The sequence below is a fragment of the Podarcis bocagei genome, assembly GCF_964188305.1.
Source record: "Podarcis bocagei genome assembly, chromosome: 8".
NCBI lineage: Eukaryota > Metazoa > Chordata > Lepidosauria > Squamata > Lacertidae > Podarcis > Podarcis bocagei.
The window spans coordinates 15,214,182-15,358,360 of record NC_138133.1 but is presented as its reverse complement, the minus strand read 5'-3'; the positions used below and the strand labels follow the sequence as shown (position 1 = coordinate 15,358,360).

Below are 144,179 nucleotides of genomic sequence, written 5' to 3'. Positions count from 1 at the left end.
GCCAGTCTTGCCAGACTCTAGGGTTGTGCGCTCATCTCACTCTATAGGCCGGGAGCCAGCGCTGTCCGCAGACACTTCCGGGTCATGTGGCCAGCGTGACAAGCTGCATCTGGCGAGCCAGCGTAGCACACGGAACGCCGTTTACCTTCCCGCTGGTAAGCGGTCCCTATTTATCTACTTGCACTTTGGGGGTGCTTTCGAACTGCTAGGTTGGCAGGCGCTAGGACCGAACGACGGGAGCGCACCCCGCCGCGGGGATTCGAACCGTCGACCATGTGATCGGCAAGTCCTAGGCGCTGAGGTTTGACCCACAGCGCCACCTGCATCCCTCTGCAGTGGATAAAGCCTGTCAAATTACAAGCAGATAAGCTGGGGCTTCTGTGCTGGGCTCAAAGTTGATTTGGGGTGTTTGAAGGAATAAAAGAGATTTGCTTCTGAGGAAAAATCATTCCCTTTTATTGCAAGTTTGACTTGCCAGTTACAACCGATCTCTCTCTCCACCCTTTCCCCACTCTAGTGCCCTCCATTCACACCTTGGCATTCTAATGAAATTCCTTTTGTTTCCAGTATGAGTATGTAGTCAATAAATGCTTGCCTTAAAAAATAAAAATCCCTGGGTGCATAACATAATGAGATGCTTTGCCTGCACCTACAATATTGTCATGAATTCTACTCAATATTGATAAAGAGCAGAACTCCAAGGTATAGTTAGCAGAGTAAAAACTTAAACACATTGCAGGGTTCCCCAAAAATAGACCAGAGGCAGTCTTTACTGCTTTACTGCTATTGAAGGCAAATGAGTATAACGGCCACAAATCCAGTACATTCAGGACTGGCACTGTCCATAAGAAAACCAGTTGCAGCAGACTTAACTTAAACTTACAATAACTTATAATAAGACTAAACCTTAACACTATATACAGAACACCACACCAGAAGGAAAGAGATAGAAAGATTGAAACCCAGGCTTCTTCTGGCCTCACTACAATGGTACCTCTGAATCATAGAATCATAGAATCATAGAATCATAGAATCATAGAATCATAGAATCATAGAGTTGGAAGAGACCACAAGGGCCATCGAGTCCAACCCCCTGCTTACGTACTTAATTCATTCCAGATGTCCGTTCTTAACCTGAAACTGTTCTTTACCTGAAGCACCACTTTAGTTAATGGGGCCTCCCGCTCCTGCCATGCCGCCGCCGCACAATTTCTGTTCTCATCCTGAAGCAAAGTTCTTAACCCGAGGTACTATTTCTGGGTTAGCGGAGTCTGTAACCTGAAGCGCATGTAACCCGAGGTACCACTGTATTACAGTCAGCATGACCTTGACCAGGCATAGGTAAACTCGGCCCTCTAGATGTTTGTTCATAAAAACTTGGGCTAAGGGGAGACAGGCAGCCCCTCACACAAATTTATCTTATGATGCTGCCCAGCACACCACAGAAATGTTGTCATGTCAGTTTGGGGCAAGTTGAGAGCCTCAGAGCTCAGCCACTAGGCAACTCGTGAAAAGTTCATGAGAAGTTCAGGCTGTTTTCCAAGCTTGTGAAAGCTTGAGAAGTTCCTCCCAATAACCTCTCCCTGTCTTTTTTGAGAGGAGGTGAGAGACAGCGTAGAATAACGAGCCAATCAAATGATTTTTAAAGTAACCACTATCACCATCTTCTTCCTGACCCTCTTACATCTTTGCAGCCATGAAGTGTCACATGTTGATTAGACTCTTCTGGTCACCTTACCAAGTAGGCCTTTGATACCAGAGGTGGCCAATATGTGGCCTTCCAGATGTTGTTGATCTTCAGCTCCCCTCATCCCTCTGACCTAGTGCCTATGCTGTCTGGGGCTGATGGGAGCAGGTCTCCATCCCTACTCTACACATCACAAAGGAGACATAAGGTTTCCCTCCCTCACCAAGCTGCCAGAACAAACATGTCATGTCTCAGCCCAATCTGAGAAGTGTGATTTAGGTGGCTGCATGATTTATTGCCAAAGTTTACCTGCCTTCTCCCAAATGTGTCAGAAAGCTTTAACAGGTGGTTGTTAAATTCTTTCCTTGCACAGCATGAAATGATTCTGGTTGTCTCTTTACTAAGGATCCAATAATTACCCTTTAAAATAAGGTTTTTATTTTTATTTTGCTTGGATACCGACATTTGGATGTCCTCATGCTTGCATTTTAGGAAAGAAATATTTTTCTCCAAACACAACGGAAATGTCACAATTGCCCACATCTCCCTATGTGTCACTCTCCCTACATGTACCTGCAGCAGAACAGGAATGCTACACGAAATGTAATGTGTAAATTGCCTTTAAATGTTTTGCAGACATTAAAGTGCGGGGGCAGGTGTGTATGTTGTGTTTTATGCATTCCCGTGTGATAAAATAAGCCTGTAATTAAGCTAATGATGCCACTGCCGAAAGCTGTGCTACTTGTCGGCTCCCAGGAACACGGATGAGCTGCCTTGCATGTTTACATAATTCGCAAGTTAAAGAGCTCCCAAGGGACAACATCACTTGCCTGTTGTGTAAAATGCACAAAGAAGCCCAAAGATGTATACATTCATTTTTATGCATCAACATTAGTGACCTAAGAATAAAGCAGCAGCAAGCACACAATGGTCTGGGGTGTGCATCAGTTCTGTGCGCAACCCAAACTGTGGGGTGAACACAGGAGATTTGGGCAAGGTTTCCCTATGCCTGAGTCAGTTTTGCAGCATTAAGAATGAGTCTCAAGGCAGATCAAGGACTCCCTAGAGCAGGCACCCCAAACTCGGCCCTCCAGGTGTTTGGGAACTACAACTCCCATCATCCCAAGCTAACAGGACCAGTGGTCAGGGATGATGGGAATTGTAGTCCCAAAGCCACCTAGAGGTTTGGGTTTGGGGATGCCTGCCCTAGAGTAGCAAGTCCCTTAGACAGGCTTCACCCCCACTCCTCCAAAGGTTTCACCATGCCTGAAAATTGCATCCAATTCTGGCAGAAAATAAAGCAGTCTTTGGGTTTCCTTGTCTTTCTAAAAGCAAATTTCAAAGTTGACCTGTACAAAAAACAAAACAAAAAAAAACCCTCTTGGATAATTTGGCAGGCTTGTGTACTTTGAAGGGGTTCCTGTGCCTGCAAATTTCATTCAATTATGTGAAAAAAGCAAAAAAGGTTTCGATTTCCCGTTATAGTAAAGGAGGGGGTGAACAGTGCTTTATTTCTGAGAGATCTAATAGATCCTAAATGATGAGATGAATTCTAAAAACACAGAGTAGATCTGAAGCAAACGAGTCTGTTTCACTAAGCTACTGATACAAGTTCAATCTTAAAGCTTTCGCATAGCCCTAATATTTTCAGCTAGGCAAGATACTTTGGGTCCAAGGGGTAATAAGGAGTACAAGTTTAGGCCTGTGTTTTTCAAGGTGCTGTTTCATGGGACTGGCAATCTCTATAGGTGGTGGAAAGGCTGCTGGACTCCCACTGGAGACTTGGAGACAACTGGAAACACATAAAAAGACAACTAGATTGCAAGTGGTATAAGACTAAATCTGACTGATTTAGGCTCATCTGTAGGCCCATGACATGTCAGTGGTGGTGGCAAAGAAAGTTTCCATGTTTAGCTGAGCTGTTCTGGGTGTCGTAGTATCGTTGCTGAGCAACAACATGCAGAGTTCAGTGGAGTTGGAGGCTAGCCAACTAGAAGAGTATCTGAGGTGTACTTGCCTGGAGGCAGAGTCAGTATCCAAAGTCAGGACCAGTCCCAGGGGCAGACGAACAGCAATCCGCATGGGCAGATGGTCTAGGTGTCAGGGAATCCAATGATCATGGGGTCAAGGTTCAAGATGAGCAGGAAGCAGCAAGGTAGGGCCAAGAAATACAAGCGTCCTTACCAGCATCTGACTGCCGCTGGAAGCTCTGCTCAAGAAGGCTGAAGCCAGCTGGTTCTCATCAGCACCTTCTCCTCTGAGTCCTTGAAGGCTGATCAGCTACAGGTGGAGTCACTCTGTCTTCCCCTCCTTCGGGCTGCTGTTCAGCAGGCAAAGCTGACTCCCAGCCCATGACACTGAGTGCTGAAGGGACATCTATGTCTAAGGGACTATCCACGAGGCAGCTACTGATTTCTAGTGTTGTTTTGATTCCTTTTTTCCCTAATCAACTAGCTCAGATTCATAGAAGTCCACACAGGTCTAAGCCCTGTAACTGTTTGGATCATTTTGGCATTGTCCCTGGTTTCTTGAGGATGGGACTAGACTAAGGCACTTTGCTGACTAAAGGCAAAGGACAAAATAGAATCCCAGGACAGAGACTGCCTAGCCTCTGCCAATATTTTGTGGGGTGGTCTCTGTAGCGAGAACCAGAGACTTTAGCTCCCAGGTGATGGTAGGAACACACTGATAAGGTTTGGAACTGCTCTGCATTTTATAGCATTTCTCCAGGGGTATAAAGCTTACCTCTAGCAGAGGGCCTCTGACTGCTGAGCAGGCTTTATGGCTCTGTATCACTTGTGCTGTTGACCGTCATATTTAGTGCTACTGTATTAACTTGGTTTCCTTGTTAGAGCTTTACTGTACTGGAAGCTACGTCAGGATTCAGAGATGTGAGATATAAGCAGACAAAATAAATGGTAGCATGGTCCACAGGTGATATGTAGTCTACTTACCTGGAGCATGCCAAATTTTAAAATGGGGACAGAAATGTGAAGCCACTGAATTAAGCCTCTTCAAGAGCTTCAGTAATATCTCTTGTTGACTGAACTGAGACCAAATGTTGTGTGTGTGTGTGATTTTCTAGCACATGATACATGTTAATTGGTTTACCAATGCCAGGATGCCTGTGTTATCAACACCCTTTGTGAATTACCACTGTTAAGCGCTTGGCACCATTTGTCTTTTTCTGCATTTCATTTTCCTATGGCTTCACTGTTTATGCTGTTTTTCCTGCTGCAAGAAACTAACAAGGCTAGGTAAAGGTAAAGGGACCCCTGACCAATAGGTCCAGTCGTGACCGACTCTGGGGTTGCAGCGCTCATCTCGCTTTATTGGCTAAGGGAGCCAGCGTACAGCTTCCAGGTCATGTGGCCAGCATGACTAAGCCACTTCTGGCGAACAGAGCAGTGCACGGAAATGCCGTTTACCTTCCCACCGGAGCGGTACCTATTTATCTACTTGCACTTGGACATGCTTTCGAACTGCTAGGTTGGCAGGAGCAGGGACCGAGCAACGGGAGCTTACCCCGTGGCGGGGATTCGTACTGCCGACCTTCTGATCAGCAAGTCCTAGGCTCTGTGATTTAACCCACAACGCCACCTTTAACAAGGCTAGCACTCGACTAACTACAGTATGCCTGTGAAGTAGTGGAAAGAGTAGTGGAAAGAGTTTCACTACTCCCCTTCTTCCACAGACATGTAGATCCGTGACAGAATTCTCAGTATTGACTAACTGTTGTTGGCATCCATCTCTCTTAGGAGACAATGGAGTGTGCCTCCAGGGATGAAGTTAAATTGCTGGAGAATCACAGCGCCTGCTGTGGCTGCAGAGACTGGTAACTCATAACTGCTGCCTCACATGTTGTTTTTGCTGTGTTAGCAGCACCAATGTGACCTCCCTGGGGCACATCCCAGGGCAGCATGTATGGAGGTCCTGGGCCGTCCAGACGACAAGACACCCCTGCTTAGCCCGTCTGATGTAGTTCAAAGGAAAACAGAGCGATATGTTTAGCACCAGCTTGGCTGCAGGAGGTGTCGGGAAAAGGTTTACAAGGCGCCATCCAACCATCTTAGGGACTCCACATTTGTGAAGGGTTTACTCCTTGGCCTTTTCTTTTCTCCTGCAAAGCAGCAGTTACAAATCAGATATAACTAGCTTACCATTAATTTAAATGCAGCTAGTGGAACTGTACCTGTTTGGTCATTGGTATGAGTCCATTAAGAATGAAGAATTAACAGAGAGGTTTTAAACCTAATCATGGTTCATGTAATTATTTGATAATTGCCTCAAAAGCCAAGCTTATTATATAATTGAATTCCTGTAAAATTGATTTCCTATATTTTTTCTTACGGTCACTTCCAGATTTAAAATGCAGCAATATTCTGCGCTCACCAACAGATTTAGGGGGAGGGGGTTCCCACTGTGTTCAAGTGCCATAAATCAACAAACAAAGATTTTTACGGTTTTCAGTAATCATAAGTAACAGCAATACCAGCAGGGATCCAAATTCATCATCATAGCTCCACAGTTCAGTTCAGTTCAGTTCAGTTCCTTTCATTTTACTGCAGACTGGAAATGCCAGATGATCAGTCTTAAATTCCAAATGAACTAAATATATGGGCATTAGAATCTCCCTCCCTCTTTCAGAGACTGATAGAGAGTATAGAGTACTGTGACTTCACAGTATAGTCAGACAGCATGACTTCCCAACAGGTTATTCTGCTTTCCTTTGAACTCACCTTCTAGGGGACTGTTAAAAGTGCTGATGGCCTGTGATAATTGGGGTTTTCGGAGCCTTCCATAGAATGAAACGTTCCTTGAAATGAATGTTGTGGAAAGCAGCAGGAGACAAATCTAGCTGTCTCCATGGTGGCAAGGCCAGGATGGGAGAGTGGAAGCAATAGATGTATAGTATCTCCTTGATCTTCTTACATCTGGAAATGTGGTAATCTCTACAACAGGAGTGGGGAATCTGTGTCCCTGCAGACATTGCTCATAATCCCTCACTGTTGGCCATGCTGACTGGTGTTGATGGAAGTTGGAGTCCAACGACATCAAAGGACCACTAGTTTGCCACTTCTGCAATAGAAGGAGAGAGAAATAAGGGTAAAAAAGGAAGAACGTGGGAAAATCCCATGACATGCCCCTGGTTACCACTGGTCGGCAGTTTGAATCCCTGTGACAGGATGGGCTCCCGTTGCTCTGTCCCAGCTCCTGCCAACCTAGCAGTTTGACAGCACAGCAGTTCAAGTAGATAAATAGGTACCGCTCCGGCAGGAAGGTAAATGGCATTTCTATGCACTCTGGTTTCCATCGCGGTGTCCCGTTGCACCAGAAGCAGTTTAGTCATGCTGGCCACATGACCCGGAAAGCTGTCTGCGGACAAATGCCGGCTCCCTGGGCCTGAAAGCGAGATGAGCGCCGCAACCCCATAGTCACCTTTGACTGGACTTAACTGTCCAGGGGTCCTTTACCTTTTTTTACCTACCGTGGCAGATGATGTTGCAAACTGCACTAGGGTGTAGGGAGTGCTACTTACCTGTAGGGACTCTTCAGATTTCACCAGGCTGTCACTAAATTCATTGCACTGTTTCTCCGTGTATGAGAAGCTATTAGAATACTCACACAAACCTTTTAAAATCTTTTAAGAACATAAGCCGAGCCTTCTGGTTCAGGCCAGTGACTCATCTAGTTCAGAATCTTGTTCTCACAAAGGCTAACTAGATACCTAAAGGGAAACCTACAAGCTGGACCCAAACATAAGAGCTCTCAGTACCACTGCAGTTTCTATCAACTGGTTTTCAGAAGCTGCTTCTTCTTCTTTGGCAATCACTCATAGCCGAATAAGATTGTCTTCCATAAACACAGTTTTAACAGTAAGTGACTGTGGAGGCCAATCCTGGATCCACACGTCCTTCTACAGTGGGGTCATAGGTTTTTGCCAATTGCCAAGGGACTTTTGGGGTTTGGTTTTGGGGTGGGTTTTTGTGCATGAATTTGTTTTATGTGTGTAGATCAGTGCATGCTGACCAACGCACAGTCTTCGCAGTAAGGCTCTATTCCGATGGCATGAGTATCACAATGACCAGTAGACTCTTATCTGCTGCTGCCTTCATCCACCTTCACAGCCATTGTTAACATACCACTTCTTATCTTTCGCCTGTTGAGGACTTCTTGGTACATTCTTTGTCTAGCTCCTCCCCTTTGACCTTACCGCCTTGGGTGACCCTGATGGGAGTACAAAACTCCCGGCGGCTTTGCTCACAAGGGTCATGGGAACATGCAAGCCCACTCACCACAACAAGGTGATGATCCAGCGAGTGAGTATTCAGAAGCATACTGGGTCTGACAGTGGAGATGAAATATACCTTTCAGGGATAGTAGCCATTGATAACCTGGGCCAGTTGTATATATTTCTAATAATCCAATTGTCTTTTGACACACATTCTTTGCCATGCTTATTAACCAAGCTATTTTTCTAGAAAAAGAGGTGATGGAATGCACTTTGAACACCTCCCTTGTTCTCTTATAATGGCCATGGCACCCACCTGAGAGGTGCTGGCTGGGAGGGGGAGAAAGCCCTGCTAATTTCAGTTTGTGATTCTGTATGATCACAATAATAGAGATTATTGTTGTTGTATTCTGCTGGGCCCAAGCGGCACAGTGGTTTAACCCACAGTGCCACCCGCTTACCCATCAAAATGTCGGCGGTTCAAATCCCCACGATGGGGTGAGCTCCCGTTGCTCTGTCCCAGCTCCTGCCAACCTAGCAGTTCGAAAGCAGGTCAAAGTGCAAGTAGATAAATAGGTACCGCTCTGGTGGGAAGGTAAACAGCGTTTCCGTGCCCTGCTCTGGTTTCGCCAGAAGCAGCTTAGGCATAATGGCCACATGACCTGGAAAAAAAATGTCTGCGGAAGCGGACAAACGCCTGCTCCCTCGGCCTGTAAAGCGAGATGAGAGCCGCAACCCTAGTGTCATTCGCGACTGGACTTGATTGTCAGGGGTCCCTTTACCTTTTTTTATTCTGCTGAGCAACTGCCATTTAAGGATAGAGAGGAAGGAGGAGGATGTTGCTTATATATTTGTCATTAATTGACATTTTTACCACTATACTAACATATGGCATACGTATATAGAAACTGCCAGATGTCAAGGAGTCTAACTAGTACACCATGTTCCTTTCTTTTCTCAATGCTAATTCATACACTGTGTAATATAAGCCAACGAACCTTGCAAAGCATTAATGCTTGATAACTGCAACCCGTTAGAAATCGCTTCGTTTGGGTTTCATGATTTTCATTCCTTAGGATCAATACAGCAAGCACACACACAAATCTGTCTAGAAGCCAAACTACTGCGGTGTGGCTCAAGAAAGATGAGAGAGCAGACAATTTCATTGCCGTCTTTCAATCTGCTTCCCCCCCCCCCAGGGTGTTGGGGGTTGCGAGTTATTCTTATCCAGTCTGTGGCTGAAATATTTTAGAATCACTTGCCTCCTCCCTCCTTTAGTAGAGAGCATACCATCATTCATCAGGTGCCACTGTAAACGGCCAGTGCCTTTGATGAGTACCTCACTCTGCTCTTGGCTTCCTTCCTACATCGCAAAACAGCAATAGATTACCTGTGTGAAATGATTTAGCTTTAGTGGGTTTTTCTCTGTCTCCCTACACCCAATAAGATACCTTCTTCCTGGCCTCCCAAGATGCATAGGATAGATACATCGTCATTCTTTTGGAAAGCAGTATTGAATTATTATATGATTAAAACAGTTAACGGATAGAATCACAAAAAGAAAGAGAGAGAGATTGAGTGATTGAGGGGCTGTTTAGGGCTTTCTATCAGACCATTGGTCCATCTAACTCAGTCTACAGTGGCTATCAGCAAGTCTCCAAGATTTCAGTCAAGGGTCATTCCACCCTCCACCTGAAGATGCTGAGGATTAGACATAGAACCTTCCACATGCAAAGCAGAATCTCTTCCACTGAGCTATGGACTGGTGCATGCTACATAGCAAACTCTGTGTTCCACAAGGTAGCCTTCTGTTCTCAGGTGTGGTGGACAATGCTGACTCATTGCCAGATCTGAAGTCTTCTTCTTCTTTGGCAATCACTCATGGCTGAGTAAGATTGTCTTCCATAAGCACAGTTTTCACAATGAGTCCATAAGTGACTGTGGAGGCCAATTCTGGTTCCACACATCCTCCCACAGTGAGGACATAGGTTTCCGGGCAGGAGTTGATCACGGTGAGGGTTTGCCAAGCATGCCTTCCTCTTAGCATGTTTCTCCCTTTCGTCTGGAGTTCGAACGTCTTCAAAGCCCATGACACCTGTTTTCCAATTGGAGTGCTCGCAGGCCAGTGTTTCCCAGTTGTCAGTGTTCATGCCACGTTATTTTTAGATTTGCCTTAAGAGAGTCTTTCAACCTCTTTTGTTAACCACCAGCGTTCTGCTTTCCATTCTTAAGTTGGGAATAGAGTAGTTGCTTTGGAAGATGATAATCAGGCATCCGCACAACGCGACCAGTCCAACGAAGTTGATGTTGAAGAATCATTGCTTTGACACTGGCGATCTTTGCTTCTTCCAGTACACTGGCATTAGTTCACCTGTCTTCCCAAGTGATGTGTAAAACTTTTCAGAGACACATTTGATGGCATCTTTTGAGGAGTTGGAGATGGCGTTTATAAGTGGTCCACGTTTCACAAGCATACAGTAAGGTTGGTAGTATAATAGTATGCCACATGGCAAGCTCTGTACTCCACAAGGTAGCCTTCTGCCCTCAGGTGTGGTGGACAATGCTGACCCATTGCCAGATCTGAAGTAAGGCTACCTCTGCACCATGCATTAAAGCATTCCTATGCCACTTTAACAGTCTTGACTTTCCCTCTAAGGACCCACAGCAACTGTGGTGGTTTAAAGGGCTGAGTGTTGTTAGGAGAACCCTCACAGAGCTACACTTCTGCGGCTGTGACCTAAAAGTCAGCTGCCAATCCTGTTGGCTTCTGAACATGAAATGGGTGGGACACCATCTTGTCCTTTGCCTCAGGCATCAAAACATGATGGACCACTTGCACTTTGTATTAATAATGTTTACATTGGTTTAACATCACTAGTATTGGAGTGGTGTGAATTCAATAGAAATGCTTAAATATAATAGATTGGTGAGCCACTTTACTAATATTTACATTCTGTATTTTCATATCACATATCACACTTGGGGAGGCAAAATAGCTGCTGTATACTGACAGTTGTCCACAGCACACTTGCTATGTCATAAATTTATATTTAAAATATATGCACGCAGGCCAATTTATTCTGAATTAAACTGGGTACAAAGTCAGGCAAGTTTCCGCACATCTTCACTACCAAAGGAGGATTAAATCCATTTTACTGTCGTGGCCTCTCCAGAAAGGACCCTGTGAAGGACAGTTGTGAGGGTACACTAAAAATGTATGGACCAAAACCTCCTTCCAGAATGATGTTTCCCGGTGAGGGAAAACATCCATGACAATGCAGGTAATTTTAAATCAGGTTGAGGGTACACCATTTGAAGTTAGGGGTCTGATTTAAATGTGTATATATTTCAACAGAGTAGATCTTCATGCAAGACTTCTGAGTATTGCGGACAAGAGTCATACTGAGTCTGAAGCATGACTTCATGGTGTGAAGCTGCAGAAGTGACCGTAGAACTGAGAGAGAACTATGCTACGAGCGGCAGCCGGAAGAGGAATTACTGTACCCAAACTGAATTAACCCATCAACAAAAAGTGGCACTCGTAGGTCTCATCACATCAAACTGCTGAGATACAAATCACCACATCAGCGCTTTGCCAGACCAGCAATCTTCTCAGCAAGGCTTAGTTATTAAGTTGGAAATTTGCAAGCCTAGCTAAACAGCATTACTTGCCAGACCCTTTCATGAAATGCAGAATGTTAGGTAAGCAACAGTAGATGCTAGCAAATAAAAAAACCAACAACAGTTCTTTATGAGTGGCAGTCGTACCATTGCACAAAGCTGCAGTGCAGAGATATCTGCTTGCCATTTGGATCCCCTACAGATGTCAAATCGAACAAAACTCCCTTTCCAAAATTAAAAATGTAAAGCAACCTAAAAATCAGAAGTACACTGAGAAAAATGAAGTCAGCACCAAGAGTTCTATATTAGATGTAGTAGGAAGTGTGAGGATCTGTATCAACACAAGAGCTGATTCCAAAACGTACAATATTACAGAAAAAGCAGTAGCTGTGAGCATGTCTTTATATGCAAATAGGCCTTCATTGCTGCTGGTAGTTATTCTGTGTTAATTATTCATGCTCATTGTCATTATTTGTTGCACTGATATCCCAATATTTTTTTCCAAAAGGGAGAACAGCAAGGCAAGCATACAATGATTTGTTCCATTGTGATAGCCTAGAGGTCATTGCTACCTTTCTTGGTGCTTGTTTGCTGACAAAGCTACTCTCAAGCTTGATTCGTCAGGCTTCAAGCCTATCAGTAATCATCTGGGAATAGGAATGTGTGGATTTGATTCAGGTCACATTTAAATGTTCACTGTCCAAAATTATATGAGAACCAAAACACAGCCATCCTTTGAAATTCACACTTCTCTGAATATTCAGTTCTTCACAGAATTTGTGAGTCTCCAGCAAGGTAATGTGTACAGAAATCGATAAAGTGTGCATGGAAATGCATATATTGGTGGAAATGATGTACCAAAAAAGACACTGGGTTAGGGAAAATTGCTTTGCAAAAATGTACATGTCAGGCAAAAATGCTTACAAGCATATGTATGTTGGGAGTAATTCACACCAAAATGGTGATGAATTTTCAGGATGACATTTATGGGGGAAAGTCCACAATCACAAGCTGTTGTGGAAATGTAGGGAATTAAACCTAAGACTGGAAAAATGCCAAATCCATGACTTCTGTGTATAAATGCTCATTGGACTTTTTTAAGTAGAGGTACAGGAACTCAGAAAATAGGGAATCAGAGTGTACTGTACAAGCCAAACAATGGAAAATTGCTTTAGAATCTATATGGAATGTTTCTCTAGATTGGAATTTGAGACTGATCCAGCAAAAATTGTTTTTTTCAAGTATTTTGGACTCCACAGAATTTTGTATAGGAAGGCGCTATCTAATCTAGATAAATGCTGAAGGTGTTGTGCGGAAAAGGCCTCACTGAGGAATATGACGTTCAGTAATACATTTATTATTATTATTATTTGGTCTGAAGTTCTTGTCCATATAAATTTCCTACTGGCAAAATATTTGATATTTACAGAGGTTCGTGAACTTTTAAATTATATCCCTTTTGACAGCAGGACAACAAAAGTTGGTGCTTTGAACCCTTACGGTTGCCAAGAGACATACACTTTGAGCCTGGAAGGATAAATCCCCCCCTCAGTGGTCTGATGGCCTCAATGCCTTTGCTGCATTTGAACAATTTTTTAAAATAAACAGTTTTGTGTGAATATCTATATGGACATCTGGAGGCTGTATATTGACTTAAATGTTTAATTTTAGAGGGAGGTATGGACGGCTGTTGTATTCTCAATGTGAGGTAACAGTGCGCATTGTTGTGGTGGTTGATTTCTGTCTTTTTAAAAAACCTGTTTTTGCTTTCCCCCCTTCTTTGTTAAATTTGACATATATAAAAAAACTGATTTGTGCAGATTTGTGCATCCCTACCTGGGAGTAAGCTCTATTTAATCCACTGACTTCTAAGTAGACCCATATAGGATGGTGCTTTGAATTCAGAACCGAGGAGGTGAAAATACCTTGAAAAATCTTCCTACATTGAGTACATTTTTATGCCACCATCCTTTCTCCAAGGAGCTCACATTGGTGTGCTTTATCCCTCTCGCCTGTGTTATGCTTACAACAACCCTGTAGGGCAGGGTAGATGATGTATGGTGCAAGGTCACCCTGTAAGACATGTCTGAACAAACAGAGCCAATGTGGTGTAGTGGTTAAGAGCAGTAGACATGTAATCTGGTGAGCCAGGTTCACATCTCCGCTCCTCCACATGCAGCTACTGGGTGACCTTGGGCTGGTCACACTTCTTTGAAGCCTCTCAGCCCCACTCACCTCACAGAGTGTTTGTTGTGGAGGAGGAAGGGAAAGGAGAATGTTAGCCGCTTTGAGACTAGTTCGGGTAGTGATAAAGCAGGATATCAAATCCAAACTCTTCTTCTTCTTCCTTGGTCTGAGACAGGCACTCCTGCCACTGCAATACACAAAATTATACAAACCCTGGTATAATCTCAAAAAAAGAATCTCCATGATTCTCAATGCCTCGCCCTTGAACTGCCAGGCAGCATCATTGACTTCCCATTAGATCAGATTCCAATCACATAATAATAATAATAATAATAATAATAATAATAATAATAATAATAATAATTTATTTATACCTCACCCATCTGACTGGGTTTCCCCAGCCACTCTGGGCGGCTTCCAACAAAGGATTAAAAATACGTAAAAACAGTCATTAAAAACTGCCTTCAGATGTTTTCTCAAAGTCAGATAGTTTTTATTTCTTTGACATTTGATGGGAGGGCGTTCCACAGGGCGGGCGCCACTACCGAGAAGGCCCTCTGCCTAGTTCCCTGTAATTTAGCTGCTTGCAGTGAGGGAACTGTCAGAAGGCCCTCAGCGCTGGATCTCCGTGTCCGGGTTGAACAATGGGGGTGGAGACACTAGAAGCCAGGTGTAAACCAAAAGGGGTTCCCCCCTAACAAACTGTCTGATTTCTGCTGACAATCTCTTACCTGTACTTGCAATCCTTTTTTAAAATAATAATAATAATAATATTTATTAAAAGTTTCAGAATTGCAGAAAAGAAGAAAAAATAGAAAACAACACTACAATACATAAAAAAGAAGAAAAAAACAAAACATAAAAACCAATACAATACAGCAAAAAGATTTTAAAAAAAGAAAAAACACAAATCCCATATTACATATCTTTAACTTCCATTTGCTTGTTTCATTGACCTCCTCACACCTCCCTTTCTGTATTCTAGTTTAATTAGTTATTTCAGCAAATTCTTTCCATCTTTCTCAATTTTTATTGAATAATTTATCTTAACAATTTAACCTATTAATTAACTCAACAAATCCTTTCCATCTTTCCCCATATTTTGTTATTCAAATTGCCTTGATTTATTTAACCTTATCTTACCGTAAAATACCTTAGAGCTTGAAACTTAATACTCAATTATACATAACTCCTTATATCATTTCTACTAAAGCCATATAGTTTCATTCCGACATTTTCCCTAATATTCATTAATTTTAGGCTAATTCCCTAAATAAAAATTTTTCTTTATAAATTTTCTTCCAATCTTCATCCAACGTCTCTTCTTCCTGGTCTCGGGTCATGTCAGTCCTTACTGTCCATTCCATCTAGTCCATCAACCTGGAAGTCTTATGTCCGAGGCCCTTAAGTCTCTTCCATGTCCCTTCTGCAGATCTTCTTCTTCTTGTTTATACCTGCACTTTTCCTTGTCTTTTGTTGGCCTCTTTCTTAATTTCTTTCCTTTCTCATTGAGGAGTAGGTCTCTGGGAGGTTCCAGCCCAAAATTATCTCCATCTCCCTTCATCAAACCAGCCCATTCCCCACAGTCCCACTCCCCACAGTCATCAATGTAATCCAAAAAATATTTAAAAGCATATTTCAAAGTCCCTCCGAAGTTAAGAACCTCTTCAGCTCCAGACTCCCCCTGGCCCACTCCAACTTCAATCTTCAAAAACAGCGGCTTATGCTACTGCAGGGCCTCGGATCTCTCCATTTGTATTATTTGAGGTGCAACCACAACCTCCTCCATTATCTTCTGCACTTGCCCAATCAATAAAGGTTCCTGAGTTGGTCCCTGAATGGTTTCTGTATCAATATTCCCTGTTTGTCCACAGTTATTGACCACAACAGTCATCAAATCCGTTTTCTCATTCATCAAATCCATCTTCTCATGCATCTGTTCCAACAAAGCACTTGTCTTGCATAAAGCAAGCACCAAAACTTCCTCCCAGCTCATTTTTATTCAAGGTCAAAAAGACTGGTCCCACGATCTTAATCTCACAGCTGTAGAGTCCTCAAGTAGACTGCAGCAACAATTTAACAAGCTCCCTCTAGAGGAGACAATTTCTATTTGTATCCATCTTTTTAAGGCAAGTCCAACAAAGGAAAATTACTTTCATTTTTCAGATATTTTGTTTCTTTAGAATGTAAAAGGCAACATTGGAATCAGTTTATTTCTCTTCTTTAGCTATCTGTCAAAGTATTCCATTCACAGTCAGTGAACTTCTCCAACAATTTCTGTCTCTGACCCCCCTTTCCCAGGTTTGAGATGGTGGAAACTTATCTTTCTTCACTCCCTCTCCTGCAGGCTTAAACAAAGACCCCCCCTTTTCTCCTGCTTCCAAGGGGGTTTTAGTGGTTATAAATGAAGGAAATTTAGACTTTTTAAATGACTTTCCAGACTTTAGCTTACATGGTTTTTGCTTCAGTCTATATACAAAAAGCAGAAGGCGGACTTCCTGTTTTTACCTTCCCGCTTCGGTGCCAAATTAGGATATTTCTTGATCCAATTTTCCGTTTCTACTCACGGGTACTTGTTTTAAATCCAATTGTCCACAGGAAAAAGTCAGCGCTCTCCGACAATGGCTGTGCGGCTTCACTCCGTGAAAATAGCAATCAGTTTGCCGCACCGCGCCGCTCACCCCACTTCACTCCGGAACCCCGAAATGGGGTTCCCCGTGAGTAGGGGAGGCGCTCCTGGTGCCCTGACGAACCCCACATTCCCAGGCTTCGTCTGCCTGGGATTTCTAGCGGGTCCCCACCTTTGCCGCGGCGGGAAGACGCAGTTTCCACGGAGCCAGTTCCTCCGGTCGGAGGAACGGAGGAACTCCGCCATTCGCCGATGGCGCTAACCCGGAAGTCACCTGTACTTGCAATCCACACCCAGTGACAGAGTTCCTTTTCTATTTTTTTTTTTTTATAATGATTTTTTATTGCGTTTCTTTTCATAGGTTAACAGATTTGTTTACATGGCAACATACAAGAAACATTTTTTATGTATATATATATGAAGAAAAATGAAAAAAGAAAAAATATTAAGAAACTTTCCTTAACGTCCTTCAACAGTTCACTTTTGGACCTCCTCACATCCTCTCAGCATTGCATTCATTGTTCTAGCCAGTTCAGCAATTTGTTATCTTGTTTCCCATCTTATTATACCTTTAAATATATTATGTTACCAATTTCAAAAATTTATAATTTAGTTTAAACACTCTTAATAAACATAATATTTTGTTTCAAATATGTCTCGTTTTTTTTCCTTCAATGCTTACTTTATCATTTGCTTAAAATAAATTGCAGAAGCATAACATTTCTTAATCGTGCGCTATCTTAACATTCAAACAACTTATAATGTTTTTGCAAATAGTCCTTAAATTTTTTCCAGTCCTCCTCCATTGTTTCTTCGCTCAGATCTCGGATTCTGCCAGTCATTTCTGCCAACTCCATGTAGTCCATCAACTGCGTCTGCCAGTCCTCCAGTGTGGGTAAATCTGGTGTTTTCCAGAACTTAGCGATGAGAATCCTAGCTGCTGTGGTTGCATACATAAACAAGGTTCTGTCCTTCTTTGGCACCTTCCGGTCCACCATGCCCAGGAGAAAGGCCTCTGGTTTCTTAGAAAAGGTATATCTAAATACCTTTTTCAGCTCATTATGTATCATTTCCCAAAAGGCCTTTACTTTCGGGCAGGTCCACCAGAGGTGAAAGAATGTCCCTTCTGCCTCCTTACATTTCCAACACTTATTATCAGAGAGATGGTATATTTTAGCCAACTTGACTGGGGTCATGTACCACCGGTATACCATTTTCATAATGTTCTCTTTCAAGGCACTGCATGCCGTGAATTTCATACCGGTGTTCCATAACCTTTCCCAGTCCTCAGACATAATGTTGTGTCCTACATCCTGTGCCCATTTTATCATAGCAGATTTAACTGTCTCATCCTGTGTGTTCCATTTAAGCAGCAAGTCATACATCCTCGAAAGTACCTTAGTCTTTGGTTCTAGTAACTCCGTCTCCAGTTTCGATTTCTCCAACTGGAAACCCACTTTTTTGTCCATTTTGAATACCTCTTGAATTTGAGCATAATGTAACCAATCTCGCACCTTACCTTTTAATTTGTCCTGGCTTTGGAGCTTCCAATTGTCTCCAACTCTTTCAATCAGTTCCCAATATTTTGGCCAATAGGCCTCCATATTGGGCTTTTTTTTAGAAATCTTGGCTTCCACAGGTGATAACCACCTCGGGGTCTTGTTTTCTAATAAATCCTTGTACTTCATCCAGACGGCAAAAATTGATTTTCTGACAATATGGTTTTTGAACAATTTATGAACCTTCGCCTTGTCATACCACAAGTATGCATGCCAACCATACACATTATCAAACCCCTCCAGATCTAGGACATCGGTGTTTTCCAACAGGAACCAATCCTTCAACCAGCAGAAGGCTGCAGCTTCATAGTACAACCTTAAGTCCGGCAGGGCAAACCCCCCTCTTTCTTTTGAGTCGGTTAGTATTTTAAATTTTATTCGGGGCTTTTTGCCCTGCCAGACAAACTTAGAAATATCCTTCTGCCATTTTCCAAAACATTCCATTCTGTCCACGACCTGAAGGGTTTGAAATAAGAATAGCATTTTTGGCAAAACACACATCTTTATAGCTGCGATTCGGCCTGACAAGGTAAGTTTCAATCTTGACCATATATCCAAGTCTTTTTTAATTTCCAACCAACATTTTTCATAGTTATCTTTGAAAAGATTTAAATTTTTAGTGGACAAGGATACTCCCAGGTATTTCACTTTTTTAACCACACTTAACTCTGTCTCTTTCTGATACCCCTCTATCTCTGTAGGTGTCAGATTTTTAACCAAAACCTTAGTTTTTTGTTTGTTTAACTTAAATCCCGCCACCCGACCAAACTCCAAGATAAGTTCCAAAACTCTTTTTGTGCTAGATTCTGGCTCCTGTAATGTCAAGACTAAGTCATCTGCGAAAGCTTTCAGTTTGTATTGTTTCGCTCCGACCACAATACCTTGCACCAACTGGTCCTCCCTAATCATATTCAGCAATACCTCCAGAACAGAAATAAATAGCAGAGGTGATAGAGGGCACCCCTGTCGTGTCCCTTTTTCAATTTGAAGTTCCTCCGATACCACATTGTTCACTATCAGTTTAGCTTTTTGTTCTGAATAAATTGCTTCTAATCCATTTTCAAACCCCCGTCCCACTCCCATCCCTTTCAAGTTCTTCTTCATAAACATCCAAGAAATGTTGTCAAATGCTTTCTCCGCATCAATAAAGATTAAAGCAGCCCTTGTGTTTCTAATTCGCAACAGCTCCAATATATCAATAATGTTCCTGGTATTGTCCGACATGTGTCTACCAGGGAGAAAGCCTGCTTGGTCCTTATGAATTACTTCATTTAATACATTTTTAAGTCTACTTGCTAAAATGTCTGCAAAAATTTTGTAATCCACATTCAGGAGTGAGATGGGACGGTAGTTCTTAAGCTGAGTCTTTTCCCTTTCTGACTTGGGAATCAATGTGATAAATGCTTCTTTCCACGTTTCCGGTGCCTTCCTCCCCTCCATGATCTGGTTACAAACCTCCAACAACGGTTGTATCAAGAAATCCTTCAAAGTTTTATAATATTTGGAGGTGAGTCCGTCCGGGCCTGGAGATTTGCCCAGCTGCATGTTTTGGATGGCACCTTCAATTTCCTGTTGAGTTATTTTGCTGTTAAGAATTGATCTTTTATCTTGACTTATTTTAGGTAGTCCATTTGTTTCCAGAAATTGGTCCATTTCCGATTCTTTCTGAGGCCCCTGTGCGTAGAGCTCTTTAAAATATCTGTGGAAGCACTTTCTTATTTCTTCTGGTTTCTGAACTATTTTTCCTTGAATCTCCAAATTTGTAACCGTATTTAATTTTTGTCTTTTTTTCAACTGCCAAGCCAGCAACTTTCCACATTTATTTGCTGATTCAAACGATCTCTGCTTCATTTGTTTGATTTTCCACTCAATCTCTTGATTGATCAGTTTCGAATATTGTGCTTGATGGAATTTGATCTCTCTTAGCACCTCTTTTGACTTCGGTTTGATTCTCAGCTTTTTCTCTCCTTCACTTATTTTCTCTAAAATTCTTTCTTTTTTTCCATTCCAATATTTTCTTTTTATCGAATTCTGTTGAATCAGAAACCCTCTCATTACAGCTTTACTTGCATCCCAGATTGTTCTTTTCTCCACCGTAGTGTTCAGATTTATTTCAAAGTAGTCCTTTAGTGTTTTTTGGGCCTTCTTCACAATCTCTTGATCTCTTAACAAGGTGTCATTCATTCTCCATCTGAAGGATCCAGTTGGAAAAAGTCTCAATTCCATTTTTAAGGCATTATGGTCGGAGCAGGTTTTTGGGCAGATTTCCACTTTTCTCGTTTTCGGAGCCAGCCCTCTAGATATCCAAATTTGGTCGATTCGTGTCCATGACAAGTGGGCCTCAGAAAAGAAGGTTCCTTCTTTACCCAAGGGGTTCCTTGTCCTCCAAATGTCAATCAAATCCATATTGTCTGTCATTTCAAAGAAAGTTTTAGGGAGTCTGCCGTCTGTTGTTAAGTTTTGATTTTGGGATTTGTCCATATTTGTGGACACCACCCCATTCATATCTCCCATCACAATAATATTAGCATAGTCCAAATAGTCCATCATTGTCTCATGCAGCTTCTTGTAGAATTCTGATTTTCCATCATTTGGCGCGTAAACTCCTAGTATCAAAATCTTTTCCCCTTGTGTTTGGATTTCAATTGCGAGAATTCTTCCATGATCATCTTTAAATAAAAATTTTGGCGACAGGTTCTCCTTTGCATAAATTACAACACCTCTTTTTTTAACTTTGTCTGATGAGATAAATTCTTGGCCAAGTCTTTTATTGATTAATACTTTCCTGTGGAGCCTAGTCACATGTGTTTCTTGCAAACATATTACATCCAATTGTTCTTTTTTTAGGATATGAAATATCCTTCTCCTTTTTTCCGGAGAATTCCCGCCATTTATGTTCCAACTAAGTAGCTGCAGAGACATCCTGTTCTATTTAAAATGTTCTTAAGATGGGGTGTCTTCCTTTTGCTCAGATCCCGAGGGTGTAGGCGTTGGCCCACTTCCGGGCGGTATTGGTGCTGGTAAAACTGGAAGCCAATCCGCTCCTTTTTGGAGATCTTCTCCGTGGTCGTGAAGGAACTTTTGGTTATCTTCAGGTGTTCTTATTTTAACCTTCCTTTCTTTGTAGGTGAAGGATAATCCCTGTGGAAACTCCCACCTATAGGGAATTGCGTTGTGTCTCAGCAATTTTGCTAATTCTGTATAGGTGGCTCTAAGGTCCAGCAACTGCCTCGGGATATCTCTGTAGATTTCCACCCTTTTGTCTTGTATTTCAATTGCTTTTTTGAAATGAAGGCCTAGGATCTTGTCTCTCTCTTCCTTTGTTCTTAAAATTATCAAACAGTCTCTGGATCTGTCTTTCCTTACCAGTCTTCCCAGTCTATATGCCGAGACAATCCTGAAATCTGTATCTTCCTTTAAACCCCAGAACTTCGAGAATTCCTGTGTTAAGTATCCAATCAAGTCTCCTTGCTCGAGTTCCGGAATACCTCTCAATTTGATGTTGCTCTCGCGGTTTTTCAGTTCCACCATTGACAGATAGACTTGTTGTTCACCCACCTGTTTGTGCAGGGGCCTGACTTCTCCTTTTATTTCTTCAACCTCTTTTTGTAGAACTCCCACTTTCTGGATTGCTTCTCCAGCTAGTTCCCGATTTTCCGCTGTTGCTCCTTGCAATTTCTCTATGGCTTGCGTGTGCTGGGAAACTTGGTCAGTCAATTTTTGAATCGAGGAAGTTGCTTTATCTATCTTCACAGACTGGTCGTCCACCTTCTGGTTTAGACTTGATAATTGCTCCAATATTTGTTTTAATAGTGTATCTGACCCACCTGCTGCCATATCTTCCTCAGTGGACTTCTCAGTTATTTCCCCTTGTTCCCTTTGGGTCACCAGTACAGCTGGAACCGACGAACGGCGTCCTTGGGTCAATGTTGTTTGTAGAAATTGTGCTGGTCTTCTTTCCTTTTCTTTTTCCTTAGCCTCTTTAGTTTCCTTTGCTTTAGATGCTCTTGTTCTCCCTGCACCACTCATTACACATCTGTCAATGTTCAAGGTCAAATTGTCTATTGTTCCATGGGAAAGACAAATTCAGGAGTAAACAACCAGTGAGATGGAATTCAAAACAAAAGTCAGTTCCCAGGATTTTATAATCCGAAAGCCCTGTAGGGGGAGTACCACCAGGTTTCAAAGACAAAGAAGGAAGTAATCCGCCATTAAAGTTCCAAATTGTTTCAAGACAGTAAATTCATTAGTCCAAAAGTCCCTTCATAAACTCAAAATTTCCCAAAGCGCCTTTTATAGATCAACAAAGTTTCACGAAAGGTGCTTGTAACAGTATCCCATTCAGTCTTTTCTGCTCAAATATAACAGTTACGTTCCAGCAAAGTTTTGCAACTGTTTCCGCAGTTTGACACAGTCTCTCTCTCTGGCAGCCCGACAATCTGGCTCTTTAGAAATACAGCCCAAGGGAGAAAAAAGATAGGAGGAAAGTCACCATTTACTACTTCTTTTAGTCAATGTTCATTTCCACCTTCAGCTCAATAAAATAAGCAGATCTTATAGCACGAAAAAGTTTAAGCTTCCCACAGTCCCGTTTCAAGCGCTTCCGTTTTTAAAAGCTTTGCTTTGATCTTGTCAGCAATGTCGGAAGACGGACTTCCCTTTTCTCGTCTCCCGCTTTCAACCAAATTTACCGAATTTCTTTTGCCAAATTTTAAACCCCTTTACTCACGGGTATGTTGCTTGCAGTTTAGCGTTGATTTTAGGAAGAAGGATCAGCGCTCATCTGTAACAGCCGCGCGGCTTCGCTTCCGCGGAAAGAGCGATGAACTCACAGCACCGCTACCCCTCCTTCACTCCGGGTCTCCTTACGGGGTCCCTTCTGTGTTTTCGGAGCAGCTTCTGGTGCCCGCCGAGTCCCACGGCCACGGGCTCACTCTACCCGTGGTTTATCTTGATGGGTCGTCGCTATGCCGCAGCGAACGACCCTTTTCCGCGGAGCCCCTCTTCAGAGCTCGAAGAGGACCGCCATTACAGTTTCGCGCCGCCCCCGGAAGTCGACAGAGTTCCTTTTCTAAACTCTTTTTCCCCATTGAGTTGTGTGCTGTTGGTAGAACTCCAGGACCTCCTGTCTGAGCATGTATAGTGACCATGCTAATGCTGTGTTTGATTGGACCAGTGATGGGGTTGCAATATCTTGAAGAGCAAAAAAGAGGACTGCTCGAGCTGCTGCCAACCTGAACTGGTGAAAGAGCCCGAAAAATCCAGAAATGTGAAAATCCGCCCAGATGGGCATGTTGGCCCCCAAAAGAGGACATGTCCGGGTTTTCCCGGATGTATGGCAACCCTTTAAGTTCAAGCCAAGCTCCCTCTATATATGGACCACAAGCATAGAGAAAGGAGAGTATGGAGAAACTGATTGCTTTCAATATTGATGTTTCTCCTCCTTGCAGCTACAGCCCAACAGATGGTGCTGCTCACATCCCTGATATCTTAGGAGGAAGACAACAGCTGATTGCTACAGCATCAAGTTCAATTAGGCACTTAATGATCTGGACTCTTCCGTTGTGATAACAAATTAGAGAAACAGAAAGAGACCGTGCGCTGCTGTACATATGGGGAAAACACAGCTGAACACGGCAAGGGCACACGGGGAGAAAAATCAAGAGGGAATCTGTGTAGTGAAACTTGAAGCAGCTCCTTTACTCCTCATTAGGTAGGCAGGTTGGTTAGGATTACATGTGTATTTGGGCAAAGCATACTTGGCAAGCATATGTATTGATATAAGATCCTAGATGATAAAAAGGGAACAGTTACAGAATTATAACTCAAAATGCAATCCCTGGTGCCTTTCTGGTCTGGTCTTGAGCAGGATGGCTCCTGCAAAGAAAGGGGGTGAAAAGAGGAAAGAACGATCAGCCATCAATGAGGTGGTTATTCGGGAATATACTATAAACATTCACAAACGGATCCATGGCGTGGGCTTCAAGAAGTGAGCTCCTCGTGCTCTCAAGGAGATTCAAAAATTTGCAGGCTGTCTGGGGAAAATAACAACAACAACAACAACAACAACAACAACAATACTTTATTTATACCCTACCCTCCCCAGCCAAGGCCGGGCTCAGGGCGGCTAACAAGCAATAATAAAAAGTTGAATGAATACAACTTAAAAACAAGATTAAAATACAACAATTAAAATATTGAAGCATTAAAATGCAGCCTCATCACAGGAGGAGAAAGGAAAAAAGAAAGAGAGGGAGGAAATCAAATTGGCTCCAAGCCAAAGGCCAGGCAGAACAACTCTGTCTTACAGGCCCTGTGGAAAGAAATCAGATCCTGCAGGGCCCTGGTCTCATGAGGCAGAGCTTTCCACCAGACCGGAGCCAGTGTTGAAAAGGCCCTGGCTCTGGTTGAAGCCAATCTAACTTCCTTAGGGCCCAGGACCTAAGGAAAATTCCTTACTACAAAAGAAGTAAGGAATGTTCCTTACCATATCCATGTGAGTTTATCCAGAAAACGCAATGAAGATGAGGATCCGCCTAATAAACTGTATATACTGGTCACATATGTGCCAGTTACCTCTTTCAAAAGCCTATAGACTGTTAATGTGGATGAAAACTAATCTTTCATTACAATAAAAATGTTATGACATTAAAAAAAATGCAATCCCTGGTGCGACATTGTCCACCACTCTCTCATTTGAAGGGACAGCATCATACTTCACATAACCACATGACATCAAACCCCACATTTCATGCCAAATGTGACTTACAATGGCCATCATACATGGAATTTGACTTTCTCACAGCACAGGATGGGTCGTGGATTGTGGTAGAACATCTGCCTTGCATGCAGAAGGATGGTCCCGGCTAGAAATTTTCCAGAACTATGTGATGCTACCAGGACCATTGTTGCAACTTGCCTCTACATACACTGGGGAGAAAACTTATATGTGTGGAAGGCAATATAGTCTCACTCACTGTAGTCAGTACTGGAATAAGGCAGTGAAAATGGGGTGAAAGATCTGTGAAGCTTCCCTTCTGCTCCAGTGGAACTGCGTTAATCCATTTCAGATACATTTCCTGCTGCTGGGTTTTTTGAGGGTGTGCCGTCAACATACAGGATTGCAGTCAAAACAATGCTAAATCACTGTCCCATCAGCACAATGGCTGTCTCCTCCTCTCAGTGGCGTAGCGTGGGTTGGTGGTGCCCGGGGTGGCCAAGTGTTATACACACACACCGGTGCACTGAGCAGCAGCTCAGCCCGTGAAGGGGCGTGGCATGGTCAGGCATTCTTTCATCAGCCATGAGGAGAAGGAAGTGCCACCCCAGCCCTGAAGGCCCAACCAGGGCCCGGCTTCCCTCCCTGTATCTCTGGAAGGTGGCAGGAGTTCAGCCATGTAGCCTTAATGAGGAAGCTTCTTGTGGGGGCACCTGGTTGTGCCCGTCTCATAATTTTGCACCCAGAACCACAGCTCCTTTGCCCCCCATGCCACTGCCCCCTCCTCTCCCTGTACGTATCCCTAAATCTGTTTTGGGTGCCCCTCCAATCCTCTGGATCAGACTTGGTACCCCCGGATGTGGACTGAGGGAAGGAAGGCGGGAAGGTTCCATTGTTCAAATGGAAATCCGCCCACTGACAGGACATTTTAGTTGGATACTGCCCAGAGGCACTTTAACCCTCACTAGCGAATTAAAAATTGGCTACCCCACCTGTGCCCCAGGAAGGTACCATTTCAAAACACCTTCAGCCGGATTTAAGTGCAGCCTTAAAAATATTTTAATGTTATGCAATTTATTCTGCTTTGCTAGATAGGGTGGGCTATGGTTTGTCACCATGGATGAATGAAGTAGGCTGAATCAATAAATCTAAATCAATCAAGATTTGATAAGGGCATGTTTTCCCCTGACTTTGGGTTACATTTTTTTTTTAAAAAAAAAAAGCAGTTTCAAAGCCAATACCATTTCAGTTCATCTTTAATGCAATATCAGCTTTCCCCTTGAGTTGTTAGTGTCCTGGAGAAAGAGTTATAAGAAAACCTTTCAGTGAAACACTGACATTACAAATAGAGTGGCCATATTCAACTAAATGCATACCTAATTTAATTTAAAAGACAGGGCATTAAATTGAGTTACAATACAGCCTCTTGTATATTTTATTTCCACAACCTGATTCCACTGCTACACATTGGTAAAAGCTTTGTGTCCACCTCAAAGTAAGGAAGAAAAGGCAGCCTTCATCATCTCCAGTCATCTCCAGTTCCCTTTGTTACTTTTCAAACCTTTCCTTGTATTCATAGAATCATAGAATCATAGAGTTGGAAGAGACCACAAGGGCCATCGAGTCCAACCCCCTGCCAAGCAGGAAACACCATCAGAGCACTCCTGACATATGGTTGTCAAGCCTCTGCTTAAAGACCTCCAAAGAAGGAGACTCCACCACACTCCTTGGCAGCAAATTCCACTGTCAAACAGCTCTTACTGTCAGCAAAACAGCACCATATGGTGTTACCAATAGATTTTGTGTTTTCCGCATTAGCATAGCAGGTGAAGCCTGCAATTTGTGGCCCTTGAATCAGGTTGATTTATCCTGACCTTGGAGCCATCCCCAAAACAATTTGATTGATGGGTTTTTTAAATGTTGGCTTTGACATATTTGAGGTGGTGGACGAGAAAGGGAGAAGCATTGCATCTCCTTTTCCCTTGTCCCCTCTGACCAAGACCAGGCAGGTTTAATAATAATATAATAATAATTTTTTATTTATACCCCGCCCTTCCCGGTTTAAAAAGCGGCTCAGGGCGGCTAACAGCAAATATAAAACATTGATTAAAATGTGACTTTAGAACAGCATAAAACAGCATAGAATACAACATAAAATGCAGCATCAATATCAATAAAATTCAAAAATTCAGGGATCATTTTTTGGGGAGGGGGAAACCTCAGTTGTAATGGGTATGAGTTACTCGTGCGTAAACTGGTGCCTTTCTCGGCTAATTTGCCTTGTTAAAACTTTCTGACTGCACAGCCCCTTCTCATGGTGGCTGCCTCAGTCACTGGCAGGATCCGTCAGTGGGCGTTTCTTAAATCTTTTCCAACATAAAAGTTGTTTGACACCCAGTCTCTTCCTACTCTCTCTGTGCGGAAGTCTTCTGCGCGGAAGTCTTCTGCGCAGGGTGGGCGTGGGTAGCGGAGGACCCGTGCTCTCCCCACTGGTGTCCGGTGAAGAGTCCTGGAGCCCTCTCGCCGATTTCCCCATGGTGTTGCGCTGATTTGCTTCCCCATCTGCCTCTCTCCCTGCTGGGCCCTTCTCCAGCATCATTTGAGAGCCTTCCCTCCGCCTCTAGCGCCGATGTCAGTTCCCTGACGTCAGTCAATAGACACTGAATGATCACCAGGGCTAACTGGCCAAGTTGGTCCTACTAGGGCCAGCAAGGTGACCAGGGGAGAATTTAAATGTGGGGTCCCAGAAAGGGTTTCTTCATAGAAGAGGAAAGGGGAAAGGGAATAGAGGATCAGGCTAATTCAAATTGAAGGCCAGGTGGAATAGCTCTGTCTTACAGGCCCTGCGGAAGGAGATCAAGTCCTGCAGGGCCCTGGTCTCGTGGGACAGAGCATTCCACCAGGTCGGAGCCATCACTGAGAAAGCCCTGGCTCTGGTGGAGGATAGTCTGGCTTCTTTAGGGCCTGGGACTTTTAAGCTATTATTATTCATGGACCTTAGGGTCCTCTGCGGGACATACCAGGAGAGGCAGTCCTGTAAGTTTGATGCTGTGTGGTGTTTCGTTACATAAACACATTCTATTAAGGAAAGCTGCTTGCAGAAATTTGTCTGTTGGGATAAAACCATGCTAAAATGCGGATGGATTTATATGAGGTCTTTTAAAATGAATGAAAACCAACATGGGACTTTTGAGAACCTAACTTAAGAGTGGAGAGACGGAGATATGGAGAAAAACCACAATTAAGAGATTCACCCACCACTGCTGATCATACAGGGCTACCATTTGCTTGGAGGAGTCTACATAAATGCAGCCAGCTCCCCATCAGATCTTTGTACAGACCTGGAAAATATGCAACATTGATGGTAAGGCCAGCAGGGCAGTCCTCCTCCCATTCCACTCCATGCAAAGGGTTCACACCTGAAGGAGGCTGCAGTGATTTACACAAGCTCCTGGAGCAGGAAGGGCTTAGCGTCATGTCACTGCTGAAGAAAGAGGATATAGTGGTCTATTTCCACCTGTAATGACTTAGGAAATATCACTTATTTGGGTCAGTGGAGAGTCTAATATTGCTCAGTCAGTAAATAGTATTTATCCGTTTTTGGCAATAGTAACCTTAAATATCCAGGACGCGGGTGGCACTGTGGTCTAAACCACTGAGCCTAGGGCTTGCCGATCAGAAGGTTGGCTGTTCGAATCCCTGTGTTGGGGTGAGCTCCCGTTGCTCAGTCCCAGCTCCTGCCCACCTAGCAGTTCAAAAGCACGTCAAAGTGCAAGTAGATAAATAGGTACCACTCCAGCGGGAAGGTAAATGGCGTTTCCGTGCGCTGCTCTGGTTTTGCCAGAAGCAACTTAGTCATGCTGGCCACATGACCCAGAAAAACTGTCTGAGGACAAACACCAGCTCCCTCGGCCAGTAAAGCGAGATGAGCGCCGCAACCCCAGAGTCATTCACAACTGGACTTAACTATCAGGGGTCCTTTACCTTTTTTTAACCTTGAATATGTCACTTCAGAATTATGATTGTACCAAGAACAGACTAGATTTTCAGAAACACATACGGCACCATCATCCAGAAGAAGAGTGGGAGATTGTATAGATGGATCTTTTACTTCTGTACAAAAAGCCAACCACATCAGGGGAGAGAGGAATTAGGCTACAGTTGTTATTCTTGAGAGGCTAGCTTTCTGGGTGCCGATTGAAGTTATCAGGAGTACTGGAAATAGAGAAACGTCAGGAGGATTGACGTCTTTACAGCTGCAACGCAGCCCAACCAAGAAAGATTTAGATCCTCCCAGGATTTCAGAATAATAATAATAATAATAATAATAATAATAATAATAATAATAATAATAATAATAATATATTTATACCTCGCCCATCTGGCTTGGTTTCCCCAGCCACTCAGGGTGGCTCCCAACAGAATATTAAAAAAACGATAAAACATCAAACATTAAAAACTTCCCTAAACAGGGGTGCCTTCAGATGTCTTGTAAAAGTCAGGTAGTTGTTTATTTCTTTGACATCTGATGGGAGGGCGTTCCACAGGGCACACGCCACTACGGAGAAGGCCCTCTGCCTGGTTCCCTGTAACCTCACCTCTCGAAGTGAAGGAACCTAAGGATGCGTATCCATTCTATGATGTGGAGGAAACCTTGTTTCAATTATTAGCTTGCTCAAAGATTGGAATTTTGCCCCCCCCCCCAAAATAAATAAATAAATAAATCCATGTATAAATATGATCATTCTGTGTCACAGGAAAAAGAAATCTATCCATGCTGGAATCAATGTGAACTGAACATTATTCCCTAGTTAACATAGTGATTGGTAGTGCAATTTCACCCAATCACGCATTTTCCACTTTAATTAACTTTAAATGCAAGATCCATCAATACTGAAGTTTATTTCACAACACATTTTCCCTGCTTCTAGACCTTATTGACAGTGTGATCAATGCAATATATCAGAACCAGAGTGAAGATATGCCACTACTGAAACAAGCAGATTGATGCTTTAAGACAAAATAATTATTTTCCTCAGTCTTAACTTCAGACTGATTAAAAAGTTCCAGCTAAGAGATCTTTAAATCGCTTTGTTCCCATGGGATTTCTCCACACACACCCTGCAATCAAAAACACCTTTCCGACTTTTAATTATGGTTTGTTTAACACATATTGCAAGGAAAGCTATGGCTTACAATTGCATGGTTGGATCTTCACCTCTGTCCGTAACATTTTATTAACTATAAATCACTAGAATACCAGTAAATATTATGATAGCCACAAAAAAGAAAATATACATCATTGGATTTCAGAGCAACTCAAAAATAGAAGTTTTTGGGAAACAGTCAGCTTTCAATGGTCATTCCAAACAGGGTTGTTATCTGAGTGTGGCATCCTTGTTGGGTTCTGCTCCCCTCATGAAGAAATTGGTTCAGGCAGCCAGAATTCAGCCAACAGCCACCATTTTCTTTTCACTCATGCCTTGCATTAGTCTGGAGCACTGAGATGGGAAAAATGGTGAGGACCATCATGTTTTGTGGTGTCCACCATTTTTTCTCCACAGTACCCCAAACTGATAAACCATCTGAGGCACTGTGAGGGAAACGAAACAGTTGAATACTCCATAGGAAGGTTAAAAGAAGAACTACCACCCAACTCTATCTATCTATCATCTATCTATCTATCTATCTATCTATCTATCTATCTATCTATCTGTCATCTATATCATCTATCTATCTATCTATCTATAATTTTCTAAATTATATTTCAAAATATTCATTTAAAGGTAAAGATAAAGGGACCCCTGACCATTAGGTCCATTTGCGACCGACCCTAGACTTGTGGCGCTCATCTTGCTTTATTGGCCGAGGGAGCCGGCGTACAGCTTCCAGGTCATGTGGTCAGCATGACTAAGCCGCTTTCTGGCGAACCAGAGCAGCACACGGAAACACCGTTTACCTTCCCACCAGAGCGGTACCTATTTATCTACTTGCACTTTGATGTGCTTTCAAACTGCTAGGTTGGCAGGAGCAGGGACCGAGCAACAGGAGCTCACCCCATCACGGGGATTCAAACCACCAACCTTCTGATCGGCAAGTCCTAGGCTCTGTGGTTTTACCCACAGCGCCACCCGCGTCCCATTAATTTAAACAACCTTAAATCAGTGACTTCCCTTCTTCTTTTTCCGTGGCTCATTTTGCATACCACACATCCCTGCATATTTTACATAAACTAAACCATTCAGTAATCCATTGTTACATCCATCAAATCTTATTTACACTTTTGAATTTATCTTAATGCGTTTTTAAATGAACACAATTTTCACCAATATACAGTGGTACCTCGCAAGACGAATGCCTCGCAAGACGAAAAACGCGCAAGACGAAATAGTTTTCCGTTTTTTGAGTCGTTCCGCAAGACGAATTTCCCTATGGGCTTGCTTCGCAAGACGAAACGTCTTGCGAGTTCTTGCGAGTTTGTTTCCTTTTTCTTAAAGCTGCTAAGCCGTTAATAGCCGCTAAGCCTCTAAGCTGCTAATAGCCGCTAAGCCGCTAAGCCGCTAATAGCCGTGCTTCGCAAGATGAAAAAACCGCAAGTCGAAGAGACTCGCAGAATGGATTAATTTCGTCTTGCAAGGCACCACTGTAGTCGGTAAACATTTTCCAGACTTCTTTAAACATACATTCTACTTGTTCTCTTATTCTATATGTTAAATCTGCAAGCTGCACGTATCCCATCTTTTAAGTTGCCATTCTTCTTTGGTTGCGACCTTTCTTGTTTTCCATTTTTGGGCTAACAAAACAGGGGCCCCAGTAGTAGCATACCTGGGAATTTCCATCTGAATTATCCCCAACAAAAAGGACTCTGGTTTTTTTGGAAAGACCCACCCAACTCCTTTACAAATCTTAGCACACTGTTCTTCAACCAGCTAGTATTATCCCCTTCAGACTCACTGCTATGTAAACTTCTTTACTGTTTCTATATAAAAAAAACTTGTTACGTTCATTCTTCAGTGAGGATGTCACTCAGTAATGAGGTGTTGTCGTCTTCGCCTGGAGGCGATGTCTTCAATTTACTACAAATCCACCTCTTGCAAAGGCGGGTGTAATAAAGACTTTGCAGAGAGTGGCAGTGTTTTATAACTTGCCAGCCCATGCTTACATGCACAGGAATCCTCTGCAAGAGTCAGTGTGGTGTAGAGGTTAAAGTGCTGGACTAGGGCTTTAGAGACCAGGGTTCAAATCCCCACTCAGCCTCAAAGCTCCCTTGGTGACCTTGGGCCAGTCATTGTCTCTCACCCTATCACTGGGTCGTTTTGAAAATAAAAAGGAGAGGGGGCAAAGTGTGCACACCCCTTGAGCTCCTTGAAGAAAACGTGGGATAAAAATGTAATACTGAATACATGAAATGCTGATCCACAGAAAGTCATCTGCATTAAAGGTAAAGGTAAAGGACCCCTGGATGGTTAAGTCCAGTCAAAGGCTACAATGGGGTGTGGCACTCATCTCGCTTTCAGGCCAAGGGAGCCACCATTTGTCCACAGACAGCTTTCCATGTCATGTGGCCAGCATGACAAAACCGCTTCTGGTGCAACAGGACATTTACAAAGTGAACTGAGTAACACTAAGAGGACTTGGAATCAATTTAATTGGAAGCATAATTGCATAATTGCTCATCTATCTTCAGCTGGAAGGAAGGATGAAAAGAGTCTGTGAGCTGCCAAGGAACTGATAAGGTTCTTTATTGAGTCACCTGCAGTTTCACAATCTGCTTTTCCCAGGCTAAGAGGAAAAATGGAGAGAAAAGTTTATTTACTGGGACATAGCGACTTTGGCAGCTGTTGTTAAAGTTCTCAGTGCAAAACAACAAAACACAGGGCAGAGCAATGGAGAAATTTCTGGAATAACAATGGGATATTAGCTCCGCCCAAGGCATGATGGATAACAGCAACAACCAGGGAAAGAAAAACATAGCATCTTACAAGGACAGGAAGAAACACCATCGACAGAATAATTGCCACGCACAGGAAGAACAAGGATATAGTTTCTTTTTTTTCTTTTCTTTTTTTAATAATAACTTTTATTTCCAATATTCACTCTTTTAAAATCACAAGAAGAAAGAAAAAAAAGACATCGCAAAATAAACAGATGTAGACAATAAAATATCAAGACGTAAATACATTTCTCCAAAAGTATTAATTATCATAACATCATTCTGACTTCCCTCCACCACGATTTAAGCTATATCCCATTGATACCCTTCTTGCAGTTCCTTCTTTCTACCTTTATCTTTACTTCGCAGATTCTATAATTCACCTACTGTTATTTTAATGTTACCTAAGTTTTTCTCCGTGTATGATATAAATTTATTCCAATCATTAATAAAGATTTTATTACTCTGATGCCTGATCTTCTGTGTCATTTTTGCTAGCTCAGAGTACTCAAATAGCTTGTTTTGCCATTCACTAATAGTTGGGATTTTAGATGATTTCCAGTTCTGTGCCAACAGTAGTCTAGCTGCTGTCGTTGCATACTGGAACATGGTTTGATCTTCTTTTCTAATCTCCTCACCGACCATTCCCAGAAGAAATGCTTCTGGTTTTTTAGGAAATGTGTATTTCAGTATCTTTTTCAATTCATCATAGATAGAACCCCAGAACCTCTTCACTTCTTCACATGACCACCACATATGATGGAAGTCGCCCTCTTTTTTTTTACATTTCCAACATCTTTTGTCTCCAGTTTTGTACATTTTTCCAAGCTTAACAGGAGTAATATGCCAACGATACATCATTTTTTCCATATTTTCACGGAGGCTAACGCATGCTGTAAATTTCATGTCCTTAGTCCAAAGTTTCACCCATTTCTCATATTCTAAACTATATCCCAAATCTATGGCCCACTTTATCATGACCTCCTTCACCTCCTCGTCTTTTGTATCCCATTCCAGTAATTGATTGTACATTTTGGATAGAAGCTTACTCTTTCCTTCTAATATTTCCACTTGGAATTTTGATTTTTTCTCATTCATCCCTATTTTTTTGTGTTCATTCCATAGGGCATTAATTTGGTGAACCTGTAACCACCCTATTGACTTATCTTTTAGTTCTTCAAATGATTTAATTCTCCACCCCTTATCCGATTTGGTCAGGAGATCTTCGTAGGTCCATCTTTGGCTTCTCGTGTTTAAATTTTTAAGGGATGAGATATTAACTGGAGATAGCCACCAAGGTATGCCCTTTTCCAACAGTCTTTTAGTTCTATTCCAAACCTCTAACAACGCTCCTCTAACAATATGGTGGGAGAAACCCTTATGCACCCTTTCTTTATCTTGCCATAAATAGGCGTGCCAGCCAAATCTAGCATCAAATCCTTCCAGGTCTAACACATCTAAGTTTTCCAGAACTATCCAGTCCTTAACCCAACATAGGCATGCAGCCTCATAATATAATTGCAAATTCGGGACGGCAAACCCCCCTCTTTCTCTCCTGTCTGTGAGCAGTTTAAACTTAATTCTTGCTATCTTCCCCTGCCAGATAAACCTGGACAGGGTCCTCTGCCATTCCTTAAACATTGTTGTTCCTCTAATTACTGGAATATTCTGAAATAAAAATAATATTTTTGGAAGGATGTTCATTTTTATGGCTGCCATTCGTCCCTCCCAGGAGAGTGTTAATCTACTCCAGATGTCTAAATCTTTTTTAATCTCACTCCAGGTTTTTTTGTAATTATTTTCCACTAAATTTATATTTTTTGTAGTTACCCAAATACCCAAATACTTCACCTTTTTCACTACCTTAATTCCTGTTTGTTGTTCTAATTGATTTCTTAAGTCTTCCGCCAAGTTCTTAGTCAGTATTTTTGTCTTATTTTTATTTAACTTAAACCCAGATAACTTCCCAAACTCCTCAAGCGCTTCCAAGACTTTTTCCACGCTTTTTAATGGCTCTTCTAATGATATCACTAAATCATCGGCGTATGCCTTTAATTTATATTCTTTCACTCCAAGTTTAATTCCTCTTATTTCCGGTGTTTCCCTTATTTTATTTGCAATTATCTCCAGTACCATAATAAACAGGAGGGGGGACAGAGGGCACCCCTGTCTTGTACCTTTTGATATCATAAATGAATCTGTTAAGTTATTATTAATAATTAATTTCGCTCTTTGGCTCGAATAAATTGCTTTGATACCCTCCAAGAAGGGCCCCTCTATCCCTACCCTTTCCATACACTTTACAAGGAAACACCAGGATACATTGTCGAAAGCTTTTTCGGCGTCGACGAATACCAGAGCTGCAGGAATTTCATTTTTGAACTCTAAATATTCAATGATGTTTATTATATTTCTTATGTTGTCCTTCAGCTGTCTGCCTGGCAAAAAACCGGCTTGGTCTTTATGAATTGATTTTGTCAAATATTTTTTCAGTCTTTTTGCCATTATCTCAGCAAATATTTTATAATTGTTATTGAGTAGTGATATCGGCCTATAGTTTTTTACCTCAAGTTTATCCGCCTCCGGTTTTGGTATTAGGGTAATATGGGCCTCTCTCCACGAGTCCGGTATCCTCCCTCCCTGTAAGATGTTATTAAATACGTCACATAAGACAGGTGTTACATATTCCTCCAGGACTTGAACAAGGATATAGTTTCAATTCCTCAATTGCAGTTTTATAAATCATTTAATCATGTGTCAACACAAATAGAAGTTATTAATATTGCATTTGTTGTATAAGGGATTATTGTGACCAGAATGCAATAGAAACTAATAAGATTTTAGAATTCAGGAATAAAGAAAATCATCAAACCATCAAATATAGCACAGTGGGGGCTACTTTAACTAAATTATATAATTCAGTATTTGAGTGATAGGTATAATTGGAATAATTGTATAAATTGGTATTGTTATAATGAGGCTGTTTTTGTCTGTAATTGAAAACTAATAACAATGTATTACAAAAAAACTAATAAAAATTTATTACGGAAAAGATTTTTGTACCTCAGCATGAGGATGTTGAAAAGTGGATCTGTGATTTTTCACTGTGCTCAAGCATTTCGAAGTAATGTGAGCTGACATTCTGTCAGACAGGAAGGAAACTGCTTACACCTCACCTTAAAGTCATGGATGTACCTGCTGAGCTATGTCTCCTGAAATTTAGTTGGACAGCATCTCTAGAACTGCCTTAAGCTTCAATAACCAGAAGCTTACTAGGTGACAGCAGAGAGAGCTGACCCTGCTGATTCAGTGTTCCTTTAATATTTCAAAAGTTTTCTATCCAGCAGTCACTATCTCATAAGTGATCCCTTCAGTGATGGACATAGTTTATTTGACACAGATCATTGGGGAGTAGTCTCAGAAATATCTGTCATTGTCCACTTCCAATGGTTATTTAACATTTTAAAGATAAATTCCTAATAACTGCTGGAAGTGCAAACAAACGGATGGTTCTTTTCTTCATATGTGGTGGACCTGTAAGAAAGTAAATGATATATTAGGAGATTTTAAATATGTTTAAAGTGATTATGCAAAACAACAACAACAACAACAACAACAACAAAAACCTGAAGCTTTTCTTCTGGGGATTAAAGGGACAGTAGTTCCAAAAAAGATGATTAAGTTGTTTATGTATGTAACTACAACAGCTAGGATTCTTTATGCACAGAAATGGAAAGATGAAGTTTGCACCAAAGATGAATGGATAAGCAAAGTGATGGACTGTGTTGAATCTGCAAAGCTAACAGCTAAAATAAAAGCACTTAATGACGGCTGTTATATGGAAGAATGCAAACCGTTTTCAGACTATTTAAAGAAATTATATGATGAACTTGTGAGCAGGATTTAAACTATGAGCAAAATAAATAATTAGAAATTATTGTATTATGGTTATGATATAAGAGAGTGAAGAGAGGATGAAGCAACACCCAGGAATTCCTTCTGCCCGTGTTTTTATGAAGTTGACCAAAGATGATGGTGGGACAAAAAGAAGATGTGTGTATGGTAATGGCAACCTCATGCCACCTTCAGTTCTCTTCAGAGTTCCTATGTGTCTGTAAACTTACCTTCTTCACCCATCACAGCAAAAAAGGCCTTTCTTAATTCATGAGGGGAACAAAAAGAACAGTTGAAGGTGTCTCTGTTTGTTCTCTTTGTCATTTTAACAGCATTCTCCGGGTTCTGATGAATCACTAGCGATATGAGAAAGCAAAATGCTGAGGAATTTCTCCATCTTTGAGAACATCAGCTGGCACACAAGCGCATTAAAAATACATGGCTAAAAGACCATTTCTCATTAAACACATGATGATAGCTTACAGTAATTTTATTTTATTTTTGAGCAATACAATACACTCTTTACTCGAACAAAGCATGTTTGTAAGCAAGTGTAAAACCATTTACCCTCCTTAGCTTTTAAGCACCAGGGGTCAGCAAAAGTGACAGACAAGTAATTGTGTAAAATTATATTACTAAGTACAGTTGCTTATTTCCTTTTAATAATGGATGTCTGAAAAGGCAATCTTGGAGCTAAGGGCTATGATTTCCGTGCATTGCTTAGCAACATGTGCAAATATAGAAGCACAGATGCAAAACCTAGTGACCTTTCCTTTGTGCTCCACTCTGAATGCTTAGTTATTTCTGTGCAATGTATGAAAAACGAGGATCCACCCAACAATAAGATGCTCGTTTTTTGTTTGGCAGTTTAAAACAATTAAATCAAGTGACTGCCATGAGCATCACAGAAGCTGAAATTGACTTTTTTTATTTAAAAAGCTGCCCTAATTGAGTTCTTCTGATTGAGAATCTGGTTTATAAAGAATACAACAAGCAAACGCAGCCCATTCAGCCATGCTAAAATCTCTCTCTTGTTTACACATCCATGGAACAGACCAAATGAAGCCAGGAGCATTTCCTAATGTAATTCTAAAGGGGGGGTTGCAAAGCCATTTGTGGTAGTGACTAACACCATAAAGCCACCATTGAGGTTCACCATATCACATGGCCAGACAGAAACTCACCACCTCTTGGGAAAAAGAGGAAACATGGTTTGTGGCCATAGGTGTTAACTAAACTATTATCTCATTATAAAGGGTAAAGGGGACCCCTGACCATTAGGTCCAGTCATGGACAACTCTGGGGTTGCGGCACTCATCTCGCTTTATTGGCCGAGGGAGCTGGCATACAGCTTCCGGGTCATGTGGCCAGCATGACTAAGCCGCTTCTGGTGAAGCAGAACAGCGCACTGAAATGCCTTTTACCTTCCTGCTGGAGCGGTACCTATTTACTTGCACTTTGAGGTGCTTTCAAACTGCTAGGTTGGCAGGAGCAGGGACTGAGCAATGGGAGCTCACCCCGTCGCGGGGATTCAAACCGTCAACTTTCTGATTGGCAAGTCCTAGGCTCTGTGGTTTAACCCACAGCGCTACCCACGTCCCTATTATCTCATGATAGGCCTGAGCATTATGGGCAGCAGGCAAAAAGTAAAAAGAAAAGAAAAAAGCAAATTATAAGATGGTGGCTTCACCATATCCGTCACTGACACAAATGATCATTTGTTGCTTTCGACTCAGTGAAGACCTCAGACTGATTGTTCGCATACGGAGTCATTTCACTGGATAGAATTTCTGAAAGCATTTCCAGTGCTTCCTGATTAATCTAATGCGAGGGTGGTCAACAGATTTGATTTGAGGAACAAAGGTGAACTGGTACACAGAGTTCCTGAGTCTTTAGCAGGTGAAGTTATTTCTGAATTTTTGCTGGAGGTTCCTGAAGGATGCAGCTTTCTTGAGCAGATTCATGAAATAGTTATCTGTACAATGCCCCGTGATAAGCATATCATCAAATTGTGTTGGGAACATCCTTCTTAGTATTTGTTTCTTTTGTGTGCATGGTTGTATTTTCTTATATGAGAAGCCACACTTGTGAACATTTCCTCTTCTGTATACCAAATGAAAGCTACAGCAATCCTATCTTCTTTTTATACTTTGTTGTTGTTTAGTCATTTAGTCGGGTCTGACTCTTTGTGACACCATGGACCAGAGCATGCTAGGCACTCCTGTCTCCCACTGCCTCCCGCAGTTTGGTCAAACACATGTTGGTAGCTTCGAGAACACAGTCCAACCATCTCGTCCTCTGTTGTCCCCTTCTCCTTGTGCCCTCAATGTTTCCCAACATCAGGGTCTTTACTTAGTAACTCTAATTTGGGGTCCCCAGGAAGAATGGCTCTTCTGCAATGTCCTGTCTTGGCTGCTTGAGGGACACTTGTCTGGGACAAAATCTGGTAGGAATAGTCTACAGCTGCAGAGACAAAAAGCAGTAAATAGTGGAAGTCAATAGCTGGTTAATGGTAAGGCAGTTAGAAAGGGCAAGCAGCATGAATATAACCTGCAAGACAAAATAATTTGCTGTACGTCATATACAGGACCATGGATAGCTCTCTGATTGACAGCTTGCTCCAATACATGCCAGAGCTGGACTGAGCCTTTATATATTGGAACAAGCTCTCTCTGTTTCCAAGGCTGCCATACGTCCAGATTTACCCAGGAATCGGGCTGTCAAAATGGTGTCTGGGTGGATTTTCGCCGAATCAGCAAACCTGGACATATGGCGACTATGGTGATTTTTTTAAAAAAGAAAAATGCTTTTAAAATCCCAATTTTGGGAGGGAGATGTTCCCCAGAAAAGCTGGACAACTTTGCCAACCCTGCCAGGGCTAGGAACGACAATTATCAGGAGTCAGTATCGCAAGATGTATGCACAGTGCCTCATCAGTGTGTGTGTGAAAACATTACAGGCTATGGGAGAACATGAATAAGAAAGGTGAAGTTATTTCCCCCAAACATCCATGAAAAATAGCTCTTAGTTGCCAGGCTGACTCCAAAACAAGCTGAGGGAAATTCTGCCATTACTCACCAGTAAAACATGTTATACAGGCATTTTTCCATTTTTGCAAACTCTCTCCGCTCCCTTCATACACCCAGTTTCTGAGATGTAAAGATTGCAAGATTTTGGAGTATGAAAATACACTTAAGCCACATATCACATCCTTTGTATTGTGAGAATGTACATTTCAGGCAAAGGGCCTTCTCGGTAGTGGCACCCACCCTATGGAACACCCTCCCATCAGATGTCAAAGAAATAAACTACTTGACATTTAGAAGACATCTGAAGGCAGCCCTGTTTAGGGAAATTTTTAATGTTTGATGTTTTATCATGTTTTTAATATTTTTGGGGGAGCTGCCCAGAGTGGCTGGAGAAACCCAGCCAGATGGGTGGGGTATAAATAATAGATGATGATGATGATGATGATGATGATGATGATGATGATGATTTCAGCCCATTCTCTTTCCCCTGCTCCACCCATAGCTTACATTTTTTTTTCAGCCTGTATAAACCAGCCCATCTTTTCAGAATGCAAAAAGTTTGGTAGCCTTTACAAAACATTGATATGGAGAACTCCAAATAATGAGAAGTGAAAACACAGTGCAGGATGTATGCTTTGTTTTAAATATTACTGAACGATTCCATTTTAAATTATTATTAATATCTCTGAGTGGTTTAACAACCAATCCCTCTTCCCCGGAAACTCTGGAAATTGTAGGTCTGCGAGATTAATGGTGCCCTTCTAACAACTCTCAGCATCCTTAAAAACTACAGTTCCCAGAATCCTTTGAGGGAAGCCGTGACCATTTAATATGGAATGACACTGCTTTAAATATAGCGCAGGTGGGACCTTAGTCCAGTTGTCACCCATCTCGCCTCACAAGTCAGAGGCTGCTGGAGAAGGGCAACCTATGGTCCATGGCAACCCCTGTCCCCCCCACCCCCCACTCTTACCGGGGCGGAGCAGGGACCGACTTCCGGGTTGATGGCGCCAGTGCGCATGCGCACAGGAGCTCCTCCGACCTGGATGTGTGCCAGAAATAGCGTGTGCAGATGCGTACGGGACAGAGAAGCGCCTGTGTGCATGCGCGCACACTATTTCCGGTGGACTTCCGGGTTGGAGGACTGCTGGAAATAGCATGTGTGCCTGTGCACGGGCGCTCCTCTGACCTGGAAGAGCACGTGTGTGCTCACGATCTGGCCCATCCTCCTATGAACGGAGCGTCGACCGGCCCATCCTCGAATAAGGTTGCCATCCTCTGTTCTAGAGACACAACCAGTGGTTAGGCAGGTTTGTGAGGAAGATACCAGGTCCTAGGCCAGGTCAGTTGTCTTTGTCCATGGAGTTTTCTTGGCAGGGATACTGGAGTGGCTTGCTGGTTCCTCCTCCAGGAATACTTTGGCCACTCATGAGAAGAGAAGACTCCCTGGAAAAGACCCTGATGTTGGGAAAGATGGAGGGCACAAGGAGAAGGGGACAACAGAGGACGAGATGGTTGGATAGTGTTCTTGAAGCTACCAGCATGAGTTTGACCAAACTGTGGGAGGCAGTGGAAGACAGGAGTGCCTGGTGTGCTCTGGTTCATGGGGTCACGAAGAGTCAGACACGACTAAACGACTAGACAACAACAACAACCAGGCCAGGTCAGGCTTTTAAAAATAGATTCAGAGAAGGGGACAACACCTTTAACTTCACCAAGGATGTAAAATCAGGATTTTTCATCACTTTTTCTTTCTCCTCTAAATTGTGCTTGCCAAAGTCCTCTTTTCCGCACAGTCTAAAAGTCATGAAGTCCAGATAGCCCAGTTGGTTAGAGCATGGTGCTGATAATGCCAGGGTTGCAGGTTTGATCCCTGTATGGTACAGCTGCATATTCCTGTATCCCTTCCAACTCTGCAAGTCCAGGATTCCACATCTTGCCCTCCTTTGTATCTACTTATATTCTCCCCTCCCTGCACCAAAAAGAGAGGGTCCATATTCAGTTACTCTAGCCTATTACAGAAAAGCATCCATAACGCTGAAAATAAATCTCAAGATTTAGAAAATGTGCAGTTAGCTGGCCAAAAATAAAACCTTATGTCATGCTGTTCAATTTGAGGTAAAATGAGAAACAGGAGCTTGTATAAATGCCAAACAGCCTTTCAAATCTGTTGCACAAGAGGATGTGAAAGAAGAACGGTGCATGATTCCAATTAATATTTCTTCTTGAAACCTCATATCCATTTCCTGGCTTGGCTGTGAACCAGGTAGATAGGCCAGAGTTGAATTGATCTACAGATCTCGACTCGGCCCAGAGGCTGCTCCTGAGCTCAACTGTACTTCCTTTGGTTCCAGTTAGTAGGAGGGAAAATCTGCTGGTACTGCCGATCATATGTTTGGCCTCTTATCCAGCCTTCCTTATCTGTCCAATCTGATATAGTATGTAACTGCCTTCCAGCTGCGATAGACTGCTCTACTATTGGCAAGATGCAATACATATTCAGCTGCACAGAAATATTTTCATGACCTGCTTAAGCATTCTTTACTATATCTGTGGGGTTTTTCTTCTCAGACTGAGGAAACCAGGCTGGAGAGCATCCAAACAGAGGAACACAGGCTCTGTGTTCAAACTGTGTCACACCCATGGTGGCCTTATGATGTTAACACACCGAGGGGGGCAACAGCCAACTGCTGGCTCCTCTAATGGCCGTGACAATCTGTGTTTTCACCACCCTGGGTGGATATTGCAAGTTCGAATAATGTCACTTCCTGAGGGTGTGTTGCTTTCTGAGGGGTTGAAACAAATGTATTATCCTGTAAGTCTTGGACAGCAGATAATGAATTCAGTGCTCTGGGTGTTAAACTAGAGAGCAGCACTTTATTCATAGAATATATCGGTAACATCTTTCGTTTGCTTCTGAATACCACAGAAGTGGAGATTGGTGTTGTGCTCAGGCCCTGCTTATGTTATCCGTAGGCTTCTGGAACAGGATGAGCCTCTGGCTTGATCCAGCAGTCTCTTCTTATGTTCTCATTTTGACACTTGAGAAGACATCCCCAAATAGGCCACCACCAAAATGTCATTAATTCCAGCCATGTCATTAACCCAAACCTTAAGGGTTTCCTCACCATTACAGAACCCACATTCCCTTCCATATCCTTGTATCAAAAATACTGATTACTCTTCCATCGGTGAGGGTTGAGCCTTGCTCAGACCTCCTCAGAGAAGCAGCAAGGAAAACAGGACCTTCCAGATTGCCAATGATCCCAAAGAGCCAATGAATCCAGATATTCCTGCCCCATGGCTGGAGGCTACCAAGCCAGCTGCCTGGGGTCCTAGGTGACGCTCATACCCCCCCCCTTGTCTCCCCCAGGGCTAGAAGACTCAGCAAGCCAGACAGGAGTTTCAGAGGTGCCTGGTTAGGGACACATGAAAAACACCTACTCAGCTACAGAGCTAATTATCAAGAAAAGTGGGGCCTTCAACTCCTCTTGCTGAAGCAACAGTTCCAATCTGGTGGACATAATAATAATAATAATAATAATAATAATAATAATAATAATAATAATAATAATAATAATTTATTTATACCCTGCCCATCTGGCTGGGCCTCCGCAGCCACTCTAGGCGGCTTCCAAAAAAATATTAAAATACTGTAACACATCAAACATTAAAAGCTTCCTTAAACAGGGCTGCCTTCAGATGTCTTCTAAAAGTCTGGTAGTTGTTGTTTTCTTTGACATCTGGTGGGAGGGCGTTCCACAGGGAGGGCACCACTACCGAGAAGGCCCTCTGCCTGGTTCCCTGTAACTTGGCTTCTTGCAGTGAGGGAACCCCCAGAAGGCCCTCGGTGCTGGACCTCAGTGTCCGGGTAGAACAATGGGGGTGGAGACGCTCCTTCAGATATACTTGCTCAAGCTCCCTGTCTATCAGTGAGGAAGATAGTATCCAGGACGGTTAGGTTGTTAAGCCATCAGAAGAGCTCTCCCTGAGTCTTCAGCAACTGAACAGGTCCAGATAGATGTTGCACCAGCAAGAGCAAAGCAGCAACTGAGTGGTTTTGGAGATAGCCCTGTATAGGACTGAGACAAAATGTCTTCCCCAAATCACTCTTGCATGTGACCCTCTCCACCCCTGTTGTGGAGAGTCTGGATCTGGAATATGTGACCAGTTTCGTGCATCAGCTCCCTGGACTCTGCAGACTTCACAAATGAGTCTTCCAGTATAACGGATTAAACTCTCATGGTGACACATGCTGAATCCTAGAGACATTGTGGATGCCCATTTTGAACATTTTCAGCTACAATATGTATGTCTGGTGATTTCAACCAGATGTCTGAAATAAGCCTTTAAACCCTAGAACCCTCCAGCATAAAAATCCGGTTAAATCCAGATTTTGCAAGCAACCCAAGTTACAAACAAACTTGCATTCTAAAATAAAGATGACTAATTAGAATAATTATAAAACAGAGGAGAGAGGGCTTCATATACTCGAGGAGTTATGCAAATCTCCATACTCTCATTTGCAAGATTTCATGTACATTTGTTGACCAGAGCATGATGATAATGCAGCTAGAATGTATGACTACATACACCAGCAGAGTAAGGAAAATGGGATCAATTAGAAGTCTGTTGTTCTGCTTTCCGCTTGGCTATTGGTGGGATAGGAGCAAAACCCCAGTGAACATCCCTAATTGCATAAGCAACCCCTTGCTGCTTTAGCTTGTAAGTTTTCATTCAGAGCTATCAGCATCACTCTCCAATAGCATTTCATTGGGCCATTCCCCAAATTGCATCCTTACCAGCGGGTGTGCAAATTATCCATTCAGGCATATTTTAAGAAATTGATTGGTCTTTCTTTAAAATACTTAACTGAATTGAAATGGAAATCCAATGAAGAAATGTTTCTCAAGAAATCCTTTCCCAGCAACCTAGTAGTGTTGCTACATTTTTTCTGCGACTTCTGGCTTTAATGAGGGACTTTGAAGCAAAAATTCAGCACGCACAGTTCTTGGGATTCTCAGTGCAGATCGTGTTCTTACCAATAAAGAATTAACCCCAACTTGCACAGTAATAGTAGTAATAATAATAATAATAATAATAATAATAATAATAATAATAATAATTTTATATATATTACCCACACATCTGGCTGGGTTTCCCCAGCCACTCGGGGCTGCTCCCAACACAATAAAACACAATAAAACATCAAACATTAAAAACTTCCCTAAACAGGGTTGCCTTCCGATATCTACCAAAAGTCAGATAGTTGTTTATTTCCTTGACATCTGATGGGAGGGCGTTCCACAGGGAGGGTGCCACTGCCGAGAAGGCCCTCTGCCTGGTTCCCTGTAGCCTCACTTATCACAGTGAGGGAATCGCCAGAAGGCCCTCGGAGCTGGACCTCAGTGTCTGGGCTGAATGATGGGGGTGGAGACGCAGTGTGGTTTACTGCCAGTTTGCTCCTGATATTGGCCCTGGTTCAACTTACTGTTAGCCTCCTGGCCGCCTGGCCTACCCGCCCCAACTGGGACCAGCCAACACTGCTTTGAGACTAACCTTCACTAGCAGTTGAAAGGGGCAGAAGCAAGGAAAATCAACTGCCAGTGAGCGCTTCAATTCCCTTCAAACTTCTCTGCCTGCAGGGGGGGAGCCTCCAGAGTTTGGAACAGCCAGAGCTTGTCTGCTCATCACACAGAGGATGTCAGGTCCAAGTGACTTGACCTGCCCCTGTGCTTTTAAACTGCAACTTTATCTAAAGGAATCGGATGGGTGAGGCTTTCTACATGGCATAGAACTAAGCATCATTGCCTGACCATATCAGCCAATCAAGCTTCTGTTAAAGCTATAGTTACAGAGCTCCATACCCTCCAACACTTCTTCAATGAAAATAGGGACGTCCCATTCCATAATGATAATTTAACTATTTATACCATACGCATCTTGTTGGGTTGCCCCAGCACTCTGGGCAGCTAGCTTCCAACATATATAAAAACATAATAAAACATTTTTAAAAACTTCCCTATACAGTGTTACCTTGGGTTAAGAACTTAATTCGTTCCGGAGGTCCGTTCTTAACCTGAAACTGTTCTTAACCTGAAGCACCACTTTAGCTAATGGGGCCTCCCACTGCTGCTGCGCTGCCGCTGCACGATTTCTGTTCTCATCCTGAAGCAAGGTTCTTAACCCGAGGTACTATTTCTGGGTTAGCAGAGTCTGTAACCTGAAGCGTCTGTAACCTGAAGTGTATGTAACCCGAGGTACCACTGTACAGGATTGCCTTCAGATGGCTCGGGTGTCAGATAACTCCATACCCTCCAACATTTCTCCAATGAAAATGGCAACATCCTAAGGAAAAGGGGGGCATTCCGGGATCAAATCAGAAACTGGGATGGCTTCTCTAAATCAGGGGTAGCCCTGGAAATTAGGGATACTTGGAGGGTCTTGGGCTCTTGGGGGCAGGGAACGGGCAAGGCCTTCTCTTTGATTTCTACATCAATTGATGTTTCAGCTGCTTAATGTACATGTGTGGATCTTGTTATGAAACAGGAACGGTAAAGGAAAGGAACAACCTTGGAAATCCAGTACAGATTGCATTCTACCTCTCATTCTGCCCATCATTCATTCCATCTCCCTTGCAGTTCCTGCCTCCAGTAAAGTAGGATGCATATTTAGATCAGGCTATCTGACTCGGCGTAACTAACAATGCCTAGTTGACTGTTAGCCATCTGATCTTTCTCACTCCATCCAAAGCAAACATCTGATTTCCTCATGCTTGTCTGAATCCTGTTCATTCGGTACTATTCACTGAGATCAAGCAGAATTTGTCTGTAATAAATTGTTCATAAATTATACCTCCTGCCTATGTACGCACTCGAGAAAATGGGACTGACTCTCTCTCTCTCTCTCTCTTCGCTTAGAAGGATCCAGGCTGCTACATCTGAACTCAGTCTTTTGTTTCTTCAGCCTGTTCTGCTTTTGTCGCACGTCACAAACAACTCAGAGAGAGAAAATGCAACTCCCATTTTTAAAAAAAAATCATTAAACATATTCATTTGTATTTAATTGCAGCAAGCATCACCTTTCTTGCTGCTGAGGCATTAATGGGAAGGAAGTAATTTCAAAATGTGCCGAGAGCTCTTTTGCGACTCCAGCGGGAACTTGTTGCCATGGCAACTGGCATATCGCCCTCTATTTGTTCCAAATAAATGACATATCAGAGTATGCAGCCGTAATATCGCTAAAATTCTATTTCTTCTAACAGAAACAAAATTGGTTATACACCTTAGATTTAAGATGCGGATAACATCATCCAATATCAAAAGACCATCTTAAATAGGCATCTACCTATGAAGATAAGGAAATTGTACATTTATTGTCAAGTGTATGTTGCCCCTCACAGTGACCTTGGCCTCCTCTTTCATAATCTACTCATGGGTGAGAAAGAATGAGGAAGGGGCTTGTCCCCCAATCACTTTGCATCATAAAGGGTATTTCTATGCTGCAAGACAGCAGCTCCAATTCAGCGTCACCTGAGAGCTAGTGCAGTGAGCTGCCTATGCAATTATCAGTCTGCAACTCCAAAAACAGCTGCTGCAACATGCTTACCTAACTCTATCTGGCAAAATGGAGGCAGAAAACAGCAGCTAGCAGGGCTGGCCTTGCCATAAAGCACCATGAGGCTGTTGCTTCAAGCAACTGAATCCAGAGGAGGCACCATTTTCCTGGCATTCACCTCCATCTCTCCTTTATTATTATTATTATTATTATTATTATTATTTGTTAGGGAAGTTCAGCCCGAAGGTGTGGAATGGCATGAAGAGCTGCGATTTATTTACAGTGGTACCTCGCAAGACGAATGCCTCGCAAGACAAAAAACTCGCTAGACGAAAGGTTTTTCCGTTTTCGATTTGCCTCGCAAGACGAAATTTCCCTATGGGCTTGCTTCACAAGACGAAAACGTCTCGCGACTTTGTTTCCTTTGTCTAAAAACAAAGACATGTTTTGTTTATAAAGTTAATTTATTTTCCCTTCAATTTTTGAACTGCTCTTTACAGTATGTGTGACTTTAAAGAGCAGTTAATAAACTGTTGTTGTACCAAATTTGGCTTTGTTTGGACTTTTTTTGACCATAGGAACGCATTAATTGATTTTCAATGCATTCCTATGGGATTTCGTGATTCGCAAGACGAAAAATTCACTAGACGACAAAACTTGCGGAACGAATTAATTTCGTCTTGCGGGGCACCACTGTATTTATTGCTTGCCATGCAAAAATGTTTACCTCTCAACAATAATATGGCATTATTTACTCAGATTAACCAAAACTTATTTATATATTGAATACGAAGTGAATACCAGACAATTATCACCCTGAAATTCATTGTCTCGTTGTTTTTTGGGGCAGCAGAATTTGGCTTGTTGTTGCTTTTTGCCTCAATGAAAAGATGCACCAATACTGCAAATAACTTTACACCCAACATATTCACAACCCTTCTCAACAACACTAGGGCAACAAACCTGACAAGGAACACTGTCATCTATTTTACCTTCCAAAATTGTGTCCTGCATTTGAAAACAGATGTCAGGGTGAAATCTTGGTGACTGCTGGCACAAACTAAGCCTGGCTACAGACCCTACACCAGAATGATGTGGACTTAGAATCATTTTATTTCTTTCTCTGGGTGCATCAACAGCTTCAAGAAATTTGTCTGAAATCACAAGTTATAAGTTGTATGTTAAATGCTATGTTTGAACGCATTGTATTTAAAATGTTGTAAAGGGAAGTTGACATTAGGCAAAACAGTTCCACTCTGGCAAAAGCGTCAGAGAAGCCTGGTATTTTTCCTTTAGAGGGAGATGTGCTACCTGATGACTTATCTCTGCAAACACAAGCTGCAGAGCGCTCGCAGCAGGAAGCTGAAACTTGAGAAGCTTGCCTGTGTGGCTTTTTGGAGATGGCTAGTTGCAGCAACAGTAGGGGTTGCAGAGATGGTTCTGCAATGATGAACAAGCTTAGAATCCCTCTCCGGGACCAGAGAAAGGAAGCTCCACTGAAGTGCATAAAGGACTGATCCCTATTGCTTGAAACGTTTTGCTTTGTTATTTTGTAATGTTTATCTTATCGTAGCTAGTATTTAAGACCGTTCTACAGTAAATGCTTTGAAGTGCATTCTTGCGGTGAAGAGAATTCATGTCACACAAGGTGCAGATCAAGGATTCTGCTGAAGAACTTTTTACATTGGTCTCCTGGACCATTCCAGCTTGCAATGGTTATTAACAAGTTCCTATAGTTTTACTTACAAGGAGAAGGGGACGACAGAGGACGAGATGGTTGGACAGTGTTCTCGAAGCTACCAGCATGAGTTTGACAAAACTGCAGGAGGCAGTGGAAGACAGAAGTGCCTGGCGTGCTCTGGTCCATGGGGTCACGAAGAGTCAGACATGACTAAATGACTAAACAACAACACAGGTTTACTTGGGGATGTGGGTGGCGCTGTGGTCTAAACCACAGAGCCTAGGACTTGCCAATCAGAAGGTCAGAGGTTTGAATCCCTGCAATGGGGTGAGCTCCCATTGCTCAGTCCCAGCTCCTGCCCACCTAGCAGTTCGAAAGCACATCAAAGTGCAAGTAGATAAATAGGTACCGCTGCGACGGGAAGGTAAATGGTGTTTCCTTGTGCTGCTCTGGTTCACCAGAAATGGCTTAGTCATGCTGGCCACATGACCCGGAAGCTGTCTGCAGACAAACACCGGCTCCCTCGGCCTATAGAGTGAGATGAGCGCGCAACCCCAGAGTCGTCCACGACTGGACCTAACAGTTAGGGGTAACTTTACCTTTACTGTTATTGGTTTACTTGTAATATTGGGGCTCCATTTTTCATCTGTTGGTATCCATGCCCCTCTTTGGGGGCTGTGATAAGTAATGATAATTTCCCATCCATCCCAGAATCATTTGTGTGTGTGTGTGTGTGTGTGCTTAGTTAGTTTTCATGCTTAAAGGAGTCCAAAGTACAACAGTGATAAGGCAAAGCAAAAAAGCAAAGGGGGGGGGCTCTCACCCACATATAGATAATTCCCAAGGGTCAATGTAAAATGTTGAAGATCATGGATTTGTCTTTGAGCAAATGGTGTTCCCCTCTATGCATAATGACTCCCTCATGTGTAGAGAGCAGATTCAGATTAAATGTGTGAATTGCAGCCAAGAATGGGCTGCAAAATGCTTATTCGACTATGAAATAAAACGGTCCAGAAAAAGTGGTTTGGGAGAAGTAGTAATGCCGTAGCACGCTGCTCCCTTAAAGTGTATTCAGAATCATTTTAAAAAAAAATCAATATCAATGCAAACTCAGGGAATACATGCTGTTTTCCAGGGACTGTGTTTAGACATTCAAGATAAGCTTATGAACTGTTTAATTTTTATACACACACACATATCTGCAGGTTGCTATAGCACATGACAAAAAACAGAATCCAATGGCAAAAATCCTGTGATAAAAAACAGGTTGCCATCATAAGCACAAATAATCACATCCTAATTAATGTCTAAAAGTTAAAAATATATCTGAAACAAGTAAACTCATTTGCCGTCTTAATTAAAGTCATTCATTTTTAATGGCATTTTCTCTCACTGCTTCAGCTGAATTATGCAGAAAATTTGATTTCTTATAAATCTCATTATTCTTTTTATTGGGGTAGATAGGGCCCACTTCTTGCTGTTTTGACATATGAGTATGATTATTTTGTTTCTATATTCAGTTTCATCTGTAGAATATTCGTAATCATGCTACGTGAAATATGACTGCCAACTCAACCAAAATGGGCTTCCTTCTGAGATTTGCCCTGTAAATCAGTTTGCAACTAATTATGGACTACCATGGTTCTTCATCTTCAGATCCAGTTTGGATGCTAAACTCATTGCCTCTTTGCACCAATAGCTATTTGTGTGAGTGGTGCAACATCATATAAGCTTATTCACAGAAGCCCCAAGGAGTAGAATCATTTTGTAGGGTTTTCCGCATTCCCACTGTACCTTACTCACAGAAGTTGCAACAAGACTTCCACGAGTATATACACCCAACGTTCCTTGTTAGATGCACCCAGAGAAACAAATCAAATAATTATGTGTCCATATGTTTGGTCTATATGCAGGCTTTATTCATGTCAGCACTCATCAGGGTTTTATTTTTATATATGTTTTCAAATGCAGGGCACAATTTTGGAACATAGGAGTGAGTGATGTGTGCCATTGATTTTTAAATTCAGTTGGCATTTTGTGTGGCAGCAAGAAATGGACACCTTTAGAACAAAGATCTGTAGGTGGTGGGTGGGTGGTTAAAATGGTCAGTCAAATCTCCATGGTGCTCTCCACTTTGGCAAAGAGACTCAGTGTGGTATTCAACTAAATACTGGCATGAGCAGAATAACTTTCACTTGTGCAGTGGGACTTTCCACCGCCTCCTTCCCTTTCATTCCCCCCCCCCCATTTGCTTTGATGGTTCCTTCAACTCTCTGGAGCAGATTTGGGATGTGCATAGGGGGAAGAGAGGGAGGAAAAACCCAACTCACAATGAAAGTTCTCATGTGATTATTTAATTGAATACTGCCCTCAGACTAACTGAGGAGCACAGAAAAAAAGTGCATAGGTAACAAAAGAGATAATTTCTTTCCAAGTTAAAAGAACAATATTGAGCAGTGTGTGTGTGTGTGTGTGTGTGTGCGTGTGTGTGTATTTGTTATAGTTATAATCCTAACGACACTTACCTGAGGGTATGCCCCATTAAATTCAGTGGGTCTATAAAGAGGTGTGGGATACAGCTATTAATGACAAATGAATATGTGCCATTAAGGTAAGGTGGAGAATATGTGGGAGAAATGATTTTGAGGAGGGTGATTGTAAAATTTGTACTGTTAAAACGGAAAGGGGTCAAACCATCGCAAGAGGTGTTGAACTTCTGGAAGGTTGGATAGTTACAATGGAATGGTCTTTGTGGTGGGGTGCACATTTTTATTCTTATTTATTTATGGTTATTACTTTGTCAAAATAAAATAAAAAATCCAGTGGGTCTCACTTCTGATAAGGCATATTTAGAATTGCTGTGGGGCATATAGGCAGCCTCTCGCAACAAATAACTTAAACAAAGTCAATGAACAACACTTCAAAAGGAAAGGAGAGCAACCAGGCACCTCTCAATTATCTAAAGCAATTTACGTATCTATGTATAATCTGTGCATGTTTTTAATGAAGCCTTTTGTTGTAGAGAACATAAGGCAAAAAACATCAGTGGGGGTAATACACACAGTCAGAATGAAATCCACTTGATATCTCATGTTCAATGGATTCCTCTGAGGTCCTTTAATTGGCAGCCAATCATGTAGTTACTGCTTTGTCGAGAAAATGGCCGATGTGTTCCTGCGGATATTCTATTAGTATTTGCTAACCAGAACAAATAGTACCAAGAAAGCAGGGTAAAATGGCATCTTTTTAACAGTCCTTGAGCAATGTACCTGATGCTGAGAACTATTGTATAAAACTGTATTTACCTAGGATTCTTATAACCAGTATGGGTTAGTTCAGATTGTAGAACAATAGTCTCATTTTCACGAACAACTGGCCACATAAGCATCTATTACTAATATACACTCTCTTTAGCCCAGGCCTGCTTCGTATCTCCACATTTTTATGCCAAATCCAATATATGTTTTAGCTCGGTTCCCAAAGTTCAGTTTGCATCTCCACGGGATTTCGCACTACAAATACTTATTCTGAATATTGCACAACAAATATTTGATGCTGTCTGAACTAAACTCTTCTAGCCAAGTACTGTACCTGTTTCTACTTCTCAAGCAAGGAATGCCTAAAAATATTCTCATCCTCAGCTAAAGTGTTTCTGAGTACCTTCACTGATACTCAGACATCTAGAATCACATCATGTTGTTGTTGTTTAGTCATTTAGTCGTGTCCGACTCTTTGTGACCCCATGGACCAGAGCACGCCAGCCACTTCTGTCCTCCACCGCTGTTTGGTCAAACTCATGCTGGTAGCTTCAAAAACACCATCCCACCATCTTGTCCTCTGTCGTCCCCTTCTCCTTGTGCCCTCCATCTTTCCCAACATCAGGGTCTTTTCCAGGGAGACTTCTCTTCTCATGAGGTGGCCAAAGTACTGGAGTCTCAGCTTCACGATCTGTCCTTCCAGTGAGCACTCAGGGCTGATTTCCTTAAGAATGGATAGGTTTGATGTTCTTGCAGTCCATGGGACTCTCAAGAGTCTCCTCCAGCACCATAATTCAAAAGCATCAATTCTTCGGCGATCAGCCTTCTTTATGGTCCAGCTCTCACTTCCATACATCACTACTGGGAAAACCATAGCTTTTACTATACGGACCTTTGTTGGCAAGGTGATGTCTCTACTTTTTAAGATGCTGTCTAGGTTTGTCATTGCTTTTCTCCCAAGAAGCAGGCGTCTTTTAATTTTGTGGCTGCTGTCACCATCTGCAGTGATCGAATCACATCATACTTCCACAATATTTCACCTCACCTTTACCTGGCCTACTGTCTGACATGGTGATCAGACCTCAGCAGCTGTGAAGGAAACCATTATCACCATTTTTTTCAGGAGAATCAATAACAGATGAGGGATAGAAGATACACCTTTCAGTGTTCACACTGTACATAGCCCATTAAACATATAAATTAGATTTCTTTTAGGTTTTACTGCTTTTGTTGTTCAGAGCATTCTGGCAATCAAAGAAGCAGTGATTTGCATTCACAATCCATACGGGCATGAACTCTCCTCCAATATCACCCCCCAGAGGGAATCTAGAAATTTGAGTAACTTTAAAAATCAAACTAAACTCGATTTGCACTGATTCTTTTGTGGTCACATTGTAGTTATTCAGTCCGGCAGAACATTTAGAGTAGAGCTTTCCAAACTGTGTGTCGTGACACATTGGCGTGTTGGCTGCAGTGTGTAGGTGTGTCGCATGATCCTCCCGGGGCTGGAAAGGGGTTAGTTTAGAAACCAGAGGCTTTTCTTTTAGGGATTGTAAGAAATGAAATAAGGAAAAAAGATTGTAAACTTTTCCAATACGCAGTAACAGCAGCAAGAATTCTACTGGCCCAGAAGTGGAAACAGGAGGAGATACCGATGATTGAAGAATGGAGAGCGAAACTGATAGACTATGCAAAGTTGGATAAATTAACTGGGAAGATAAGATATCTATGAGACCAAAAGTTCATTGAAGACTGGGGAAAATTTGTAGAATATCTGAAAAGTACATGTGATGAGCAAACAACGCTAGTGGGGTTTCAAGAAGCACTGTGAAATTTGAGAAGTATTGTTAAAAAGAAATAGGAGTGAGAGTTGGAGGGAGCATTAATAGCAATACAATCTGAGGGAATGCGTAACTAAGACTCTAAATACGGATGATTGGCAGAGAAGCTGAAGGAAGTCCTAAAGAGATAATGTGTGAAAATTTTGATATGGATTTTATGTATATTTGTATTGGAAATCAATAAAAAGTGGTTTTTTTTAAAAAAAAAAGGAAAGGGGTTAGTTTAACCTCCGGTTTGCTAGAAAAACTGAATTACTGTGTCGCAAAATGATGCATGTCTAAAAAGTGTGTCGGCGACATGAAAAGATTGGAAAGCTCTGATTTTAGAGCCTCCTGTACTTTCGAAGTCATGCAAGTTTTATCTTTTGGAAATCAACAGTTTAGGCTTATAATTCTCCCAAGCCGTTTCCTTTAAATAAAATAAAAAGTGAAGCATTTGCCGGTAAAATATTACGTTCCCTAAAACGCCTGAATTTCTTTGTGGCCTCTTTCATATAAAATGCTAAGCCAAACCATGGCTAAGCATGAATGAGCAAGCAAACTGGGGCACAGGGTGTGCAGTACAGCTGCTTCACTCCTTTTCCAGTGCTGCTGCTATCATGCTTTGTTGTTGTTGTTGTTTAGTCGTTTAGTCGTGTCCGACTCTTCGTGACCCCATGGACCAGAGCATGCCAGGCACTCCTGTCTTCCACTGCCTCCCGCAGTTTGGTCAAACTCATGCTGGTAGCTTCGAGAACACTGTCCAACCATCTCGTCCTCTGTCATCCCCTTCTCCTTGTGCCCTCCATCTTTCCCAACATCAGGGTCTTTTCCAGGGAGTCTTCTCTTCTCATGAGGTGGCCAAAGTATTGGAGCCTCAGCTTCAGGATCTGTCCTTCCAGTGAGCACTCAGGGCTGATTTCCTTAAGAATGGATAGGTTTGATCTTCTTGCAGTCCATGGGACTCTCAAGAGTCTCCTCCAGCACAATAATTCAAAAGCATCAATTCTTCAGCGATCAGCCTTCTTTATGGTCCAGCTCTCACTTCCATACAACACTACTGGGAAAACCATAGCTTTAACTATACGGACCTTTGTTGGCAAGGTGATGTCTCTACTTTTTAGCTATCATGCTACCTGGGTCTAAATGACTGTTGTGTAGTGCTAGACTTGGACTTGGGAGACCCAGATTCAAATTCCCACTTAGCCATAAAACTCACTGAGTGATATTGGGCTGGTTACAGTCTCTCAGTCTAATTTGCCTCTCAGAGTTGCTGTGAGGATAAAAATTAGGAGAACCAGGCAGGCCACCTGATTTTCTCACCTTAATATTAAACAAAAGAAATAATTTGGCTGAGCATTTTGTGCGACTCATCCCCCACTGTTTTACTCAGTCAGCTATATTCTAGATCATGGGTCGGCAAACTAAGGCCCGGGGACCGGATCCGGCCCAATCACCTTCTGTCTGTGGACGGTTTGGGAATCAGCGTGTTTTTACATGTGTAGAATGTGTCCTTTTCTTTAAAATGCATCTCTGGGTTATTTGTGGGGCCTGCCTGGTGTTTTTGCATGAGTAGAATGTGTGCTTTTATTTAAAATGCATCTCTGGGTTATTTGTGGGGAATAGGAATTTGTTCATTATTATTTTTTCAAAATATAGTCCGCCGTCTGCCCCCAAGGTCTGAGGGACCGTGGCCTGGCCCCCTGCTGAAAAAGTTTGCTGACCCCTGTAATCTAGATTGTATAATAGCTGGACTAATGCTTGGTGCATCACCCTGCAGCTTGGCTTCCAATGTTTTGAGGTCCTGAGCAAGCTGCCCTTGCTTGCTGGGCGGGTGGGCAGAGCTCTGGCTAGTGCCTCTAAACTTGTCTATGCTGAGTCTACTGCTGCCCTGCCTTGACTGCACAGGTGTGCAGGCTCTGAGCTCTGACAAGCTATCCATCCCTGCCTGATCAGCTGCTGCCCTGGGCAAGCTGCTGGCTGAAGCAGCAGCTTTAAGATTTGTATCAGTCTCTGGCAACTGCAACGGTCTGAGCCCTGCCTCTTGCTTCAGCACGCTGAAGGCCATTTGGTCAGTGCACTAGTCTATAATTTGTAGGCATAAATACAGATACAAACCGTCATATCTGGCTATAAACACAAATTAGCCAGTCAGCAATGTAAGGGTTCTAAACAAAGGGAAATGAAAAGGGCCAAAGGATACCAATCATTCCTGCCTCCAAAAGATAGTGGAGGGAGAATGGCTCATTATACAAATGTGTAGCATTATAAGCACACTTAACAAACAGGGAGAAACAGCACATAGTGTTTGCAAGATTGTGGACACACAGAATTCAAGGAACATAACTGTGTGCAGGATTTCAGCCCACATCTTGCATGCAAGGCTGGGGCCAAAAAAAATGATACAAAACACCCTCCTTTTCATTCTCACTCGGCTACCATGTAACACAGCCTAGCAGCTTGTCATTTTGTATAATATCGAAGCTAGCTTTCTCCTTTTGGATAAATAAAGCCACGTGGATGTGTAGTTCCTCTCAGCAACTGCACTTTCAGGTGTAGTTGTAAAGGATTATGTTCCTGAATTCCTACAGGCTAAAAAATGTTTACCTCTTGAAAACATCTGCATCAGATTTTACAAAATAGTAAGGCTGCCATTCACGGCTCTGAGTCCTAGAAAACACTTTCTGGTTTTTTAAGATAATGTTGAAGGGTAACAGCCATTTATTGACAGACAGAACTGTAATTCAAAGTGGACACTTCCCAAGTTTCTGTGGGACAAGAATGGAAAGGTTTGAGAAATACCAGGTAACCAATCAATTATTATTATTATTATTATTATTATTATTATTATTATTATTATTATTATTATTTTCAAAAGCATCCAAACCCAAAACAGTTATGTGCAGCTTCGGAGTTTGGTTGTTGTTGTTGTTGTTGTTTTTAAAAAATACCTTTATCCCACTGTTCCAAGGAGCCAGCCAACAAGATCAAGAAATGATCTCCACACAGACATTTAACAATGAAATCCAGCAAAAAGGGAAAAGCTAATAAAATAGCAGGAAGAGCAGAAGGGCTATTTTAAAGAACAGGTGATCCTAGAATGGGTTTTCACCTCCCTTTTACTTTAAACTCCCTGGTGTAATTACACGGGTATAAACCACTCAAGCCAAGTTCATTGAACAATTTAATCTGTTAGCAGAGTCTATTTCTCAATGACTACTTGCTTCCTATCAGGGAAAGAGGCAACTATATATAAAGAGCCTACAGAACAGGCTGTTTTCAAGAAAACTCACCTGGCATGCTAGCAGAAGCTAGGGCAAAGGCTTTCGCTAGCACTGAAGGTGACTGGAGCTGACTGTGGCTCAGATCATCAGCTTCTTAAAGCAAAATTCAAGCTTAAACTGAAGAAAGTAGGAAAAACCACTGGGCCGGTAAGATGCAATCTAAGTCAAATCCCTTATGAATACACAGTGGAAGTGAGGAACAGGTTTAAGGATTTACATTTGGTGGACAGAGTGCCTGAAGAACTATGGATGGAGGCTCACAACATTATACAGGAGGCAGCAACAAAAACCATCCCAACGAAAAGGAAATGCAAGAAAGCAAAGTGGCTGTCCAACGAGGCCTTACAAATAGCGGGGGAGAGAAGGCAAGAAAAATGCGAGGGAGATAGTGAAAGATACAGGAATTTGAATGCAGATTTCCAAAGAATAGCAAGGAGAGAGAAGAAGGCCTTCTTAAATGAGCAATGCAAAGAAATAGAGAAAAACAATAGAATGGGAAAAACCAGAGATCTGTTCAAGAAAATTGGAGATGTGAAAGGAACATTTCGTACAAAGGTTACCATAATAAAAGACAAAAGTGGAAAGGACCTAACAGAAGCAGAAGACATCAAGAAGAGGTGGCAAGAATACACAGAGGAATTATGCCAGAAAGATATGGATGGCTCGTACACCCCAGGTAGTGTGGTTGCTGACCTTGAGCCAGACATCCTGGAGAGTGAAGTCAAATGAGCCTTAGAAAGCACTGCTAACAACAAGGCCAGTGGAAGTGATAATATTCCAGCTGAACTATTTAAAATTTTAAGGGTTGTTGCTGTTAAGGTGCTACAATCAATATGCCAGCAAGTTTGGAAAACTCAGCAATGGCCAGAGGATTGGAGAAGATCAGTCTACATCCCAATCCTAAAGAAGGGCAGTGCCAAAGAATGCTTCAACTACGGCACAATTGCACTCATTTCACACGCTAGCAAGGTTATGCTTAAAATTCTACAAGGCAGGCTTAAGCAGTATGTGGACCGAGAACTCCCAGAAGTGCAAGCTGGATTTCGAAGGGGTAGAGGAACCAGAGACCAAATTGCAAACATGCGTTGGATTATGGAGAAAACTAGAGAGTTCCAGAAAGACATCTACTTCTGCTTCATTGACTATGCAAAAGCCTTTGACTGTGTCAACCACAGCAAACTATGGCAAGTTCTTAAAGAAATGGGAGTGCCTGATCACCTCATCTGTCTCTTGAGAAATCTCTATGTGGGACAAGAAGCTACAGTTAGAACTGGATATGGAACAACGGATTGGTTCAAAATTGGGAAAGGAGTATGGCAAGGCTGTATATTGTCTCCCTGCTTATTTAACTTATATGCAGAATTCATCATGCGAAAGGCTGGGCTGGATGAATCCCAAGCTGGAATTAAGATTGCCAGAAGAAATATCAACAACCTCAAATATGCAGATGACACAACCTTGATGGCAGAAAGTGAGGAGGAATTAAACAACCTTTTAATGAGGATGAAAGAGGAGAGCGCAAAATATGGTCTGAAGCTCAACATCAAAAAAAACAAAGATAATGGCCACTGGTCCCATCACCTCCTGGCAAATAGAAGGGGAAGAAATGGAGGCAGTGAGAGATTTTACTTTCTTGGGCTCCATGATCACTGCAGATGGTGACAGTAGTCACGAAATTAAAAGACGCCTGCTCCTTGGGAGAAAGGCGATGGCAAATCTAGACAGTATCTTAAAAAGCAGAGACATCACCTTGCCAACAAAGGTCCATATAGTTAAAGCCATGATTTTCCCAGTAGTGATGTATGGAAGTGAGAGCTGGACTATAAAGAAGGCTGATCGCCGAAGAATTCATGCTTTTGAATTATGGTGCTGGAGGAGACTCTTGAGAGTTCCGTGGACTGCAAGAAGATCAAACCTCTCCATTCTTCAGGAAATCAGCCCTGAGTGCTCACTGGAAGGACAGATTGTTAAGCTGAGGCTCCAATACTTTGGCCACCTCATGAGAAGAGAAGACTCCCTGGAAAAGACCCTGATGTTGGGAAAGATTGAGGGCACAAGGAGAAGGGGACGACAGAGGACGAGATGGTTGGACGGTGTTCTTGAAGCTACAAACATGAGTCTGACCAAACTGTAGGAGGCAGTGGAAGACAGGAGTGCCTGGTGTGCTCTGGTACATGGGGTCACGAAGAGTCGGACATGACTAAACGACTAAACAACAACAAAGCACCGAAGGGCTCTCCACCTGTTGTTTCCTGGAGGAAGAGTCTTTGATCCAGTGGATTCTTTCATCAGCACAGCAGGCACCAATGAAATCAGGGGCAATTTCCCCTTCCCCACTGCAGTTACCCAGACCACCTCCCGCATTGTTACCGAGGGTCCCCCAGCCCTTGGAAGCAGATTTTAGAAATGAGTGCACACTAGATTCACACAATAATATGGTTCAAACAAAAACCTCTAGTGCTGAAAAAGTTTCAGGGCCATGCAGGCTGGCTGGTCCCCCATACCGATGCGCCTTGCAGCCTCCACCATTCACCTGACACTTGTTCGAAGATTTGGTGATGGATGCGGGTGGCGCTGTGGTCTAAACCACTGAGCCTCTTGGGCTTGCCGATCAGAAGGTCGGTGGTTCAAATCCCTGTGTCGGGGTGATCTCCCGTTGCTCTGTCCTAGCTCCTGCCAACCTAGAAGTTTGAAAGCAAGTAGATAAATAGGTACTGCAGGAAGTCGCTGTTAACTGAGGAATTGGGGTGTGGAGGTGTTACAACCCAGTATGGTGGTCCTGATCCAATTCAACTCTCATACCACCTCTTGCTGCTATTATTATTATTATTATTATTATTATTATTATTATTATTATTAGGGATGCGGGTGGTGCTGTGGTATAAACCACTGAGCCCTGGGCTTGCCAATTGGAAGGTTGGCGGTTCGAATCCCCACGACGGGGTGAGCTCCCATTGTTCGGTCCCAGCTCCTGCCAGCCTAGCAGTTCGAAAGCACACCAGTGCAAGTAGATAAATAGGTACCGTTGAGGCCGGAAAGTAAACGGAGTTTCCATGCACTCTGGTTTCCGTCATAGTGTTCCGTTGCACCAGAAGCAGTTTAGTCCTGCTGGCCACATGACCCGGAAAGCTGTCTGCAGACAAACGCCACCTCCCTTGGCCTGAAAGCGAGATAAGTGCCGCAACCTTACAGTCACTTTTGACTGGACTTAACCGTCCAGGGGTCCTTTACCTTTTTTCTTTTTTTTTTTACTTGTTCGAAGAAACTATGTGAGCACTAGCATGTGTATGTGTAGATCTTCCATGGAAGAAGAATCCCAATTGGCCCAGAATTCCTTCTCCTAGGGATGTCTCCATTGCTTGCTTGCTTGCTTGCTGGTTTGTTACTTTGTTGGATCCTGACCCTTATTTCTGAAGTGCCTAAAAGCTGCCTACACATTTTAGAACAACAAGGTGATAGTTACTGCCCACAGGCATGAGTAAAAAGAAAACACAAATATGGCACATTCGATTCAGGTGGTAGGAAACGCAGGCTTTTTCTTACCCAACAGTAGAATAAGGGGAATAATTAATGTAAATCCCACTCTATTTCTTTAAAAGAGGCCAGCTCTAGCTCTCCTATGGAGGCTTTTCTATCCCCTCACCATTTGCTGCCTGAAAAAACTCCATCCTATTTCAGTCTTTAGCTATTGATTTTTATCTGTCTTTCCTTGTTCATTGGATTTATTAAATTCATGTTTATCTAGATTGTTGGCAGTATTGCCTCACCAGTGGGGTAATTGCTAGTGTCTGTTTATTTTATTACATGCTATTTTTAAAAGTCTAGCAGGCGTGATCTGGGAGCTGAATGCAGTTAGAATATATGTGCATCTAGACCCAGAGCAGTTATGGCTGGAAAATGTGAATTATTTTCTTTTCCCTGACTATTGGTGATCCACAGCCAACATCTTGCATTCTGCTGTTTAATATAAACATTGATTTGAAGACCCGCTCTTCAAAACTTCAAGTGAAGTGAAATTAATGTGCTCCCCAAAAGTACCCTCAAAATCCTGTTCTGTGAATGCTGATGTAAAATATTATTCAGATTTTCAGATTATTCCCAAATAATTTACATTTTATGATATTTTACTTCAGTATTTGCTATTTGACAGAATTTGATAGACAACATGCAGTAGTATTTATGTTTGTATTGGTTAGCTGGCATGGAATGGTATATAATTTCTGTATGTATCGGTCCATTGGCATGCAATGGTATTTGTTATTTCCCAGATGACAAGCAATGGTGCATAGTATCTGTGATGATAGTCAAATATGCAGTCTCATATATGATGCCTCATATTTGATGCCTGCAAGGCCAAAAGTGCAATCTTAGACATTTAGTAGTAGTAGTAGTATACTACTGTAGATCTCAGGGTAATCCACAACATCAAATTTCAAAGCAAACTGCACACAAAGTAGGTGATGAACACAATGTGGGAAGCCTTCTTGATATATTTATTAATTTTGAGACCACTGTAAAAATAGTGTTGTTTCAGAGACCAGTGCAATCAAGGTTCTGGAATTGTTTATCAAAATATAGGCTTAATCTGAGATATCTTAGCCACAATGTTTCCCCATTAGCTGAACTGACAGATGGACAGCTGTATAGAAACACTAGCCAGCAATAACAGAAAGGATGGTTGGACCTCACAATGCATTTAATGAGTAGAGATGGGTGGGTATTTAATTGGTAGTTTTGGTGTGAATGGTTGTCTCCTGCATATCAGGAAGGTGGACTTCTGTGATGTTGTCTTTTCCATTGCCTACACTTTCAGCCCTTCGAGAAATTTGCAATGAAGAAAAGCTGGCAGGAGATTTCCAGCTTCAGCATCTTGTCAGATGAATCTGCTGTCACTTCGATGTAGATGCTTGCTTTCTCAAGACATTACATAACTGCTCAGTGAGCTGATTTTGCTTTTCACGTTAGCAGAGAGAACTGGCGTGGGTTTGTGGCTGGATGTCATGGTAAATGAGATAGTAAGGTGTTCGGTTTATTTCTTAATTATCCAGCTACTCTCCGGATCTAAAAGCAAAACTGCATGAATCTTTCTTTCGAAAAATGCATTTTCCTTCTGATCCCGCAGGTCACAGCTACATGAACACAAATCCACAGAAAACTGTGCATTGAAGAACAAGTCGGTATGCTGCAATTGGTGTCGGTTGTGGATCGACTATGGGATGCCACACATACAAATCTCACGATCCAGAATATATGATGGCAGGATATTAAGTACAAATCCCTTGGCAGCATCAGCACTGGAAGCAGTTCAAGCATCAAGTTTTCTTTTCCCTGCTTTAAGCCTATAGGCACCCATGACACATTCGTGCATGGTGCATAGCTGTCAACGTTTCCCTTTTTTTAAGGGAAATTCCCTTATTCTGAATAGGATTCCTCGCAAGAAAAGGGAAAAGTTGACAGCTATGGCATGGTACTTGTTCAGAATCATTTCACTACACAGCCAGAAGCATGGACAAAGTCTTCATGGGAAAGGAAAGGATGTATTCTCTTGAACACACTGTGACCCATAGCAGATGTCAGAGCACCTTCTGATCTGTGATCACGTCCACTGGCCATGTAAACAGGCCAGCTTGTGCACATGACTGAGAATGGATGAAATGCACAAGTACACTGGTGTTTATAAATACATACAAAAGGAGGCATGCTCAGCAAGTTATAAAATACCAATTATTATTATTAGGCATTAGCACAGGTGAGACCTGCAACAAAACATTGCAATGTGATTTGCTTGGGCTCAGAATTCCTACCATTCCATTCCCTTCTGTTTCCATTCCCTCCCAGTTTCCTGCTTTCCAAAACCCCAGCTAGCATTCCAGGGCCCGTATTTACTCCTCATCAGGGACCCAGGTCCTGTTTCACCAGCTACAAGGATCTCAGGTAGTAGCAGGGGGGGAAAACATGCTTGGGGCTGTAATCCTAACCCCAGTTACCTTGAAGTAGGCCCCATTGAATTCAATAGGACTTATTTCTGTACAGTCATGGTTAGGGCTATGCTGTAAGACCTTGGAGAGTCTCTGCCAGTCAGTGTAAACAGCGCAGAACGAGAAGGAGCCATGATCCAATTCGGAGTAAGGCAACTTTGTATGGAATATGTAACTGAATCACAAGAGGTAAGAAAAGCCAGGGGGAACGTGGGTGGTGCTGTGGGTTAAATCACAGAGCCTAGGACTTGCTGATCAGAAGGTCAGCGGTTCGAATCCCTGCAACAGGGTGAGCTCCCGTTGCTCGGTCCCTGTTCCGGCCAGCCTAGCAGTTTGAAAGCACGTCAAAGTGCAAGTAGATAAATAGGTGGGAAGGTAAACAGCGTTTTCGTGTGCTGCCCTGGTTCGCCAGAAGCGGCTTAGTCATGCTGGCCACATGACCCGGAAGCTGTATGCCGGCTCCCTTGGCCAATAAAGCGAGATGAGCGCCGCAACCCCAGAGTCATCCGCGACTGGACCTAATGGTCAGGAGTCCCTTTACCTTTTAAGAAAAGGCGAAATGTTGCAAGCCTTTGCTTCACTGTGCCTCTGTTTGAGCCATGGTGCTGTTTGCAAAGATGGTAGCCTCTAACTGGATTAGCAAGCAGTTTAGTCCGATAAAATGCATCAGTTGCTGCCCATGCAGATTCTAGTGGGAGCTTACATGGTCATTTATCCTGAGGTTAAAGAGAAGGCCCTATTTAAGAAGGTTAAATTTAAATCAGGCGAATTATTTTTACCCTTTTAGAGCAAAATTTACAGGGTCAATTAAAATGCCACCCTTATTGGTAATAAACAATGCCCATAACAAAAAGCCCGAGCTTTTGAGTTAGACATAATCTTTGCATGAATTCCTTGTGCTTCAAAAGCTTTTGTACTGCATGGTGGACTATTGATGGAGCATTGCTTTGTAGTGGCAAATATACCTTTTTACTGACCCTGTGAATTTAATTAACTAGCAGCTCCCCGCACCCAGCCCAGCCTCTGATTAACACCATGGGAGTTTAATCAAATTAGAATCTGAAGCCTGTTACAGGATTACCATTTCAGGATGACTGGTCATATAAAAACAAGCTCCAATAGCATCAGAGCTTTTACAGTTCTCTCAGCAAATATTTCTTAAAGAATAAAATGGCTGCTTTCTTGTTTAGTCAGTCCATTTAAGAGTATGCAAAACTAAAATGCATGTTCATCATCGGATGTCAGACCTTTAGGCACCAGGCAAAAACATTCCTTTGTAACCAGGCCTTTGGTTGATCTGATTGACATCAAATGCCCTTTTAAAATGTGGCTCTTTCGGGGGGGGGGTGTTATTGAGTTGTTGTTTTATTTTTATTATATATATTGTGGTTTTTATGTTGATCTTTTCTGTGAACTGCCCTGAGACCTCCAGGTATAGGGCAGTATATATATTCAATAATAATAATAATAATGAGATTTTGAAACAGGCCAACTGAGAGTCATGTTGCAAGGTAAATAAATCTAAACTGTTATTGATCACAGAATGAGAAATGAATCAGAGAGTGACCAAAATTATCACAGATAAGATCAGCAACTTACTGTTAAGTTACTATCATTGATCGCTACCCTACAATGCCTGGTTGTACTTTACTGCATAATCGTATCAGATTATATTTCACCCATGGATCTAGCCAAGACATTTAATAAATCCATGACAAACATACAACAGCTTTTAGGAAGAAAGGAGTAAACAGTTGAGGAATCAGACATCCATTAAGGTTTACGGAGTACATATATATAGGGGCAAGCAATGCGCAACAGATTAAAGGATTGGTGGAGTTAACGGTAAAGAAATGAGGACAGATAATAATCATACTTGATATGTAGAAATTAGATAGCCATAATGGTAAAGGTAAAGGTAAAGGGACCCCTGACCATTAGGTCCAGTCATGACCGACTCTGGGGTTGCAGCGCTCATCTCGCTTTATTGGCCGAGGGAACCGGCGTACAGTTTCCCGGTTATGTGGCCAGCATGACTAAGCCACTTCTGGCGAACCAGAGCAGCGCACGGAAACACCGTTTACCTTCCCACTGGAGCGGTACCTATTTATCTACTTGCACCTTGATGTACTTTTGAACTGCTAGGTTGGCAGGAGCAGGGACCAAGCAACGGGAGCTCACCCCGTCGCGGGGATTCGAACCGCCGACCTTCTGATCAGCAAACCCTAGGCTCTGTGGTTTAACCACTGCGCCATCCCCTTAAATAGCCATAAGTTACTATAAAACCATACCCACTGAGCATACACAATTATGCGGCCCTATGTTCTGTTTCGTAAGACCTTAACAGCATGTTTCTAGTCCTCCATATGAGACACGGAAGGCGCTGTGGTCTAAACCACAGAGCCTCTTGGACTTCCAATTGGAAGGTCAACCATTTGAATCTGCTTGACAGTGGTGAGCTCCCATTGCTCTGTCTCAGCTTCTGCCAACCTAGCAGTTCAAAAGCACACCAGTCCAAGTAGATAAATAGGTACCGCTGCGGCAGGAAGGTAAACAGCATTTCCATGCATTCTGGCATTTGTCACTGTGTTTCGTTGCACCAGAAGCAGTTTAGTCATGCTGGCCACGTGACCCAGAAAGCTGTCTGTGGACCAACGCCAGCTCCCTTGGCCTGAAAGCGAGATGAGCGCTGCAACCCCATAGTCGCCTTTGACTGGACTTAACCATACCGTCAGCTCTGGTGGGTATCCACAACTCTATTGGCAACATGGTGCTTTTTGGTGTAGCGGCCACCTGGAAGTATTCAGCACCTCTGAAACACTGCCCCCTTGGCCATGAGACAGTGAAGCTGGTTACCATATTTTTTGCTCTATAAGACGCACTTTTCCCCCTCCTAAAAAGTAAGGGGAAATGTGTGTGTGTGTTATGGAGCAAATGCAGGCTGCGCAGCTATCGCTGAAGCCAGGAGAGCAAGAGGGATCAGTGCGCACTTTGGAAACTACATAGAGACTAAGGATGGAGGAATTACACCCTCTCCCACAGCTCTATGTGCTTTTCAAGGCTCAGATTATTTGTCTGGGATCCAACATTTACCCATACCTCTTGAAAAAAGCCAAGTTTTTTGTGCATATGCCTCCTTTTCTCTGTCTCTCTATGGGAGGGACTGATCTGGGGAATGGGGCAGGGAGGATACGTGACTAGAGGGGCTGGCACCCACAGCACTCCCTCAAAAATCCAGATATACCCATTGGTCCAATAAGGTAGGCAGTCCCTGGCTTAGTGTTGCATCCAGCATTATGGAGCATGTTTATGTTTGTTACAGTTTATTTGCCCCATGTATTCTGATATTAGCTGGACAGGATACGCAGGGCATTTTTGAGTGAATGACTCAAGCCCTCCTTCGTGTGCACCGCAAATGAAGCTTTTGCCCTGTCATAAAAACAGCAGCAATGGAAACCAGACCAACCAGAGGCGACTCAGCAGTGTTTATGTAAACCACTTTGCTTGAGAGAACACAGTGCAATAATTTCCATTAAGTTGCATTTTCAAAGTGACAGCCTACAAAGCCCTGAAGAGATAAGCCAATAACAAAGATTTCCTCCCTGGGCCCAGTCTCTTCACATTCAATGATGAGACAAAACACATCTTAGTCAAACAAAATGTGTAAATTATTGTGTCTGCTTAAGAGGCATCACTGTGTGAAGTGATTTGCTCGAGATCTTGAAGCTAAAAAAGAAAAAGAGGCTCCTTTCCTTTCTTCTGAATAGCTTAGCCAACCTCTTGTGGCCACCTTGATACATATCCTTTTTCGTATTATGTATTCAAACTGTTCAGTTTAGGGTTTCTTGAGGGGGTGCTCCCAGCATTTAAAGAAAAATGACAGAACTTTTTTATGCATGCAACAACAGCAGCAAGAATACTCATCGCGAAGTATTGGAAGACACAAGATTTACCCACCAGGGAAGAATGGCAGATGAAGTTGATGGACTATATGGAACTGGCGGAAATGACTGGCAGAATCCGAGACCAGGGAGAAGAGTCGGTGGAAGAAGACTGGAAAAAGTTTAAAGATTATTTACAGAAATACTGTAAAATTAATGAATGTTAGAAGAATGTTGGAATGAAGTTATATGGCTTTAGTAGAAATGTTATAAGGAATTAAGTATAAATAGATTAATAGAATATTAAAGGAAAAAATAAGGTTAGAATGTGTTAAGATAATTATAGGATAGAAAACAGAGGAAGATGGAAAGGAATTGCTGAAACAATTAACAGAAGTGGGATACTAAAAGGGAGGTGTGAGGAGGTCGTGGAAATAAGTGAAAGAAAGATAAGATATTGAAATTGTTTGATGTGTTTTAAACTGTTTTTGTTTGGTTATGTTAGTTTAATGTGTCAGTGTTATGTAGTCTTTTTGTATTGTATTGTATTGTTCTTTTTTGTAGTGTTGTGTTTAAATTGTTGGAAAAGTAATAAATATTATTTTCAAAAAAAAAAAATGACAGAGAAGATGTCCTATGTTTAGACAATCCTAAGTTGCTGCATCTTACAAAAGAGGGAGCTTTATCATTAGAAGTATTATTATAAATGATATTTATTTTAACTGATGGAAATCATGCAGAGTGACTTGCAGACACAATCGAGTGACTTAGCAGAGACAAATTCATAGCATCCATTGATTTTTTTATATAGCCATCCCTTGAAAGTAGGAAAAACTGAATCAGAAGAAAGAATAGAATAAAAACACCTGAGCATAAAGACGTTGTTGTAGTCATGCTGATTCCACAAATCAAGATGCAGAGCAGGAGATAGAATGCAGAGACAATGCCTTTTATTTGATTCCATTCATTCAATATGTCATCTTTTAACATACACCAAACTTTTTGTCACTGGATGAGGTTGATGGTAAACCTTGATATCACCAAAAAAAGCTTCCAGGCTGGCACCTTAGATAAGTTGACCACATTAAACCACCCAATACATGGGTTGTACATGTGGCTGCCTTTGAAGAGTAGTTAGAAATTACAACTGGTATAAAATGTAAAAAGGGACTTTTCTGTGGTGGCTCCCACATTATGTAATTACCATTAATGACATAATGGGAGGGAAGCCACCATTATTGTATTCCCTTGGGAGGGAAGCCACCATTATTGTCAATATAAGCTTCCCCGCGGATGCAAAGGCAAGCCACTGTGGCAGTAGGGAAGAGACTGATTCAGACTAGGACAGAGCCCCCATTTCATTTCCCCCATTGCACAGCCCTGATCTTGACTTGTATACACACACACACACACACACTAATATATATATATATATATATATATATATATATATATATATATAATCATTGACACAATTAACAATCACATCTACTTTATTTGACTCCTAAACACCAATAAGGAGCTTAACTTAGGTCCAAGGAATTTTAAAGGAGGATTTTTCTCCCACAACCCAAAGAAGCAATGCTTCATATTTTCGGGACAACTGGAAAAATCCATTCATTTCCTGCATTTGAGGACCAAGCGCAAGACGATCACTTAATTAACATATAATCCCTTATTAGCCTCCTGCACAGCATGGTACCTTTCCTTTGCAAATCTCTGAATATAAAGCAGCTTGGGCTATACAGTCTGCTTTGACAATCACAGGCAATGTTCAATAATAATAAAAAGATCTCTGAGGATGCTAGCTTCAGCAAGACCCATTCCTTGCCCCCATTCACAAGGCACCCGTTTATTTTAAAGCAGGCCTGCCTCATACCCACCCACCTGCTCACCCTAAAGCATTAAGAGGCGCTTGGAGGAGTTTCTCACGAAGAGTGCAATATTCTGCAAGAATATTACAAGCCACTGCCGATCTGTTTAGTGCTGCCAAGGATGTTTAATTGGGAAGGAACCAAAATTTCTCTTCTCAGAGGCAGAAAGAGATATTTATTACAACTGCTGTAGGGTTGTAAATAACACATATGTTCACATTCCCCACCCACCTTGCCACCACTCTGTCTTTCCTGATGTCCATCATTCAGCCAGGACACTGAGGTCCAGCTCTGAGGGCCTTCTGGCAGTTCCCTCGCTGCGAGAAGTGTGGTTACAGGGAACCAGGCAGAGGGCCTTCTTGGTAGTAAATTATTAATAAATTATTATTATTATTATTAAAGCCACTGCAGCTTAGCTTAAAAAAAATTCCTTTCCCTTTACCTGCCCTTTCCACTTTACCTGCAACCTTCCCTATGTGCAGGAAGAGCTGAAAGGGGGTATCTAAGAATCTTAATGCAATTGAACACACAGCCATATAAAGCAGGGGGGAAGCATATCTGTGGTCCTCTGGACTTTGCTGAACTGCAACTTCCACCATTCCTTTCCCCCTTCCATTCCTCCTTCCCCCGCCCCACCAGGGACTTCCCTCAGCTCCTCTCTCTGATTTCTCTACACATATTCTTCTCTGCATGTTATAAAGTTATACGTATCCTTGCCTTATCAATATATCATGTTATCAACCAATAAACTTGTGTATGTTGATTCAAAATCTGCCAAGGAGTCCAGTTCATTTTGCTGTCTTTTTAGATAATTTGTAAAAAGCTCCTATTCTTCCTTAAAGTCACAGTTGTCCTTGTTTATATGTCAATTTAGCCAACTCTGCATAGCTCATCAATTTTTCTTGCCACTGTTCTTTCGTTGGGATTTCTTCATTCTTCCATCCTTGTGCGATCAAGATTCTTGTCGCTGTTGTAGCATACATAAATAAATTCTTTGTTTTTCTTGGCAGGTCTTGTCCTACAATCTCTAACAAAAGTGCTTCTGGGTTTTTTTTACAAATGTCGTTTTAAACATTTTTTTTTTCAATTCATTGTATATCATTTCCCAAATTTTTTTAACTTCTCTACATTCCCACCACATATGATAAAATGTCCCTTCTTTTTCTTTACATTTCCAGCATATGGAATGGTGGAAGTTGTTGGAAACATATGCAGCTTCCACCATTCCTGACCATTGGCTGTGCTCGCTGGGCTTGATGTGAGTTGTAATCAGACTACAGTGCTCTGCACAATGTCATTCCTAAAGACTGCCCCTCCCCCCGCCCGCCACCCATTTTCCCCTTTGTTTTACACAGTTGGCGTTTCTCTGTCTTGAGAGACAATGAAGTGCACCTCTGTGGGCGAAGTCAAACCGCTGCATCAGCAGCACCAAAGTGACCTCCCTGGAGCACAAGCCTGGGCAATGTGTATGGAGGTCCTGGGTTGCCCAGATGACAAGACCCCTTTGGCCTCACTGATGTGGTCCAAAGGAAACCAGCCTGGCTGCAGGAGTTGCCAGAAAGAGGTATACAAGGAACCATCAGACTGTATTAGGGACTCCAGATTTGTGTAAGGGTTTACTCCTTAGCCTTTTCCCCTCCCAAAGATATCCCACAATGACACTGAATGCCAGGAACTAACAGAAGCAGCAGAGAAAACATGTTCCCCCTTAACTTGGGCATATGAAATTAACCACAATTATCTTGAATTTTTGCTTAATCCTCAAGAAAGAAGGGTATTTTCACTGGCCAGGTTTAATTCAAATTCTTCAAACTTCCTATGGGGAAGGTTCTCGGGAATGGTGGAAGGAGAAAGAATTTGCCCATATGAAGACCACCAGGTGGAAACTCTTACACATATGGTGCTTAAATGTAAACTACAGTATATGTTGATTCCCGCCAGCAGTTCCTAGATCAACTCGGCATCCCCAAATGGAAATCAGAGTTAGAGGTCATACATTTTCTATTACTGGGCAATAATCAGGAGCTTACCAAGTTAGTGGCTAAATATCTTTATCTGGTTTTTTGTTATAAAAACACATTGCAGACATCTGATCTCCCTGGAGACCTAGAGATGTAATGTTAGACTGCTTTGCCTCTTTCATTTGACAAATGTTTTGTGTCACTGGGAAGGTGGGAATTCTGTATTGATTTGCTATGGATGTTTGTATGTGATGCCAATAAAGGGTTTGATGATGATATCCCACAAGGCTGAGTTTTTCTTCTCCTAGATGGGCTACCTTCCCAAATTGATGAGCCCTATCTGCCCCTCATTTCCGTCTATGACACATGCAGAAACTTGACCATTGGGCCCACTATTGCTCTTGTCCACTCAATCCTCCACTGCCTGCCACTAACTCATTGAACGATTGAGACCCATCGGCTACCCTCACCTAGTTTAGCTGGCCCAGGGTGTGACCACTGTCACATGCTGTCAACTTCTAGGAGCCGGAGGTGAGAGTTGAGTGGTAGGGTTGCCAAATGTCCTCTTTTTCATGAGGATGTAAAATGAGAATTGTCACAGCGATTCATAGTAGAAGTCGGCAAATGTGTCCTCTTTTTTGCTCTTCAAAATATGGGGAAGACAAATTACTGCAGAAGGAGGAGGAGGAGGAGGAGGAGAAGAAGAAGAAGAAGAAGAAGAAGAAGAAGAAGAAGAAGAAGAAGAAGAAGAAGAAGAAGAAGAAGAAGAAGAATAGTAGTAGTAGTAGTAGTAGTAGTAGTAGTAGTAGTATGGAATTGATATCCTGCTTTATCATTACCCGAAGGAGTCTCAAAGCGGCTAACATTCTCCTTTCCCTTCCTCCCCCACAACAAACACTCTGTGAGGTGAGTGAGACTGAGAGACTTCAGAGAAGTGTAAATAAAAAAATTCCTTCCTGTAGCACCTTAAAGACCAACTAAGTTAGTTCTTGGTATAAGCTTTCGTGTGCATGCACACTTCTTCAGATACACTGAAACAGAAGTTGCCAGATCCTTCTATATATTGAGAAGGTGGGGAGGGGTATTACTCAGAAGGGTGGTGGGAATCGGAGATTGGCAGATAGCTGAGATGAGCCTGTTGACGACTCTTAACGACTGCAATAGGTCTTACAGGAAAAGGCAAGGGGTGAGGAGGTGAGAGATGGCTTAGTCATGTATAATGAGATAAGAATCCAATGTCTCTATTCAGACCAGGTCTCTCCATTGTTTTAAGTTTGGTTACAACTCATGGTTACAACCTTGCCTTTTCCTGTAAGACCTATTGCAGTCGTTAAGAGTCGTCAACAGGCTCATCTCAGCTATCTGCCAATCTCCGATTCCCACCACCCTTCTGAGTAATACCCCTCCCCACCTTCTCAATATATAGAAGGATCTGGCAACTTCTGTTTCAGTGTATCTGAAGAAGTGTGCATGCACACGAAAGCTTATACCAAGAACTAACTTAGTTGGTCTTTAAGGTGCTACAGGAAGGAATTTTTTTATTTGGACTATGGCAGACCAACACGGCTACCCATCTGTTCAGAGAAGTGTGACTAGCCCAAGGTCACCCAGCAGCTGCATGTGGAGGAGCGGAGATGCGGACCCGGTTCACCAGATTACAAGTCTACCGCTCTTAACTGCTACACCACCAAGGAACCACCCCTTACCTAATACTCAAAATATGTTTTACAGTATTTAGCAATACACACCTGTGCTTCAGGAACAAATGGGGGAAATCTTCTCATCCTCACTGAATACACATGCTCCCTCATTTAAAAGATAACAAATCAGTTGATATCTTGCCTTAAAGGGTTGATTATTGGACTTGAAAACCAACTGTGTAGTTTCCAAGTTTGCTTCAACAACAACAGCAAAATATTTGGGTTCCTCTTCTGTTGCAAATTTGTCTAGCCCCTCTTTGAACCCTGGTAAACTATATCTTCTAGTGTTTAATGCTAAGCCTCAGAGCCACACAAGCTAACACAATAAGCTAATAAGGGCAAATAGATCTATTAGTCGACTCCATGCAGAGCTCATGACGACAACCCTCTAGTCTTAATTATTGGTTTAAATTGCCACAAAAGGGCAGAGCTGACAAAGAGGGAAATGGTGCAGTCTAAGGAGCTCCGTTCTGAAACCAAAAAGAAAATATCTCACCCATCCTTTGAAGCCCACCTACGGGTCTGTTACTTTTTGCACAGCAACAAAACAAGTAATTACAGTCTTGTTAAGCTAATGAATATGCCTGCCATGCAGTCTGCAACCGTCCTATCCAGGGCAAGGAGCAATTGCCACAGGTAAGTGGCCAAGTAGCAGATTCAACATGCCTTTCATGCCCTCTGGCACTGGCTTTGCCACAAAGACAACAGATGTAATAAAGGTTTTAGTCACAAGACTATAGGAAGCTGCTCTGAACTGCATCAGGCAATTGGCCCATTTAGCTCAGTACTGTCTACAACTGAAAGTGTCTCTCCAGGATCGAAGAAGACATGGATTTCTCCCAGCCTTTACTGGAGATGTCAGTTATTGATCCTAGGACCTTCTGCATGCAAAGCAGATGTTCTACAGCCAATCAGAACTCTTATGAAGTAGTGAATCAACCATAATTGACTCACTAACTTATGAACCCCTCATTTGTCTGATACATATTTATATTGCTGCGTGAACTTTTGGAGAATGAAAGTACATATGATTAGACCATAATCTCCTGGGATGGGAGGGCAGCAAGAACCAGGACACTGAAGTCCAGCGCCAAGGGCCTTCTGGCGGTTCCCTCACTGCAAGAAGCAAAGTTACAGGGAACCAGGCAGAGGGCCTTCTCTGTAGTGGAGCCTGCCCTGTGGAATCCCCTCCCATCAGACGTCAAAGAGATAAACAACTACCTAACATTTAGAAGACATTTGAAGGCAGCCCTGTTCAGGGAAGTTTTTAGTGTGTGACATTCTAATGTATTTTTAATCTTTGTTGGAAGCCACCCAAAGTCGCTGGGGAAACCCAGCCTAATGGGCGGGATATAAATAATAAATTATTATTATTATTATTATTATTATTATTATTATTATTATTATTATTATTATTATTATTATTATTATTATTACCTGATAGGGAGGGCAAGCTTCAGTCAATTGTATGTGTGTGTGACATCACATGTTTGATGCGTGTGCAACGCTGCATCATCCGGAGGAGGCTGAGCACTCTGAAGGAGCTAGAAACCGAAGCTGTGCCACACCCAGCTCCATGGCCAGTCTCCTCTGTCCCCTCAGCATTGAGGGAGCCAAGCTCCCTTCCAACAAATACTGAGTGAAAATAAAGTTGACAGACAGAATGCTTTGGCAGGATATGGCTTTAAAATCGAAGATGTGAGCTAAACTCAGGTTTAGCATAGTAACTCGTAATTAATTTCCATGAGAGCTAAGGTCTTGTAGTATCTGCCTGATAATCAGGTTTAGTAAAATTCGTAACATCTAAAGCAGTGGTTCTCAACCATTTTTAACCACGCCCCACCTAAGCATCTCTAAAATCCTGATACCTTGCACCCTGTGACATATAATTCTTATTATTCAAAAAGTGAACGCCTATTCATGTGGAGGAAACCTAAAAGGCCATTAACTTGGTCTAAACAAGCTTCCAAAGGTACAGTTCTGCTTTAATCTAGCAGTTCAGGGTCTGTGCCAAGCTTATCTTGATTATTTTTGTCTAGCAATCGTTCTGCAACATGTTTGATTTCTTCTTTCAACCTTGCCTCTTAGGGACCTTTAAAGTGATATTCAATTGTTCAGAAAACCTCTGTGAAAGTGAAAACTGACCCGAACAAAGACAAAGTTGGGAGAGCAGAGTTGAAAGTGCAAATGAGATCACACACCACTAACAAATAATATGCCTTTCTTAATGGAGAAAGACGGTTCAAAAGAGGTTTGTGTGTGTGTTATACCATAACCTTTGTGAGCAAAACCTTTCCTTACGGTGGATAACAACCTCCAGGTGGTCTTCTATATATTCCTGAAAGTAGTTACAACATGTTCTGAAACAAAACACAGAACTTCCTGCTGGGATGTAATATCACGTTTCAGCACTTTTGGACTGCTAGACCCAGAAATGTCAAGTGTAATTTAATTTTAAAAAAAACTTGAGAAAGATCAGGTCTTTCTAGTCCTTTCATAATAATGCATCTTACTTACTGAACCATATGTACTTCCTTTGCAATTCAGGGAAATAGCAGCAGCAAGAGCAGCTCCCCAGCGCACCAGCTGGCTAATGTAGCAAAATAAAAGGTTTCGCTTCCATCCTGTTTATGCCAAAAGCCGTGATGGGGTGGCAAGAGCGGGGACTGTGGGGCCACACAAATGAACCACTTAAACAGCCTCTCAAGAATAGGAGAGGGTTCAAAACTTAGGAGTCCATATGTCCCTCCTTATACTTGGAATCATTTGGAAGAGGGAGCCTGGTAGTTGTACTGCGCTTGAAAGCTAAGGGTCTTAGAGGCCCAGGTAAGGACATTCCCAGTTCCAGCCCTTTAATAGGTAGCTTGTTTGTACATGGGCAGCTCAAAGGGTTAGAGGGTGGCGCTCAGTGCTTTTTTTAAAAAAAATATTTATAGAATCATAGAATCATAGAGTTGGAAGAGACCACAAGGGCCATCGAGTCCAACCCCCTGCCAAGCAGGAAACACCCTCAGAGCACTCCTGACATATGGTTGTCAAGCCTCTGCTTAAAGACCTCCAAAGTTGGAGACTCCACCACACTCCTTGGCAGCAAATTCCACTGCCGAACAGCTCTTACTGTCAGGAAGTTCTTCCTAATGTTTAGGTGGAATCTTCTTTCTTGTAGTTTGGATCCATTGCTCCGTGTCCGCTTCTCTGGAGCAGCAGAAAACAACCTTTCTCCCTCCTCTATGTGACATCCTTTTATACTTTTCAGATATCTACATTTCACTGATTTTACAATCATTTTGACATTTTAAAACTTGACCTCCTCCCCCTCTTTCTGCAGTTCCTTAAATTTATTTTTAATATCTTCTGCATATCCAAATTCACTTAACTTACTCATTTATTTATCTTCTTTTAAAAAATACACTCTTATGTAACTGCAGGTTATTACAACGTTTTTAATCTGTTTACAATTTATCCGTAAATATTCAATGAACCATTTCCACTCTTTTATAAAAAGTTTGTTATCTTGATTTCTTATTCTTCCGGCAAGTTTCGCCATTTCTGCGTTTTCTGTAAGTTTTGGTATCCATTTTATTCCTTCCATTTTTGGGCAAGTAACATTCTTGCCGCTGTAGTGGCATACAGTGGTACCTTGGGTTACATACGCTTCAGGTTACATACGCTTCAGGTTACAGACTCCACTAACCCAGAAATAGTACCTCAGGTTAAGAACTTTGCTTCAGGGTGAGAACAGAAATTGTGCAGCAACAGCAGGAGACCCCATTAACTAAAGTGGTGCTTCAGGTTAAGAACAGTTTCAAGTTAAGAACGGACCTCCGGAATGAATTAAGTACTTAACCCGAGGTACCACTGTACATGAATAAGTTTCTATACAATTTAGGTAGTTCTGTCCCTATAATTCCCAAGAGAAAGTCTTGGGGGGGGGGGTGCAAACGTTATTTTGAACATCTTTTTCATTTCATTGTATATCATTTCCCAGTAAGCCTTAGGTGCTCAGTGCTCCCCCCCCCCAAAAAAAAATGAAGTGCTGGTATTCACCAGCAAGTAGGGGGAAGGACCAGTGTGTGGGAGCGACTTCTTCTGCCGCTGTCTCCCACCTCCTTCCCCCACCATTATGTCTTCATCTTCTTTCCTCTTTGGCAATCACTCGTAGCCAAGTAAGATGAGTCTGTACGTGACTATGGAGGCAAATTCTGGATCCACACATCCTTCCACAGTGGGGACATTGGTTTCTGGGAGGGAGTTGATCACGGTGTGGATTTGCCAGGCGTGCCTTCCTCTTACCACGTTTCTCCCTTACATCCTGAGTTCGAGTCCTTCAAAGCCCATGACACCTTTGGTAAAGGCTGTTCTCCAACTGGAGCGCTCGCAGGCCAGTGTTTCCCACCAGAAAAAAGCACAGATGGTGCCAAGGTTGCAGGTTCGATCCCTGCATGGGACAGCTGGACTAGATGATCCCCAGGGACCCTTCCAATGCTATGATTCGATGTGGCCCCTCCATGATTTGGGTTCATGGAATCATGGAATGGTAGAGTTGGAAGGGACCATGAGGGTCATCTAGTTTAACCCAAAGTAATGTAGGAATCTATTGCTCAATGTGGGGCTCGAATGTAGAACCCTGAGATGAAGAGTCTCATGCTCTTCTGGGCACCACAATTCAAGAAGGACACTGACAAACTGGAATGTGTCCAGAGGAGGGCAACCAAAATGGTCAAAGGCCTGGAAACGATGCCTTATGAGGAATGGCTAAGGGAGCTGGGCATGTTTAGCCTGGAGAAGAGGAGGTTAAGGGGTGATATGATAGCCATGTTCAAATATATAAAAGGATGTCACATAGAGGAGGGAGAAAGGTTGTTTTCTGCTGCTCCAGAGAAGCGGACACGGAGCAATGGATCCAAACTACAAGAAAGAAGATTCCACCTAAACATTAGGAAGAACTTCCTGACAGTAAGAGCTGTTCGACAGTGGAATTTGCTGCCAAGGAGTGTGGTGGAGTCTCCAACTTTGGAGGTCTTTAAGCAGAGGCTTGACAACCATATGTCAGGAGTGCTCTGATGGTGTTTCCTGCTTGGCAGGGGGTTGGACTTGATGGCCCTTGTGGTCTCTTCCAACTCTATGATTCTATGATTCTATGCTCTACTGACTGAGCTATCCCTTGGTTGTGGAACTCCCTGCTTACTTTTCAGTGAATGCTGAAGACACACCTCTTCACCTTTGACACCTGAAACGTATATTTTTAAGACTCACCCTATAATAAGTTGTTTTGAAAAAATTTTAACATTCTATTTTAATCTGTTGCAACCCACCCTGAAACCTTGTTCCACCCACAGTGTAAATGACAACAAGAACCACACTTGTCAACCTTACATATTTTTGCATCTGAACTCTAGACTGGAATTCATTTATTCTTATTTTTAAATGGGGACAGATAGTTGAGGTGAGAAAATCATGCCCCCTCTGGAAATTGATGCCCAAAGCAACTTCTTCTCAGGGTAAGATTATCATTTGTTTCAATATTACACAGTGATGCACCCAGCTAGTGATTTCAAATACAGTTATGCCTTGGTTCTTGTATCTGTTCTGGAAGTCCATTCAACTTCCAAAAACGTTCAAAAACCAAGATGCAGCTTCCGGTTGGCTGCAGAAGCTTCCTTCACTCAATCAGAAGCTGCGTCGGACGTTTGGCCTCCCAAAAAAGTTCGCCAACCGGAAAACTTACTTCTGGGTTTGCAGTGCTCAGGAGCCAAAACATTAGAGTCACAAGGCGTTTGAGAACCAAGGTACGACTGTATACTGAAATTGGTACAACAGGAGGAATCAATACTTAGCAACAAGAAACCGTGAATGAGATTTTTATTTTATTTTTAAGAGAGAGAGAGAAGTAGATTGTGCTGTTCAGAAAGTGGCTGGTGACACTGTGGAACCCCGATTAACCTAATTTGCTGCTTATAAAAGCTTTCAAATTAATAAATAAAGCACCAGAGGAAAATGTATGCGATGCGGTGCAGGCGCAAGAACGTAGCACGACAACTCCGTACTCCTCAGATGTTCATAGATGCTGGAAGAAATCGTGTTCTATTTTTAGCTTTTGTGAGTAGTGCGCAGGCCCACTGGAGCGTGAACAATTATTCCTCCAGGTATTTGAATCATAATATGGAAATTCCCAGAAACGACATCAAGGTATCCATCCAAAAAGTGCTTAGAGAAGGAAAAACAACGTTTACTACAGTATTTAAAAAGCAGAAGGCATGAGGCAGGAACTCTCTCCTAATTATTTATTGATTGCAGTTGCATAAGATTGCTTACCTATTAACCCGGGAACTGTGGCTTGTCTAACCATTCATTGCAAGGAGCAGGGAATCAAAGCAGCCATTATGAGCACGACAATTTTTATGCGGCATCTACTTTTTGAGCTTCCTTAGGAAATAAAATAAATTTATTCCTGTTTTAAATGAGCACCTAGTCTTCTTGGGTACATATATGTGCTAGCCAGGTACTATATTTTAGTATTTGGGGGAGACTGTGTATAGTGGCATTGTTACAGCTGGGTTTTATTGGTTATCCACGGTCTCTCATCGTTCCATCTGTGCAAGAATTCCTGCTTGTGGACAGAAGAATCCTCCCTCTCCTCCCCTGCATGTGCTTTTCTGGGGGTTCTCATGAGCCTCCAGGGCAGATTGGGGGGTGAACAGTGGGGAGAAGGAGGAAGCCCCACGCCGCTAGGAGGACCCCTTTCTCTGACTTTCATTGCACACCAGGTTAGTTGAATCTGGGCTTTTAGGCTGGTAAAGGTAAAGGTACTCCCTGATTGTTAGGTCCAGTCACGGATGACTCTGGGGTTGCGCGCTCATCTCACTCTATAGTCCGAGGGAGCCGGCATTTGTCCACAGACAGCATCATGTGGCCAGCATGACTAAGCTGCTTCTGGCGAACGAGAGCAGCGCATGGAAATGCCGTTTACCTTCCCGCCAGAGCGGTACCTATTTATCTACTTGCACTTTGATGTGCTTTCGAACTGCTAGGTTGGCAGGAGCTGGGACCGAGCAATGGGAGCTCACCCTGTCGCGAGGATTCGAACCGCTGACATTCTGATCGGCAAGCCCTAGGCTCTGTGGTTTAGACCACAGCGCCACCCATATTATGAGCCATGTGGAGCCGCTTTTCTTCTGAAATAGTTTTATTTCATTTTACAAGTCTATAATCATAACAATACAACCATTCATATCCACATTTACAGATTCCTCAGAATCTCTGGACTTCCCACCTCCCAGCCATGGGTCATTTTATTAAACCTTTTCTACTGCATCTTTTCCAATAATCCATAATTTATGTAACATCATTGTCTCCATAGTACTCCTGCTAATGTTTCCATTTGCTTACAGTGGTCTCCAAAATAAGTTATAATTTTTTCCTATTCCCTATTCAAGTTTTGGTCTTCTTGGTTCCTGAGCTTTCCAGTCAGTTTTGCCATTTCAGCATAGTCCCAACAGTTTAATTTGCCATTCGTCTCTGGAAGGAACTTTCTCTTCTTTCCATCTCTGGGCTAACAACATCTGTGTGGCTGTCGCCGCATATATAAAGCCACTCCCGAACTATGGAGGGGGGGTGTTGCGGGCACACGCCCCCATCCACACTCTTGCGGGGCCGGCGCCAGCCCCGCGGGGACTCAGGGTACTCCTCCATATTCATATCTGGCAGCACCAGCCAATGGGCTGCCGCCGGGGCGGGGCTATCGGAGGGCACATAAGGTCAGGGCAGCCTGGGCTTGCCCCTTTTCTCCCTTGACAGCAGCTGCGGTTTCCCACCCACCCTCCCGTTAGGCATCCATTTGGACTTTGCTATGGGCTTCGGCTGGTCGCCGCAAAGGGCCTGGTAGGAGTTTTTCCATTTGGCTAATTGGCCGAATTTTGAAGCCACTTGGTTTTTTCGCCTACCTCGTAGCAAAACGTCACAACTCTTGGGTTTTGGCGGTTAGGCATTGGCCGGGGTATTGTTATGCAAATGAGGTCGGGGGGGGAGGATCGCCATCACCTCCCCCCATTGCTTGGAGGGTAGTTCGTTAAACCAGTGTGGAAGCAATGATTCTTCAACATCAGCTTTGTTGGACTGGTCATGTTGTGCAGATGTCTGATTATCGTATTCCACAGCACCTACTCTATTCCGAACTTAAAAATGGAAAGTGTAATGCTGGTGGTCTACAAAAGAGATTTAAAGACTCTCTCAAATCTTTTAAAAATGTAGTATAAACATTGACAATTGGGAAACACTGGTCTGCAAACGCTCCATTTGGAGAATGGCCATTACCAAAGGTGTCATGGGCTCTGAAGACGTTCAAACTCAGGATGAAAGGGAGAAACGAGCTAAGAGGAAGGCACGCTTGGCAAACCCTCACCGTGATCAACTCCCACCCAGAAAGCCATGTCCCCACTGTGGGAGGATGTTTGGATCCAGAAGTGGCCTCCACAATCACTTATGGACTCACTGTGAAGACCATGTTCATGGAAGACAATCTTATTCGGCTATGAGTGATCGCCAAAGAAAGAAGAAGACTCAAGAATGTTATGGAGAAACCAGCCCTTTCTAGGCAGGTTTCAGCGGTAGACCACATTTGGTCCCTGCCTAATGGCACTGCCAACTGCAGATTAGATGCTGAGACAACTCAGCTTGCACACCTTGTGAAAATTTCCCCTCTAAAATTTTATACGGCATTTCCCACTGTTTTGCTTGTGCAGCTACAAGTTCTTGTGCCAAACACCATCTTTTCCTGCCCAAATAGTTTGGAATTGGGCCACCTCTCTACTTTTCAATATTATGATCCATCTATCTTAATCCCAAAATGTAGTGTTTGCATATAAATATTTTTTTGAAGAGTTTAAGCACAAGTAGAAATAATCTTAGCAGTTTTTAAAAATCCTTCAATCAGTGAAGGAGGAAACTTGAAACACAGTTTTGCCATGGTCTGGCGCTGTACGGGGCACCATAAAAAATAAAATAGCGTCACTTTTGCTTCCTAAAATATGAAAGCTGGATTTCAGCTTTAAGACAGAAAGCTATGAATAACTGAGATATGCTCAAAAGACTGATTGACCTTATTTGAAGGAAGGCTATTGTGTGGTTTAAAATGTGTTTCTTCAAGGCATTTAATACTGCTGTTTAATTTAAGCCCTTTTCCAAATATGCTTGGGAGAGATTTGCTCAAAAAGGCGGCCTATAAATATTTTAAATAAATATGATAAGATTACACTTCCATGCACCACTGGGCACTTATTTTAGTACATTGCAATATATTTCTGTGGTCAGGGGGATTTTATTGCTGTGCCCTAAAGGAACTTGGTCTCTCAATAGGAAAGACTGGGGTGTCCACAAGCTTTTTATCAAGCAGGTTGCCCCAAGAAGAGCTACTTCCAATAAATGTGTTTAAGACTGAGGTGTATGATTGCATTGCAAAATTCCTTGGCGAACTGCAAAATGTAATATTGGAATATTTCCCTGAGGAATTGTAAAGCAATGATTTCTGGCATCTTTTGAAATGAGATAAAGAAGCAACAGACACAAAACAGGTTTTTCCAATTTAACCATCCATTCCTCTTGTGGTTTTCTTTTCTACAAGCCTTTTTTTTTGCTGAGAAATAAGTGTAGGCTACATGTTCCTGCAACATATTGTGTGTCACTAACAATAAATATTTGGCTCTTTGTTTTTTTTATTTTTAAAAAGGGGGAGAGAGAGAACACTTTACTGTGTGTTTAAAAGCCAGTAAATTGAAAAGAATAAAAAAGGAAAATAAAGCAAAGAATGTCAGTAATTGCAACTGCTTACAACATGAAAATTCTGCAGAATAAACTGGTTTGCAAAGTTACTTCCTACAGCTGCCAAGTTGGGGTTTTTTTTAAACTGGAATGCAAAAAGAAAGAAAGAAAAGAAACAAGATGCATTTTACCACATGTCTGCATATGAGCAGAAATCTGGGGATGAGGTGGAGTGAAAAGATTCTCGTAACTACTTGATAAATGACCAGCACTTGATAAATCCACCTTGATTTATCAAGGTGGTAACATAGGTAACAAGAATTGACCATAGGTAACAAGAATTGCATGTGAGTGAGAGAGTATATTGGTGCAAGAAGGAGATAACATTCTGCCCCTCTTCTGCAGCCACCATGATTACTACAGACTGCTGGTACCATCAAGGGATAAACATTTCCACGCGATTTGCCCCACCTCACTGAATCATAGAATTGTAGAGCTGGAAGGGCACTGAGGGGGAAATGGTGATTCCTGTGATGCAGGAATCTCAAGTAAAGCATCCATGACAGATGACCATCCAACCTCTGCTTCAAAACCTCCAAGGAAGAAGAGAGCCAGTGTGGTGTAGTGGTTAAGAGCGGTAGTCTCGTAATCTGGGGAACCGGGTTCGCGTCTCCACTCCTCCACATGCAGCTGCTGGGTGACCTTGGGCCAGTCACGCTTCTCTGAAGTCTCTCAGCCCCATTCACCCCACAGAGTGTCTGTTGTGGGGGAGGAAGGCAAAGGAGAATGTTAGCCGCTTGGACACTCCTTTGGGTAGTGATAAAGCGGGATATCAAATCCAAACTCCTCCTCCTCCTCCTCCTCCTCCTCCTCCTCCTCCTCCTCTTCTTCTTCTTCTTCTTCTTCTTCTTCTTCTTCTTCTTCTTCTTCCTGAGGGAGTCCATTCCACTGTTGAACAGCTCTTACTGTCAGAAAGTATTTCCTGAAGTATAGCTGGAATCTCATTTCTTGTCATTTGAGTCCATTGGTTCAGGTCCTACCCTCCAAAGAAGAAGAAAACAAAGCTCACTCCATCTTCCATATGACGGCCCTTTAGATATTTGAATATAATAATAATAATAATAATAATAATAATAATAATAATAATAATTATTATTATTATTATTATTATTATTATTATTATTATTATTTATTATTTATACCCCGCCCATCTGGCTGAGTTTCCCCAGCCACTCTGGGCGGCTCCCAATCAGTTAAAAACAGTACAGCATTACATATTAAAAACTTCCCTGAATAGGGCTGCCTTAAGATGTCTTCTGAATGTCAGGTAATTATTTATCTCTTTGACATCTGATGGGAGGGCGTTCCACAGGGCGGGCGCCGCTACCGAGAAGGCCCTCTGTCTGGTTCCCTGTAGCCTCACTTCTCGCAATGAGGGAACCGCCAGAAGGCCCTTGGCACTGGATCTCAGTGTCCGGGCTGAACGATGGGGGTGGAGACGCTCCTTCAGGTATACAGGACCGAGGCCGTTTAGGGCTTTAAAGGTCAGCACCAACACTTTGAATTGTGCTCGGAAACGTACTGGGAGCCAATGCAGATCTCTCAGAACCGGTGTTATGTGGTCCCGGCAGCCACTCCCAGTCACCAGTCTAGCTGCCGCATTCTGGATTAATTGCAGTTTCCGGGTCACCTTCAAAGGTAGCCCCACGTAGAGCGCATTGCAGTAGTCCAAGTGGAAGATAACTAGAGCAGGCATCACTCTGGCGAGACTGTTCGTGGGCAAGTAGGGTCTTAGCCTGGGTACCAGGTGGAGCTGGTAGACAGCTGCCCTGGACACAGAGTTAACCTGCGCCTCCATGGACAGCTGTGAGTCCAAAATGACTCCCAGGCTGCGCACCTGGTCCTTCAGGGGCACAGTTACCCCATTCAAGACCAGGGAATCCCCCACACCAACCCGCTCCCTGTCCCCCAAAAACAGTACTTCTGTCTTGTCAGGATTCAACCTCAATCTGTTAGCTGCCATCCATCCTCCAACCGCCTCCAGGCACTCACTCAGGACCTTCACCGCCTTCACTGGTTCTGATTTAAAGGAGAGGTAGAGCTGGGTGTCATCTGCATACTGATGAACACCCAGTCCAAACCCCCTGATGATCTCTCCCAGCGGCTTCATATAGATATTAAAAAGCATGGGGGAGAGGACAGAACCCTGAGTGAGAGCCCAGGGGTCTGAACACTCATCCCCCACCACCACTTTCTGGACACGGCCCAGGAGGAAGGAGCGGAACCACTGTATGACAGTGCCCCCTGCTCCCAGCCCCTCTAGACGGTCCAGAAGGATGTTATGGTCGATGGTGTCAAAGGCCGCTGAGAGATCCAGCAGAACTAGGAAACAGCTCTCACCTTTGTCCCTAGCCCACCGGAGATCATCAACCAGCGCGACCAAGGCAGTTTCAGTCCCATGGTGAGGCCTGAATCCTGATTGGAAGGGATTCAAATGGTCCGTTTCCTCCAGGTGTGCTTGGAGTTGTTCAGCAACCACCCGCTCAATCACCTTGCCCAAGAATGGCAGATTTGAGACTGGGCGATAGTTGGCCAAATTGGCCGGGTCTAAAGATGATTTTTTTAAGAAGCGGTTTAATGACCGCCTCTTTCAGCGGGTCTGGGAATGCTCCCTCACAGAGGGAAGCATTCACCACCCCGCAGAGCCCATCGCCCAGCCCTTCCCGGCTCGCTTTTATCAGCCAGGATGGGCAAGGATCAAGGAGACAGGTGGTCGGTTTCACTTGTCCAAGCAGCCTGTCCACATCCTCGGAGGTAACAGATTGGAATTGATCCCATGTAACAGGACCAGACAGAACTCTAGCACTCTCCAGCCCTGGCCTTGCTTCCACAGTGGAGTCTACCTCCTTCTGAATCTGAGCGATTTTATCTGCAAAAAACTTTGCAAAAGCATTGCAGGAGATCTTGGGGTGCCTACCAGGCCCCGGTGGTACAGGTGGTTCTGATAGATTGCGAACCACCTGAAAAAGTCTCCTGCTGCTGTTTTCTGCAGATGCAATGGAGGCGGCGAAGAAGCCCCTCTTCGCCGTCACCATTGCCACTTGGTAGGCTCGACGTTGAGCTCTAACCCGTGTCCAGTCTGATTCAGAATGAGTTTTCCGCCACCGGCGCTCTAGCCGTCTCAACGATTGTTTCATCACCCTCAGCTCCGGGGAAAACCACGGGGCTGTCCAGGCTCCATGCAATCGGAGAGGGCGCTTCGGAGTCAGACAGTCAATAGCCCTGGTTAACTCCGCATTCCAGCGTGCCACCAGGGAATCAGCTGAAAGGCCATCAACTTGGGATAAAGCATCCCCTACCACTCTCTTTTTTTTTTTTTTAATAAATTTTTATTGGTTTTACAGCATTTTTAAGAAAAACAAACAAACATAAAACAGAACAAACATACAGAATAATTTCAAAGATATTTTCATAAACCTCTTTTCTTGGACTTCCCCATACCCCCCCTCTCTGCATCCCAGTGTCCATATTTGAACTAGCAACTCCCAGATGTTACTTTCTAATCTCTGTCATCTTAGTCCTCCTTTATTGTCTAACCTTGTATCCCTGTACCCTGTTACTTCTAGCAACCACAACATTTTAACATTCGTTGAGTTTGTAATAGTCCTTAAGATAGCTTTTAAATTTTTTCCAATCTTCTTCCACCATCTCTTTGCGTTGGTCACGGATTCTGCCTGTCATCTCAGCCAGTGTCATATAGTCCATCACTTTCATCTGCCATTCTTCCAGAGTAGGTAAATCTTGTGTCTTCCAATACTTTGCGATGAGTATTCTTGCTGCTGTTGTGGCATACATAAAGAAATTTCTATCTTTCTTTGTCACCAATTGGCCGGCAATGCCCAAGAGAAAGGCCTCTGGTTTTTTAGAAAATGTACATTTAAGTACCTTTTTCATTTCATTATAGATCATTTCCCAGAAGGCCTTTATCTTCGGGCATGTCCACCAAAGGTGATAAAAAGTACCTTCAGTCTCTTTACATTTCCAACATTTATTATCGGGCAAATGGTAGATTTTTGCCAGCTTGACTGGGGTCATGTACCACCTGTATACCATTTTCATAATGTTTTCCTTTAAGGCATTACATGCCGTAAATTTGATACCGGTGTTCCATAACCATTCCCAGTCATCTGACATAATGTTGTGTCCAACATCCTGCGCCCACTTAATCATAGCAGATTTAACTGTTTCATCCTGTGTGTTCCATTTCAACAGCAAGTTATACATTCTAGATAAATTCTTAGTATTGGGTTCTAGCAATTCGGTCTCTAGTTTTGATTTCTCCACTTGGAAACCGATTTTCCTATCCTGTTTAAAAAATTCCATTATTTGGCGATATTGAAACCAATTTTCTACTTTGTGCTTCAATTTCTCCTGACTTTGTAATTTAAACTTGTCTCCATCCTGTTCTAAAATTTCCCAATACTTCGGCCATCCGACCTCCATATTGAGTTTCTTCACTGCTTTAGCCTCCACTGGTGACACCCATCTAGGGGTTTTATTTTCCAATAAGTCTTTGTATCTTATCCAAACATTAAATAATGCTTTTCTGACAATGTGATTTTTAAAGGTACTGTTAACCTTGTCATACCAAAGATATGCATGCCAACCAAAAGCATTATTGAAGCCTTCCAGATCCAAGATGTCCGTGTTCTCGAGTAGCATCCATTCTTTCAGCCAGCAAAACGCTGCTGCCTCATAGTACAATTTTAGGTCCGGCAGGGCAAAACCCCCTCTTTCTTTAGCGTCAGTCAATATTTTGAATTTAATTCGGGGCTTTTTGCCCTGCCAGACAAATTTCGAAATGTCTTTGTGCCACCTCTTAAAACATTCCATCTTGTCGAGAATCTGCAAGGTCTGAAACAAAAATAACATTCTAGGCAATACATTCATTTTAATTACTGCAATTCGGCCTAACATTGACAATTTCAGATTTGACCATATTTCTAGATCTTTTTTAATCTCTGACCAACATTTTTCATAATTGTCCTTATACAAATTAACATTCTTAGGTGTTAAATAAACCCCTAGGTATTTGACTTTCTTAACCACTGTCAAACCTGTTTCCTCCTGAAATTTCTCCTTTTCCATATCTGTTAGGTTTTTCCCTAAGACTTTAGTTTTTTGCTTATTCAACTTAAATCCAGCCACCTGGCCAAATTGTTGAATTATTTCTAAAACCCTTTTCGTACTAGTGTTTGGCTCTTGCAAAGTCAATACTAGGTCGTCTGCATACGCTCTTAACTTGTAATGTTTAGCTCCGACCTGCACACCTTTGACCTGCTGGTCATTTCTTATCATATTCAGCAACACCTCCAGAACCGAAATGAAAAGTAATGGGGAAATTGGGCACCCCTGCCGAGTTCCTTTTTCTATCTTAAGTTCCTCAGTCACAACATTATTTACAATCAGCTTAGCTTTTTGTTCGGAATATATTGCAGCCACACCATTCTCAAAACCCTGGCCTACCCCCATCCCATGAAGATTCTTCCTCATAAAACTCCAAGAGATATTATCAAAGGCTTTCTCCGCGTCCACAAAGATCAATACTGCTTTAGTGTTTATATTCACCTCCAGCTTTTCCAAAATGTCTATTACATTCCTTACATTGTCAGCTATGTGTCTTTTAGGGAGAAAGCCTGCTTGGTCTTTATGAATCTTCTCCATCAAAACTCTTTTAAGTCTTTTTGCCAAAATGTCTGCAAAAATTTTGTAATCCACATTAAGGAGTGATATCGGGCGGTAGTTCTTGAGTTGAGTCTTTTCAGTCTCTGACTTTGGTATGAGTGAAATATATGCCTCTTTCCACGATTCAGGTGCCCTTTTTCCCTCAAGAATCTCATTACACACTTCTCTTAGTGGTTGAATCAACCATTCCTTCAGCGATTTGTAGTATCTAGAGGTCAGTCCATCTGGTCCCGGAGATTTGCCCAGTTGCATATTCTGAATGGCAGCCTCTATCTCTTGTTCTGAGATTCTCTGGTTCAAGTCCATCTTACTTTGCTGAGAGATGTTTTGTAGTCCATATCTTCCAAGGAATTTATCTATATCTTCTTCATTTTGCGGGCCTTGAGTGTAAAGTTTTTTGAAATAACTTAAAAAGCAATTTCTAATTTCATTAGGTTTAGATATGTTCTTTCCATCGACCTCTAGGCTTGTAACTGTATTTAGTTTCTGCCTTTTCTTCAATTGCCATGCCAAAAGTTTACCACATTTATTTGCTGATTCAAAAGTCTTTTGTTTCATTTGCTTTATCTTCCATTCAATCTCTTGATTCATCAATTCCATATATTGAGTTTGATATAACTTAATCTCTCTTAAAATGTCCTGAGACTTTGGTTTTGTTCTTAGTTTCCTCTCTCCTTCCTTTATCATTTCCAAGATCTTCTCTTTTTTCTCATTTTGTTTTTTCCTCTTTATTGAATTTTGTTGGATCAAAAATCCTCTCATAACAGCTTTACTTGCGTCCCAGATCACTCTTTTCTCCACGTCAGTCCTCAAATTTATTTCAAAATAGTCTTTTAGGGTCTTTTGGGCCTTCGTGAGAATCTCCTTATCTCGAAAGAGGGTGTCATTCATTCTCCATCTAAATTGACCGGTTATTGTGAGTTTCATCTCCATCTTCACGGCGTTATGGTCGGAGCAAGTTTTTGGGCAGATTTCCACTTTCTTAATTTTTGGAGCCAATCCACTAGTAACCCAGATTTGATCAATTCTGGTCCAGGTCATCATTGCTTGGGAGAAGAAGGTTCCCTCTCTCTCCAGAGGGTTCCTTGTTCTCCAAATGTCTATCAAGTCCATGTTTTCTGTCATTTCAAAAAAAGTCTTAGGGAGTCTCCCTTCTTTGGTGACTGTTAGTCTTTGTGCCTTGTCCATATTAGTGGAGACCACGCCATTCATGTCTCCCATAATTATCATATTGTAATCCAGATAGTCCGTCAAAGTTTCATGGAGTCTCTTAAAGAAGTCAGATTTGCCTTCATTTGGTGCATAAATTCCAACAACTAAAAGTTTTTCTCCTTGTACTTGTATCTCCACAGCCAGATATCTCCCTTGTTCATCTTTGAATATCATTTTTGGAGCCCATTTCTCCTTCACATATATTACCACTCCTCTCTTCTTAACTTTGTCTGATGAAATAAATTCTTGTCCTAACCTTTTATTTATGAGTAATCTCCTGTGGGCTCTAGTTATGTGAGTTTCTTGTAAACATATCAAATCCAATTGTTCTCTATTCAAAATATGAAATACTTGTCTTCTCTTCAAAGGCCCATTCAGTCCATTACAATTCCAACTAAGGAATTGCAGAGCCATCTTGTTATTTTCTTAAGGCTCCTCCAACAGCTCCAAGTTGTTGCTCTTCTTCTGACGGTGGTGGTTTTTGTCCAAACGAGAGATTCAGGATATCCAGTGCTCTCCTCTGTTCTGCAAGTGCATCCACAGTCCCCTTCTGTAGGTCCTCCTGATATCTTGCCAAAAATTTGTCTTTATCTTGAATTGTCTTTATTTTCACTTTCTTTGCCTTGTAGTCGAATGACAGTCCTTGTGGGAACTCCCACCTGAAGCGGATAAGATTTTTCTTTAACAAAAGAACCAAATCCTTGTAGAAGTTTCTTAAGTCCAAGATATATTTTGGTATGTCTTTAAAGATCTGTACGGCTGAATTTCCAATTTGCAGGGCTTTTCCAAAGTGTAGTCCTAAAATTTTATCTCTTTCCTCCTTAGATCTGAGTGTGATCAAACAATCTCTTGGTGTCTTTCTATCTTGCTTTTTGCCCAGTCTGAAGGCAGTTGTAATTTTGAAATCGTCTTCCTCCAGGTCCCAACAATCCGCAAACTCCCGTGTCAAATATTCCACAAGGTTGTCACTTTCATTCTCCGGAATCAGTCTTAATTTTAAGTTTCTCTCTTTCCTCTGTAACTCCCACAAGGCCAGGGTTGCATCATGCTCATAGACCTTCTTGGCAAGTGGCTCTAATTTCTCCTGCGTCTCTCCAGCTGTGGCTTTGGCCTCTTCGGCAATTTGACGCGTGGTAGCGTTTTCCTCGACCAATTTGTTTATAGATTCTGTATTCTGGTTTAATCTTGTTGATATCTCTGTTAATTTTTGTGTGTTCTCTGAAGTCTGTTTTGTCAAAGACTCCAGAGTCTGGTTTATCTTAAGCAAAGCTTCTGCCACAGCATCCATAGAAACGGCTGCTCCTTTGTCCTGTCCTGTTGTTCCAGCTAGTCCGGCTGTTACGCCTGAGATCGAACCTCTTTTCTTTGCTTGTTGTAGCTGCAGCTGTTGCTGTTGTTGTTGCTTGGTCTTGGCTCTTGTAGTTATCTCTTCTTGTGGCCCACTCATGTCAAGGTCAATTCCCACGGGATTTATTCTCCCTTGGAAAATTCCACCGTCTTAGGCCGTGCTGGACTTCACTTTATCCTCTAGAGGGAGCAAATCAAAATGGCCATAGAAGGAAATTTCCAAATACATGAACAAAGGAGACCATCCAAGATGTAGAAAGAAAGGAGATTAACCCAGTCCAAATCAATGTTACTAAAGTCTTATAGCTTCCAATTGCCACAGTTGCCCAGTATGCTGTTTATACTGTTTCTTCTTAAAATGTACAAGAGTCAGGCACTGTGGAAACTTTGTATCAAGGTGTCACTTCACAGGGAAAAGTCAGCTCAATGTACTTAGAAGGCAGACCGTTTCAGACTTTCAAATAGATGAGATAACAGAGGTTTTTTCCTTCAAATAAGTCATGCAGTTAATGGTCAAATTCGCCTCCCCTCTGCCCTGCTTGCTAGAGGGGAGATCAAAGGTTTAAATGTCCGGTTTAGCTGATCAAAGGACGGATTTAAACGGATGCAGGTTTAGAGCTCCGTTGCTTTCACTTTCATGCGGTCGGGGGGAGGCAGACTTCCTTTGTTTAAATCTCCCCCGTTTTTAGCCCAATTTTTAAAATTAAAAAAGTCCCAGTTATTTTTCAGTTCTTACTCACGGGGAATCAGTCCGAATTTCTTTTCAGGAAGGAATCGGCGCTCTCCGCTTATGGCGACGCGGCTTCACTTCGCAGGCTGGGTAGCGACTCTCAGCACCGCGCTCACTCCCGATGTCGATCCGTAGCCTTTAAAAAGGCTCTTTCACGGTACCGGGGGGCGCGAAGGTGCCCACCGAGTCTCCTTGTTCTCAGGCTTCAGCGCCTGGGATTTTAGGGGTCCCCCGCTTGCCGTAGCGGGTAAGACCCGAACTTGCGAAGCAGTCCTTCTCCGGAGCTCGGAGGTAGGACCGCCATTAAGCGCTGGCACCGACCGGAAGTCTACCTACCACTCTCTGGAAGCCAATTGGATCCATTAAGTGGCAGGGGCAGACCATCCGAATCGGTCCCACCTCCCTGCAGAGGAGAAGGGTTGCGGAGAAGTCCAGTTGCACCAGGAAGTGATCTGACCATGGCACTTCTTTTGTTTCACTTTTAGTTAGTGTCAGATCACCAACATCCATAGAGGTGAACACCAAGTCTAAGGCATGTCCACGGCTATGAGTTGGGCCAAACTTATTCAGGGACAGCCCCATGGAGGCCATGCTTTCCACGAAGTCCCGAGCGGCCCCTTGTAAGGTCGTGTCGGCATGGATGTTAAAATCCCCCAGGACAACCAAGCTAGGTGTCTCCAGGAGCATATCCGCCACGACCTGAAGCAGGGAATGCTTGGTGCAGCGGGGAGGTCGGTACACCAGTAGGAATCCTGTACTGCCCCTATTGCCCAACTTCCAGAACATGCACTCAGAAAGCTGGGTCTTCCCAATAGGAAGCCTGGTGCAGACTAATGACTTCCTAAAAATCACTGCAACCCCCCCTCCCCGCCCACATGACCTGGGTTGCTGTGCGCAAGAGAAACCTGGTGGGCAAGCAGCGGCAAGGACAGGCCCATCTGCTTCATCCAACCAGGTCTCTGTCACACATGCCAGGTCAAATCCTCCATCCACAATCAGGTCATGGATGGCAGTGGTTTTATTCATCATTGACCTGGCATTGCACAGCAACACTTTCAGGTCATGGGGGTTTCCCTTGCTGATTCCAGTATCCTTCCGGTCAGGACCAGACCTGGAGGCAGGGATAGTCCTCAAACAATGACTAAACCTGCCTCCTCGGTAATGACATGGTCTGGTCTTAGCATAACTCCTCCTCCTGCCCGTGATCACTGAGATCGGGTGTCCCAATACATCCCCCCCTGTGGAACCTGCCCCACCCAATCTATTGGCTGAGGCCCACTCCCAAGCAGCCCTGACCCTTCACCTTAAAAAGCAAAATACAAACTATATAATAATTTAAGAAAATAATAATAATAATAATAATAAAACAGAACAGAACAGAACAATGGCTGTTATATCTCCTCTCCATCTCCTCTTATTGAGGCTAAGCATGCACAACTTCCTCAACCATTCCTCATGAGGCTTGGTTTCCAGACCCATTGATCATCTTGATTGTCCTCCTTTGCACATGAAGACCCTTATAAGGAGAAGCTGTTGCTCAAGTATTGGCTCTCTCCGACATTTTTGTGGGGATTGTTCATACTTGATTTTGTGAGACACCTTGCAGCATGTAAATAAACAGTAACGCAACAAAGCATACAAATGAAGTAGGCTGCTGATAGAGGAATGGAGCACTTTTAGTTTTTTTGGCATTTTTACAAGACTCTGGCCAGTGATCACTTGAATTTACCAAACACAAGAGTGGCAACTCCCATCAGCCCAACAACTTCAGGAGAGCACTGTGTTAGATACCTCTGGTGTAAGCACTGTACCAACAAGAGCAACAGTACTATTTCCATTCATGGAAATTAGGTTGATTGTCAAATTTTGTTAACAGAACTTTTTGATCTCGTTCATCAGACTTCACAAGACTATCCAATTACTTCTGGCTGTACAGGGGCGGGAGGGGAGGGGGACGTATGCTGCAATTTTAATTAGTAAGATGAATACATCAGCAGCAGCAATTTAAATTACAGCGAAAGTATACTCTACACAAATAGTTTCTTATTAAATTTAAATACCCTGTTAGGTTTGTTATTTTTTCATGTTACTACTGTTCTGTTAGAGATCAAAGGCACTATTTTCATTTGCTCTTTTTTTAGATCAAAACATAACAGAAATTGAAATTTCTGTTACAAATTCATGTTTTAGATTTAGGCGTTGACTTTTTTCTATTACAGGAATCAGAGTTCTTTTTTTTTTTCTTGACTAATATTTTTCCCTAAGGCAATTAAAACATTTCATTAGGTAGGGAACCAATAAAGGTTTCCTCTAGAGTGAAAGCAAGATGGGAAAATAAAAGATGTGATTGTTTTCTATAGCATCGAGAACTACTAATGAGGGTGTGTGCTTTTTCTATCAGCTATCATTCAAAATATTAATAATCAGGCAAGATCCTACTAGGTGTTTAGGTATTAGGAAATCACAGTAAATATATTCTATACAGTACAAAATACATTATAGGATTTGGAAGTCCATAGTTACAGATGGCAAGTTCTATTTTTAAATGCTCTGTCATGTTAATAATAATAATTATGATTAACAATAGGAATAAAATCCTGCATGTAGGACATTTTGGTGAAAATTATGCCAAACTCTGATACAATACAGAAATGAGTTTTGTTTTATTGGTTTTTCCCTTAATGAAGCATTTAAAAATCACATACATTTACACCTTCAGTCTGAAATACTAAGTAAAAGGTAAAGGAATTCGGATGGTTAAGTCCGGTCAAAGATGACTATGGGGTGCGGCGCTCATCTTGCTTTCAGGCCGAGGGAGCTGGCGTTTGTCCACAGACAGCTTTCTGGGTCATGTAGCCAGCATGACTAAACCACTTCTGGTGCAATGGGACACCGTGACAAAAATCAGAGTGCATGGAAAAGCCGTTTACCTTCCCACCACAGCAGTACCTATTTATCTACTTGCACTGGCATGCTTTTGAACGGCTAGGTTGGCAGAGGCTGGGACAGAGCAACGGGAGCTCACTCCGTCATGGGGATTCGAACCACCGACCTTCCAATCATCTTTATCCGCAAATCAGTTAAGCCAGAGCTGAGTTTGACTGGGTCTGTCATTCATTGCTTATCTGCTCTGGCTTCATTGCTTTATTTTAAACTTCTCTTAAAAATGCCTGTAGCCTGCCCTGATATCATGTTCACCTCTTGCTCTACCTCCGAAGGCAAGTCGAACATAGAGAGCTACTGTTTAATATGATTAACCGGCTGTCATTTTCCACTGAAGTAGGAGATGAAAATCATTCTCGTTTTCCAGGTATTAGCAGCCGCAATTATTGCTTCTGGATAAACAAGCATAACTATTCCCTGAAGATAATACAATTAACGGTTAGCATCTCATAATAGTCATTCCAGCAAGCTTGCCTTGTTCTGCAGAGCTGCTGCAAAGGTAAATTGATCTTTCTAAAGCATTTTGCAAATGCCCTATCAAGTGTTAGCTATAATGTATTGGAACATTTAAGTGTTATTTGCTAACAGGTGCACTGAGGCATATCCCCAGTTTCTAGGTTCTGGAGCATGTGATGCAATAATGAATATCTTGCCTTTCAGCATGAATACACTACTTCTTGTACACTGTTGAAAAGCTACAACCAGCTTCCATACAAGTAGGATTAGTGAGAAAGGCAGAGGATGTTTCTTGAACATATGCCTTTTGATGAGTCACAGACTAGTAGCCTATTCGGGGCAGCGCTGCCTGCTCTGACTGGCTTGATGTACAAAAGGAATCAGGAATCTATGGCACCCCAGGAACCTCTCAACTCCATCTCCCATCATCCCTTCTGGCTGAGGGTGAAATTGTGCATGCCCCAAATATTGTAGAGCACCTTTCTGCAAGTTTCAGAGAGCTTCAGGGTAGTATTTTATGTGGGTTTGCTTTAGAATTAGCTAACTCATTACACAGAATATACAGTGGTACCTCGGGTTAAGAACTTAATTCGTTCTGGAGGTCCGTTCTTAACCTGAAACTGTTCTTAACCTGAAGCACCACTTTAGCTAATGGGGCCTCCCACTGCCGCCGTGCCGCTGCTGCACAATTTCTGTTCTCAACCTGAAGCTAAGTTCTTAACCCAAGGTAATATTTCTGGGTTAGCGGAGTCTGTAACCTGAAGCGTCTGTAACCTGAAGCGTCTTTAACCTAAGGTACCACTGTATTTGAAAACAGCATTGAGAGCGCTCCTTGTCGTGAAAGGCAGTATTAAAAAAATTAATAGACGGAATCATCAGTTAGAGGATCTCAGTGGGTGGACATTGAGGGTGATTTGACCATACGTTGACACACATCTATCCACAGAGGGAGCAAAGGCTTTTGCATGCCAATCTTGACACCTCGGTCCTAGACATTTGCACACTGGCGGATAACAGCAACAACCGGGGAAAAGAAAGATGTAACATCTTACAAGGGCAGGAAGAAACACTACGGACAGAATAATTGCCACACACAGGAAGAACAAGGATATAGCTAAAATAAAAAAAATTCCTTCCAGTAGCACCTTAAAGACCAACTAAGTTAGTTCTTGGTATGAGCTTTCGTGTGCATGCACACTTCTTCAGATACCAAAGGATATAGCTGTTAGTATTCCTGATCTATGATTGCAGTCATGGGATTTTTGTCTTTCACATGATGGCATATGTTTGGACTCCACAGAGTGGGATGTGACGGAGACAGGATGTTTGTGTTACTGTGTTCCGTGAAGTGGGACTATTGTCCTTTGTTCTTTTTCTCTTTGCTGTCTGATGCTAGAGAGAGAGGGAGCCATGTTGCAGTGCTCTGTGTGTGTTTATATGTAAATAAAGTAGATTAGCCAAAATGCTGAGTTGCTGAGGTTTGTCACGCAAGTTGCGCAAACTCTGCGGATCCCTAAGTGTGCCGGTGTCGGTTGGCATCGGTCGCTGTGATGTTTGGGCTGAAAAACGCTTATGAAGCTCCCGAATGATCGACCAGGAGGGAGGGAACATGCCAGTTGGGCATCTGTCTCTGCCAGGGTCCTACCTGAGTGTAGGCTGAACTCCTGACAATAGCTTGAGTTCCTCACTTGTATTTTTAGAAATCATTTAATGTGTCAACACGAATAGAAGTTATTAATATTGCAGAAACATTGCAAATAATATTGCAGGAATAAAGGAAATAAGCCGTCAATTCTAGCACATGGGGGGCCACCTTACCTAAATTATATAATTTGGTACTTGAACTATTGCTATTAATAATTGTATTATAAATTGGTACGTATTGTTCTAATGAGGCTATTATTGGATTGTAATTGAAAACTAATAAAAATCATTTAAAAAAAGACATAGAATCATAGAATCATAGAGTTGGAATAGACCACAAGGGCCATCGAGTCCAACCCCCTGCCAAGCAGGAAACACCATCAGAGCACTCCTGACATATGGTTGTCAAGCCTCTGCTTAAAGACCTCCAAAGAAGGAGACTCCACCACACTCCTTGGCAGCAAATTCCACTGTCGAACAGCTCTTACTGTCAGGAAGTTCTTCCTAATGTTTAGGTGGAATCTTCTTTCTTGTAGTTTGGATCCATTGCTCCGTGTCCGCTTCTCAATCTTTGCACATTGAGTTAGAAGATCTGAAGTGAGATTGTAAGCACATTCAGTTGAACACCTATATATTGGCCTGGATCACACCACACTAAGCCAAACCTATGACATAGTATGAAGTGGATATGTTGGCTCCGAGAGAGGAGATCACAGCTGTTTTTTCTTCTTCTCCCTGGTCACTTGGCTCCTGTGCAGCACTGAACTAAGCCATGGTTTGACTTAGTGTGTCATCTACACCCAGGTTCATGGCTTACTTCTCTCCCGACCAACCATGAGCTATAACCAAAGTTTATACAACAACTGATGGCTTGCGGTTTGTCCAGGAAAGTTAAACCATGAGCCTGCGTTCTGACAACAAGCTTTACCAAGCCATGACTTAGCTCATGGTGGCACAGGAGCAGAATGACTGGGGAGGAGCAAAGCAGCCACAATCTCCTATATGAAAGCCCACTCACTCACACATCAGAAGTGAATCATGGTTTGGCTTAGCCTGACATGCAAACCAGGATATCTGATTGTTTTCACTCAATGGTAAGGAAACAGGGCAATGCATACAGCCTCAGGGTCACGTCATGGAAAGAATTTCACTAGTAAAGAAGGCTGCATTTATTCACAGTTCTTCTAGCTGTCCTCATTGATCAGTTGTGCATCTTACTAGATTAGTAGTGTATCAAAAGTAAATGTAGAACAAGAGGTCAGTTCTAGGGTGGTAATAAAATGTGTTCTATGTGGTTTGGGTTTCACAGGCGTCAGACAAACATAACACACATACATGTTCAACACTTGGTGGACTATGAGAGACCCAACACCACAGACATTTCATATCACCTCAGATGCAACACACAGTGAGTCTACTCTGTCATTCAATTGCATTTTGTCATGTGTTGAGCGTTTAGGTGAGGTGCCAGAATGCACAAAGCCAGAATAGGAAGAATCACCACCGCCATATACAGAATTTCATACATCTTCAGCATGTTTGAGTTTCCACTTCAGCCTATTTTGCTCTGTCTTCTTCATGCTATAGCTAAAATTAGCTTTTGCCTTCTGCCTTGGACTCCTGCAGGCGAAAACAAAGCGGAGAAAGAAATCTGGAGCATCTAATTATAGACACAATATGGTGAATCCCAAAGGCTGCTCCATCCCCCCAAACCCCTTGAAATGAGCCCACAACAAGGGGGCCATGTGCGTATGCAGTCTTCAGAATGGCACAGATATAGATAGATACAGATATAGTGGTACCTCAGGTTAAGTACTTAATTTGTTCTGGAGGTCCGTTCTTAACCTGAAACTGTTCTTAACCTGAGGTACCACTTTAGCTAATGGGGCCTCCTGCTGCCACTGCACTGCCAGGGCACGATTTCTTTTCTCATCCTGAAGCAAAGTTCTTAACCCGAGGTAATATTTCTGGGTTAGCGGAGTCTGTAACGTGAAGCGTATGTAACCCGAGGTACCACTGTATAGATAATTATAATTGGTTTCTCTTAAAATACACCTGCAAATATGGTGTATCTTTTTCAGAAATTGATAAGTACAGCCACCTGCTATGCCTTTGGGCTTTAATCCTTTTTAATCTGGGAAATGCTCCCCCACACAGAGAGATATACACAAATGCACCCTTCTGCACATTTACCTCAAGATAGTACACCGTGTAGTACACTTGCATTACAGATTGTAGGAAATGTGATGGTGGGAAAACTCAACATGAAGGGGGGGTACCTTGTGTGTAGCCAATGTGAGGAAGGCTGAGATAATGCATGCAGATTTTGAGAGTGGCAAATCTGAAGAAGGATCAGTGACTGAATATCTCCCAGCCGAAGGGAAGGGAGAAAGAGAGCCTGGTAATGTAAGCAAACAGTGACCATCTGGCTACAGAGATTGCTCAGCCACCTCTGTGTCAGAATCAGGTGAGAGTGCCAAATAAGGCAAGGTTTTCATGTTCGCGAAGGGGAAACCAACTGCAAGAATTTCAGGGGGGAGCATACTCTGCATCTATCGTGAATACAAGCTGCCTCAAATGTGCAGGAACGCCTGGAATCAGGGCTGGATAACTCACAACCAGCTAAAGCAAATGAAACCTATCAGCTTTCTACTGCGAGCTGTCGGGTGTGCGACAACCTTCCTCCCCACTCTCTACAGTCCTTGTAGGACATCTGTCAAGCCCCTGCTGGACCACCATACATAGCTGCTGGGCTGAATTCAAGCTTAGGTAACAAGTCGGGCAGGATGAACAGTATCATTAGGGCAGCTGCCCATGAACACATCTGACACAGCCCATTTAGCAGCTTCAGGTTTAGAAGAAGCACTTCCTGTGTGTTTTTGAGCCCAATTCAGAGCACAGCTTATCTTCTTTCAAGCTCTAAAAAGTGCAAGATCAGGACACCTCCGCCCGCATAAATTTGCCCACCCGCTGAGATCATCTGATGAGCTTCTATGTGCCTCACTGCCCTCTGTGTTACAATTTTCTTTTCGGCTTTTCCGGAAAGCTTTCGATTCTCTTGCTGCTTATGGGTTATTTTGGTGTAGGGGGCGCAGGTGGCGTTGTGGTCTAAATCAGAGTCTTAAGGTTGTAGAATACATATGTCATGGTAAGATTCTGCTGTCTGCTCTTTCTTTTTTTTTAATAATTTCCCAGGTGGCACCAGATATAGCTGTACTGGGCCCCAAGGCTACCCACACACTATGGCCTCAACCTGACACCCAGTCAGGTGTAGTGGTTAGAATGTCAGAATAAGCCTTGGGAGGCCAGGATTCAAATCCCCTCTCAGCCACGAAGCTCAGCTTGGGCCAGTCACTGCCTCCCAGCCTAACCTACCTCCTATGGTTGTTACTGTTGGGGGATGCGGGTGGCGCTGTGGTCTAAACCACTGAGCCTCTTGGGCTTGCTGATCAGAAGGTCGGCAGTTTGAATCCCCATGATGGGGTGAGCTCCCATTGCTCTGCCCCAGCTCCTGCCAACTTAGCAGGAGCCAGTGCAAGTAGATAAATAGGTACCACCGAGGCCGGAAGGTAAACGGAGTTTCCGTGCGCTCTGGTTTCCGTCAAGTGTTCCGTTGTGCCAGAAGCGATTTAGACATGTTGGCCACATGACCCGGAAAACTATCTGTGGACAAACGCCGGCTCCCTCAGTCTGAAAGCGAGATGAGCGCCCCAATCGCATAGTCTCCTTTGGCTGGACTTAATCATCCAGGGGTCGTTTACCTTTACCTATTTTGGTCTGCGTAGGGAGGTGTTTTAGTTTGGCCTCTCTGCATTATTTTGACGGTGTTAGTATGCTATTTTTTGTGCTTAGTTTTCAGTGTTCTGAGTGAAGTTTTAACCATGGCTGATTGTTGTCGCTCTGTGTGTGTGTGTGTGTGTGTGTGTGTGTGTGTGTGTGTGTGTGTTTGCTGTGTCCTTCTTTATATGCTTTGTCTCCCACTTTGGGCATCTCCACCCAGAAAGGGAAACAGTTAAGTCAAGTCAAGTTTTATTGCGGCCAAAGCCAGTGACACTAAACACCACAAGATCAGACAACAAGAAATCAGCAACAACCTCAGAAAAGAAAAAAGGTTACACGAGGGAACTTCGCAGTGTGCCATTCAACAGAAGAGATTTACGCTTCCTAATTACTAAAGTGCAAAATTTAGCCACCTCATATGATATTGAGCTTGAGGAATCTTCCAGGAGGTATTTTCGAAGAATTTCAGGGGAGGATTCCAAATAATATTGAAGGGGTATAAATTTTGATAGAAGCGGTAAAATAAGTTGAACTCGTTCTTCACTATAAAATTCGCAAAATAGAAGAATGTGTGTGACAGATTCTACCTTATTAGACATACAAGGGCAGAGACGCGCATGCATTGGAACCCGCGTGAATTTGCCGTACAGCACTGCTGAGGGCATTGTCTCAAAGCGGGCTCTAGAGAAAGCCCATCTATAGGCTTCGTTAGTGATGTTAGTTAAGTAAGGGGCAGCTGCAAAATTAGGCCAAGCTTTTAAACATCTATACGACTCCGGGAGTAGGGCACCTTCTTGTTGTAATTCGATATCATAAAGTCTCCGAGTGATAATAGCTTTTGCCTTGTTCAGAGTTCCAATAAAAAGATTTTCAGGGTTTAGACCAATTTGTTTGATCTTGTTAGTTATTTGCATAAGCCAAGGAGGATAGGGAACTGCGGCCAGGAAGCAAGGTAATAGACCCTTAGGATTGTAATGGATTTTCAGCCAGAGGGATATTGCTTGTTCCCAGACTTTTAATTCCACTCTGGGCAGTCCTGCCTCTTGCCTTAAGACTGCATTAGGTGTACACTTAGGGGTAGCAAATAATGATCTTAAGAATTTAGATTGTACTGAAGGGAAACAGTTAATAAGAAATAAAATGACTCCTTAATGTCAATCAATATGCTTCTCTGTGTTGTCGCATGACTGCTATTGGAAAGGATTGGGATTGTAGTTCCTCAGTAAGAGGGGAGAGGAGCTGCTTGCCTTGGGCTGATCAAATCCCAGAGCAATACAGAGAAGGCAACGCAAAGGGTGGGACAGATGCTTCCCCACCCCCAAAACAAGCTTCTGCAAAAAATATGATGTCATTCTGGCTTGACATGCGAGTTCATGGGAGTTCATGGGAAGCATCTCCAGGGACCCCCAACCCCCTCCTCTCAGGAGATGGAATCTGGTGCAACATAACAGATGGCTCTGGGACCTCAAGATTAGCCAGAAGTGACTGTATTGGATTAAATTGAAGAGCACGCATCCTTGTGACATGAAAAATCAACACTCTCATTCAGCAGCCTTTTCTTTGCTGCTCTTGTCCCCCAGCATATGGTTGGTGACCAAAAATAAATAAATACATCCATAGTGCTGTTCCCCTGCTCAGTGCGATCTCTTTCATTAGAAATCCAGACAATTCCCTCATTAACTCCTAGCTGTGAAGGAGAAAGATGATTTTTCAGGGTGTGCCTGCACATCTCTGTCCTTGTGCTCAGACAAGGCTCTCGCTCTCTCCACTTATATTTGATACGATGTCATACATGCCACCTTGTCGCTGCCGCCACCCCAGCAACAGCAAAAACCCTGACCTGCTGAGGGAAGCCATCTCCTAGGTTTTTAACAGCTTGTGTGGCAAGGAAGAAGTTCAGCAGGCACAGTTGCTTTTGTAAGGATGCTTTGCTGAGACAACAAAGCACGCCTGCCAATCACCTCACTGCTATGCAGATAATAAACACATTGTGTTTCCTTTGGGTGTGGAGCTGGCTTACCTAAAGGGATCCTGCTCAAATTCACTGCTTGAAGGAGAAGAGAACATGGCAGCCAAGATCAAATAACAAATTGGGAATTTCCTTGGTCCCGTCAAACTCTGAGGGGTGAGGAAGGCTACCAACCCCCAGACCATATCTGGTCCACTGCACATTCCTGCCTCACTTCCTTGCCCCGCATCTCTCAAACCTAAAAAAATTCCTTCCAGTAGCACCTTAAAGACCAACTAAGTTAGTTCTTGGTATGAGCTTTCGTGTGCATGCACACGAAAGCTCATACCAAGAACTAACTTAGTTGGTCTTTAAGGTGCTACAGGAAGGAATTTTTTTATTTTGACTATGGCAGACCAACATGGCTACCTATCTGTATCTCTCAAACCTGTCCTGCTGCAGCCAAGCAAGTTACTGGAGGAGGAACAGAGCGGGTGACTGCTGTGTGTCTTGCTGAAAAGAGGGAAAAGTTGAGCCTTTCCCTCCCCGATCAATACAGAAATCAAGCAGCAAGAGAGAGAAGCAGAGAGAGGGAGAGAGAAAAGGGGAAGACAGAAGGAAATGAATGGTGCCACTCATTTTTTGTTTTGGCTCCACCTATAACAGGCTTTTGGCCTCCGCCCCATCACACTGCTGACTTTAAAGGTAAAAGTAAAGGGAACCCTGACCAGTCGTGACCGACTCTGGGGTTGCGGCACTCATCTCGCTTTACTGGCCAAGGAAGCCGGCATACGGCTTCCAGGTCATGTGACCAGCATGACTAAGCCGCTTCTGGCAAACCAGAGCAGCACACGGAAACACTGTTTACCTTCCCGCCGCAGTGGTACCTATTTATCTACTTGCACTGGCGTGCTTTCGAACTGCTAGGTTGGCAGGAGCAGGGACCGAGCAACGGTAGCTCACCCCGTCGCGGGGATTCGAACCGCTCACCTTCTGATCAGCAAGTCCTAGGCTCTGTGGTTTAACCCACAGCGCCACCCGCGTCCCTGATCCGGCTCAGCCCTTGATGCAGCTCAACCATTAGGTGTGGTGAGACCATTGCTTCAGGCAGCAGAAGCCCCTGAGGCAGCAGCAGCATTGGAGTACACAAGATTTAATTTGATTTTGGGTGAGATCTCACCGGTGGCAGGCCGGGCAGTGCAAGGGGTGGCAACAGTGGTGGCAGCGGAAAACAAGACACATCTGCCCTAGATGTGTGGTCCTGACAGATTAATCCCAAAGGTATGTGGAACCTGACATAAAAAGGAAGGCTCCCATCTCTGCTCTAGTGTGACCGAAAAACAGAACTCATGGCAATGGTCTAGCTTGGTTTTGAAAGATTCCTATTGACTTCTGTGAGAAAGACTTAATGGTCTGCAAGCTAGAACGCAGTCAAATGGGAGAAAAGTTATGTCCTTCACAGTGGAGGAATTCAACTTACTATACATTTAAATGTCCACTTACTTAATTCATACATGAACCAAAATACAGCCCTCCTTCAAAATTCACCCGCCTACTGATGTGGTAATGCTGTGTTCTAACCATGTGGTGGGTTTTAAAATGCACATACTAGGATAAGTGTGCATAGAAATGCATATGAGTATTTTTAAAAAATACAAAAATGCATTATGTCGGGGAAAACTGCTTTGCAAAAATGTGTGCATTGAGAAGAAAATCCACGGAGAATTACATGAAGATGATGTATAGATGGTACACAACACCAGGCAGTTAGGGAAAATGTACAAAACTAGTTCAAATATATGTTGAAAGTGTAAGGAAAAGGAAGGGACATTTTATCATATGTGGTGGGATTGTAATGTAATTTTAAAATGTTGGGAAATGATATACAATGAATTGAAGAAAATGTTCCATTTAACATTTGTTTTAAAAAACCCGAGGCATTTTTGTTGGGGATTGTAGGGAAAGACCTGCCAAAAAAAAATCTTCATGTATGCGACAACGGCCGCGAGAGTTCTGGTAGCACACGGATGGAAGACTGAAGAAACCCCAACTACAGAATCATGGCAAGAAAAATTGATGGACTATGCAGAACTGGCAAAACTGACATATAAGCTACGGGACAAGGATAACTGTGACTTTAAGGATGAATGGGAACCTTTCACAAAGTATTTAAAGACACAACAAAGTGAACAGGACTCCTTGGCAAACTTTTTATTGATAATAATCAGCTAAATAGTTTGAGGATCTATACAACTTTGAAACATGCAGAAAACAGCAGTCTCAAAGAAACCAAAGACTGGAACTGAGGAAAGTCGGGGGGTGGGGGCGGGTGGGTTTTGTGTGGGAGGGGGAGGGAGGAAAAATGGGGGGGACAAGGATGATATGTTTTTGGATAATATGTCTTGTTTTAATTTTGAATAAAAAAAATTAAAGAGAGAGAGAGAAGAAAATCCACGATAAATGCTGGAGAATTTTCATGAAAGCTTAAAAAAATTGCACAAACTGATGTGGGGAATTGATGTTGAGACTGGAAAAATGGGAAACCAAGAGAAACTGCAGTTGACATATCCCTCCATCTGAGCGCATCCCATTTAGCAGAATGGTTGCCCTTTGCTCCTATGAATAAAAACACTGCATCAGGGGACAGTGTTGCGGGAGGAGCAAAGCATATTCATCTTCCCTGACAGAGGGTGGCCTAGCCTCTACTGATAGAGACAGAGATGCAATGTATCTTTGTGCACAGAGAGCATAGAGCTCAGCTCTGCTGCTAGCAGTTGAGCTAACAATGGTTGTGCCGAGAGAGATATCCTAGCTGCGGGCCCCACTTAAGTTTGACAGGCCAGGTCTTGTAGTGTATTTCTGGCCAACTTAAGGGTTAAGCAAGCTGCAGTATATGGTCTTGAATTCGGGGCTGCGAATCTGGCTACAATTCCCTGAGACAGAGTAGGAAAAGATGGCTACCTTGAGCACATATAAAGGAGCTGGTTTCCCTAGCAACTGTGTTCAATGAACAAAAGTGTGGTTGACAGGTTAGCATACATATTGCTTCTGAAGAACTTAAGAGAGCAGATTTCCACACAGACCAAAATGCTATCGCAAGGTATTGAACAGGCAAGAAACCTTGTTTCTTTGTTTAAAAAAATGAAACCATAGTGGGCATGAACATGATTAACTGTATCATGTTTTATATATGAACATGATTAACTGTATCTGTTTTATACTGTTTTATATTCATGTCCTGCAAACTACCATTTACACAGAGAATGAGATGGGGGCTAAACACCAGAACAACTGCACAAATACATTCATTCATAACAGCTTCTCAAAGATAACATAACCAGGGTTGCTGGGCTCCTAACAGGCTTACTGCTGTGTTTGCTCTGAGCTTCTGCCCTATAGAAAGAAATCCGCTTGAATTCAAGTCTTAAGAACACAAGGTCATTAAAAAGCCTCCTGGATCAGGCCAAAGGCTCCTCGAGTCCAACATCTTGTCCAACCAGATGCCTATGGGAAACTTCATAGCATGGTAAAGGTAAAAAAGGTAAAGGACCCCTGGATGGTTAAATCCAGTCAAAGGAGACTATGGGGTTGTGGCACTTATCTCGCTTACAATACAGAAATGAGTTTTGTATTATTGGTTTTTCCCTTAAGGAAGCATTTAAACATCACATACGTTTACACTTTCAAACTGAAATATTAGGTAAAAGGTAAAGGTAAAGGAATTTGGACGGTTAAGTCCAGTCAAAGGCAACTATGGGGTGTGGCGCATAGCTGTCAACTTTCAGATTTGAAAATAAGGGATCAGCAACCTCACCTGTCCTGGAGACAGTCTACGGGATATCTAACAATCCGGGATAGCAGCGGGAAGCAGCAGGAAATGGCGCTGGAATAAGGGAATTTCCCACCCAAAAAAGGGAAGGTTGACAGCTATGGTGTGGTGCTCATCTCGCTTTCACACAGAGGGAGCCAGCGTTTATCCACAGACAGCTTTTCGGATCATGTGGCCAACATGCGGCCGCTTCTGGTGCAACGGAACACTGTGATGGAAACCAGAGTGTACAGAAACACTGTTTACCTTCCTGCCACAGCGGTACCTATTTATCTAATTGCACTGGCGTGCTTTCGAACTGCTAGGTTGGCAGGAGCTGGGACCGAGCAACCCACAGCGCCACCCACGTCCCACTGGGTAATAGCTGCATATTTATTGTGATGTATAAACAGAGATGTGGGTGGCGCTGTGGTCTAAACCACTGAGCCTAGGGCTTGTCGATCAGAAGATCGGAGGTTTGATTCCCCAGGATGGGGTGAGCTCCTGTTGCTCGATTCCAGCTCCTGCCAACCTAGCAGTCTGAAAGCACGTCAAAGTGCAAGTAGATAAATAAGTACCGCTCCAGCGGGAAGGTAAACGGTGTTTCCGTGCACTGCTCTGGTTCGCCAGAAGCGGCTTAGTCATGCTGGCCACATAACCCAGAAGCTGTACGCTGGCTCCCTCGGCCAATAAAGTGAGATGAGCGCCGCAACCCCAGAGTCGGTCACGACTGGACCTAATGGTCAGGGGTCCCTTTACCTTTACCTTTATGACTCACCCATTGTCACCAGACAATTTCCTTAAGGTAGTGTTTTGAGCATGTTGCTTTTCTTTCCCCCAGCTCTCAGCATGAGAAAATGATTTCCTGGGGAAATGATTTATGCATGCCCACATGCACATATGCATCCCAGTCTTGTTGTTACTGCAAGGTGGAATATGTTTGCACAAGTTTTATATTGGATAGCACCCATAACAGCTATGCAATACAACTCCAAACACCTGTGGAACTTTGGAGTACCACTAGGGTTGCCATACATCTGGATTTTCCTGGACAAGTCCTGGATTCCAATGCCAGAATTAATATCTGGGGAGAATCAGTGAAAGCTCAACAACTTTCTCCAAAAAAGCTCAACTCATGCCCATGTAGCCTTAAGAAAAACAGAAACCCATAATGAACACCTCCATTTATTGAATGGGAATGGTATATTGCACTGATGAACCTAGTATAGACGTAGCAGTCAAAACCGTACAGCAGGGAATCAGTTTGTGATCTGTTTAGGCCCATTCATATGATTGTCAGCTCATAGTTAAGATTTTACCTTTGCTTTCACTAACTGCATTGTTTAGCCGAGTAATACAGCAATATACTTTGGAAACACTTGAATTCTTATATATCCACAAAGTACCCACTATGAGAGATAGTGTGGACAGAGTGCTGGGATTAGACCCAGAAGATCTGAATTCAAATCTTCCTTCAGCTATGAAAATTACTAGGTGACCTGAGATCAATCATCTCTCATATCCTCACATTGCAGGTGTATAATTGATGAAGGGCACTTGCCTGAAAGCATATGTAAATATGTGTGCATGGGAGATCTGGGAAATCATAGCCCTTGTGTGCAGGCTTCCTGTGCATTTTCCGTCAGAAGTCACACATGACAATGCACACTATGACAACAATTGGTGGGAAAAATTTGGAACCATATCTTTCCTGTAATGTCATAATGAGCCTTAGTTTTGCTTCAGAATGACGTTTCCTCCACTATAATACTCCACTTCTGAATGTCAGCTGAGAGGACTCAGAAGTGGGGAGTGTGTTGTTGCATTCAGGTCATGCTTTGGAGACGCGGGTGGCGCTGTGGTCTAAACCACTGAGCCTCTTGGACTTACCGACTGGAAGGTCGGCAGTTCAAATTCCTGCAACGGGGTGAGCTCCCGTTGCTCGGTCCCTGCTCCTGCCAACGTAGCAGTTCGAAAGCACGTCAAAGTGCAAGTAGATAAATAGGTACCGCTCTGGTGGGAAGGTAAACGGCATTTCTGTGTGCTGCTCTGGTTTCTCCAGAAGCAGCTTAGTCATGCTGGCCACATGACCCAGAAAAACTGTCTGACTGTCTGCGGACAAATGCCGGCTCCCTCAGCCAGTAAAGCGAGATGAGCACCACAACCCCAGTGTCGTTCGTGACTGGACTTAACTGTCAGGGGTCCTTTACCTTTTTATAAACAGAGACTAACTTGGTACCAGAGACAGCTCCCCCCTCAGCTGATAAGGAAGCCCTCTCCACAGTAGTAGATAACTTAATGAACAGATATGTGTATGAAGACACCTGAAGGAAGGTAAGACAAATATGCAGGCATTCTGAAGGCGTTTTCAGGCTGGAGTTGAAAAAAGTATTAGCCTGTGCTGTAACATGATGTATAAGCACAACTTTATATATGGCTCCCTTGAGTACATTAGTCCAGAGATATTAATAATGCAGCCTACGAGTTCCACCTGCATCACACACTACTTTGCTGACCGTGTGATTTGATGCATGAATCAGTATTTCATTGTTTTTGGATTCACCATGGAAAGCAGCTGAAAAATAATGTTTAAGTGCAAAACGCAAAAACTATAAGAGCCCATAGAATAATATAATTTATAATGTGCACATACACACTTAGACTTTTGCAGCAAGAGGTCAACATTAGAAATAGTCTTGCGGGTTCTGCAAGATGTAGCAGTAAGAAGCTTACTCACACTTCTATTTCATACCCCCCCCCCAGTTCTGTACTAAATGTGCAAGATAGACAAACAGAGAGACAGACATGGGGGGAAGTCTTTTGGGGAGGTTGAAGCTTAGATTAGATTGGTGGGGAGGTGGAGATGGAGTTTATTACACTCTTTTCCTAAACACATTTTCTCTGATGTGAATCGTAGAATTGGTTTTTTTTAAAAAAAATTATTTAATCATTTTTTCAATACAAACAACAACCACAAAAGACACATACAACAAAAGCCATAATAACACTAATAACACAATTTGACAATTCAGATTTGAATACACTGTTATACCTATGACTACACCTTTTTAACAATATTTCCCCACCTCTCTCTCCTCCCCCTACTTCCCACCACTATCCGCCTTATCGCTTGAATATTCCTTCCAGATTTCTTCATATTTATCCATTCTTAATTTGTGTTGACATGCAATTCGTTCGTATGTAGCTAATCTGTCCATATTATCAATCCATGTGCTCAATGGAATCTTTTTGCAGCTCTTCCAATTCATCAAAACAAGTTTTTTTTCCTTCTAATATAGCATGGTACATCCACATTTTTTTTAACCGCGTGTAATCTCCAACATTTCCGGAATATAATTTAGAATTCAATTCAATTCCGCCAAGTAACAATTTCTTTTTATTACTCTTGCTATGAATATCCTCACCTCACACCAAAATGATCTTATCATTGGGCACCATAGAATTGTTGGGTTTGAAGGGCCCGATTGAGTCATCAAGCCAACTCTCTGAAATGCAGTAATCTCAGCTAGTTATCAGTTGGTCTGCTTAGGGTTGCAGTCTTCTTTAAATTCCTTTTTTATAATTCAGTTATTTTTTGGAAGAAAAGTGCATTCCCTTCACATATTGCTCCCTGAGGCAAAAGGACAAGTTGGCATCTCTCCCCGATTCCACATACAGAAGCTGACTTATTTGGTTCTTACTTCAGCACTGGGGACAGCTTCCTCTACTTCATCATTCTGCCTAATGGTAGGATTGGCCCTGTTTCTTCAAGTGATCACAGCAACTCAGAAATGGAGAGGATAGACTGAGCAGGGGTGTTTCTTGGACTCTAGCTCCAGTCAGCCCCACACAACATGGCCAATGGTCAGGAATGATGGAGTTTGGATTTGATATCCCACTTTATCACTACCCGAAGGAGTCTCAAAGCAGTTAACATTCTCCTTTCCCTTCCTCCCCCACAACAAACACTCTGTGAAGTGAGTGGGGCTGAGAGACTTCAGAGAAATGTGACTAGCCCAAGGTCACCCAGCAGCTGCATGTGGAGGAGCGGAGACGCGAACCCGGTTCACCAGATTACAAGTCTGCTGCTCTTAACCACTACACCACACTGGCTCTTCAGGTTCCCCACCCCTGAAACTGAGTGAGCTACTTGTCACTTGCTCCTCTTCACCTCTCTCTGGTGCCACCTACGTGAATCTGAAATGACCAACGCCTCCTGGTCCATCCTCAAAGAATCAACAACTAGAGACATGTGTTGCTCCATTAAAAAGCCCTAATATACGACCCTCTGTTTTTAATTCCATTGGCATGAAGTGTTAAAACTTCTCCTGAGCTATTGCACCTCAGGCTACAGCTATGAGTTTGACGTTGAATGTTCCTCTAAAAAAAAATACAATTCCTTGCAGCTAGAAAAATCATGTGACAATGAGAAGGTTAATCCAAGCCATTTAATACAACCTGTTCATTTTCTACATATAGAGAAGCTTTCCATGATATAGCATTTGAATACACAACTGCCAATCTACAGACCAAAGTAGTTCGATCCAGGAAAATCTTTGAACACTTGGTTCTTCTGCAATATATAAACTAGATATTTTTTGACCCCGCTTCCCCTCTTAGTGAAGGCATCGCATAAAGTGTATGCCAAGTTCCCCATTGCATTGTTTCTGGATTCCTCTCTTCCTACCTCATAGTTCCCCATAATGGCAATTGAAGAGGCTCATAACTACTCATCCCGGTTTTCTCTTTTTGCCAGATGATATATCAAGAGAGATTGTTCTATTTATGGTGCTGGGCATGTTCAGTAAATAGACCCATAGGGACTAGCTGTAGGAAGAAGCAGACAAGCAGTCTACAGTAATGGATATTATGTTTGCTAACTATATACGTACAAAGCTCAAGTACCGTAAAATTGGGGGAAACAAATTGCTTCTCACCACACTACATATAAATTCTACATTAACCTAAAAGTAACTGGAGACATGAGTAAAGATGCAAAAATAAATTGCAATGCAAAGCTTGTCAATGCCACCATGCCAACCAGCAGAGACCAGTTCAGCATGGAAAGTTCCATGAGTATTAGTGGAAATTACAAATGAAAATGATGCTTTCCTTTTTGAAGAAGGTGGCTTTAGGGCCACTGCTAAATACCCTTCCTTGAATTGAATGGATTATCCTAACTATAATTAAAAAATATCCGAATAATTTAATGTAAACAGGACTGCAAGTGACTCTAATGACACACACAGAGAGGCCAGCAGTGGTCTCCAGTTGTCATTGGATAATCTGCTCAGATGTTAAGAGAGAGCAGTTAGGGCATAGCTGTCAACTTTCAGATTTGAAAATAAGGGATCAGCAGCCTCACCTGTCCTGGGGACAGTCTACAGGATATCTAACAATCCGGGATAGCAGCAGGAAGCAGCAGGAAACGGCGCTGGAATAAGGGAATTTCCTGCAAAAAAGGGGAAGGTTGACAGCTATGAGTTAGGGCAGGAGAGCCATTGGAAGTAATAGGCAGCAAGACCAAGGAATCAGAGAGTGTTCAAGAAGGGGGGTTGGAAATCAGAGCGGACTTATCCAGAGAAATCTGGAGTACAGGAGATGGCCAGAGAGGCGAAGGTGAAATTAGAAAGAGGAGAGGAGCCTAAAGCCAAGAGCTGGAAGCCTCCAGAGTTCTGAAACGTTGACATATAAATCTTAAATACACCACTAAATATTTGGATTCAGGAATCTAATTTTCAGAGTGGAACACACTATTCCTGTCCTCGTGTCCTGAAAAGACAGGATAAATGCGACAAAGGCATATTTGCTTGCAACATGTGGGTTTTTCTCAAATGAAGGTTTCTTTTCTACACAAATGACTTTGATCAAGACAACTGTGCATGTAATCCTCATTGCACAAAAAATGTAAGGCAATGAATATATTAATTTGTTTCCTTTTAAGATTCCTTCACTTTTTTTGGGTTGGGGGGGAGGGGATAGTCCTAATGTTTCATTCATCTTTCATTAGCCTATCTATATAGCTGCTATATTGTAAAGAATTGATTGTGTGGAGAGGTGTTCTTTCCCTCACATATAGGAAATGCAGTTTCTCCACTTTTACCGAATAAAATTCCACTGTGAATATTCATTAAATACAGACTGCCTCTGTGTTCAAACATATAACCAATGTCTTTCCCCACTCTGCTTCTTCTTTGTTTGCCAGCCGAACCTGAGTTGTAAAGCAGTGTCTAAATCATATAGCGGAGAGAAAATGGTTGCCTTGGTAGCAAGGCTGAACCAATCGGCTGCACAACCTCCCCTGAGACAATCTAATTTGTGCAGCCGATAGAGGCTAGAACAGGTGGGTAAATTAGTGTGTGCTAGACAGGCGAGAAATATGGTACATGTGTATCAGGAGCTCTCTAATAGTTACCTCGGACACTTTGTCAAAAATATAGCTTGTTGCCCTTAATAATTTTTCAGGGATGTGGCTTGAGAAAGAACATTAGCACAGCTCTGGAAATCTTGTGGGGGGTTTTCCCCTTCTATACTGGCAACAAAACAGAAGTGGAAACCCTGCTCTCATTTTAGACAGGTCCTGTTTTCTCTGCTCTCATTCATGAGCAGTCATTTCCCATCAGGAATGTAATCTGGAGCTTCTGGTTTTCCCCCTTCTCCAGAACAAATCAAAGCCCTTTCCTCACTGTTCTCCTAAAAAGGAAAGTTCTAGCCACAAGGGAACAGATTTTTAGGGTTGTTATGGACTGCTGTTGTTAGTATTATTAATAATAATAAATGAATTTTAATTTGTACCCCGCCTTCCCCGGCCAGGGAGTTTGTAGATGCCAGACTCCGCTAAATTCCTGGGTTGAGTAGGTTTCAGAATTTGATCAAGGTTTGGGGGGACTTCTAAACCCTGGACCCAGCTTCCCATGTTCAGGAGATCACCTGGGAGATGAGCCATTAAGAAAACAAAGGAAATGTGATGAGCCATTAAGAGAACAATGAGAAGGTACTGGTCTGTTAAGAAAGCAAAAGCTCTGGGTCAAACATCAAATGGGTGAGGCCTTTCCTCAATTCAGAGTTAGAAAACGAAGGCCAGAGCTTAGGTTTAGGGTTGGAGGAAAAAAGGTTGCAGGCCGGTGCTGGCATACCCTCAAAATTGTAGAGAGCATTGTTATTGCCTCACATTAATTGTCAACAAGGCTACCATTTTGGGAGGATTGAAAGAGATTGAACTGATACTCAAAGGGCTAAAGTAGACCCCCCCCCCAAAAAAAAAAACACAACCCAGTATTGGAAACCATTTTGAAAGGTTTGGGAGAAATTATACCAAACAACCACTTCACTCTTTGAATCAATACACTTACACCCAAAGGATTAGAATGAAACCTTCAGCTGGAGTGGATTGTCCCACCTACCGCTTAATTTCTTTCATCTTCTTTGAAGCCAGAGCTATCCAATGCTCATCGCTGTTGGAAGCAAGCTGATAGGCTAGACAATATGCCTGCCCAGCATGGCAATCGCCATATGCCTATGGAAGGGAAATATGAAACCTTGTAACACACAGTGCAGTCTTGTGCATGTTTACTTAGCAAACCTCACTGAGCTCAATGGGACTTATGAAAATACATGTGTGTAAGATTTCGACCCCAACTTGGTTTGAAGTGACCATAGACCACTTGGTGCCAGTTCCTCTATGTATGCCAACATAAAGTCCAAGGAGGAAATATTGCATATAAGCTCTGCAATAATCCAAAGATAGAGGGCTGTGAAACAAAGATTTGTGCACACCGGGGAGAATTCAAAATGTCACAAACCGTATAATAGCCATTTAACCATATGGTTAGCAGCTGCAGGCAACTTTAGCTGAATCTCACTCACTTGGTTGCATTCAGTGCCACTCCTACTCAGAGACGACACAATGAAAATAATGTTGTTGTTGCTGTTTAGTCATGTCCGACTCTTTGTGACCCCATGGACCAGAGCACACCAGGCACTCCTGTCTTCACTGAAAATAATATACAGTGGTACCTCAGGTTACATACGCTTCAGGTTACAGACTCCGCTAACCCAGAAATAGTGCTTCAGGTTAAGAACTTTGCTTCAGGATGAGAACAGAAATCGTTCTCCGGCGGCACGGCAGCAGCAGGAGGCCCCATTAGCTAAAGTGGTGCTTCAGGTTAAGAACAATTTCAGGTTAAGAACAGACCTCTGGAACGAATTAAGTACTTAACCCGAGGTACCACTGTACCTGACTAAATTAGGTCCAGTCATGTGAGAAGAACTAGCACTGACGACAACCTATTATACCTGAAAACAAATTTTAAAAATCCAATCCAGCAGCAGCGTTATAAAGCCATGAGCTCAGCAGACTGAAATTGTTTTGAGAAAGGGGGAAGGAAGGCGCTTTGTAGGAAAGCAGAAGGTTAGAGTATTAATTGAACAGTACCTTTCCATAACTGCAAGGCAAATTGCCATCACGAGCAAATTCATAATGGTCATTTCTGGCTGTTCTCGCAGCGCTGATTTAGAACTCCCAACTGAGAAAGCAGCTGTGCAAAGCAAGTTACTGGTGAGCGCGGCAGGAGGTCCTGTATTCTAATGCTGCTCAACAAAATTGATGCTTTCTTTCCGCTGTCATTAACCATGCCCGCAATATGGAGGGCTCTCTTCAGTCGGCTGCACAAAGCAGAGGCTGGTTTGGGCTTTGGAAAGTCTAGAGCTGCATCCTGTTTATGTATTTGTTCATTTATTTATGTGCAACAAAACTAGGAGGAGATTTTTTTGGGGAACGGCACATCTTCGTAAAGGGGTTAAGAAGGATGCGTGCATATGCTCATTTGTGAGCAGAGATTTGGGATGCGACTCAGCAGGAAAGTGGGAGGTCTGCGATGGGATCTCCTGCAGGGTTTTTAAGCACAAAAAGGAGCCACGAAGGATGAAGTTGCAAAGGCTGCAAATATGTGACAGGATGCCTAACCCAGGGCTGGATTTAGATGAAGAGAGGCCCTAAGCTACTCCACTTCTGAGGCCCCTCCCCACCCCCACCCGCACAACTAGAAGGAAATGGAAGAGTGTTATAAAAAAAATTGAGTGAAGCCAAGTTTGATGACGGGTATTTAAAATTCTACAGTTCACAATTTCTCCTCTAAAGATTTGTTGTTGTTTAGTCGTTTAGTCGTGTCCGACTCTTCATGACCCCATGGACCAGAGCACGCCAGGCATTCCTGTCTTCCATTGCCTCCCGCAGTTTGGTCAAACGCATGCTGGTAGCTTCGAGAACACTGTCCAACCATCTCGTCCTCTGTCGTCCCCTTCTCCTTGTGCCCTCCATCTTTCCCAAGATCAGGGTCTTTTCCAGGGAGTTTTCTCTTCTCATGAGGTGGTCAAAGTATTGGAGCCTCAGCTTCAGGATCTGTCCTTCCAGTGAGCACTCAGGGCTGATTTCCTTCAGAATGGATAAGTTTGATCTTCTTGCAGTCCATGAGACTCTCAAGAGTCTCCTCCACCACCATCATCATTCAAAAGCATCAATTCTTTGGCGATCAGCCTTCTTTATGGTCCAGCTCTCACTTCCATCCATCACTACTGGGAAAACCATAGCTTTAACTATATGGACCTTTGTTGGCAAGGTGATGTCTCTGCTTTTTAAGATGCTGTCTAGGTTTGTCATTGCTTTTCTCTCAAGAAGCAAGCGTCTTTTAATTTTGTGACTGCTGTCACCATCTGCAGTGATCATGGAGCCCAAGAAAGTAAAATCTCTCACTGCCTCCATTTCTTCCCCTTATATTTGCCAGGAGGTGATGGGCCCAGTGGCCATGATCTTCCTCTTTTTTTATGTAAAGGACATAAGATATTATAGTTAAATACCATGGTGATTTTTAAAAATGCATAAAATTAACACTGAAAAACTTTTGCAATAACTGAACTTTGTAAACGTTTTGTGGCCTGGGCAGGCCTGGAACTAGTTCCCATGTCTTGTTCCTCTCTAAGGAATCAAGTTCATCCTTCATGGCATTTAACCATGGCTCAGCACCCTCTGAGGTTAAACTTTGGACCTCTTGGAAGCTTGAAGGTTCCCAAACCTTCTCTGAGTTACTAACAACAGCTGTATCTGCTTTTACTGTTTTAGCAAACTCTTCAGCATACCTTTTGGGTGGTTTACCCTTTGTGGCCCTTTCAGATCTGTGTACTATACGCAAGTCTTCCATGCTGGGCAGAAGAAGAAGAAGAAGAGTTTGGATTTGATATCCCGCCTTTCACTCCCCTTCAGGAGTCTCAAAGCGGCTAACATTCTCCTTTCCCTTCCTCCCCCACAACAAACACTCTGTGAGGTGAGTGGGGCTGAGAGACTTCACAGAAGTGTGACTGGCCCAAGGTCACCCAGCAGTTGCATGTGGAGGAGCGGAGACACGAACCCGGTTCCCCAGATTACGTGACTACCGCTCTTAACCACTACACCACACTGGCCGAGTCGTCCTCTTATATACCTGCTGGGATTGACAAGGCATCTGACCCCCACCTGAATCTCATAGCTCTCCTGTAGCTGCTTCTGATTAGTTATCATTTAACTTTTGGGGGAAATAATTAGCATCACACGTCACGTGCATGGAAGTTGCCAAACCAATTAACCAACTAGAAGGACTACTGTTAATAGCACCAGTTTTCCTATAACTTGATATTGCTGGATAGTTTTGATGAACTGCAAAAGCATTTTTAGTTTGCTTTCTGTTGCCACCCTGGAACTTTTCTTTATTAGTGCCACTTTGTTTTGTACAATTCCTTGCAAATGAAGGAAAACAACTTTTCTGCTTGTATATGTTGATAATATAATTTTGGTTGCTGAGGACAAACGAGATTCTACAAAAACAAAATTGGGTGCAGGCCTGACTGTGACAGAGGTGACGCACAAGGTGTTTTTGTCCTCCGCAGCCCAGAGCAAGGAAAACATCACGTATGAAGCAGCCTACAGTCAAGTCTATTCAGGACAGGTATAATTATAATAAATAATAATAATAATAATTTATTATTTATACCCCGCCCATCTGGCTGGGTTTCCCCAGCCACTCTGGGCGGCTTCCAAAAGAATATTAAAATACTATGATACATCAAACATTAAAAGCTTCCCTAAACAGGGCTGCCTTCAGATGTCTTCTAAAAGTCTAGTAGTTGTTGTTCTCTTTGACATCTGGTGGGAGGGCGTTCCACAGGGAGGGCGCCACTACCGAGAAGGCCCTCTGCCTGGTTCCCTGTAACTTGGCTTCTCGCAGTGAGGGAACCGCCAGAAGGCCCTCGGTGCTGGACCTCAGTGTCCGGGTAGAACGATGGAGGTGGAGACGCTCCTTCAGGTATACTGGACCGAGGCCGTTTAGGGCTTTAAAGGTCAGCACCAACACTTTGAATTGTGCTCGGAAACGTACTGGGAGCCAATGTAGGTCTTTCAAGACCAGTGTTATATGGTCTCGGCGGCCGTTCCCAGTCACCAGTCTGGCTGCTGCATTCTGGATTAGTTGTAGTTTCCGGGTCACCTTCAAAGGTAGCCCCACGTAGAGCGCATTGCAGTAGTCCAAGCAGGAGATAACCAGAGCATGCACCACTCTGGCGAGGCAGTCCGCGGGCAGATAGGGTCTCAGCCTACGTACCAGATGGAGCTGGTACACAGCTGCCCTGGACACGGATTTAACCTGTGCCTCCATGGACAGCTGTGAGTCCAAAATGACTCCCAGGCTGCGCACCTGGTCCTTCAGGGGCACAGTTACCCCATTCAGGACCAGGGAATCCCCCACACCTGCCCGCCTCCTGTCCCCCAGAAACAGTACTTCTGTCTTGTCAGGATTCAATCTCAATCTGTTTGCCGCCATCCATCCTCCAACCGCCATCCATCATCCATCCTCCAATTACTACTCTTGCTACTGTAATTATCAGTGTGCATCAACGCACTTTACAAATTAGCACAAGCAAGAGTAGTCCCTGCCCACCCAAGGGATTTACAGGCTGCATTTCAGCTGTGAGAGGAAGAGAAAGAGAAGCAAGCATAAGAATATGAGCAAGTGATGTCAGGGACCGGGCAAAGGAGGAATGGTGGAAACCACTTCCCCATCCTGACCCTTCCGGGGAGGAGGAAGAGGAAGAAGACAGTATAGATTTACAACAAGGGTTTGAGGGAGGTCACAGCTCAGAGGCAGATGAGGGGGAAAGCTGGGAAATCATGGGAGAGCCAGAACAACACCTGGCTGATACGTTGTCATTAGAAAGCATCCCAGACCCTCCATCTCCCAGAACCCGGTGAGCCTTAAAAGTAGGAGAGCAAAGATCTCAAAGACAGAGGGCATGTAGCAGCACCTGTAGAAGTGACGAATGAGGAAGTAGGAGAGACGGTGGGGGTGGAGATTCACTTGGGACAACACCATTATTCAAGAAGCTGGGTTCTATAGCCTCTCTTTGGAAAGATTGAAATAAAAAAGGGTGGTAAGAAACTTTTCCTTGTCTTTATACTTTCCTGGGCAGCCAGCCAGGAGCCTCTGACAGCATCCTGACATGTATACACACACAAACACACACACAACTTGAACGAAATATTGTGTGGGGGGGGGGCAGGTAAGCCCCACCCTGCATAATTGATCACATGACCCAGTGCACACACACCATTTGAATGGGAATCCCTATCAACTATTTTATTGCGGGGGCCGGGGCCCTCGCGGCCCATAGGAGTTGGCTTCTATACACACACACACACACACACAGAGAGAGAGAGAGAGAGAGAGAGAGAGAGAGAGAGAGAGAGAGAGAGGTGTGTCTTTATTTCAGTAGAGGACAGAGCTCCACCAAACACTTCATTCACTTCTGCTTATACACTGAAACAAGAAGAAGTCATTATCGCTCATATTCAGTAACGGATGCATCTTTGCATCCTTACAGCACAAAAATTTTGCACAAAATTTTGCACAAAAATCGCAGCAGTAGCGTTGCATTATAGCTACACGATTTCATAAGCACGAGCTAAAGATAACTGACAGTGCCCCAGCTCAGCTTGTAAATCCTTGCTCCATTGGCCATTAGATTTATTTCAGACACATGATGCTAGACCCTGAAGCTATTCATCCACTGCAAAGAAACCCCTTGTGTTTATTCTGGAAGTGCCGAGACAAAAATAAAATAAAATGAATACCAGTTTGTAAACACATCGAAAGAAGTGCCAAAGAAAGAAGTTGTTGCTCTGGCATTTTCACTCCATTAAAAGAAAAAGAATCACACACAGCCCATTGACCTAACGCAGAAATATTAAGAAGTGTGTCTGCAGTGCTAGAGATTTTTGATATCTTACATAGGATTGTCTTGTTCCAATAGAGAGAAACGCATGGATGTATTGTACGTATGCATTTTCCCAGACCGAAATTCCCAGTGTAAGAGTTGCAGGCTGCACATAGAATCCTAGAATTGTGGAGTAGGAAGGCACCACAAGAATCATCTAGTCCAAGCCTCTGCAATGCAGGAATCTTTCAGCCAACGTAGGGCTCAAACCCTTGACCCTGAGATTAGGAGTCTCGTGCTCTACCTGCTTAGCACCAGTCAGATTGTCCTATAGAATCATAGAATCATAGAGTTGGAAGAGACCACAAGGGCCATCAAGTCCAACCCCCTGCCAAGCAGGAAACACCATCAGAGCACTCCTGACATATGGTTGTCAAGCCTCTGCTTAAAGACCTCCAAAGGAGGAGACTCCACCACACTCCTTGGCAGCAAATTCCACTGTCGAACAGCTCTTACTGTCAGGAAGTTCTTCCTAATGTTTACGTGGAATCTTCTTTCTTGTAGTTTGGATCCATTGCTCCGTGTCCGCTTCTCTGGAGCAGCAGAAAACAACCTTTCTCCCTCCTCTATGTGACATCCTTTTATATATTTGAACATGGCTATCATATCACCCCTTAACCTCCTCTTCTCCAGGCTAAACATGCCCAGCTCCCTTAGCCGTTCCTCATAAGGCATCGTTTCCAGGCCTTTGACCATTTTGGTTGCCCTCCTCTGGACACGTTCCAGTTTGTCAGTGTCCTTCTTGAACTGTGGTGCCCATAACTGGACACAATAACCACAGATCATTTCTTCAGGTGTAAGAAGAGCTGGACAGAGGCTGGTTATGTTCCTCACACCTCCTTGAAAGGCAACGGTAGGTGGCTTGACTCTTCGAGGCAATCTGGCCAGGCTCCTGAGTCTGACTTTTGAGCTCAGGCATATGTGTGTACAGAGGCGGAGCAAAGTGGGTGTGGTGGGTGCAGTCTGCCCCGGGTGTCATCCCACCGCACCAACCCCCTGGGACTCTCACTGTGGGCGGCGCACCCCTGGGATGCTCACCCCGCCCCCGTGGGCTGCTAGTCCCGCCCCCAAGTGCACGCCACTCTGGGTGCCACAGCAGCTAGCTCTGCCACGGTGTGAATTTTATTACCATATTTTTCGCTCTATAAGATGCACCAGACCACAAGATGCACCTAGTTTTTGGAGGAGTAAAACAAGAAAAAAAATATTCTGAATCTCAGAAGCCAGAACATCAAGAGGGATTGCTGCGCAGTGAAAGCAGCAATCCCTCTTGCTGTTCTGGCTTCTGGGATAGCTGTGCAGCCTGCATTCACTCCATAAGACGCACACACATTTCCCCTTACTTTTTAGGAGGGAAAAAGTGAGTCTTATAGAGCAAAAAAATACGGTATTTCGGTCACAAACCAGTTCCAGTCCACATACAATATCAAGGAAGTCATAAAACACGATAGGGATACATTTCAATTTGCAATTAGGTATAACAGGGACAATACAGATATAGCAACAATTAAAAAATATATAAATTAAAACTTAGTCACTAACATATAACCTAAAATTATCATTTAAGGTCTTAATCATTATGATAGCACAGCTTGTTCCCTAAGTTTTATGGCAATCGCACCAAATTTGGCTACCCTTAAGGTGATCTCAGGATCCTTGTCCTCTACCAGGGATTTTAGACATTGAAGTTCGGATTCATTTGGAGATTTCGCCACTGTGTGTGTACAGTCCTTCTTTGCTCACATTTGCCCCCGTTGGACTGAACAATATTGAGTCTAAACCAGTTTATGTGCATAGCAGTATTTCAGCAGAAGACAGACAGGGGAAAAAATTGGCTTTCTCTCCAGTAAGGTAACTGCAGGAAGCACATTTGTATCACATTAAATTGGCATGCTGTGAGCAACAGAGAAATATGGGTAAGAAGTTAAGGCTAGACTTAATCAATTATTGTGCAAGTAATTTAAATCTGACATTTAATGTTGTGAGACTAGGCAATATGGTGCTGACGTTTGAGGCTCAGTTGGTTACAGCGTGGTGCTGATAATGCCAAAGTTGCAGGTTCAATCCCCGTAAGGGGCAGGTACATATTCCTTTATTGCAGGGGGTTGGACTAGATGATCCTCGGGGTCCCTTTCAACTCTATGATTCTAGGTCCTGCAGCAGTGTGGGTACCTGGGGCAAAACTCAGAACCCAAAAGAGGAGTTTCCATAAAGGGAGTGCCAACTTTTACTGGATTATGGAACTTGTTACTCTGGCAATACAGGAAAGAATTCTATATAGAGAACACAGTGAAGATAGACTTTCTTTGAAATACAGTGTTACCTCTGGTTACATACTTAATTTGTTCCAGAGGTCCGTTCTTAACCTGAAACTGTTCTTAACCTGAAGCACCACTTTAGCTATTGGGGCCTCCCGCTACTGCCGTCCCGCCACCGCATGATTTCTGTTCTCATCCTGAAGCAAAGTTCTTAACCTGAGGTACTATTTCTGGGTTAGCAGAGTCTGTAACCTGAAGCATATGTAACCTGAAGCGTATGTAACCCGAGGTACCACTGTAAAGGGGATTTCCTTGATTTGTTCAAACAATAATAGGTGATCTTTAACATCAACTTCATTGGACTAGTCATGTTGTTTGGATGCCTGATTATCATCTTCCAAAGCAACTACTCTATTCCGAACTTAAAAATGGAAAGCGCAATGCTGGTGGTCAGCAAAAGAGGTTTAAAGACTCTCTCAAGGCAAATCTTAAAATATATAGCATAAACACCGACAACTGGGAAACACTGGTCTGTGAGAGCTCCAGTTGGAGAACAGCCTTTATCAACGGTGTCATGGGCTTTGAAGACATTCAAACTCAGGACAAAAGGGAGAAACGTGCTAAGAGGAAGGCACGCTTGGCAACCCTCACCATGATCAACTCCCACCCAGAAACCTTTGTCCCCACTGTGGAAGGATGTGTGGCTCCAGAATTGGCCTCCACAGGCCCTTACAGACTCACTGGTAAGACCGTGTTCATGGAATACACTCTTATTCGGCTATGAGTGATCACCAAAGAAGAAGAAAAGGTGATCATCAGTTAACAAAAAGGATGAAGGGATATATTTTTAAAAGAAGATAGGAATGGGGAAGAGGGTTGTGCTGACATGGGAGACTGTACTGCTGACCAAGGTGGCAATTCTGTGCATATTTGTTTGGAAATAAGTCCCACTGACCTCAATGGAGATTTTTCCCTAGTAAATGTACAAGTTTACATGGCGGCCCTACGGAACTGAACAGGACTTAAATCTGAGTATACATGGGTAGGTCTTGGTTAGCTCTCCAACACCACAGGCAGATCTTGAAAACACTTTTATTACTTAGAATTTTCTAAAACAGGAATATGATGTCATGAAACTAGGGCCAAACTCCCATGAACCAGGCGCTTGGTCACTAAACTCTACCTGCCAAATTGTCAAAAATGGCTGTTCATTGTGGCAGATGGTTAACTATTTATTCAGTTAGCAGTGTTACCCAAAGTTGGGGCTCCAGTTGTTATTGGACTACAATTCCCATCATCGCTGACCACTGGTCTCGCTAGCTAGGGATAATGGGAGTTGTAGTCCAAAAACAGTTGGTTATCCAATTTTGGGAAACACTGAGCTAAGGCATTAAAAGCATAATAATGGTGATGAAATAAGAAAAGGATTGAAATAAGGTAACCTGACTATTTCAATTCTATTTAGCATCCCACACTGGGGAGCGGGCGAGTTATTTAGAGGTCTTGGCTCCAGGGATTGCAGCTTGCGTGACAATATCAACTTACAACCTACAGTTTTTCTGGGTGAATTCATTGCTAATTATATGCTGATAACATATTATCTATGACAATATTAGAGTATGCACCCCTTGAGGTCAATTTACCAAAAGGCATTATTCCATGTCAGTAACAATACTTCCAAATTTGGGACTGATGTTTCATTTTATTTGTGTGGGGGTTTTTTGCTGAGCTGCTATAAGAAGGGCAGTGAGGTGGGAGAGAAAATATAAATTATATTGTGGCAGGCTGGAAAAAATGAAAGCATTATGTCTGACCAGCAAGTTATAAAAAAAAATATTTATTGTGAATGGCTTTAAAACTGTATTTGGGAACCTGGGTTGCCATCAAACAGCTAAAATATGATAGGAAGAAGTCCAGATAAGGGAGAAATTTGATTCAGTTCACATTTTAAAATGAATCTACCTAATCTGCACTTTTTGAAACAAAACATGAACCGAAATACAGCCATCTTTGGAAAGTTACACATCTCTGAACTTTGCAGTGCTGTCCTCCGGCTAAGTAATGTGCATAAAAATGCATATACATGGATAAAGTAGGCATAGGTAAAGGTAAAGGGACCCCTGACCATTAGGTCCAGTCGTGACCGACTCTGGGGTTGCGGCGCTCATCTCGCTTTACTGGCCAAGGGAGCCGGCGTACAGCTTCCGGGTCATGTGGCCAGCATGACTAAGCCACTTCTGGCGAACAAGAGCCGTTTACCTTCCCGCCGGAGCGGTACCTATTTATCTACTTGCACTTTGACGTGCTTTCAAACTGCTAGGTTGGCAGGAGCTGGGACCGAGCAACAGGAGCTCACCCCGTTGCGGGGATTCGAACCACCGACCTTCTGATCGGCAAGCCCTAGGCTCTGTGGTTTAACCCACAGTGCCACCCATGTCCCGTAAAGTAGGCATTGAACGGCATATATTGGTGAAAATATTTTCCTTTACCCATTCTTTTTTAAAGTTTTTGTCCTCTTAGTTCCTGAGCTTTCCAGTCAACTTTGCCATTTCAGCGTAGTCCATCAACTTGGCTTGCCATTCCTGTCTATTAGGGACTCTTTCTTCTTTCTATCTCTGGGCTAGTAGCATCCGTGTGGCTGTTGTCGCGTACATACTGTAAAAAGTCTTTTCTGCTCCTTTGGGATGTTGGTGCCTACAATTCCTAATAGGAAAGCATCTGGGTTTTTTTAAACAAAAGTTATTTTAAACATTTTTTTTCATTTCATTATATATCATTTCCCAGAAAGCTTTCATTACCTTACACGACCACCATATATGATGACAACTCGTGTTTCCAGACTCCGGTCTGCAATTGAACATGCAAAACCATATTTTAAAAATAAATAAATAAACCACTGAACAGCGCAAAAGTAGTAAGTAGCATAGGTTGGAGAAGTGCGTTCTGCTCCGTATTTAATTAGAAGGTTAGCTTTTTTAAAGTTTCACTCTTTCCTCCTAGCCCAGTTTTATATCCATCAATTAGAACGTATCAAGAGAAATTATAGACTGCTGCCGTGCTAGGCTGGAAAAGACACAACCTTAATAGCACGCCAGCCACCTTTATGGCAAGCCCATTCCAAAACCGCAGTCCCGAATTAAGTTTTGAATGATACATTGCTGCTTTCCAGCTAATGAAATCCTGTTTATTGCTCATTTGCAGATTTGCTAGTAAATGAGCAGAGCCGTATAGCTGCAGAGAAGGGCCCATTTCCTATTTCCTATCTGATTATTTAAAACCTACTCACCACTGTGAATAGTTCCAGTGATTACACTTCTGCAGAGCACTCCAATTATGCCATTAGGGGAAGGAGGCAAAACGGGATGATATTTGAGGGATGGAAAACTCACGCACGCATTCATGTAGGCTTAATTCTTTCCCTAAAGGATGTTGACAAAAAGGTGTAAGACTTAACAGTTTACATAACGCAGCACCAAAGAGTTTGGTTGCTTCTCTTTATATTTCTCAAGTGGTGGTAATTATCACAGCCGCACAGATAATGTTGGTTTCATCTGTAGACATACATTCAAAGCACATTCTAACCATTTTAGCAGCCATGGCTTCCCCCCACAACTCCCCCCCCCCGGGGGGGAGAACTATAGTTGAACCCTTCACAGAGCTACAATTCCCAGCACCCTTAACAAACTATAATTCACAGGATTCTTTTGGGGGAAGACATGTGCTTTAACTGCACTTTATGATGTGGATGAGACCATTGTATCACTACTTCAGATTTGTCAGGGTCTTACACATTTGTAATGCAAGGAATGTTCATTTCACATGCAGTTTCATAAAAACTGGTGCTGTAAAGAGTCTGGCTTGCTTAGGGCACGTCTGTTTCTCTGTGGGTGCTTTCGAACTCTCACTATTTTCTGGTTGGATTCAACTATAGGTAAAGGTAAAGGACCCCTGGACAGTTAAGTTCAGACAAAGGCAACTATGGGGTTGCAGCGCTCATCTCGCTTTCAGGCCAAGGGAGCTGGCATTTGTCCACAGACAGCTTTCCGGGTCATATGGCCAGCATGACGAAACCATTTCTGGCACAAGAAGACACCATGACGGAAGCCAGAGCACACGGAAATGCCGTTTACCTTCCCGCCGCAGTGGTGCATATTTATCTACTTGCACTGGTGTGCTTTCGAACTTCTAGGTTGGCAGGAGCTGGGACAGACAATGGGAGCTCACCCCGTCATGGAGGAAGGGAAGTCACTGATATTTTAAGGTTGTTTAAATGAGTGTTCTAAATTGTAAAACAGAAAAGTTAATAAAATTATATAAAACAAGAAAGAAGCTTCCCAGAATGGCTGGGGAAACCAGTCAGATGGGTGGAGTATAAATAAAAAAAAAAATATTATTATTATTAAATAGGACGTTCCTATTTTCATTGGAGAAATGTTGGAGGGTATGTTGGTGGAGCAATGATGCTACTCTTCTGTCAACACTGGAACTGCAGCCTACTTGGATGGGGCAAGGGGAGAGTGTTGAGGTTGGGCCAAGGTGGGTGCAGAAATGGGAGCCCCTCACCACCACTTTGCCCCTCCTCATCCTGACCAGAGCATGTACCACCCTGGCGAGACAGTGCACAGGCCGGTAGGGTCTCAGCCAGCATACCAGATGTAGCTAGTATACAGCTGACCTGGACTGGGAAAGGGTTAATCCTGCTCTCCACACCACAGCCCTGATCACACCCCCCCCCCCGGCTGCTTTTAGGAAAAGAAAAATATATCAAGAGATCCTGTTATGTGCGACTTGGTCCTACAAAAAAACACTGATGGGGCGGAGGCAACGAAAGCTAGGACTGAATGAGCACCAATACAATTTTCCTGCTTTAAAGCGAGCCTTTGTTTTAATGGCTAGCCTTGAGTTTATTACCTCTTTTTACATCGTTCATCCTATTTAACTGAAATGCTGTCATTTCAGTCAAGGTGTACATGCAAATAAATGGATCCCAAGAACACTGAATCCTCATTTGAAACAGAAATTAAATAGGATGCTGAAAAATAGCGAGCTTTCCACTCTCCCCAGAGGCAAAGGATCATGCAGTTCAGCTCAAATGGCTGTGTTCTCTCCACTAAAAGAAATTTCCATTTATATGAGCCCTAATGGAGGTGCTGGAAGGGAGGTTGTTATTTACAAGCATGTTCAGATAAGAGTATGGCTGAAATTAAATTCTCATAGCAGATTTCTAGAAAATGAAATGTTATCAGTGTGCATTCCCTAAAAATGATGAAATGGACCAGCCAAGGTTCCTTCTGTTGTATTCAGTATGACTATCTACAGGATAAAAGATGGAGCTTTAAAACATAACCAAATAGCTATAGCTAGAAATGGAAGATTTGTGGTGTGGCTGTTATGCCCAGAAGATAGATGACAGTGTTGCAAAAGAGAACAAATGTATTACTGCAAAACAAGAGGAAAGATGTTGCAAATATGTATAAGACTGACATGCATGAGATAATTAAATAGAGATACATCTCACCATTGTGGGAGCGAAAGTGATCCAGTGGCCTATGTATCTCATCAGTCTGCAGTCCAAGTGCAATGACAAGTGTTATGTACTGAAGTTCTCACCCTGGGCCAGCAGGGGGAAACTGTAGATAGTTCAGATCACATATGCAAATAAGGGATCGAAAGTGACATTCAGTGATTGGATAGTTACAGAAAGTTGTTGCAGTTACGTTGTACTGGAGCTCTATATAAGCAGGTTGGCTGAACCCTTCAGTTCAGTTCTGGCCTGTGAATAAACAAGAGCTGTTTGGTGAATCGCTGTGTCGTCTGATATGTTCACCCACAACCTAACAACAAGGATCCTGCTTTTTCTTATGGTTCTTCATCTTTAAATAATTAGAATAATAGAACTGAAGTTGGAAGGGACCCCAAGGGTCATCAAGTCCAGCCCTCTACATAATCTCAGCTAAAGTATCAATCTTAAAAAGCAGAGACATCACCTTACCAACAAAGGGTCATATAGTTAAAGCCATGGTTTTCCCAGTAGTGATGTATGGAAGTGAGAGCTGGACCATAAAGAAGGCTGATCGCTGAAGAATTGATGCTTTTGAATTATGGTGCTGGAGGAGACTCTTGAGAGTCCCATGGACTGCAAGAAGAACAAACCTATCCATTCTGAAGGAAATCAGCCCTGAGTGCTCACTGAAAGGACAGATCCTGAAGCTGAGGCTCCAATACTTTGACCACCTCATGAGAAGAGAAGACTCCCTGGAAAAGACCCTGATGCTGGGAAAGATGGAGGGTACAAGGAGAAGGGGACAACAGAGGACGAGATGGTTGGACAGTGTTCTCGAAGCTACCAACATGAGTCTGACCAAGCTGCGGGAGGCAGTGGAAGACAGGGGTGCCTGGCGTGCTCTCGTCCATGGGGTCACAAAGAGTCGGACATGACTAAACGACTAAACAACAACATCAAAGTATCAATGACAGATGGCTATCCAGCCACTGCTTAAAAACCTTCAAGGAATGAGTCCACCACCTCCCGAGGGAGTTTGTTCCACTGTTGAGCAGCTCTTACTATTCTTCCAGATGTTTAGTCAGAATCTCGTTTCCTGTCACTTGAAGCCATTGGTTTGAGTCGTACTTTCCAGAGCAGTAGAAACAAGCTTGCTCCATCTTCCATGTGACAGCCCTTGATATATTTGAAGATGGCTATCATATCTCCTCCCAGTCTGCCCTTTTCCCAGCTCCTTCAACCATTCCTCATAAGGCTTGGTTTCCAGACACTTGATCATCTTGGTGAGAGAGTGCAGTGTAGTGGTTAAGAGCAGTGGACTCGTAATCTGGTGAACCGGGTTCGCGTCCCCGCTCCTCCACATGCAGCTGCTGGGTGACCTTGGGCCAGTCACACTTCTCTGAAGTCTCTCAGCCTCACTCACCTCACAGAGTGTTTGTTGTGGGGGAGGAAGGGAAAGGAGAATGTTAGCCGCTTTGAGACTCCTTCGGGTAGTGATAAAGCGGGATATCAAATCCAAACTCTTCTTGGTTGCCCTCCTCTGCACACATTTCAGCTTGTCAGCATGGTCAGTGGTAAGAGATGATGAGAGTTGCCCTCCAGCAATACCTGGCGTACCTAAATTTTCCCATCCCTGCTTGAAAACCTTACATCCCTTGGTAAATCCCACCCTGCCTCACTGAGCTGTTGTAAGGGCTAAAAAGATAGCTGAACTTTTGAAGCCTGAGCAACGTCATTGAAGTGTAGTATAAAATTGTCATAAGGCGTTGCCAGATGACCTGTTTGTTGAACATTCCTTCTGATTATATTTTATTTTAGTGCTATTTTTGCCTGAGTTTGTGTGTTTCTGTTGATTACAATTCCAAGCCCGTTGTTCAGCCCAAACACTGAGGTCCAGCTCCCAGGGCCTTTTGGTGGTTCCCTCACTGTGCAAAGTGAAGTAACAGGGAACCAGGCAGAGGGCCTTCTTGGTAGTGGCACCCTCCCTGTGGAATGCCCTCCCAGCTGATGTCAAGGAGAGAAACAACTTTTAGAAGACACCTGAAGGCAGCCCTGTACTGGGAAATTTTTAATATTTGATGTTTTATTATGTTCTTATATGTGCTGAAATCTGCCCAGAGTGGCTAGGGAAACTCAGCCAGATGGGTGGGGTATTATTATTATTATTATTATTATTATTATTATTATTATAGCACATTTTCTTCCAAAGGAGCTCAAGGTAGTGTACGTGGTCCTCTCCCCCCTTTATCTTCACAACAACCCTGTGAGGCAGGTTAGGCAGAGAGATGGCGGCTGGCCCAAGGGCACCCAGTGAGTTTCATGGCAGAGTCGGGATTCGAACCCTGGTCTCCCACACTCTAGCCATTACACCACACAGTGTATGATTGGATCCTCGGGATGTGGGTGGCGCTGTGGTCTAAATCACTGAGCCTCTTGGACTTGCCAATCAGAAGGTTGGCAGTTTGAATCCCCTGCTCTGTCCCAGCTCCTGCCAACCACTTCACCATTTCATCCAGTCATATATCATCTTGTACTCATCCTGTAAATTCACAAAGATAAATTCAACACTGAGGGTGGAATTCAATGCTAGATCTCCTCAGAGAAGACCCATTGAAATTAATAAACATGGCTAAGTCTCTTTTATTTATTAATAAAAGGTAGTTGAATTCCACCCTAGATTTTCAAAGAGTTACAGCAGAATATCTTTTGATGCATGAACGCTATAAATAACATATCTTACAGCCCAAGAAATAGACAGTTTCATGTGCTCTCTCTCTGTCTATCTCTGATTAACAGTTCTGTCTATATCCTCACTTAAGAATAGACCCCAGATAAAGAAATCAATATCTCCAGGAAGGGCACTCCTGCTGTTAACAGCTACTGTTGCTGAGATCAGAGCAGTGTTTTCGTTAATATCCTCTAATGGTCTGCAAAGAGTTATGAAACGGCATCGAGCACCGACGTTGAGAAGATCTGATTGCTCAAGCAGATTGGCCATTTTGTACCTTGAAAATATTATGCTTTTGAATTAGTGCCAATCGCAAACAAACCGAGTCCCTAAAGCCCAGTCCAGTATTAGCAGCAGTCCTGTTTTCAGTTCTGCCTTCCAGTATAACAGGATGTGCATTTCTCCTATGCAAAACCTGAAACACGAGCTGTGCATGGGAAGATTGTTTGCCGGATGTTAATGGTGCTGAAGCACGAGAAAACCGGCTAATATTGACAAAAGGCCAAGCTGTAGGTAGATGGCAGGTGTAACATCAGGGCTACTTTTGTTTGCATATACACATAAAACAAAGAGAAGCTCTTGACGGCTATTGCCTTGTTAGTTCACATTCAGGTCCTTCCATCTTCCATTGTACGCCCAACAGCCAGATGACTTGGCAGGTTCACAAGCTGGACATGGAGGCAAGTCTTTTTCCTGTGGTTTGTGCCTTACAGGTAGTCTCTGTCTTTACCTGGATATTTTAACATGTAATCTTGCTGCATCAAGGTCAATGGGAGATTTTGTCACTAATTTCTCTAGGATCGGGGTTGTAGCTGGACATTCCCACCCTAACCATGTTTATTCAAAAGGAAACCCGCTCATTTCAGGGTAAGAATTAAAGAAGGGGAGAATTGCAGAAACAACAAGGGGATATTAGCTCCACCCAAGTCATGAAGGAGGACAGCAACGACCAGGAAAAGATAGACATAATATTTTACAAGGACAGAATAATTGCCACACACAGGAAGAACAAGGATACAGTTTGAGTGCCTCACCTGTAGTTTTATAAATCATTTAATGTGTCAATACAAATGGAAGTTGTTAATATTGCAGTTGTTGTATAAGGGATTGTTATTTTGACCGGAGTGTAATTGAAAATAAGAAGATTTTCGAATGCAGAGATAAAGTAAAGCAGCAAACCGTCAATTCTAGTACACAGGGGGCCACCTAAATTATATAATTTGGTATCTGAATGATTGGTATTAGTAATTGTATTATAATTTGGCATTCTTATAATGAGGCTATTATTGCAATTGAAATGTAATAAAAATTAATATAAAAAAAGAATTAAGGAAGGTACAGGTGATCATTTATCCAAGGGTAATGTTACTACAGTGTACTTGTTAGTATAGCAGCTATCTGTGAGCCAAAATTATTACAATAAATGCATAGTTTGACCCATCAACAAATAGCAGCTGCTATTTGAGAGATGATTTCTCCCATCCAGCCCCCAAGTGGCTGCTATTTAGAGTAAGCAGGATAAACAGGCGAGACCAACACTGTGTTTAGAATAGATGGACTGGTCACTGGTGCCTTTCCCAGAATAAGCGGATCCCCACCTAGACAGCACTTCACAAAACAAATATCCCAAATCTATTTAACATATAATCCTGACAACTACTTCCTAGGCAGGGCAAGCCAAGTAGATAAGTGACTATACAACCTTTAGAAGACATTTTTATATGTTAGAAGCCGCCCAGAGTGGCTAGGGCAAGCCAGTCAAATGGGTGAGATATAATTAATAAAATTGTTGTTGTTGTTGAATAGGATGTCCCTATTTTCACTGGAGAAATATTGGAGGGTATGCTCTACTTTGCAGTTTGACCTCGCATGAAAAGATTGATTTATATTTCTAGCACTGAACCTCTTCCTGGAATACACTGAACCTCTTCCTAAGAATACTAGAAGCTGGCAATTCCTGGTCTAGGAAGCGAGCCTTTATCTCCTACAGCAGTGGCTGAGTTAAAGCAAGCAGAGTTTCTTCACTACCAGTTCCTTTCACGAACAGATTGCATGCTCTTCTGCTGCAATGACTCCAGCTTAACAGCTCTCTTAAATTTGCCCGTAGTCAGACTCTTGACATAGCAATGGCAACATCCCCCTCCAGCAGGACCTGCCCCCTTTCACTGTCATTGCCTTGCCTCCTTGTATGCCTCTAATGACTTGCTGCCAAGTTGTGGCACAGGAATCAACATGCATATGCAAGAGCACCAGAAGCAGTCTCTCTCTCTCTCTCTCTCTCTCTCTCTCTCTCTCTCTCTCTCTCTGTGTGTGTGTGTGTGTGTGTGTGTGTGTGTGTGTCATCAGCTTAAGGTCAGTTTCCTTTTGCCAAGTGGCGCATACAGTCGACAATGTAAGCACATGGCCTTTTGAGGCTGGGGCACTTCTGAATATGCATGCAATGCCTTTAAAAAGGAGTGGGGGTGGGGAGATTGGCTTTGTTGTTGTGTCTGATTCTGCCCATTGTTAGACAGCGCAACCCTTGGGATTACTCAGCAGTGACTCAGTCGCTTGTGTACAAAAGGGAAAGACACTGGAGAACAAAGGAGAAACCACAGGCTCCCATCTTTTTATGATCAAAGGCCGCAGGAAATCCATGTAGAATATAGTAATTTGAGAATACACAAGGCGATCTTTTCAGCTCTGGCTCACCAGTGAGCCAGGGCAGCCTAACAATGGAAGCAACCCAAGCAACCACGAGGGGAGACTAAGATTTCAGGGAAACCGACCTCTGGTTTCAGACAAGAGAGTGTGGCTGTATACACCTTTAGAGGAAGCCTACAGAGGTTTCATGTTGAGGTCCCCAATAAAACACAATTCACACAGAATTTTTGTTTAAGGTTTTTGGCATAATTTTGGCCACAACTTTATTAAAATACAAAAAAATGTGAGTGGTTGCTTAGGCATTGGTTACCTGTCCCTGCCTGGTGGCAGACTGACATTTACATGCCTGCGAAAGTCAGAAAGGGAAAACATTTTGGGGAGAAAGATGGAGCTGGGAACCATGCCCTCACCTCTCCCCAAATGCTCCCAGGGGCTCTTGCGTGGCCCTAGCCCCTTGACAGGGGTTCAGACAAGAACATGGCAAGCCCCTGGATTCCTTTAATGGAATTCCCTTGCAGCAGCAGCATTGGAGGGGCAGGCACAGCCAATCCATGCGCCTCCACCAACCAGTTCATAAAACTAATGCCTAACCGCAACTTTACAAGTTGTGATGATTTGCTACGCAGTAAGCAAAAACCCAATGGCACCAGCCAATCAGCCAAATGGACAAAATTCCTACCAGGCCCCTGCCCGAAAAGCAGATGACCCCATGACAGGCATAGCAAGGTCAATGCGAACAACCCTAAAATAGGGAGGGAGGGTGGGTGGGTGGGTGATCCAATGTGCATAGCAGAAAGAGGAAGCTCAACGCTGCACGCAGGAAATATAAACCTTCTTGGCTGTCAATCATAAAATGGCAACATCAAATTCTCCCCAACAACAAGAGGAGCCCAATCGCAATGGTGGCCAACTACCTTTACCCGCCCAGCAACAGTGGGATGTCTTGTTAGACCGCAACATGTGCTCTACATGAAGGAGAACGTGCTTTGCCAAGCAGCTCATTCTTGACTGTGTGGTCCTCAAAAACAAAATGTTTTTCTTTTAATCCCTACCCATAGAAAATTAAATGTGATGACGAAGGGTTCTAGTAACCTAGCCTGCTAGTTGTCTACGTGTGAAGATATTTTCTATAAACTGCATCAATATCTGTGAATCATAAGGATAAATAATGCTACCACTAATGTCAGGGGAATGGACAAGGTGACAACAGAGTCAGGAAATAGTTACCGTATTTTTCGCCCTATAAGACGCACTTTTTCCCCTCCAAAAATGAAGGGGAAATGTGGGTGCGTCTTATGGGGCGAATGCAGAATCCTTGGCTTCAGCGATAGCAACAGGAAGCCTCCGAAGCCTGCGCTCCGGAGGCTTCGCGTTGCTTCCGCTGAAGCCAGGAGAGTCTGCTGTTTGAGGCTGGCGGTGGAGGAAAGCAGCGCTTCCCCCATCGCCAGCCCCAGAGGATGGGGGGCAGCAGGAAGGCGCGCGACGCCTTGCTGCTACTCTCCAACCCGGGTTTGAGGCTGGCGGTGGGGAAAGCAGCACTTCCCCCATCGCCAGCCCCAGAGGATGGGGGGCAGCAGGAAGGCGCGCAACGCCTTGCTGCTACTCTCCAACCCGGGTTTGAGGCTGGCGGTGGGGAAAGCAGCGCTTCCCCCATCGCCAGCCCCAGAGGATGGGGGGCAGCAGGAAGGCGCGCGACGCCTTGCCGCTGCTCTCCAACCCGGGTTTGAGGCTGGCGGTGGAGAAAGCAGCGCTTCCCCCATCGCCAGCCCCAGAGGATGGGGGGCAGCAGGAAGGCGCGCGACGCCTTGCTGCTGCTCTCCAACCCGGGTTTGAGGCTGGCGGTGGGGAAAGCAGCGCTTCCCCCATCGCCAGCCCCAGAGGATGGGGGGCAGCAGGAAGGCGCGCGACGCCTTGCCGCTACTCTCCAACCCGGGTTTGAGGCTGGCGGTGGGGAAAGCAGCGCTTCCCCCATCGCCAGCCCCAGAGGATGGGGGGCAGCAGGAAGGCGCGCGACGCCTTGCCGCTGCTCTCCAACCCGGGTTTGAGGCTGGCGGTGGGGAAAGCAGCGCTTCCCCCATCGCCAGCCCCAGAGGATGGGGGGCAGCAGGAAGGCGCGCGACGCCTTGCCGCTGCTCTCCAACCCGGGTTTGAGGCTGGCGGTGGGGAAAGCAGCGCTTCCCCCATCGCCAGCCCCAGAGGATGGGGGGCAGCAGGAAGGCGCGCGACGCCTTGCCGCTGCTCTCCAACCCTCCTTTGGGCTTTTGCGGGAGATGGGGAAACTCCCCCACCTCCCGCAAAAGCAGGCAAAAGCCGTGCGCTCTTTAAAGGGGCTCCGCGGCTTCTGCTGGCTTTTCTACGAGGGGGGGAATTCCCCAACCTCCTAGAAAAGCCTGCAGGAGCCGTGCACACTTTAAAGAGCGCGCCGCTCTTGGGGGCTTTTCCCCAAGGAGGGAGAAGGGACTGACTGGCCGCATCAGTCCCTTCTCCCTCCTGCGGGCTTTTGCGGGAGATGGGGGAATTCCCCCACCTCCTGCAAAAGCAGGCAAAAGCCGTGCGCTCTTTAAAGGGGCTCCCCGGCTTTTCTAGGAGGTGGGGGAATTCCCCAACCTCCTAGAAAAGCCTGCAGGAGCCGTGCACCTTTTAAAGAGCGCGCCGCTCTTGGGGGCTTTTCCCCAAGGAGGGAGAAGGGACTGACTGGCCGAATCAGTCCCTTCTCCCTCCTGCGGGCTTTTGCAGGAGATGGGGGAATTCCCCCACCTCCCGCAAAAGCAGGCAAAAGCCGTGCGCTCTTTAAAGGGGCTCCGCGGCTTCTGCTGGCATTTCTACGAGGGGGGGAATTCCCCCACCTCCTAGAAAAGCCTGCAGGAGCCGTGCACACTTTAAAGAGCGCGCCGCTCTTGGGGGCTTTTTCCCAAGGAGGGAGAAGGGACTGACTGGCCGCATCAGTCCCTTCTCCCTCCTGCGGGCTTTTGCGGGAGATGGGGGAATTCCCCCACCTCCTGCAAAAGCAGGCAAAAGCCGTGCGCTCTTTAAAGGGGCTCCCCGGCTTTTCTAGGAGGTGGGGGAATTCCCCAACCTCCTAGAAAAGCCTGCAGGAGCCGTGCACCTTTTAAAGAGCGCGCCGCTCTTGGGGGCTTTTCCCCAAGGAGGGAGAAGGGACTGACTGGCCGAATCAGTCCCTTCTCCCTCCTGCGCGCTTTTGCAGGAGATGGGGGAATTCCCCCACCTCCCGCAAAAGCAGGCAAAAGCCGTGCACTCTTTAAAGGGGCTCCGCGGCTTCTGCTGGCTTTTCTACGAGGGGGGGAATTCCCCCACCTCCTAGAAAAACCTGCAGGAGCCGTGCACCTTTTAAAGAGCGCGCCGCTCTTGGGGGCTTTTCCCCGAGGAGGGAGAAGGGACTGACTAGCCGAATCAGTCCCTTCTCCCTCCTTTGGGCTTTTGCGGGAGATGGGGGAATTCCCCCACCTCCCGCAAAAGCCCGCAAAAGCCGTGTGCTCTTTAAAGGGGCTCCCCGGCTTTTCTAGGAGGTGGGGGAATTCCCCAACCTCCTAGAAAAGCCTGCAGGAGCCGTGCACCTTTTAAAGAGCGCGCCGCTCTTGGGGGCTTTTCCCCGAGGAGGGAGAAGGGACTGACTGGCCGAATCAGTCCCTTCTCCCTCCTGCGGGCTTTTGCAGGAGATGGGGGAATTCCCCCACCTCCCGCAAAAGCAGGCAAAAGCCGTGCGCTCTTTAAAGGGGCTCCCCGGCTTTTCTAGGAGGTGGGGGAATTCCCCCACCTCCTAGAAAAGCCTGCAGGAGCCGTGCACCTTTTAAAGAGCGCGCCGCTCTTGGGGGCTTTTCCCCGAGGAGGGAGAAGGGACTGACTGGCCCTTTCAGTCCCTTCTCCCTCCTAGTCGAAAAGCCCGCAGGAGTCAAGTGGGGCTCCTGTGGGCTTTTGCGGGAGGTGGGGGAATTCCGCCACCTCCCGCAAAAGCAGGGAGAAGGTCTTGGAGTAGCGCACAGGCTGCGTGCAGCCTGTCCGCTGCTCCCAGAGCTGCGGGGGGGGAAAATCATATTTTTTTCCTTGATTTCCCCCCCTGAAAACTAGGTGCGTCCTATGGGCCGGTGCGTCTTATAGGGCGAAAAATACGGTACCTACTTGCTTGCTTGCTTGCTGCTTGCTTGGAGACAGGGAAAAGGAAAGGTACAAACACAGCCCCCCCCTGTATGAAATTCCTGATAGTACAGTGGTACCTTGGTTCTCAAACTTAATCGGTTCCGGAAGTCTGTTCCAAAACCAAAGCGTTCCAAAACCAAGGCGCGCTTTCCCATAGAAAGTAATGCAAAATGGATTAATTCGGTCCAGACTTTTAAAAACAACCCCTAAAGCAGCAATTTAACATGAATTTTACTACCATGGATGTTATGCATAGTCAAATGGAAGTGAAAATGATTTTACAGTGAGAGATTCATCCTGCTGAAACTCTGAAAAAATGTAGGCAGATTTGGTAGAGTTCTAATTCATTGAGAAATTATCAAGCACCAAAATATTACTGAGCAATTGGGGCAGGGGGTCTCTTTACCACATAACAGTCTCAACATTTCACAGAGTAAAATTTGTTTTCCTGCTGAGATGCCACATGTTTTCTGATACTTGCGCTCCACTAGGCATTGTGAATGCTCAAGACTTATGAAAACAAGAAACGTCTCTACAGAAGTTTTTAGACAGCTTTAACAATGTGCAAGAAGAACCTTCTCTGCTTATTAAAACCAGCCAATTATTTCCTAGTCAAGACAATCTATGGGGTTTCTTTCTTTCTTTCTTTCTTTTTTGCTCTTACCAGAACTCAGAAGTCATAACTAATTACTTCTGTGGAAGCTGGAATTATTTTGGAATGTTTTAAAAAAATGTCATACTGGTCATGACTAAACTCTTACTGCAAAGAGTGATATTTTTCGCCATGCAAAGTACTCATCTAAAGGGAATTCTTTCCCATCTTTAGTCAAAGAGATCTTTCACATCATAAAATCACCATCCTCAACTGACAGTTATCTAATGTTCCAGAAAAAGCAGCATAAGTCATTGAGCTTCACTGCACCAGAAACTCCTTGGAATGATCAAACGAGTTTCTCATCAGTATTTTACTCCTAGCAGTCAGAGGAGAGTACCTTCCATTTCCTTATTTGGTCTCCTTTAAGTGGTGTAATTTGTTCCCTATACCTACAGGTTGAATCCTGACAAGACAGAAGTACTGTTTTGGGGGGACAGGGAGCGGGCGGGTGTGGGGGACTCCCTGGTCCTGAATGGGGTAACTCTGCCCCTGAAGGACCAGGTGTGAAGCCTGGGAGTCATTTTGGACTCACAGCTGTCCATGGTGGCACAGGTTAATTCTGTGTCCAGGGCGGCTGTTTACCAGCTCCACCTGGTATGCAGGCTGAGACCCTACCTGCCCGCAGACTGGTGCATGCTCTAGTTATCTCCCACTTGGATTACTGCAATGCGCTCTATGTGGGGCTACCTTTGAAGGTGACCTGGAAACTGCAATTAATCCAGAATGCGGCAGCTAAACTGGTGATTAGGATCGGCCGCCGAGACCATATAACACCGGTCCTGAGAGATCTGCATTGGCTCCCAGTACGTTTCTGAGCACAATTCAAAGTGTTGGTGCTGACCTTTAAAGCCCTAAATGGCCTCGGTCCTGTATACCTGAAGAAGCATCTCCACCCTCATCGTTCAGCCTGGACACTGAGATCCAGCGCCAAGGGCCTTCTGGCGGTTCCCTCATTGCGAGAAGTGAGGTTACAGGGAACCAGGCAGAGGGCCTTCTCGGTAGTGGCACCCGCCCTGTGGAACGCTCACCCATCAGATGTCAAGGAAATAAGCAGCTATCCTATTTTTAAAAGACAGCTGGAGGCAGCCCTGTTCAGGGAAGTTTTTAATATTTAATGCTGTATTATTTTTAACACTCGATTGGGAGCCGCCCAGAGTGGCTGGGGAAACTCAGCCAGGTGGGCGGGGTATAAATAAATTATTATTATTATTATTATTATTATTATTATTATTATTATTATTATTACAGTAATACCAGCTCAAGGTTTGAGGGAGCCTTCGGGCAAAGTGCTAACGTATCTGCAGTACAGGGGGTTGGACTAGATTATCCTCTGGGTACCTTTCAGCTCTAAATTTCTATGATTCTATGTGGGTTCCCATTCCAAAGTCGGTGGCCCCCACTTGTGGGCTCACCAGGTGGCATGATGGCAGCAGTAACCACCGGCATCATTCCAAAAAAGTGCTGGACAGGCCCCAGTGGAGGTCAGGTAGCTGCTATTTTAATTTCCCAAAATTAGGGGCATTTTTTCAGGTTCAGAAACTTCAGCTGGTACAGATTTCAGCAGCCAGGTTGCTCATCAGAGCAAGACGGTTTGAGCATAATGATCCTGGTCCAACTGCACTGGCTACCAATTAGTTTCCGGGCCCAATTCAAAGTGCTGGTTTTGACCTATAAAGCCTTAAATGGCTCAGGACCGTGATACTTCAAGGACTGCCTCTTTCCATATGAACCTACCTGGACCCTGAGATTATCCTCTGAGGCCCTTTTTTTGTGTGCCTCCTCCTTGAGAGGTCCAGAGGGTGGCAACCAGAGAACGGGGCCTTCTCTGCAGTGGCTCCTTGTCTGTGGAATGCTCTCCCCAGGGAAGTTCGCTGGGCGCCTTCATTAGAAAACTTTAGGCGTCAGGCAAAAATGTCCCTTTTTAACCAGGCCTTTGGTTCATCTGATTGACATCCTATGCCCTTTTACATCCTATGCTCTTTTGGGAGGGGCTACTGGGTTGTTTTTGTTTTGTATTTTGTATTTTGTTTTGTATTTTGTGATTTTATATCTTGATTTTATTCTGTGAACCACCCTGAAACCCCTGGGTATAAGTAAAGGTAAAGGGACCCCTGACCATTAGGTCCAGTCGTGGCTGACTCTGGGGTTGCGACGCTCATCTCGCTTTATTGGCCGAGGGAACCAGAGCAGCGCACGGAAACGCCGTTTACCTTCCCGCCGGAGTGGTACCTATTTATCTACTTGCACTTTGACGTGCTTTAGAACTGCTAGGTTGGCAGGAGCAGGGACCGAGCAACGGGAGCTCACCCCATTGTGGGGATTCAAACCACCGACCTTCTGATCGGCAAGTCCTAGGCTCTGTGGAAGAAGAAGAAGAAGAAGAAGAAGAAGAAGAAGAAGAAGAAGAAGAAGAAGAAGAAGAAGAAGAAGAAGAAGAATTTTGGACAATTAAAATGGCAGTCCACCACTGGGGGCCACCGGTTGCACACTGAGATTCAGGGCAGGTGTAAGCTGGGATGGCAGGTTCTGATGTCAAGGCTGACTATTTTCTCAGAGTTAGGGACTCCCTGGTTTAAACTGCAGACCTCTTGACCTGAGGAACCTATTTTGTTGAGCAATCCACGTGAATTATATATTTCTCCAACCACTCCCAGGATTTGCATCAACAAAAATGAGGACACCAGTTTGTATGAAATCGGTATATGGTGATCTGTATAGGCATATATTTAGAAATGATTAGTATAATTTAGATGGAAACGCATCTCACTATAGTGGGGAAGGCAGTGGGTGACCAGGTGATGGTAACTGTTTCAATCCCAGAATGTCCCGCTTTCCCTGAGGACGTCCCTATTTTCATCCGAGAAATGCTGGAAGGCATGGAATTATCCAGTATTGATTAAACACGGTTGCTTATTCCAACAAAAAAGACAAGTCTGCCAAGAAAACTCAAAGAGCGCAGATCTACTCTGCATCTCCCAAACACATAAAGTCAGCATGCCTTCAGGGAAGGTGCTGTTGGGGGGAGGAGAAAAAATATCCACTGAGGAAAACCAGTATAAAGTGGTACCTCAGGTTACAGACGCTTCAGGTTACAGACTCCTCTAACCCAGAAATAGTACCTCAGGTTAAGAATTTTGCTTCAGGATGAGAACAGAAATTGTGCGGCGGCAGCGTGGCGGCAGTGGGAGGCCCCATTAGCTAAAGTGGTACCTCAGGTTAAGAACAGTTTCAGGTTAAGAACAGACCTCCAGAACAAATTAAGTTCTTAACCCAAGGTACTACTGTAAGTTATAAGAACGAGATCAAGAGTCAGAAAGTATCCCTTATTTGAGTGTTTCCCTAATATAAAACCTAATCTCATTTCAAATCTCCAGTCACATTTTGATTGGTTCTCTCTGGTTATATCACAAGAATTTACTCCTAATTAAAAGTTAGTCCTCCATTAATTTATGATTTGTACGAAGTTTTAAAATTGGGGAGGGGAGGTTTTTTCATGAATGTCTGCTTTCCAGTTTAATCAAACAGAAATAAAGGAAACCCGTCAAATTGAACGGTAGGCAAAGATATCAACGGATCAAAGTAACAAGGTATTTTATTCCAATTAAACAACATTCCTGTGTTGTTCCAGCACAGACTTGAATCAGTCAGAGAGAGAAACCTTCCTTTTCTTGTTTTAAATAGAATACGGGGTAACTGGGTCACCATAGACACAAAATGGTTGTATGCAGGAGTACGTCTCCTTGAAGTCAACAGAGCTTGCTTCCAAGTACAGTGGTACCTTGGGTTAAGTACTTAATTCATTCCGAAGGTCCGTACTTAACCTGAAACTGTTCTTAACCTGAAGCACCACTTTAGCTAATGGGGCCTCCTGCTGCTGCCGCGCCGCTGGAGCACAATTTCTGTTCTCATCCTGAAGCAAAGTTCTTAACCCGAGGTACTATTTCTGGGTTAGCGGAGTCTGTAACCTGAAGCGTGTGTAACCTGAAGCATATGTAACCTGAGGTACCACTGTATAGCCGAGATAGCTATCAACTGTAAAGGAGATGGCTTTATTTGACCCCATCTACACCAAGCTGTATCTTTCTCACTAAACTTTGTACATAATTGTCTATTGTATTATTTAATATTGCTTTTAATATATTAGTGGCCCCGTGGTGATTTTAGCTTATAAATTTTATTGTCTAATGTTTCAATTTGTATATTAAGGAGTTTCTATAGCTTTGTGCAGATTAGGTCATGTTGTGACAATGTAAATGTTTTAAGTTTTTGTATCAAACTAGTATATATTTTATTGAATGACACTGTATACATTGCAGCAGCCTTTGGCTATAAACAATACACTTGACCGACTGACTGATTACTGAGGTTGGGTGTGAACCTCCAGAAATTAACACTGAGAGGCAAGCCAACCCCTGTTTGCCAGTAATATCCCTAAGAACTGTAGCACCACACGCGATCCTGCAAAGGGCACCCACAATGTAAAGTATGAGTGCTCATTATAAGCAACAGTCTGTTATCTGCATATACATATGAAATGTGCTGTTCTTTTCTTTTTGTAAGGTCTCCCGATTTGCTATGAGTGCAATTGCTTGACTGAGAGTAACTCCTACTCCTTTCTTTTCTTTTCTTTCAAAGCAACATTTTTTTATGAATCACAGGGCGGATATAAGTGATTTCCCAAAAACCTTGGAGGCCTAATCGTTGGCTTTCAAAAACAAGCTGCTTTTTTCAAGTAGAATTGCAGCAGAGAGATTAATTATTCCAGTGAGAGTCTGACTTAGCAAATATCCATCTCACTAGAGGAGAACAAGTATTTGTCTGGGGAATATAGTCAGGACAGCCTCCAGCTCAGTTTACAATGTTTACTTTGCCTTCACACATTTCACATGGTCCTTGTATCTGTGGCTTAATCAATAATTATATACATGACATCCATGTCAAGATATCTTCAGCCCAGGGATCATATAGGTTTTCTTTTAGAAAAATGAATACTGCCAAACAGTGGCATAGCGTGGGTTGTCAGCACCCGGGGCAAGGCAAGTAATTTGCGCCCCCTAACCCGTGGATTTGCGCCTCCTAACCCTAACCCCCAGATGTTGCGCCCGCTGCGGCCAGCCCCCCCTGCACCCCCCACGCTACGCCACTGCTGCCAAACATTAAGAGAGAACAGAATCCATTTCCTTTCCCATCTGCAAGAAGAGATCTACTGAACTTCTCCCCACTGATCGTCTCCTGATCATGATACATGCTTTATATTCTTTTTTTCTTACATTGCTCAGGTAATCTTTAAATATTGATTGGTTTAAATAGCCTGAAATGCAATGAATGAATGAATGAATAAATAGCCTCTTGATGGTCTCTAGGCAGGTTATACTTGGTGCTGGCACCCATACCCTCTGATGAAAATAGGGACATCTTATTCCATGATGATGATTTAATTATTTATACTCCACCCATCTGAATGGTTTGCCCCAGCCACTCTGGGTGGCTTCCAACATATAGATATACATAATAAAACATTAAACATTAAAAAACTTCCCTTTATAGGGCTGCTTTCAGATGTCTTCTAAAGGATGTATAGTGAATTATCCCCTTATCTTGGGGGCCACATAACTCCATACATACATAACCCTGACATATCTCCTTTAAAAATAAGGACATCTTAAGGAAACGTGGGGCATTCTGGGATCAAATTAGAAACCGGGATGGCTTCTGTAAATCTGGGACTGGCCCTGGAAAATAGGGACACTTGGAGGGGTCTGGACACCACACTTCTGAAATCAGCTTCCTGGGGAGGCCTAGTCCCATGCTATCTCATCACTAGGATTTAGACAGAGAGCAAAGCCTTGTTGATTAACCTGTGCATTTAAAAGCAGAGATGGGGAAGAAGTTCAGTTCTGTTCATTTTTAAAGGCAAAATTATCCAAGTCACACTTTCCGAAACAATTTGTGAACTGAATCACAGCCAACTTTAAAACTTCTCCAAATTTTGCAGTGTCGTTCTCCAGCCATAGATAGGTAGCCGTGTTGGTCTGCCATAGTCAAAATAAAAAAATTCCTTCCAGTAGCACCTTAAAGACCAACTAAGTTAGTTCTTGGTATGAGCTTTCGTGTGCAAGCACACTTCTTCAGATACCAGCCATGTAATGCATTGGGGGGGGAATGCATATCCAAGTACAAAGTGTGCATAAACATCTATACAGTCATGAAAATAGCATACTCTCTACCTCTCTTTTAAATCAGAACCAGTGAAGGCGGTGAAGGTCCTGCGTGAGTGTCTGGAGGCGGTTGGAGGATGGATGGCGGCTAACAGATTGAGGTTGAATCCTGACAAGACAGAAGTACTGTTTTTGGGGGATAGGAGGCGGGCAGGTGTGGAGGATTCCCTGGTCCTGAATGGGGTAACTGTGCCCCTGAAGGACCAGGTGCGCAGCCTGGGAGTCATTTTGGACTCACAGCTGTCCATGGAGGCACAGGTCAAATCGGTGTCCAGGGCAGCTGTTTACCAGCTCCATCTGGTACGTAGGCTGAGACCCTATCTGCCCGCGGACTGCCTCGCCAGAGTGGTGCATGCTCCGAAATATCTTATCTCCCGCTTGGACTACTGCAATGCACTCTACGTGGGGCTACCTTTGAAGGTGACTCAGAAACTACAACTAATCCAGAATGCGGCAGCTAGACTGGTGACTGGGGGCGGCTGCCGAGATCATATAACACCGGTCTTGAAAGACCTACATTGGCTCCCAGTACGTTTCCAAGCACAATTCAAAGTGTTGGTGCTGACCTTTAAAGCCCTAAACGGCCTCGGTCCAGTATACCTGAAGGAGCGTCTCCACCCCCATCATTCTGCCCGGACGCTGAGGTCCAGCGCCGAGGGCCTTCTGGCGGTTCCCTCATTGCAAGAAGCAAAGCTACAGGGAACCAGGCAGAGGGCCTTCTCGGTAGTGGCGCCCGCCCTGTGGAACGCCCTTCCAGCAGATGTCAAAGCGATAAACAACTACCTGACATTCAGAAGACATCTTAAGGCAGCCCTGTTCAGGGAAGTTTTTAACGTGTGATATTTTACTGTATTTTTGGTTTCTATGGAAGC

The 144,179-nt window shown here is 43.4% G+C and overlaps 1 protein-coding gene across 2 annotated transcripts; it reads right to left on the bottom strand.

The window, feature by feature from the left end:
- Window positions 1-38,108: 38,108 nt before the first annotated feature.
- On the bottom strand, window positions 38,109-126,995 carry LOC308593907 (uncharacterized protein). 2 transcript variants are annotated; one of them, XM_081206706.1, is made up of 4 exons: window positions 126,924-126,995; window positions 113,255-113,367; window positions 111,217-111,303; window positions 38,109-38,923 (listed from the first exon to the last, which is right to left on the bottom strand). In XM_081206706.1, the coding sequence occupies exons 1-4, from the start codon at window positions 126,963-126,965 to the stop codon at window positions 38,809-38,811; spliced, it is 357 nt and encodes a 118-aa protein (XP_081062832.1). In that variant the 5' UTR covers window positions 126,966-126,995; the 3' UTR covers window positions 38,109-38,808. The 2 variants fall into 2 exon arrangements, with proteins under 2 accessions (XP_081062832.1, XP_081062833.1); XM_081206707.1 differs by lacking the exon at window positions 38,109-38,923 and adding an exon at window positions 110,609-110,678.
- Window positions 126,996-144,179: the final 17,184 nt, after the last annotated feature.

What these genes read in the sequence shown, in the direction of transcription:
- LOC308593907 (XM_081206706.1), bottom strand. Translation starts at nt 126,965, where the DNA reads ATGAGATACATAGGCCACTGGATCACTTTCGCTCCCACAATG. An exon ending in TCACTTTCGCTCCCACAATG is followed by an intron (nt 113,368 to 126,923) that starts GTGAGATGTATC and finishes TCCCTTCCATAG; the next exon opens with GCATATGGCGATTGCCATGC. An exon ending in AAGATGAAAGAAATTAAGCG is followed by an intron (nt 111,304 to 113,254) that starts GTAGGTGGGACA and finishes CCTTTTTTGCAG; the next exon opens with GAAATTCCCTTATTCCAGCG.